The 114,287-nt window shown below is 40.0% G+C and overlaps 1 protein-coding gene across 1 annotated transcript; it reads left to right on the plus strand.

Moving 5' to 3' along the window:
* Positions 1–19,539: 19,539 nt before the first annotated feature.
* Positions 19,540–85,662, plus strand: KCNK10 (potassium two pore domain channel subfamily K member 10). The gene is made up of 8 exons (XM_032188642.1): positions 19,540–19,592; positions 20,348–20,405; positions 45,719–46,047; positions 54,761–54,878; positions 57,407–57,567; positions 78,939–79,125; positions 82,291–82,433; positions 84,456–85,662. The coding sequence occupies exons 2-8, from the start codon at positions 20,354–20,356 to the stop codon at positions 85,077–85,079; spliced, it is 1,614 nt and encodes a 537-aa protein (XP_032044533.1). The 5' UTR covers positions 19,540–19,592; positions 20,348–20,353; the 3' UTR covers positions 85,080–85,662.
* The last annotated feature ends 28,625 nt before the right edge of the window (positions 85,663–114,287 follow it).

Here is a 114,287-nt window from a genome sequence, read left to right on the forward strand (position 1 = left end):
GAGTCACCTCCACAGCCAGGCACTACAAAAAAGGCTAGGTATTAGTTCCAGCTGGAGGGAGGAGGTCTAGGAAGAAAAGCTTTGTACTTGTGTCAGTTTCTTAGGAAAGTGACGCCTTTCATTAATAACAAAATTAGAACTATGTATTTCTTTCAGATGTGGAAAACCAATGTCCATGCATTAGCTGATGAATGCATTTCGAAGGAATTACAGATATTTTAGCTCTTTAATTTTGTAATTAACAAGTAATTCTAGGAAGTTGTCACTCAGTAATTAGTCCTATCCAAAGAGAATCGCAAAGTTGCTGTGATGAAAGAAACACTGCTAAGAGGTTTTTCTTCTTGCCAGTAGGAAGGTGCTTCATTTAACTGTTCACACTTCAATGTGAGTTGTTGAAGAGATGTTGAAAGGAAAGGCATTTTAATTACAGTACAGGCATTGTACCTGTAGGTCATTCCCCTTCGTGATCTGGAAACAATTATTAATTGTTCCAATCATTAACTGGGCCTTTCCATCTCAGATATTCTATGAATTAGAGATTAAATACAGGTGTTTATGCGATTTGCTACCCATTCTTATGCTCCAGGAAAATAGTTTTAATGTGGTTCACAATCATGGCAAAAACAGGAAGAGGACATTTTAAAACAGTTTATTCCTTATTTTTGTCTTATTCAAATCTCCCAGGAAGTCATGGAGGCAAACGTATTCATGCTGGACGAAACCTGGGGTTTATCTAGCCCAATACTTTCTGTGTGACACTACCTTCTACCAAATATTTTAGAAAACTTTCCAGTAGCCAACTTTTGAATGTTGTGTGCATAGCTGAAGTTTCTTGCTAATACCTAACAGTTGGTGGGCAGCCTGTGGCTTCACTTCAAGGTTTCGTTACTTTGTCTGTGATAATTTTAGATATTCCTGCTAGCCGTGTGAGGTACTCTTTGGATGTGGCCTTAGTTCTTGTGCTCCACATTATAGTGATTATTTTGACAATCTAATACCACTTTCTGTATAATCAGCTCTAAAGTTAGTAGGTTTAAAATTTATCTGAGAGGACAGGAGAGGAAATACATGCCTTCAAAGCCTCATGGTCCCCATTCCCTCTTAACTGTTTTTCATAAGGTGTCTGTTCTCATGGTGTTTCGGCTTCTGTCAGCCATTAGGCCACAAATACCTTACCTTTTTGTCAAAACCAATTCTTTTGATAGCTTTTTTTTTTTTTTTTTTTTTTTTTTTCTCTTATGTCTCTTTTGGATGTAGGGCAGTAGTATCATGTAGAGTATCTGATCTGTCAACTCCTCTGTGCACAAACTGCAAATCCAAAAGGCCCTGAGTCAAACAGCTCTCTCATTTTTGCTCTCTCTCTCCACCCTACCCAAAGCAGATTTCAGATTGCATGTAAAATTAGGGGAAAGGGTTTTTGGAAATCAGTTCCCTTAGTTCTCATCTTTCAGTGCCTCTGGCTTAGACTTCTTTGAAATAATTTACATAGTTAAACCATTAGATTGTGGAGGTAGAGACAGTCCTAAAACAGTTTCCAGTTGAGATAACTGATGGTAGATACAACAGAGAATGTTAGGTGCATGAGAGGTCACCTCTCTGTGGTATCCTGACCATTAGTTTTAATGTGCTGTACTGGCTGCAGAGATCCTCCTACTGAAAACATGTCTCTCCATCTCTCTCTCCAAATGAGTTGCTCATAGTAATATTTTTATATTTAATATTTTTTTTGTTTTACTGTCTGAATTCTTAATTTCAGTTTCCTGAATTCTCAGTGTATCGTACCCAACACACAGTAAGTAGTCTGTTCTCTCTGAGCCTAATAATGTATTTCTCACACTGTCCCTCCTATTGTTCCTATACTTTCCACCATGTAGATAATTAAAACACCCAAATGTGAGCGTTTTTAGAAACATATCACAACTGTTCCCCTGGTTTCTAGGCAACGCTGAGGGAATGTAGCATTTCCCACAAGTTCCCTCTCAATCAGCAGCATCCTAGAAATGTCCCAGCTCTGAAATTTTTGACCTCCTATGGCAACACATATGAGAGCTTTATGTGTCTGTAACTGGTCTTACTCGCAGTCCTTACATACTGTAAGTGTAATTAAAAGGTAACCCAGCTATATAGCTGTGTTTTCACACATTAAGTCCTGCAACGTGTACTAAATAAAAATAAACCCTAAAAGAAATGGAATCAGTCATGGACTTTGATCCATCAAAATAAGTTCAGAAATAAATAAAATTAATTGCTGCAGAGAGCCAACCATTGTCAAAGAAATAGCATGACAAAACCTGTAAAAATTGTCCTTTCCTAATTTGGAAAGAGGAAACACAGCATTGAATGATGTTGGCTGTCTTTTTCAGGCGGGCATTTTCCCTTTTCCTTGGAATGCATTACAACAGAACATGGTTTTGAAGTGGGCGAGGATGAAAGCAGCAGGAATAAGTTATGTGAGTCACACTGGCAAGCATAGATGGGTACCTGTCCCTATCCTGACATGGGCTTACAGAGCTATTACAGAATCACTGAATGGCTGAGGTTGGAAGGGACCTCTGAAGATCATCTAGTCCAACCCCCCTGCTGAACAGGATCACCCAGAGCACATTATGCAGGATGGCACCCAGGCAGGTTTTGAATATCTTCAGAGGAAACTCCACAACATTTCTGGGCAACCTGTTCCAGTGCTCTGTCACCCTCATAGGTAACATTACCTACTTGTATACTACCTCAACCCAGTGCATTATCTGACACAGACACCTACTGTTCAGTAAATTTACAGTTAACAGTATTTAGCAACAAAACAGCATTCTTAAGATCAGAGTAGTGTGTATTTTTGTGGAAGAAATAAAGTTGTTAGAGAAAAGGATGTCAAAAACAGAAAACAGTCCATATGATGCTTACTTCATTTTGCACATTTAGCACAGACACAGGCCTGGTTTCCCCTGAAAAAGTGTGTGTCAGGCAGAACCTCAAACAGTTACTGTCTCATTTGGGACAGAGAGCAATTCATAACATCAGAACTCCACATTTCTGGGATTTGACCTTCTTGGAAGAAATAGTTTGTATGTACACTGGAGAATTGAATTCCGCAGTTTTTTGGAGAATCTTTACTTGTTTCAAACCACTGATTTTCTTTCATGCTCTGTTTTCCTTACAGCTGTCTATCAAAGTAACCCTACATATGTAGGCAGAAGACATCCCCAAAACAGATCTGCATACCAAATTCCTGTAGAAAAGCCCTAAATTCATCACACTGTGTACTTTATGATGGAAATAAGTCTCCTGGGTTTCCTTGAATTTTTATTTAGATCCATGATCCTTAGTTTTGGCATCAGTGCCCTGTATCTGTGCAGCTTCGTCACCCGCCTGTGCCTCAGTGTGTCAGCCTTCCAAAACACTGGCTGCTGCTCGCAGCAGGCAGCTGCTGATTTGCAGCAATCCCCAGCCGGCACATTCAGACCATTACCCTCGCAATCGGTTCTACAACTGTCTAGAAAGGAAAACGTTTCCCTGAAACATCAGAGGAAGCAGTGCTTTCTGAATGCTTTTAAACAGGCTGTCTGAGCAGATTTTTTTGCTACCTACTTAGGAAATTCATGTGTCAGGCAAATGGAGTAGCTCTCACACAGTTGGTGTGAATGCAAAAATGAAATGTCTTGAAAAGAAATAAAATGCTTTTTGGCCTCATGTTTGCCATTGTGCTGCATGTGTTTTGGTCACTTGGTCCTTAGAGGTATTTAAATCATTATAAATCATTATAAAACCACGTAGTCTTGAAGTATCGTTGCTACTTTCAAAATAATACAAATACAAAAATTACATTTTCTGACAGGGCTGGAGACTCCCTTTCTTCATGGCATCACACTTAGTTGTTTTGTTATTGCTTGTATGACAACAGTAGTCAGAGATTTCTGTAAAGGCTAGGGCCCTACTGGGAATGAAGATACTGAAACAATTAAGAGGAGATGGTCCATGTCTTAAAAACTGCAGATTTTAATATGCTGTTATTTAGAATGCAATAAGGGAGCTAGCTTAAACTAAGAGGGAATGTGACAAAGAAGATGAGAGGAACTAGAGGGGTGTATTAAGGTTTTTATGAGCAGTGTTAAAGAACCATACTACTTGTCACCTTGGAAAAAAAGGTCTCCCCTGCAATACAAGTGAGTACCACCAAAGCCCCTTCAGGAAGCTGCTGTGCAGAAGTACTCTGTACATCAATTCTTTCTCTTCAGTTCTATACAGAGTCTTATCATGCATCTACCCCTGTGATACAACAATATTTTTTATATGTGGCAGGGAAGAAACATATAAATTGTAGAAGATGTTATTCTTGGCTGTAATGTAAAAACCAGTAGCAGGGGTGACTCAAGATCTGCTTATATTTATTCTTACACTGTCATTTTCTGTTTATCTGTTGTTCCCATGAAAGTTTACAGACAGGAGGCTTGTACGTGAAAAACTGTTCTTTTTTAGTACTGACTGCCTGAGAGCTGCTCTTTTCTTATTACTTTATTTGAACCATTGGGTATTAAAGAATACAGACTACAGTAACTAACAGTGTAATTGGAATTTTAAGGGGAAAAAAATATGTAAATGTCATAACCCAGTTGTCTAGACCATAAGATATGTTTTATTCTCTAATAGATATACCTATTGTGTCGCATGGAAATGCTTACTCATAGTAATTAAAGAGAAAAAGGATGAAAACTTATTTTCATATTTCACTCAATAACAGAGTAATAAGACTCAAATTTGACATATATAAATGACACAGCTGTATTAAACTTGATGGATGTGTTCCTGCTTAGGCCAAGATGGGTTGTTTATGTCTACGCAGCCTACAGCCGGCAGACAGATGAATGTCAGTGTGGCATCTGGTGTGGCCCATCTACCTTCTACACAGCCATTACAGTGTGCTCGCACTCACCTAGCAGCATGTGAATCCATGCAAGTGCTTGAACAAATGGGGTCCTGTGCACTCAAGAGAGTTCCTTTAGCTTTGACAAGGTCAAGAGGAGGGATTCTCAAGGGTAGCTTTAGAATTGCCTACAGAACACAATACATATGTACTCTAATTTTCCACAGTGGACTCCTACATTTTCAGTATCTACATGACTTTGTGTGTGAATGTGAAATAGAATTTTACTAGTAAGAGGCTGAAATTCCCAATTGAATTTTTTTTTTTTTTTAATTATTATTATTTATTTTTTTATTTTGAATTAAAAAGGCACTGTAATGACATTGCCTGTGTGTTTACGCATACTGGAAGATGAAAATGACAGACTGAGAAAATATCTTGCATGCCATGTTTCATAAGTAATAGCAGTTTCTGTCACCTTAACCGCTTGTAACTATGTGTGAAAGAAAGCAATGGGCAAGGAAATGGCAAGAATCAAAATGGAGGGTATGAAGTTTAACTCTTGCAATGAAATCATCTAAGAGTAAATTTTTTGTAGAATCATTTCATTAACAGTAAAACAAAACAACTTAGGAAGAAGTACAGTATGTACGTTCTGTTACATTGTCTATGTCTATGACTTTCCTTCAACTAAAATTTATGTTCCAAGAAAAAAATCTGCTATTTACTAAATTTGTGAGTTGATACTGACATCATAAGACTTCAGGAATATCCATGTTCCAATTGAGACAGAACCTGAATTTGGTATAAGAACACGTCCCCATCCCCATAAACATGTTATGTGCATCAAAAAGAAAAGGGGAGTTCAGTTTGATGGATGTTTCACAGACCCAAGAGTCAGGATGCTCAGAGCCTGTTTACAGCCTGTCAGTGACTCGTGTGACCTTGTGTACACACTGATTCGGGTGCCTGAGTAGGTTGCAGTCTAAGTCACCTTAAAGTGATTCATAGCTTGTAGTAAAAATGGAGATGCTTAAGAGTTAGCCCACTCGTCTGCATATTTGGGATGAGTCTTTTTGCACTGTGCTTTTTTATCAATAGAAACAGAAATGACACTTATCCTTTGAGTAACAAATATCAAAACTGCAGATTACATGATATGGATGAGTGCTAAACATAGAATTAAACATATTTTTAATGTACTGTCACAGAAACCAGTTAGGAAAGGATGACTTTTAATATTAAATGTGAATATCAATGGCTGTTAAAATGATATCATAATGGAGTATAGCAATTCCACACAAGACTAGAAGGGGTTGAAATTACTCTCAGTAAGCAAACCAGTTGCAGAATATAGAAATAAAGGAAAATATGACTAGGGTAGGGAGAGGTCTTATGTGCTATGATGTTTTCTGTAATGACAGGCAATAACATCATATAAATCTCTTCCATAAACTGCTCAAGCTCTGCCTGAACAGTTTTATGCTTTTAGTCTTGCAGCCGTATTTAAAAGTTTGCTCAAATATTTAATTTCTTAGATGACTAGAAATATTTAAATCCATTATGTGTGCATGTTAATTTTGTACCAGTATTAGTCTCAATGCTAAATAATTTTTCATGTTCTTCTATTCACTGAGAAGTGGCTAGAGTTAGACTTCCCCTTCCCCCAATTCATGTTGTTTTCCTAATCTGTTCTAGTAAGGTCTGTTCTAGAAACCTTTATCTGATTCATCTGAATTTTCTTTTCCAAGACTTCCCATGTTCACTTAATATTCCCATATCTCTTCCTCCTTTATTATCTGCTGTTCATAATAACGATACTTGTCCTCCAATGTATGCCTTTCCAGTTGGTGCTACTAATACATTTTATGCTAATTTGTGCCACACAAGTTTGCAGTACTAATGAGTACCTTCTAAATTGTGATCTGTTCTTTCTCAACATTGGCAACACTTTCCAACTTCTGTCATTCCCATATTCTATACATTATAAATATGCACAGTTAGCTTTTAAAAAACATACTGTGCAAATACCAGAAATGTTCCCAGGCTGGTCTTCAAGGACCAGCACCAGTAACCTCTCTCTAATCCCTGTAATTTACCTATTAATAAAACCTGTCAGTACTTGTATTCGTTCTCATGTTCTGCACCTTAAGCAACAATTTCCCATAATACTCTATAATGTTGAAACATAGGTAGATTAGGCCCACTGTATTAAATTTGTTTCAAGGTGTTCAAGTAGTGTGACATGATCAACTATTAATAAAACCCAGTTGGGTCGTATTTCACTTACTAATTACTTCCACGCGTCCTGGGTTTCTGTTTTCTTTAAAGTATATCCCTGAATAACTTTGAGGTCAAACTAACAGACCTGTCACTACTTGGATTGTTTTCCTCTTTTCTATGTTAACAGTTTTCTGGTTGTTTGGTTTCACCTTGAGCTTGGTCATATTCCTCTTCCCCATGCAATTCTCTTTTTCATCTTTCAGTTTTATTGGAACTCTGGAAGGATTTCTGGAGAAACTGTTGTGGACTAAGCTCTTTCTGTCTCATTGACAAGGACCAATGTCCTTCATCTGTAAAGATCTGAGACACCTGCCAGCCACAGAACAACACACTCTTCAGTAAGTACCCAGTAAGTATAACATGAATAAATAACACAAGCTGGAAAATATTAGCAGGTTCTTTTCACTCTGGCAGAAGTTACAAAGAGGGAATTTCTATTGAATTTACTGGAGGCGTGGTATTGTTAATCACTCTTCTAAGTCTAGGGATTGAGGAGGTAGCAGTTTAAGGCACTAGTTATTTGATTTGTTAAAATTTAATGCGAGTTTTATATAGCCTTAGTTGTTCCTGGCCTTAACAACATCAGCACTTTTTAAGGTGGAATAAAATACCTGAGAAAAGAAGATGACACACATAAAGTAAAGCACTCCTCCTGAAAACAAAATGAAGGTGAACACAAGACTGTGTAAGACTGTTGTCTTTAGACTAGCAAGTGTGGAGATGTTTTCCTTGTTGCTCTGGAATTGTCTGAAGAAAAGATGGTCCTTTCAGTAATTTTGAGGCAATAGCAAAATCTTTGATTTAAAAAATCAGAAGTGGGGTTGAGAATAATTCAGCCCTTTCATATTTTTTTTGGGGTGTGTGTAAAAAGAAAATGATTGCCATTTCATTTACTGAAAATAGAACCAGAGTGTTTTGTTTATTTATTTTTCTGTAATTTTCATTTGCAGATCTCAGTGGCCATTTCTTTTGGATTTCAATAAGTTTGTGTGGATCACTCTGCTGGTAAAGAGTTCATGTTTTTTGTGTTTTTGTGTTGTGGCTGCTGCAGTGATACTGATCTGAAAACTCGATTCTCCAAAATAATGAAACATGTAGCTATATCAGTTTACTTTTGTCTGAAAAAGTGAGTCAGTTCCCATGGCAGCCTCTGCAGCTCTGAAGATGCTATGGGCTGTCAGACTGTTGTGTATCCGATTTTTTGCAACAGCTGGATTTCCTCCTACTGCAATGTGTGAATCAGAAACAACTGCTAACAAAAACAAGTTGACTGCCTTTTATTACTAACCCCTGATTAATGAATAATGAATGTGATGGTAGAGGATAAAATAGCCCAAAAATAGATCTGTGCTTTAGCAACATGATTGCTCAAGCCAAACCTTAAATATTATTCATTTTTGAAAATTTCATGAAGGCACATATTTGCTGCATCTTAAAGGTTGTTGTTTTGTAATTTATTAATATTTTTTTTTAAGAAAAAACAAACTTGTTTAAATATCTATCCAAAATCAGAATGCAACAGAGCCAAACCAAATCCTATCTTCCATAAAGATGTCACACCTCTGAAGCAGAAAAAAAGATGTTCAGGAGTCAAATACCATTTCTTTCATTTCAGGGTTTGTCAGTGCTTGAATACTTATTTCACTGCTTCAGTGAGTTTCCTGTAAGTAATGGGTAGACAACAAGATCCCAGATTTTCTGCAGTTTGCCTTGAATACATGTCTTTAACCAGTTAGGAGAGAAACAAATATGTTACTGTGTGAAAAAGCAAGGGAAAGCAGTAAAAATTGTAGTAGATTTTTAATGAGCATGTCTGTGTTTCAGTTTTGGCTACAGCTCTTCAAGATGGTGAAATAAAGATTGAAAAGACAAAGAGAACTATGGGAGTGAGAAAAATGAAGTTGACATACAAGGATAAATTGACAGGTATAGATTTCTGTGATTACATAATATGAAAAATTAAAGAGCTTTTATGATTTGTTCCTTTTAGACTGTTACAAAATCAAGCATGAGATATTAATTATAATTAAAGGATGATGCTATGTTGCCAGAAAATAATATAGAGTTCTGATTTATAGCTCAAGTAGCCAGCGTGCATAATTTATTGATATTTGTGGTAATTGAGAGAGAAGGTAGTTTTATGCATAGCGTATTTTGCAAGAGATGAACTGCTGGAAGGGGTGTGTATTTTACCAAATAAAATCTAGTAACGTATACGTGTATGTCTTCACATAATCACAGAATTTCTAGGTTGGAAGAGACCTCAAGATCATCAAGTCCAACCTAATGCTAACAGTCCCCACTAAACCATATCCCTAAGCTCTACATCTAAACGTCTTTTAAAGACTTCCAGGGATGGTGACTCCACCACTTCCCTGGGCAGCCTGTTCCAATGCCTCACAACCCTTTCAGTAAAGAAGTTCTTCCTAACATCTAACCTAAAACTCCCCTGGCTCAACTTAAGCCCATTCCCCCTCGTCCTGTCACCAGGCACGTGGGAGAACAGGCCAACCCCCAACTCGCTACAGCCTCCCTTGAGGTACCTATAGAGAGCGATAAGGTCGCCCCTGAGCCTCCTCTTCTCCAGGCTGAACAAGCCCAGCTCCCTCAGCCGCTCCTCATAGGACTTGTTCTCCAGACCCCTCACCAGCTTCGTCGCCCTTCTCTGCACCTGCTCAAGCACCTCGATGTCCTTCTTGTAGCGAGGGGCCCAAAACTGAACACAGTACTCGAGGTGCGGCCTCACCAGAGCTGAGTACAGGGGGACGATCACCTCCCTAGCCCTGCTGGTCACACTGTTTCTGATACAAGCCAGGATGCCGTTGGCCTTCTTGGCCACCTGAGCACACTGCTGGCTCATATTCAGCCGACTATCCACCATCACTCCCAGGTCCTTCTCTGCCTGGCAGCTCTCCAACCACTCATCTCCCAGCCTGGAGCTCTGCTTAGGGTTATTGCACCCCAGGTGCAAGACCCGGCACTTGGCCTTGTTAAACTTCATGCAATTGACCTCAGCCCATCGGTGCAGCCTATCCAGATCCTCCTGCAGAGCCTTCCTACCCTCAAGCAGATCGACACACGTACATAGCTTGGTGTCATCTGTGAACTTACTGAGGGTGTACTCAATGCCCTCATCCAGATCATCGATGAAGATATTAAAGAGGACCGGCCCCAGCACCGAGCCCTGGGGAACGCCACTAGTGACTGGCCTCCAACTGGATTTGACTCCATTCACCACAACTCTTTGGGCCCAGCTATACAGCCAGTTTCTAACCCAACAAAGCGTGCACCAGTCCAAGTCAAGAGCAGCCAGTTTCTTGAGGAGAATGCTGTGGGAGACGGTGTCAAAAGCCTTGCTGAAGTCAAGGTAGACCACATCCACAGCCTTTCCCTCATCCACCAAGCGTGTCACTTTGTCATAGAAGGAGATCAAGTTCGTCAAGCAGGATCTGCCTTTCATAAAGCCATGCTGACTTGGCCTGATCGCCTGCTTGCCCTGCAAGTGCTGTGTGATGACTCTCAAGAGGATCTGCTCCATGAGCTTCCCTGGCACTGAGGTCAAACTGACGGACCTGTAGTTTCCCGGGTCTGCCCTCTGGCCCTTCTTGTAGATGGGCGTCACATTTGCTAGCTGCCAGTTGACTGGGACCTCCCCCAATAGCCAGGACTGCTGATAAATGATAGTGGCTTGGCCAGCTCCTCTGCCGGTTCTCTCAGTACCCTTGGGTGGATCCCATCTGGCCCCATTGATTTGTGCACATCCAAGTGCCGTAGCAGGTCACCAAACAGTTCTTCGTAGATAGTGAGGGCCACATCCTGCTCCCCATCCCCTTCCACCAGCTCAGGGTACTGGGTATCCAGAGAACAACCGATTCATATATTATATTTTGATATATTATGTCTTATATCATGTCATATATTATATTATGTCATATATTATGTCTTGATTCATATATTATGTTTTTAGCAGTAGTTTTCAATATACCAATTGGGGTTCTTACATCATAAATTTACTTTCTTTTTCTGACTAAGTGTTTGGGCTTTGGAAAATCTCATTTTCATTTTTCACTCTATTCAAGATTCTAATGAAATTAAATGAGATGCTAGAACATTCTATATACCAATATCTTCATCTGTAAATGGTCACAATAATGTTTATTCTAAAAGGTTTCCATGATTCACTTTTGCTAGAGATGTGTTTTCAGATAACCAGTGTGAAGATGCTAATGAAAACAGAATTAGCTGTATTATGTTTCTCATTGAAGAATCAAGTATAGGTATTGGCAAAGGTGAGTTATTGATCTGTCTAGCAGGGATCTGTAATGGCAAACTTCCACGCCTGTTTATATATTTAGCGGCATCTAATATTAGTAGCATCAAATTTCTGTTAACATTTATATCATAGCTGCACTGAGTTCCGGCTTGGCATTCAGAAAGCTTGCACCATAAATGTACAGTTTTACACTACTTTTGAACTGTACAATGGGGTCAATTTTTACCACTGTCTTTATAGATAACTAATTAAGATGATGACAGAGTCTACATTTGCTCCATCTTCTTTCTTTACTCAAAATGCTTGCCAACATAGTTCCATTAGCATGTTTACAGTACTGAGGGATTAGGTGTTATGTGCTTAAAATGAGATTCACAAGATAAAATGAGATTCACAAGATATTCAGGTGCCCAACTGCCATTGACTCTTGGAGTTGGTTGCTTAAGTAACTCTGGCAACCTGGGCTCTAGTAATTTATAAGTATGGATCAGGAATAATTGTTTTGGATTCCTGAGTTTGAGAGGTCAACTGGAGATGATTTAAAGGGGCATCTTTGTCTCAGAATAAGTACTCAGCACACTATGAAAACTTTTTTTTTTTTTTTTTTAAGGTATCTGCATCAGGGGATAGAAAATCACTTGTCACTTTTGAAAGCTTTGGTTGACAGCTGCTGTAATAAAGCAGTCACCAATCCCCAATACTCTTTAGTATTTCAAAGAAGTGTTCTAAATGAGGGGGAGATCTTTCCTTTAATAGACAGCCTTGTGAAACTATTTCTTTGTGACAATAGAAGAGAAAGAGTGCTTATCTGAGTTGTACATGCATTTTTTAGTACAAGTAATTTTGATCTGTCTGTTCAACAACCATGTTAAATCTCTGAACTAGAGCTTACCCACATTGTGTTGTTTGTATAGCAATGAAGCAAATTAGAACTACTAAATGGGACAAATACAATGTAAAGATGAAAAAAAAAAAAAAAAAAAAAAAAGTAATGGTTTATGTCTCCTTTTAAAAAGAAGATCCAAAGATTTTTTTCTATATTTTACATACAGAAGTTACTGCACCTGCTTTAGAGCCATAGCAATGCATTCCTGAATTACTCCATGAAACGTGTAAATAATATATGCATTCAAAATCTCAATGTACAAAAGAGGCTGCTTGTAGCAAACCTGCAGTTGTTAGTTTAGGAAGTTTATACATTTTTCTATTCTTTAGCATAGACATGTTACCTCAGTACAATTCCCAATTTACATAACCTCATCATACCTTTATATCCCCAGACTACACACATAGTCCAGAAGCTTACTGTAATTATATAGGGTGACACATTTCTTTTCATGGGTAGCAAAATGAAATGCATGTCACCTGTTGGTCTGTGAGCTGTAGCAGATCTGCTAACTGTGAGAAGCCACTGCCTATGGGTTGATTCACAGTGAGCTTCTCACTTTGGTGAGAGTATGCCATGTGTGAATAGCACTGCAGTCTCTTGCCATGTTACATCTAAACTGTTGTAATCCCACTATATCGTATCTCACAATATACTATGAAAGAGTTAATGAAATGGCGAATATGATCATCAGGGTAGTTTTTGTAAGTAGTGACATTATATACTCAGATGAATCTTGTCGTTTCATTACTTTCTTTTTTTACCAAGTTCACTAGATTCCACTCATGAGTTTGTGTTTGTACTTCTTATTCATGGCTATATAGATGTGTATGATTTGTGTAGACGCTCAAATTGGGATGCCTCAAAACTCAAATTACTGCTAGGTGATGCATCTTCAGAAATGTGGGAATAGATCTTTTTCCTTGCTAGTATATTAAGATATTCCATCAGGAAACATTTTTTCTCTTTATTATTACAGTGCCTGGCATACTGTTTCTGTAATAAATATTAGTAATTTCTAATTTGCACTCACAACATAGCCCCCACTCTTCCTACAACAGAATAATAACTTATTGATTTGATTTTGCTTGAAATATCATCCTATTTCAAAGTCTTTTTTTCCCAAGAGACCCAGCACTAAAGGTGCCAGTGGTGTGCAGAGAGAGAGCCCTAGGGAATTTTGAGTGTTACCCTTCATACAAGGGCTAAACTACTGACTGCAAAAGTTCTACATCTGTGTGGTGTGGCTCGGCTATGACACGTGCTCAGCTACAAAGCTGGGGGAATGTAGGGGAGAGTTCTGGGAATGAAACAGAAAAGAAAGCCTGATTTCATTCCCTTTTCCACAGTTCCATGCTAAATACCATCACTTGCATATTTTGGGAACAGCTTCTTACTACATGAGCCATGTGAAAAATATGTTACTTAATTTAGAAAGTAGTAAAGCTCTTCTGAGTACTGTAAAAGTGATGATAATTAATGCAAGAGTTGTAGTCAGCTCTTTAAATGCTCAGTATAGGTTCTTTTTTTCCCTGCTGTTCAGAGTAGAAAAGAAATAGGCACAACCAAAAGCTGTAGGAGGACTGGTCACAATGAATGGTGTCTGTGCAGACTGTTCCTCCCTATTTTAACTGTTCTGTAGCTGCGTTAATCCCCACATTTAATAGGCTGGTAGGATGATGCACTTCATTGAAAAACACTGAAAGGAACAGCTGTGGTTACTGGCATGCTTGATTCTAAGAAATGGTGAAAATTTTTGTTAAAATGGGTGGTAAGACAACGCTTCTGACCGGCATTAACTTCTTTGGTGTGTATGGCCCCTGCCCTACTGGTTGATAAGGTTGCTGTCATATCTACTGGAAGGTGGATCAAAGTATATGCAAGTGGCTGGATTAGTTCTACTAGTCCTGCAGGTTAGGGAGGAAATAGTCAGGCTATACAGCAGTAAGGACTATTATGAAGCCTTGCCCAAGATCCCCACAAGATCTAAGTACAAAGCTTTATAAGTGTATTTCTTATATCTGTAGGCATTAAACAAATAAATATTAGAGGAACAAGCATATATGCAAAATCATGTTATTTGGTTTTATTTTCCTTGATCTACTCCAATTGTAGTGCAATTGTAGACTATTCCTTGAATGACTCCTATGTGCACAGATGTGATTTAATATATTTCAGTGGCACATTAAACACATCCTCTCACTTATCCACCATTCTCCTTTAAAGCTGAGGAGTCTGTGTCCCACCCACTATTCCTTGCCATTTTCATGTCACTTATTCTCCAGTCCTTCAATCACATGACAAGCTTTTGGGTTTTTCCATTCTCTTTCTACTTATGCCAAATCCTGTTACTATTTTTCCGATATGCACTTCCCTTCATCCATAGTCCCCACTTTCCCTGTCCAGATATTTTGTGTGCAACTCTTCTGTGCCTGCATTGCATTAGAAAATCTGCATTGCCTCTGCATTGGCACTGCATTGTCTTGGCAGGCCAGACTGTCACCTGGGACATGAAAATCAGCGCCCAGGGCCAGGCAGCTCATGCAGCAGGGAGCTGGGAGCCGCTCAGCTCCCTCTTGCCTCCATCCCTTGGCCAGGAGCTGCTGGGGAGCTTCAACTGTCCAGGGTGCTGAAAGCCACCGCCAGGCTTGATGGTCTTCTGCACCCACCCTCCCCTTCGTGACTCTGCTAGTGGTGTGAATGGCAAAGGAACATAGGTATCTCTGAAGGCTAACCCCAAATTTCCTGTTTAATATAGAGGAAAGTTATCAACCTGCTAAGGTAAAGCTTCATGTAGCTATCTAGTAAGAAATCTTAAAGAAAAATGACAAGAGAGAACAGTACTGCTCTAAAATGAATTTGGTGGCTTGTTTTTATTAATCAAGCTTTCTATTTTTGTCACATATCAGACTTTGATCTTATGAGGATTCTTTGGAGACATCATGGAAAAACTAAAGGCCAGATTGTAATTCTCCCATGACTATGATTCAGGAGTAATTGTACTGAAGTCAAATTAAACTAATGTGAAACAGATGTAAGTGGGTTCAGACAGAGACTCAGTACTATGCAGCTTGAGTTAATGCTTTTCTACATGGCAGAACTTTTCCTGCACAAATTGCTACATTATATTATTATACTAAAAATGTGCATGTACTGCACTTTTTCAGATAGCTACCTCACATTTTTATTCTATTCCACTTGAGTTCCTGCTGGCAATACAAAGGGATTGATATAACAGTTGCCTGAAACCTTGAGTCTGGCTAATGAAAAATGGTTACCAGGAAAGAACTGAGGATGAAGAAGATAATGACAAACTTCAAACCAGATACCCCCTCTCCAGTTCAGGCATTTCAGGGGTAGATGCTTACAGTGAGGCTGGAAATATGAATTATGTGTTAGGATATGAGAGGTGGGATCCTTAGAGTATTCTGTTTAGTGTCACTGGCCAAAGGAACTTGCATACAAGCTGTGGTAACTCAGATCCTATCTGAACAGATCCTATTCTGGCAAAGGCTATTACTGTGGTGTAGTAGCCTCAAGTAGACTCACTGATTTCATTGAAACCATTTCTGCCAATAAGAAGTAAATATACAGTTCTAAGGGTTCATTCCTGAATGAAGACACAACACTGCATGCTAAGACTTAACGCTTTCTAAGAAACTGCATGAAGTAGAAGACAATAGCAGGTTGGTTTTCTTTGCACAGTTTGTAGTAGTCCTGACAATTAGTTACCTTTGTGATTCCTACCTACACTAAAGCTTCTAAAAACCTTTTGAAGAAAGGTCTTAAGGTCATCCTATAGAGAAGGCTTTTAAAGGTCTTCCTAGACAGAAGGCTTCCTAGACAATAAAGAACTATAAAAGGATCCTGCACTGGATCCTGTCCAAATTCATAGTACGGAAGGATGGGTCAATAGAACTTAAAGAACGGAATGCACTTCACTTGGGTTATTCTCTGGCTTTCTTGGTCTGAGTGTAAATATCAGCAGTCTTCAGACAATAAACCAGACAAAGAATAATCTTCACAGTCAGAAATACCAGATTTCAAACAACCATATAGTTAACCAGAAACTGAATAGTTAGATGCACAAATGTGCATACTGCAAAGTGATGACACAAAGACTGCCATAGACTTCCATCTAACCATGTCTTATCCCTTCAGTGCACCCAAGAAAGGAAACATACAAGTTACAGGTGATTTCTATCTACTATAAATGCATTTTTCAGTTCTCGTTCACTGGATTTAAGTAGGTATAAGATCTACTTACTCATCAGTTCTGCTGTGGGTTTCTTTCAGTTGCATCAGAACAGCTTCTTAATCACTCATGGCATATTACTAATGACCAGTAAAACAGCATTTAGCATTTTATTCTTCTGCCAGTGGGGTTGCTTGTAATAGAAAGTCTCTTGTCTGTTGTGTTGTGATGGTCACAGGCCCACTCCTCTAAGACACTCAGCTAACTCTGAGGCCATAAGGTCTGAACAAGGAGCCCTAAAAGAAAAGGAAGAATTTAAGCAGACCAATTTGATAAATTACTGATAAAAAGTCAAGTTCTGAAAATTTTTATGCAAGTACTAAAGTAGATTGATTGTGCTATATTTAGTTTTTTTTTTTTTTTTTTTTTTTTTTTTTCCTAGTGGTCTCCCATTTAAATATTAAACATTACTGAATCCACTTAGCTTATAAAAGTTGACAGAGTAACAGCTTGAAACACTATAGCTTCAAGGCACCAGTTCTCCCTATCATGAGAATTCAACATCACTGAGGGGTGAAAGGCCTTTTATTTGCATAAGATAATAGTTACGTTTCTATGCAACAGCTGTGCTGTCAGTGAAAGATGCGCTTATTGTGCCAAATCCATCTCTGGAGTAACCCCATTGATTTTCAATGAGTTACTTTGGAAATAAATTGGCCCAATAGATAAAACTGCAGGTCTGAGGTATTGAAATAGTTGAGCAAGATTTCCATGATCATAACACGGCAAAAAATTGCAAAACAATTATATGACATTGTGTATTTCTGTACTTGACAGATCACAATTTATTTGCCACAAGATTTTTAAACCATATAGCTGGAACCAGGCAGATGTTTGTGTAGAGCTTACAGATACTTTTGGGGAATATGGGAACATTAAAAAGATACAAGAGACAGGAATATGGTATTTTGTCATTATTAGGAACTTGGTGTTTTCATGATACTGTAAGTCAAACAAATGAGATATTGTTTTAGTTTAATACTAAAAGATTCTCGTGGCCATATGAAAATTCTTCTTTAGACAGTAACAATCAGGATCTGTTTTTTTTTTTTTTTCAAAAGCTTTTGGTAATGAAACTGCCTGAAGATTTCCCCTTCAGGCTATAGGTTTATTTCCTGCTTATGTTAGCAGGTATTAAATGTTGTTGGCCTTGCAGGAGCCTGTTGAGTTCTCAGTGGACAAATGTCTGCAGGACAATACCCACCTCATCAGTTAACTTCTAGTAGTTATGGCACAAAGACAAAGTATTGCTTGGGTTAGGGTGACAGACCTCCTAATGACAACTGAGTAATGTATGTCCAAACATCAATTTTTCTCAGTAACGTACAAGATACCAGTAAAATAGTAACTGTTCTGAATGCTGAAGAAAAGTTATATACATGCATATATATATTATATATGTGTATGTGTACATATAGATATTATACTCATAAAGAACTACACATTAGTAGTTCGTCAGAACTAGGGGCTCAGAAGTCTTGTTTGAAGTCTTTCTTGGTTACTAGAATAATTAAAATATTACCCAATCATGACTCAAGCGATCATAATGCACAATTAACAAAGCCTATTCTCTTTTTTTTTCCCATTCAGTTTGCAGAGGTAACATCAACAGGATTCCCAAAGCCTCTTCAGAATGCATTGTGGTGTGCTTGCAAAGGAAATACCTTGTTTTCCTGGTGTCATCATTGCAATCATCTCAAATTCAAGTCTGACTGAGCGCAGACTCATTATAATTCTCACCATGTCCTCCCTTAGAGCAGCCTCTCCCGCCTCCTCCTGTACAACACAAAACAAGAGCCGCAGGGGTGCTTGGATTAAGAAAGAACAGACTTCCAGCACCTCCCCCCAGGAAAACTTTCACTACTGCATCTAGTTCCTTCAAACTACCTACTGCTTCACAGGACCTTGCACACCTTCATTTGGTTGTGGATTCACAAATACAGATTTTCCCTTCCTGGTCAAGGTTGAACAAAGACTGGGAACAGACAGGAATGTGTGCTATCTATTTAGTTTCTGAATGTGGAAGTGAAAAGAGTGTGCCAACCTCCACAAAAAGAGTTTCCTGAAGAGAGCCACATGCTTCAGACTGTCTTATTTTTCACCGAGGTAGATTTCTCTTTTCCATCTTACAAGGTAAACTAACATCTAATCAAGAGATAAGAAAGCAAGACAGAGAGGTCAACTGGGTAAAACGAATTATGGGGCAAAAAGCATGTGTCCTAGGCACCAAGTTTAAATTACAGCCTTGTGTCCTGAAAATTCAGAAGATCCTAGCTATGGACTTCACCGCTGATTCTGATACGGGTCTCTGACCTATGGCCCATGTGAATAGGTGGATTTCTCCCCCTAACCATCACCCATGAGTGATCCCCTTCTCTCGATGAGTTCATCTTTGCAGTGAAGGAGAGGAGGCAGGACAGGGTTAACCCTGCACACTCTTCCTTCAGGTCCCCAGAGGGGCTGGGGTTTTTTTTTCCTGGCTGAGGGAGGGAGGCCGAAGCATATATTGTAACTCGAACCAGAGACCTTCCTGGTGTGGACAGTTCACAGCTTCTTTTGGGTTCGAGGTTAAGCCTGGAGTAGTGGGAGAGGTGGAAAAATGCAGCTTGGCCAAGTGGCGAGCGCCTGGTCATTGCACGAGGTACACCCAAGCATCCTCCATTTTGCCAAAGCCCCCTGAGAGCCTGGGAGGGCCCGGAGCCCCCCCTGTGCCTGCCTCCCATCCCTCCCACCCCTTCCCCGCAGCCTGGCTGCATCTCCCCGCTCTGCCAGCCGCCTGTCCGTGCCCAGAGTGCGGGGTGGGCCGGGGGAAAGGAACCCCCACGGTGCGGGGCTGGCCGGGCCTGGCCGCCCCATCAGGGTGTGAGCGGGCTGCGAGCATCCCTGCCCTTCCCCTCCCCCGGCGCTGCGGAGGAGCCTCTGGCTGCTGCCGTACTCCTGCCATGTGCTGCTGCTGCTGCTAGTAGCTAGCCGAGCGTGGCTCCGGCTGCAAACTCCGCCAAACAAGCCTGCATCCTCCTCCGGGGAAGGGGACCCCGTAAGTACCAGCGGGAGCATCCCCACCCGGGAGCCCCCCTCCATCCCCCGCCGCCTCTTACAAAGGGACCGGCAGCCTCTGCCCACCCCCTCCCTAAGCCAGTGCACGGAGGGGCTCGGTGAATTCCCTCCAAAGCTATAGGGTGGCTCCTTCCTCCTCCTCCTCCTCCTGCACCCAGCCGGGGGTGCCCAGCCTCCCCCGGCCATGCGGCTGCGGCTCGCCCCGCTGGCTGGCTGTGGGTACCCTGCCCGAGGCTGAGCCGAGGTGGGCTCGGTTTTGGGGTGGCTCCGACCGGGGGTCGTGGGTGTCTGCCTCAGGGAGGTGTCCCCAGGGCTGGGCTGGGCTCCCCAGCGCCGTGCCCCCCTCAGGTGGGCGCAGCAAAGGGGCCGGGCTGCAGCGGGGACCCGCCACCCCGACCCCTGCAGGGGGCTGCCGGCAGCATCCCCGGGAGGCAGCGGCAGCCCGACCCCCTGCCCACCCTATCCCGCTCCTCTCCCTCTCCCAGGTCCCCTCCCTGTGCCGGGGTGCCCGCACCCCTCCTCACCTCGCCGGTGCAAGCCCCAGCACTGCCCTCCCCTCCCCGCCCTTCCCCACCTCCTTTGATTTATTTGTGTATTTCTTGCCTTGGCAACCACCAGTTCCCCTCAGTCAAACGGCGCAGGCTCCCTATAATTTGAAATTAATTTGTTTGACTGCAGCATCGAGACAGGAAGGTTGGGAATTTATTTAATTCTTTTTCCTCCCTGTGCAAAAAGGAAGCGATGAAATTTCCAATCGAGACTCCAAGAAAACAGGTGAACTGGGATCCTCAAGGTTGGTGAATCTCTCTTACTACCGTTACTACAATAATAACAATTATTATTGTTACTCCTTCTGTCGAGTGACTCGAAGGGGGCTATTTGACTCCAAATGGGAGGAGACGCTGGATGCTCGTCTGCCTCCCATGTGCACTGCACAGGCTTTCTTGCTCAGTCTTAGCACTGTGCTGGGGAACACTCCTCAGATGTGGGGTTGGGTGGGTACGTGGGTAAAGCCTCTTTTCAGTGTAAGTTTTGCAGTTCTATATTTGATGTCACCCTTTCCTTCCCTCCCTTTTTCTTGAGTATTTCCCTGGCAAACTTGCCTGGGATGGCTGTGATCCCTGGCTCAGAGCATTGTTTGTTTTATCTGTGGCTCCTTTGTTGTTTCTAGTGATCATTGTCTCTGCTAAATGGGTGGTACAGGAGTGGACACAGATGTGGCAGCTTGCTCAGAGCTCCTCGATGGTAAATGTTTGTTGGCAAGCAACTGGAGCAAAATGCTGCTGCAGTGTAACCCATAGTGTGGACAATATAAAAAGACATTAAATAGTGGAGCCCAAAGGGACCCCTTGACTTTTTACACTGTTATGTTAACAATTGATCAGCCCAAGTGGATAGTTTGATTAACTCTATAGTTAGGTTTGGACTCTGTCTTGGCCAGTGTGTTTGTGTGATGGTGGCAGGAGATTTACGCCAGTGCAGTGGTTTTCAATAAAATGATCTAAGTTGTGTTTTAAAATAAACTGTAATGAAATGCTCTCCCTTTCTGACATGGGAGGAGGCTTATATGCATCCTACAGAAGAAGTGACTGTAAAAAAGCTACTGGTGATGTGTATACTGGTGTGTCATATTTCTGTGCATTGGTACAGGAGCAAAGCAACTTGAAGCCATATGCTTAGGTTTGCAGCAGAACTGCTGGCAGCCAGGCGCTGTACAGCAGTGCTTGCTGGAAGTCTGAAGTGATAGCATGGGTGTTGGCTATTCATCTTTATTCATCTTTATTCCACAGGTTTGGTTTTAGTGGTCAATTTGCCTGTCATCCTCTGTGCCCTCATGTCTACAAAATGAAACGTTAGAAACAGTTTCTCCTGGTGTAGAAGAATACAGCAGAACAGATGTCTTTCTGCTGAGAAGATCTGATGTGCTATTTGAATAGTATACACTTTATACAATTAAGCTTTAGTTTAAGCCTTACTACATCTTTAATTAGGTGAAGGCTGGAATGAACTCATCAGCATCCTCCGCCCTCAGCTTCACAAGGAACACATGGGCAGTAATGCTAACAGAGATCTGGTTATTTTAGTGACAGTATATTCCTTATCCTGAGGTGAAAACTTGCTCTTCCCAGGTGCATTTCTGAATCAGTGTTTGCTGTTGTTTCATTTTATGTCATTTTATGCATTGCAAAATGCCTTTTACTGTGAAAAGCTCTTTCCTCCTCTCCCCTGACAAGGCACAGAGGAAGCTGTGCTGCTGGCATTCTGCATACAGCCCCCTTGCTTGGCAATCAGTTTTAAAGCATATGGATCCAACAGGTGGTTGGTCACAACCTACTAATGTGCCCAGAACTACTGGTATTGTGACAGGTTGAAGACCTCAGAGCCAGCAGGTTTCCTCTCTGCCAAGCTGAATCCCTGGTAAGGGCTGCAGAATGCTACCTGTTATTTCCCCTCAGTGTATTGACTTCATTAGCCAGGCAGCAAGGATGCTAATGTATACTCAGGAAGGAAGCAAAAAATGTTAATTTCTAATTCTCCAAGGGACTCAGGAAATAGATAAAAATCAGTGGAATGGAAAAACAAAAACAAATTGCTAAGGAAAAGTTGTCTAAGGTCCAATCCTTTAATCAGTGCAGGATAGTCCAATGTTACCTATGTAGTCTGTTCTCTGCATGTACATGTGAAGAATGATGCTACGTTTTAATTACCGTTTTTTTAGATACAAAGATCAAGGTAGAGAAATCTTGCAGTGAACGGATACAAAGAGTCCTGACTATTAGAAGCAGAACAGTTAACCTTCACACTCAAGTACCCAGCTCATTTCAGAGTGCATTGTATGATAATGCTCTGTTCTGGTCAGACTGAGAACAAGCAGTTTCCACAGTTCTGTCTAGCATGAATTGTGCTAACTTGTGCTACCAGTTAGCTGCTTGAAATATATCAACCGATGTTCCTGGCAAGCAGGCTAGCAGTCTGAAGATGTGTGCGAGAGCTGTGGTATCTCTAAGCTTGCTTAAATCAGATTAATCCAAGCAATATTTTCTAGAAACATTTTTTTTTCCCTATCAGTATTTCTAAAGGCCAAGGCCCTTGTTGTGGGAATATAGCTGGCTTGGGACTGGTTATGTTGCTGGTTTGAACCCAGGTCAGAATAATAGTCACTGAAACGAATTAATGGTCAGACTCCATAATGATGACTGTACTGAAAGTATTTAGATAGACGAACAGAGTCTGCTGGTAGATTTCATCTGGCTTAAACCTGGTATTCTGAATTCACATCAAGGAAGATCAATATCCCATAGAAAGACTATGTGGAGAGAATAGATTTAAAGGAATAGACTTGACATGAGGGATTGTATCTTGTAGACAACTAACTGGGGACTGATTTCTCAGTTGTTAGACTGGAATGAATACGGAATGGAGGCAACTGGACTGTGCTTTTATCCTGTTGTATAGTATCTTTGATTTGGTAGCTTAGTGGGCAGTATTGGTGATAGGAAGATGGTTGGACTAGATGATCTAGTAAGTCATTTCCAACCTCATGTTTCTATGATTCTATGATCTTCCCTCATCTCAGGTGTATTTCTGCAGTTCCTGTAAATGTGTTTTCTAGATAAACCAAATATTTCATAAACCTGGAAGCATATATGGTACAGGTTCCCCTAGTCAAGTTCTTTTCTATTCCAGACAATCAGACTATATAATTACATTCATAAGCAGATCAAATTTCATCCCAAAAGTCATTAGGAATTGTCCCTAACATTCCAATGTGAAAGCTGTCCTAGAATCTCATAACAGAATTCATATAGTATTCATACACAGTGAGTGAATTGGGTAACAGAAGATTAAAATCCCAAGCAGGCACCTGAAGAATATATACATTTTAAGGAGAGTTGGACACACTGAGTAGGGATACAGCATCTCACAATATCTGATCTCATACTAAGAAGAAAAAAAAAAAAAAAGCCTGCCATACGTATTACTGGTGGAATCAAACTGGATTTAGACAATCATCATTTGTTCTACCTATCACTGATTTTTTGCTTCTTCCATTTGGTGCAATTCAAGCAATGCAATCCTCTCTGAAATTAGTGAAAGATCATGTTTCTGGTTTCATATGTCTCACAAATTTCCCATCTAGACATTTCAGAATGTAACATTGCGTTCATAGCAGCATATGAAGGCTCTAGTTCTTATAATTGCTCTTCTCCTTCATCTTTCCCACACTCCTCTTGCTGTTTTCTGTGCTGAAATTAGTTTATAAACTCTTTGGACATGTATTTTTATGCAGTACCTAATACAAAGTATATCCCTCATCCTGACTGAAACATCTGGGTATTACAGCAATGATATTTTTTTATTATTCATCTGCCTAAAATTGCTACTTCTTTGTAGAAGAGAAGAAGGAAGATGAGACCATTTCCAATATGCTCAGAAATTATCCCTAAGCATGAGTGTATTACTGGGTGATGGTTTATGTCCTTTCCAAGGGAAGGATGTCTGTCTTGGTGACACTCTTAGTAAGCAGAAAATGGTGTTCTATCTTGATCCATCCTTTGTGCCTACAGCTTTTTGCCATCATTGCAGTAGTATGGATTACCAAAGCTGTTTGAATTTCCAGGTAGATGTTTACATCTGTGCTGACCTTTTGGAACTTGGAAATTTTGATATAAGTTGCTGTGTCCTTTCACAAACACATTTTGTATAGAGTGTCTCTCTACAGTTTGGAACCCTAAAATCATGCATTTATTATCATCCTTACATTTTGTGTGGGAGTTAGTGGTCTGTGAGGAATTCAAGCTGTGGTTGAGAGTCTGGAGTTTTCAGATCCTGCCAATGACTTACCGTTTAACCTTCAATAAGTTACTTACCCTTCTCTCCCTTTTCCCCTAAATGCAAAATAGGAATATTAATACTGGTCTAACGCACAAAGTTGTTGAGAAATATAATTAACTTGTTTAGAGCTATCAAATATCCGCTATTAAAAAAATGATATATGCATTGCAATCAAATGTTAAAGACACTGGGAGGGAGCAAAACAGCCTGTATTTATACACAGATCACATCATTTAAGAAGTAAGGTTATCTCTTCACTTTGCAACTAGAGGAAACTAGTAATACTTACACATCTTTACAAACACTGAAGACTCAATTGAATTTCCCATTAGAGGTATGTAGAGCCATTTGATACTACCCAGCTGCCACTCTGGAGGGGCACAAATCTTCCATGGGTTTTGTGTCAACTTCCATGGGATTTCTCACCTCACCTGAGATGCCTCAAGAGGCACTGGGCACCTATGTGTGAGGCAACTGAGCCAAGTCTCAAATGTCTTTGTGCAGATGGCAGGATTGGATCATCTCTTGATGGCCATTAGAAGAAATCTTCAGCTTTGACGACTCATTGTAAGTTAAACTGATGCTGGCTACAGAGTGTTACAAACTACTGCAGTTTCTGCTTTTTCTGTCATTTAATGTCAAAGAGACCAATGCAAAAGGCAAACTTCATTATAAAGACACAGATGAATAGAATGAGGGTGTTCATTTCTGTCCTTTCTTTTCAAGTTATATAAAGAGGTGTGGTTTATACCATGAAGTGCAGCTGTGGGCTAGGCTACTTAATTTCATTCTGCACTGATAAGTCATTTCTTTTTAGTTTAGTGTAAGAAGACTTTGCTTTGGAAAGCTATGATGTGTAAAAAAGGTAGCTCTGATCCTAGCAAATGAAGGCAGGGTAATGACCACGTGTTATTTGCATCACAAAATCATATTTGTTACTGTCCCCTCTGATGTTCAGTACTCTACTGTGCCTAGTGTAAGCATGGGTTGCAGAACACCTTTAAGTAGTTGATTTTAAAGAGAGATTTGGAGGAGGATAGAAATTGGACAAACAGGAGGACACTCCTGGTATTGCACAGTGCAACAGTGCAAAATACAGTAAGGTAGGAAAACAAACAAACAAACAAACAAACAAAAAAAACCGAAGAGTTTGGGAGGCATATAAGAGAATGCAGAAATCTGTACTTTGCTAAAGCCTATGCAGTTTGCAGGTAAAGGCAGATGAATACTGTGGACTTTGAACCTGCTAAGTAGTTGGAAGATTTGACTAAACTAGCAGGAGAGGAAGAAAGCAGAGAACTATTAGTTTCATCAATTTTGTCTCTAGGTTGTCCTGGAAATAGAAAAAATAAGGATGTAGAAACAGTCAAATTAGTAATAAAAAGGGAGCAAAGTAGAAGATTGGACAGCAACTTTCTTATAGTAGTAACAGTAAGGAAAGGTTCAACTCTAGTCAAGGTAAGAGAGATGAATGGTAGGGTGTTATTAAGATACCGTCTACACTGTGAGAAAAAGGGAATTAAAAGAACCAAAGGCAGCATAATGCTCTGAGTCTCAGGCAGGGAGAGCAGTGGAGTTGTCAGAAGTTGTAGAAGTTAAGATGGAGTCAATTTCAGGAGTCAATTTCACCTATGTTGTTTTTACCACATATGTACAGCAGTAACCCATTAATAGGCTTTTGGACTGAAAAGTCTCTTGGGCAGCTCTTGAAAACTGATGTTACCTGAAGAATTAGAGTTTGATTTTGGGACAAAGATAAAGGATATCAGTTGTAATTGAGTAGTTTTTTGGTTTAGCTTTTAGCATTCATATGACATTCATATCTATATAGTGCAGACTATATCAGCTTCAGACAGAGCAGTGTATATACTGTATATAGTGATACAATTTAAATCTTACTCTCTTGATTTGACCCAGAGCTAGGAATTTTACTCATTTCAGTGCATGCAACATGAAATTCTTCATAGAATCATAGAATCATAGAATATCCTGAGTTGGAAGGGACCCCTAAGGATCATCAAGTCCAACTCTTGACACCGCACAGGTCTACCCAAAAGTTCAGACCATGTGACTAAGTGCACAGTCCAATCTCTTCTTAAATTCAGACAGGCTCGGTGCAGTGACCACTTCCCTGGGGAGCCTGTTCCAGTGTGCAACCACCCTCTCTGCAAAGAACCCCCTCCTGATGTCAAGCCTAAATTTCCCCTGCCTCAGCTTAACCCCGTTCCCGCGGGTCCTGTCACTGGTGTTAATGGAGAAAAGGTCTCCTGCCTCTCAACACCCCCTTACGAGGAAGTTGTAGACTGTGATGAGGTCTCCCCTCAGCCTCCTCTTTTCCAGGCTGAACAGGCCCAGTGACCTCAGCTGTTCTTCGTACGTCTTCCCCTCCAGGCCTTTCACCATCTTCGTAGCCCTCCTCTGGACACTCTCCAACAGTTTCATGTCCTTTTTATACTGTGGTGCCCAGAACTGCACACAGTACTCGAGGTGAGGCCACACCAGCGCAGAGTAGAGCGGGACAATCACCTCCCTTGACCTACTAGCGATGCCGTGCTTGATGCACCCCAGGACACGGTTGGCCCTCCTGGCTGCCAGGGCACACTGCTGGCTCATATTCAACTTGCTGTCTACCACGACCCCCAGATCCCTCTCTTCTAGGCTGCTCTCCAGCGTCTCATCGCCCAGCCTGTACGTGCAGCCAGGGTTTCCCCGTCCCAGGTGCAGGACCACTTGCTCTTATTGAACTTCATGTGGTTGGTGATCGCCCAGCTCTCCAACCTATCCAGATCCCTCTGCAAGGCCTTTCCACCCTCATTCGAGTCCACAACTCCTCCAAGCTTGGTGTCATCAGCAAACTTGCTCAAAATACCTTCTATTCCTACATCCAGATCGTTTATAAAAATATTGAAAAGTACTGGCCCTAAAATGGAGCCTTGAGGGACCCCACTGGTGACCGCCCGCCAGCCTGACGCAGCCCCATTTACCATAACCCTTTGGGCCCTGCCCGTTAGCCAATTGCTCACCCATCGTATGATGTTTTTATTTAGCTGTATGGTGGACATTTTGTCCAGTAGGATCGTATGGGAAACCGTGTCAAAAGCCTTGCTGAAGTCCAAAAAAATCACATCAGCTGGTTTCCCTTGGTTCACCATACGGGTGATCTTATCATAAAAGGAAATCAGGTTAGTTAGGCAGGACCTACCCTTCACAAACCCATGCTGGCTGGGACCAATGACTGCTTTGTCATTTTAAATGACTGCTAGTTCATTTTAAATGTACTAGAATTGTGTTGTACCTATGAGTTAAAAGTAAAAGACTACTTGGAATCACTGGGTGAACAAGGGCCCTAGACGTTATATTGTAAGTCAGGTAAGTGTGTGGAGTGAAACAAGAAGGAAATGAGGAAGTCAAGAAAAGAAAGGGGTAATATTACAGAATACTATAGAGTTCAGTGTGATCAGTATGCCTAACCTTTCTTTTGTAATAATTTCAGTATAATAGGAAAAAAAAAATAAAGTTAAATGACATAATTTCTGAGAAGTTTTTTGTTTGTTTGTTTGGTTTGTTTGTTTGTTTTAGCATTTGTATGGAAAAAAAGTGACATTCAAGAAAATACTAAATACTACCTTTTGGAGACCACTTTATTGGAGTGCATCTGGTTTTTGTTTTCTGTAAGAAATTGAAAACATCCTGGAACCTGGTCTTTCTCAGAGGCTGCTCAGCTGCTCATATTCAAGTTCCTGAGACATTGATTTGTCTATGCAGCTTGTATATAAAAAACACTTTAACTATAATGGAAAATGTGCTCTAAGATGAACCCACTGACTTTTACAAATAACCTGCCATGCAGCTTTAACTAGTTAACCCAGGGAAATAAAGCAACAGGTGAGAATGGAACACATCATATACCAAACTCTTTTTGTTCCATGGTCCACTGTTATTCCCCCATCATATTTTCTGGGCTGCTTTTCACAGTTAAAATCAAACATCAGTTTGGATCATTTAAACAAAATGATATTTCAAAAGAGTTATATGATTTTTTTTTAAAGTGTTAATGAATCACAGAGTTTAGGGGATATTTCCTTGGCCTGTGAATGCTGAGACCAAGAATTCAGATTTAATCTTTAACTGCTAATAACATATTCCCATGTTATTATGCAAGATATTGTTGACAAATGTTGCGAGCACTGTCCCACATACCTGTATTACTATGTGTTATTCAGATGTCCCAAAATAAAAGCATAGGAGTTCACTGGTAAGATTTTGAGCTTATGGTGCAAATTTCAGTTTGGATAAATCTTAGAGGTGAAACTGAAAGCCAGAATCTGTCTTTAAATGAAAGATTGAATCTGTTGTCAAAATATGTACAGATAACAGACAGTTTAACTACTAGGAGTTAACAAAAGTTAATATCCTATCCTAAAAAAACATCTTATAAAGCAATGCAAGTTATTTTGGTATCACTATCCTACAGGATCATCAGTGTTTAAAGCATCAGGCTATGAGTACCTAGATTTGTTACAGCCATATGTTCATATCTCAGCAGGACTGACTCATCTTTTCTTCCCTAGGAGAGAGAAACAAGTTACTGAGTTTAATAGATAAGTATTTGGGATTTTGGCACTGTAAACTTGTACCACTGAGATTCTTAAGATGCAGTATGTTGTTAAAAGGTGCTTGGATTATTCTTCTCTTATCCAATGCTGTAATATAAAGAACCATCATGATTTGAAAACAGCAAATACATACTGACAGCTTGCCCAGGTTTTTTAGACTTTCAAATATCAGTGTTTCATTTTAAAGAAAAAAGGAAATCGCTAGCTACTAAGGTGAATAACTCAGTGATGACAGAATGATAAAAGAAATGGTACTGCGGAAACTCCTAGCTGAGATGAAAGAAGCAGTTAACACATCTCAAAGACATTCCTCTAGGTTAACTCAGATCCATCACTGATTTCTTAGTGGTTAAGACTGCTGAGTTTGGATTGCACAGTAAAGGGTCATGCAGAGAGACCTTGGGTAGCAGCAATCACGACAGCCAAAAAAACAACACCGGAGCCACCTCTTTATGATGATAGAACCACCATAGTGATTTGCCTTCTTGAGGAAACAGAGGTCATTACTTTGTTGCAATGATATACTGATATGTAGACTTGAGACTTGGATTTCTCATCACCAGTGGATGTTATTTGTTGATTTGGTTTTCTAAAAATTTGATTTCTAAAAAGCATTGGCTTCCATTAAAGTGGCAGTAAGGAAGCTGAGATGTTTATATAGGACAGCTACATATGCTAATTGACCTAAGGGAGACCTCTGTCCTTCTGGAGCAGCAGATTAAGGCTAAGTAGAATACCCTAGGACCTCTCACTTGGTACTAGATTGTATGTATGTATGGGCAACTGAATTATACCACCTGGGTGTGACTTAGTTTGAGCATATTGACTCTAATGGGATGTATTCTCAGTCACAGCAAGTGAAAGAGTTGACAAGTTAGTCGTGCTAATGTTTTGAACTTTAGACCAAATGGCCTTGGGTACTTCCTTACTGGTAGGGTTTAGAGGACACCACTCTTTCTTGGTGGATTCATTCTCAATTTGTCAGGGCTTTGGGGTTGCAAGGAGTTACACAGTCAACTTTATTGCAGCTCTGCCAAAAGCTGTAAGTTGCTACTCTGAGCTTGGCATTATTGGTAGTGATTTCACTTGTTTTCACCAGCTCCGAGTGCAGAATGAGTTTGTATGCACCTGCCATACACTTTGCAGGCATACTTTTGCCTAGATGAAGCTTCATTGTGGGCAAAGGTGACTAGGGTGCCACAGCTGTCTCTTTTAAGTTTGATCTCTGAATGCATGTAGCTGTGTGTCAGTGGTGCAGTATGGCAACACTGTGAAGTGCTATGAGATGCTAGATACTTGCCGCACCATATCAGCAGATGCCGTTCTTACGTGGCTGTGGAGTTTTATCATAGTTCAAACTGCAACTGTGTTTCTATGCTATTGTCTGAACAGAAATTGAGTGTAAGACAAGAAAAGTATTGCATAATTTATTTGTTTTACTGGTCTCCTTATCAATATACCTAAATATACCTAAAGATACCCTGAAGTGTAGAATATATAGCAGCTTTGAAGCCAGCTTTGTGCAGCCAGCGTGGGGCTGGCACTGACCTGGGGCTCTGTGTGCCCGACTGGTGACACTGCTCATCTGTTCTATTTGTGATTTACTGCCGTGCTCAGCATAATGAGTCTGGTGTCTCTTTGACCTACTTCCTTTTGCTTACCTGAGCTCTCTGACTCTCATTTTCTAATAATTGTCCTGCATGAAGACGGGACAGGTAAATCATTCTGACTGCGGCATCTTCACTGGAGCATCTTACACACCAAAAGCGGAAAAGAAAAATGTGTGTGTTATAAAGAATGATAGAGAAAAATGGCTATAAAAATGGCTATAAAAATGGCTATACTGAACAAGTGCATTTCAAACAGCAACTTCCTCTCACTTACGAAAAGTCTTTTCTGCACAGAGCCATTCTGTAATAGCTAGCTTATATGTATTCTTTTCCTGTTCCAGAATAGGTTTTCAAAGCACAGTAAAGCCTTCATTCATTTCAGCTAAGAGCCTGTTACTGTGTCAGGACCTTATGACTGTCTAAACAGAATGGATCCTCAGTATATGTAAAAAGTGTATCTCCAGTGAGTTAAAAAATAGCCCAACTGATGTGCTTCTTACAAGATTTCTGACCATTACCACATGCTGAAATATTCACTTTTATTGCTGTTGCCCAGAAAAATTGAGAAAACCTTACTTAATTGAAGTAATACATCATTACTAAGTTTTACATGAATTCACAGTATTTTTTCTGTAAATTCAAATAATTTGCTAGACTGAGGAAAACACCAGCAGAAACGCAGGAATTTTTATTTGTTTTTACAGAGGAGCATCAGTGTGAGCTCCTTAGGTGTGGTCAGTAATGTGTTGATACACCCCTAAGGATGCACCAAGAAATCTCTGAAGGTGCTCACACTGTTCTTTTTGTGCATGTATTTTTCTAACCTCATTTATACGTGAAAGGTCTAAGGTCTGTTCCCTTTCCATTAACCTGAGGGAGTTCTACAGCAAATGTTGTACTGCCCTGGCTGGGTGATGTAGTGGCATCTTATCTTACAGTTCCAGTTTATAGGGTATATGTGTTGCCACTAAAGTTCCCCTTCACGTGACCATGAGGTGATCAAGAGATTCCTTCACGCTGCTGTGATGCTGTACCCCTGGCAGACAGCTGTCATCAATCACATTTCAAATGCAGATTAGATAGTTTCCTAGGAAGGACAGCTTGAATCTTTGTTTTGTTGTTTGTTTCCCCCACTTGCTTCTCTTGCCAGAGGTTTCTAAGAACGTTCTTCCCTTTGCACACAGGCTTTCTTATGTTAAACTGTTGCAAGACTAGGTTCACTGGTTGGTCTGGCCTTAAGACCATTAGCTGAATTTCTTTGGTGAATCCTTGAGACAGGACATTTGAAAGATCCCAGTCTGGCTGCTCCAGCAGCAGGACACCAGCTAAAACCCTGGCCCTGCATTATCCTAAGCACTTTGAAAGAGAAAACCTTGAAATCTTGTGGTGGGACATCCTGAATCCTCCTAAATGTTACTGGAATTCTGGAGAGGAAAATCACAGAATTGTAGGGGTTGGAAGGGACCTCCAGAGATCATAGGGTCCAATCCCCCAGCCAAAGCAGGTTCCCTAGAGCACGCTGCCAAGGTAGGCGTCCAGAGGAGCACCTCCCGAGAAAGAGACTCCACAAGCTCCCTGGGCAGTCTGTTCCAGTGCTCTGTCACCCTGAAAATGCAGTTGACCCATTTCAACCAATCGCATGTCGTAGTTCAATGTCATTTTTTAAGATTAGTCTTTAAAGAGAAGACCATGGATAAGCAGCTTCAACCAGCCTTGTTCCTCTAAAGATGAAGCCTGCCAAGAACCAGCGAGCAGCTGCTTATTCCTTGGTGTTTGTACTTGAGGCTTGTGACATCCTGACAAGAAAGTGCATTTTCTAAATACTGCCTAAGAAGGAAAAACAACGGTGTGCTCATCTCTTCTGAGAGGAACTCATTTCCACAAAGTCATCACTATACCCAAAAATCTTGAGCCGAAAGCACGTGCTTCCGATTTGGCTCTTGACAGAGCAGAGATCTGCATCAACTAGCTCCCAAGAAATACTGATCTAATGCAAGGGAAAGAGGTTTTGGCAGTGATCTATTAGTTTTAATCTTATGTCAGAAAGGGGATGGTGAGAATTTTTCATGGGTTTCTCTGTATTCAGTTTCTCTATAAATAGCTTCATAAACCTGCTGATAGCACTGCTGCCAGTGAGCGTGCTGGAACAAACACCGCTCTTGAAGCAGGAGGGGCTCCCTATTTGGGACTTGCCCCTGCCAATCACTTCCAGCCTCCCCTCCGCTCTTCCTAAACCTCCTGTAATGCTCTTCTACTCTGTTTTCCAATACCTGTAGTACCTTGCCAGGGAGTTCATTGATGAGTCCCGTCACATGTGGGCATGTGCTTGGCCCCTTGCTCTGGGCTCAAGTGTCAGAGGCAATGGAGAGTGCAGATGAGTACAGGGCGCCAAGAAGAGGAGCTGAGCAGCAAGATGCAGGTATGCTGCCTCCCACACTGCCAGCACGACTGGAGAGAAATGAGGGACAAGAGCAGATGGGTGGATTTGGAGGAGGGCAGGGTGGAAAGGAGGTCAGGACAGAGAGAAAGCAAAGCAGGGGAAACAAAATTCGAACTGCTCTCCAGCAGTGTGCAATCTCACTCCAGCACAAGGCAAATCTCCCTCACGTATTCGTCTGGACTTGGCAGCCCTGTAAGTAGCGCTACAAATGGTGTCAGTAGCAGTGCATCTTCATGGTAATGCCAATAAGTGTTAGCTAGAAACCCCCTGAGGATTGTTGTCCTGAAGTGAAGCCAGAAATTAAAAACAGAAGACGCTTTCAGCTGTTCCTGGAGTTCACGCCCTGCACTGTACACCCACCCTTCCGAACAGTGAGCTGTCACCTATGCCTCAGAAAAGTGCAGTGCCTGTGAGAGGGGTGAGGGAGGGGAAGGTATCCCAGCATCCCATGACTGTGACTTTTGCTGAGATTTTTTTTAATATCAGTGCATAGGTTCTGGCTGATACTCGTGCAAGCCATGCTTGGGCTTCCTGTTATTTCCCTGCAATTTGCATAGCCTCAGTACGCAGAAGCGCTAGGGCTGTGTTTGCAATAGAGTAAGTCTTGGACATTCCATTTTAGGTTCATGGGCAGGCTCTGACTGCAGTTCTGATGGTAGGCAGGCTGGCTTAGAATCCACCTGGAAGTTCTTGTAAATAATCAACAAGAGCAGCTTACTTATGGCTATTGTATTATTATTTTTTTTTTTTATGACCAACAAAAGAAGGGAGTTTCATTTGTTTATTATTAATTTATTAATCTTGTAACAGACAGACCATCGTTGTGTCATGTGTAGTGGAAAAGGACATGTCCCCTAAAAGAACTTGAAGACTTGCTAATACATGGATGACAAATAATTGTACCTGCTTGATGCATATAAAACAAAGACCTTGTTTTAATCAACATCTGAAATTAATCTTTAAATCATTTAATTCATTTGCTAAAAGCTGTGTCAGTGTTTAGATAAGACAAACTGTGAATATATACAGTATCAGTTTTCCCCGGTGTCACAGGGATTTGTCTATTATTTGTAAAATGCTTTGAGATATTTATATAATCGTGAAAGATTATTAGAGACTTTTGGCAGGACTGGTACAAAAAAGATGCATTTTGACTATCTTATCTGAGATGCATTTGACTATCTTACACAGAAGGGGAGAGAAAGAATTTCAACAGCATTTTTCCTGGTGTGAGTCAGGACTAGAATATTGAGATGAATTATTTTTATTTTATTTTATTATTATTATTTTTAATATCTTTAACATTTTACTGGTTTGTTTACATGTCCTGGATGATGAATACAGCCTACAGCATTAGGCTGTTTTTCTTATTTACCCTTCACTGGTTGCTTTTCTTCTTAGTCCCTACGGGTATGCAGGGCACGTTCAGACACCTAAATGACTTTTGGCAGATGATTGAATGTTAAGTTAGAAACTTCCCAGTGAAGGAGATTTTGGTATTTCAGTAGGTGTTCCTGTGCTTAGTTATCCTTGTAGATGGGCATCTAGTATACAACCCTAGTATACAATCCCCTACTTAATTGAAACAGATTAATCAGTTATTTGTTGCCCTATTCTTAAAGGATCTAGGTAAGAATTTATCACCATTTTTGTTGGGTCAATATCTTATTTTTGTTTGTGAACTACAGTTCACATTTTTGCACTCGGTCTCAACAGCATTTTCATTTACATTAAGATGATCCGGGGGATGATTAAAATGATCGGGGGAGACCTCATTGCTGCCTTTCAGTACTTGAAGGGAGCGTATAAATAGGAGGGGGAATGCCTGTTTACATGTGTTGATAGTGATAGGACAAGGGGGAATGGTTTTAAACTAGGACAGGGGAGATTTAGTTTAGAAATTAGGAGAAAGTTTTTCACTCAGAGGGTGGTGAGGCACTGGAACAGGTTGCCCAGAGAGGTTGTGGATGCCCCATCCATGGAGGCATTCAAGGCCAGGCTGGATGCAGCTCTGGGCAGTCTGCTCTGGTGGTTGGCATCCCTGACCAGAGCAGGGGGGTTGAAACTACGTGATCTTTAAGGTCAGTTTCAACCCAGGCCATTCTATGATCCTATGATACTTTGGAATATTGCAATGAAAATCTAAGTGGGATGTTGAAAAAAATGCCTGATTATCATTTTGCATGGAAAAATGATATTTGAATATGCAGTGGAGTTTGATTTACTGTTCAAACCAAGATACAAGATCATTCAATACTGGTTGAAGGAAGACAATGATACTTCTTCCATCCTTAAAACGTGGAGAGGTGTTTGCCTCCTGTACTTTGCAAACTCATTCTTTCCTTTTATTTTCCAGTACTCTTAACACTCAATTACAATGAAGCATGCTGATATTTAGTCACTGTTCAATATTTTGTTGATAAGTAGAGTAGAGAAAGATGCTGACTACAGAAGCCCTTTCTCTGCCATTCAAAGTTTGGTCCCCTTTTCTGAAGAAAGAAAAGCATATCTTCAACTTCATTGGTTGCTAATTATACGTGATTGCGAAAGTTTATGTTGAAGACAAAAAAGGAAGAGGCTCCCTAGGGATGTAGTCATGGCACCAAGCCTGTCAGAGTTTAAGAAGTATTTGGACTGTGTTCTTAGTCACATGGTCTGAATTTTGGGTAGACCTGTGTGGAGTCAGGAGTTGGACTCGATTATCCTTGTTGGCCCCTTCCAACTTGGGATATTCTGTGATTCTGTGAGTGTAAGGACATGAAGCTAAAGAATTCAAGCACAAATGTCTGCCTTTTTTTTTTTTTTTTTTTTTTTGGTAGGTCTTAAGTAGACTTTTTTATCTTGATAGGCATATAAACAGAAGCAGAGTGCTATGTTTAAAAAGCTACCTGACTTTTCTGGGCTTAATCCTGTTTTCTGTGTAAATCTTAATGAAAATTGAATCACTCCACAAGAAGGAGCCTAGAAATACTTCTGAATTCCTCACATGTAAGATCAAGGAAAATGACTGTTGTCTAGCATCATGATTTTTCCAGAATGATCTGAAAGACAGAGGTATGTGGTAATACTTGTTACTATTTGGAACAGATTCAACACAATGGCACTCCGGTTTTAAATACTGCTGTTGTTCCCTGCTTTGAAGAGTTTATTCTTTATGAAATAAAGAATTATAATACATAATTATTAATCAGGACCTATACAAAAATGATTTGGTATTGGATTTGTTGACTTAGTGACGTTCTTTTCTTTTTAAAAAAAAAAATAAAATAAAATATTAAGGGCACTGAGATCTTCATCCTACAGACTTTTTCTTTTCCTAAGCAACCATTGTGAGTTTTTTTTTTTCCCTGCTTTGAAAGGTCCATGAGATCTGGGTGCTTGAACTGCCATTCTCCTGTGCTTTAAAGAAATTACAATTAGAAGTAGGAGCACCTTTCAGAAATACAATAGGCATAAAAATGATATTCAGACCTTCCTTTCTCACACTGTACTTTCTTGACTAAAATTAAATTAGCTTTTACATTCTTCTTTTCTATCTCTTTATAGAAAGGCTGGGTTTGGAATAGCTAAAGTGAAATGATAGAATACCAGAAAGTCTTCCAACACCCTCACAAAATCTGTTGAAATCAACAAAAAGGGACATGGCAGAGCTCAGGGGAATAGTAATTGAATAGATTCTTTAATCTTTTACACACTTGTTAAACTAATCACAGCCAGACTAATAAACACTGCAGCTGGTCAAGTTTACATAGCACCCATTTTCTAGTCATTTAATATCTGCAAAGATAGTGATTTTTTTTTTTTTTAATTGTCTGAGATCTCACATTGTATTGCTACTTTTCCTAGATTAGTTAGGAGTGTACACAACTCCTGCCATCATGAAATATTTAATGAATTTGATATTTAGCTTTATGTGAAAATGTGTGCTGCTAACAGCCATTTCCTTAAATGTGTATAGAAAATGAGTAAAATATAATGCCTATGTGGGGGAAGGAAAAATGAGAATGAAAGGTGATAAGAAGTGAAAAAATCAAATCCAGTCAATAAGACAAATGAATGTTTTTGTTCTGTATTGACCCAGCTCCAGTAGTTAATGACATAAAGGCATTGCTGTTGGAAGGCTGCTTGCTCTCTATGTAACTATCTCCTGCTCATCACTGTAGTTTAAGTTGTGATCTATGCGTTGATATTCTTGGAGCATGATGGTAATGGACTGGTGACTTTTTCACCATAGCCCATATGCACACCATGACTGGGGGGACTTAGAGAGAAAAATGCTGAGTGATACAGACTGAATGTTGTTCTCCGCTCTCTTGGCACTTGTGCAAGCTGTCATGGTGGGCTGACCTCGGCTGGCTGCCAGACACCCACCCAGCCGCTCTCTCACTCCACCTCCTCTTCAAGATAAAACTGCTGTCAGATAGGTGTGACAGCATCTTTTAGTGACAGATTCATTTTGATGACTTGCTGCATAACTAAGTTTCACATCTGCCACTAAAGAAACTCCTCAGGAAGAGAGAAGACACTTAAAATCCCGTGCAGCAGCATCAGTACTCTGTGAGGACTCCTTCGGTTGTTGGGAAGCTGTTACTACAGAGACACCTTAACTCAGACACTTAGTTTCAACCATGTTACAATTTTGGCTGTTTAATTTTTTTTTATTATTTTTGTCTGATCTATAGTTTTCTAAAGAAGAACAGCACAAGCCACATTATAAAGCAGCGGTGATTGTTTCTCGTAAAAATTGCATTCCAAATCAATTAAGCAGTTGGGCTATTCCAACAGCTATTAATTAGCATGTCTCAGTTATAACTGATACAGCAGAATTATGTAGATTTTTATTTTTTATTATTTTTATTTTTATTTATTTTTTATTTTTTTTGGAAACCTTCTGAGAATCATGATCTCAAGCACTGGCTGGCATTATATGACAAAAGACACAAACACTGCAGAAGCCTTTTCATATAACATTTTCCCAAAGCTGCCGCCAGGGGTGGCAAAGCAGTGGTTAGACATGATTCCCTCTGGTACATATTACTGACATTTCTCTCCCTACCAGCAGACAGAACTCAATATAAGAACTTTCCCTGTATTTTAATAGTGTTATACTGTATCAGGAAGGAAACACCAACTTTATGACTTACATAGTTTTATAACCTATTGTACTCCTCCTGCCTTCTCCCTACCCCACTGCAGGACAAGAGCAATCGGGAGCAATGAGTGCTACTTTATTTCTAACAGCACATTTAAACTCTCCGGTTTAATGTCAGTTGCCCTTTCTGCCTTTACCTGTCTCTCTTTCCATACTTAGTTGAATGCCTTGCCACTGATGACTGCATTTGCAGCACACTGCTGAGATGTTGCTGAAGTCAGCAGCTCTAATCCTGCATTAGAGAGCCCACTTCAGGGAAAACAATGTTAAATTTAACCAGTGGGGTACCGCCGCAGTGAAAAGCTATGTGCTTGGAGGCACTCTGTGCATTTTCTAAGCAAACAATATGTCAAGCTTTGCTTTCATGAGCAGTAAAATGTAATAGTAATTCTAACTTCAATGGCAGCATTCAGCAAAATGCTGTACAAACAGGAGGGTGAAATTCCCCTTGTGTGGCAGGCTCGACATGACTCTTACTGCTCAGGCCTTGTGGTTGAGATCCTTGGGGATGTGCAAAGGAACTAGGGCCAAACTGGCTTCAAATATGTTGACAGAGAGCGGTTTTCTTGTGACTGTATGGATGCAGTGGTCCCCAGACAGCAGTGCTTATTACTATGCCCCAGTCCAGAACAACAGCCACAGGGATACTAATGTTCTGCCCCCTATGTAATCGTAGCCTGCAGGCAGGATTTTGTCTCCCATTCCTTGATCACAGCTGGAATATCACCTGTTAATTAGCCCACATCATGCAAAGATGCCGCACAGACACAAATGCAGACACGATCATTGTCTACTGGGATTTTTGCTCTAAAAGCCAGATTTTCTAAACTAGAGTCAGATTTTCTAGTTGCTGGTGTGTAAAAATCTACACATGTGTTGGTTGAATGGATGCTATCTACTTTAAAAAAAAAAAGCTAAAAAACACAACAGACAGAAATGGAGGGCAGACGAGGGGCTGAAACAGCAAGCAAAGCAGGTGGCCTGGAAATGATTAGCCATGTCCTCATAATGCAAAATTGTAATGGCTTAATGATTTTTTTCTTACACATGGCCAGAAACTTGTACATTTCATTACTTCTGCTACTCATGCATATAACAACCACCCATTTCCCGTCTGACACACAAATTCCCATTATCCATAGACCCTCCTGCATTTTCTGTTTGCAACACATTCATAAGAAGTGCATATGGATGATAGCTTAATACATTGATTGCCTCAGCTCTTCCTCTAGCACACCTCTTATTCTTGCTCTTGCTTCCAAGCACAGCCCTGCTATCTTAATCCAATCAGCCAGTAGCTGAAATCACTTTGGGGAGACTGTGGGGAGGTTGTGAGATTGGAAGCTGATGCTTAGACACCCCTTTCCCCCAGGAACTTCTGTCTGGAGGTGAGTCAGAGGCTTAGAGAACGAGATCATATGACATCCACTGGTGGGCTGTGCTTTTTCTTGCCTCTCCACACAGGTTCATCAGGAAGTTTTTGATGTTAACGTCAGCCTGTGGCCATTTCAGAAGAGGAGTGAGGAGAACCCAAACAGCCAGAATACTCTGGCCACTGCAAATGAAATAAATGAGGCTCCTGCTAAGACACTGCAATAAATATGTCCAGCAGAGTCCCTTCATCACCCAGTCCTTTACAATCCATTTTAGAAAAGGTAGCTCCCCCTATTTTTAGTGACTGATTCACAGGAACAGAACTGCCCTTGGATAGCACCTCACAGACGTTTCCGAGCCTTGGTGCTCAAGGTCTCTGTTCTGCAACTTCATACACTTAGCAAAATATCATATTTCTATATTACTTCAGGAGTAATATAATATAATAGCTTACTAAGTAGTGCTAAAGGAAGGATGTACACGTGTTGATAACCTGGTGTAGGATCTTATGAAATCTGTTGGGAGGATGATTTGCTCATGAATTTTCTCTGAAACCAGGCTACATTATTAGATTCCTTTGTGATTGACTAAACTTCTAGTTTTAAGACAAAGATAAGGAAGACTTAATGGGAAATTTTATTTGCTTGACTATGTAAATGTTGTTTGAAGAAACCTTAAGATGCACATCAAAAATGTTTTTACTTGAGCTGAAAGTATGTTGTTCTCTTCTCCCTTGGATGGACCCACTAAAAAGGGAAATGAAATGTCCAGTGGTACATCTCAGAAATGTTAGCCGCCTGCAGAGAAGTATTGTGAGCTATGGGTCTGCTTTTAGTTCACTGAGTGCACCTCCTGGTCTGCTGGAAACGTGCAGGCTTTCTACTCATTTCATTTTGGATCAACTCATGTAGTAAACTCAAAGCCAGCTGCTGGGTTTATGAATGCCTAAGTACATATGGCCTCAATCTAATTCTGTTCTGAATCCTATGAAGGCAACATTTGCATCAGATGTGTCAAAAATACTCCATTATGCTATCATAAAAGTATACATGCATTCCTGTGTGCTCATGCAACACAGAAACATGGAAGAAAACAAAAGCATTAAGTAAGACACTCCATTAAACCTGACTTGCATTTTTTCATAGATACAAATTGTAACAAGAACACCACAGAAGCGGGTCTGTATGTTATAAAAAAAATATGTTTTGTTTAAAGCACTTGAGAAAGCTTTACAACCAGGTTTTATCAGTATCTAGTATATTCTTGGTATATTGGATAGAGTTGCCTGAATATACATGTATATTGGTCAGTGTGGCAAAGCCACACGTAAATTTTCATGCTCAGAAGCCAGCTGGACATCCTCTCAGCAGCATGGTTTCTGTTTGAAGCTGTCCTTTTGAGGCAGCTGTACTTTGACTCTCTCTGTCTGGAGATGTTCCCTTTAAATTAGAACTATTTTTGCGGACTCGTAGCAGGTTATCTATCTCACTCTGCATAGCAGGGCCAGTTACTTCTAACTATTTCTGACAGACGTTTGTCTAACCTTTTCTTAGAAACATCAGTCCCCTTATTCAATGTATTCCAGAGTTTTAAAACCACTATTTAGAGACTTCCTTGGCAATGCCCAACCTCAAACTCTCTTGCATCAGTATGAGCAACATTTGAATGTTGGTTACATTAGAAATGACTTTAAATCACAAATGCAATTGTTCAGATATCATGAGGAAAGTTCTTAAATTCACACCGTAAGTTATAAAGAAATACATCTTGAGTCCTTTTCCTCCATCCAGCTTCTGATTATTACTTACAAGTATTTCTCCTCAACTGTGCTAAGAAAGCTGGGATTTACGTGGCATTTCCAAGGTTGTGGTTTGAAAAAAACATCAGATTAGCACTGTCCTCTGATAAATTGTGCAAATTGACAGCTCAGGAAATAGAAAAACCTTTCTTGATCAATGAGTCATTTCCTAATAGGCTAGAACAGGATTTATCTCTGTAAAATATGCAGAATATACCCTAGGGAATAATATATATTTTTTTCTTTTCTAGACATGACGTGTCCTGGTGGTATCATGTTTCTGTTTGTGCAATGAGAAAATCTACTATTTCATGCAATCAGGTTCTTAAAAGTTTAATTCTCAGCCACACAGAAATGACTAAAGTGAAATGTACATGCAGTAACAAAGGGCAATTTCTAACTTGTAATAATGTCTTATGGAGTATTGTTATAATAGCAATGATCTTTTACACTACAGAATTTTATTTTTCCACAGTTTTCTTGATGGTCAGTGAGTGAGAGCTTTGATTCCTTAATTCTTGTCAGTATTAGCAGAAATCTCAGTCATTTAAGCCCCTCATATTACCAATGGGAAGCCTGGCTGTGCTGTTCAGAACACATACAAAATACAGGTAGTGTTGTCTTCTTAGAGATGAACAACTGTAAAGATTCTAACCTTTTTCTCTCTCTCTTTTCTCTCTCTCTCTCTCTTTTTTTTTTTTTTTTTTTTTTTTTTTGACATGTAATGACGGTATCTTCAGTTGGTTTATTTTGAAGCTTACCCAAAAATTTCTCTTGCAGGGTTAAGGCCTGTGTCAAAACAGTGGTGTGCTGCTGTGAGGGTACCTGTTCTTTGAGGCTACCTGTCTACCAATGTAGGGAGTGCATATGCATGGAGATTCATCATTGGTTTTAATGAGGCAGATTAAGTCTCCTTTGATATATTTTAACATATGGACATGGAAAAGACTCTGTTCTGGGAAAAGCCTGTCTGACAACAGCTTATTCTGAAAAAAACATGGATTAGTAAAACAGACATTGCTCTGCATTTATTGTAAACATATCCTCTTCTCTCGTGCTCTTGGTTTGTCCTGTAATCAAATCACATAATGCTAGAGAAATGTGCAAAATGCAGGAAATGAATTCGTTTACTTCCAAGCAGTGAACCAAACCTATTACAGATAGAGGAGCTCTGTTAAGCATTTCTGACCCTTTTGTTATGACGCTATATTTCTAGCAGGATGTGATTTTATGATACTCTGTCACTCTGAACTTTTAAGTGCAGTTTTCCTGTCTATGGCTTTCTGGGATGCTCAGAACTGACTTTCCACAAGCTCAAGTTGCTAACCTCACTCTCTTGTAGTAGAGAGTGAGATAACTGCTAGATAGAGTATCTACACTGGTTTTCCTTTAAAGTACTAACTGCTGCTTTAAATCTATCCTGAAACATCTCTGGGGTGCTGACTGCAATTGCGCTTTGTGTCAGCATAGTAAAAACACCATTTTTTTTTTTTTTGCACATCAGTTGCTCAACTAGCTGCTTTGATAGAGTCTTCCTGTGTTTTAATTTATGTAAGATAATATATTTTAGGATCAATATTTCTACATACACTTAGGGTAGCTATTACTAATAGCAGAAAATGAAAGGCCTTAACACAGTTCTTCTGAAAAGAGTTAACTTTTATTTTAGAGGTAAGCAAGCCAAGCGCAGCAATCCATTGAGCTGTTTAAATGCAACAATATTTATAAGAACATTTTATCTTCCCTACCCTGAACTTCCCATCTTTTTCTTAAATAAGTACAATATATTTTCCTTTAAAGAGAGAATCAAACAAGCCATGATTTTACTGTAAAGCTGTTATTAACAGTTTGCCAGAATTATGACTTGAATCAGAAACAGCGTTTATATTAGTAGAGAGAAAAAAAAAAAAAAAACTACTCACAAAAGCAGTTTCAACTCTCTTGACTTCCCAAGTAAAGGAAAATCTTTTGACTTCATATGAGTAAAGACAAAGTATTTGTGGGATATCAAAGTCAGGCCTCTCTCCACACTGGAGGGGCCCCCAGCCTACACCAGACTATCCCAGTCATGGTAAGGTAGGTAGCTGTGTCAAAAAACTGTAGCATGCTGTTTCTGTCATATGAATTCTTTCCTCATTTTACCACATAAGCCTTGGTTCCTGAAACTATTTTGCCATGTAATCTCAAGTGTGCAAAGTCAGTCCTCAGATCTGGGCATTTTGTGTTAAGTCACAATAATACACACTAGTAGTAAGCTTTAACTAATGTAAATTGATTTAATTCCATTGAATTAGTGGAAGTTGTGTTACACTGATTTACATCAGCTAAGCCACTTCTGGGAATATTCAAATTTATCTTAGTTCCATAAGGAGATGTTGTAACTCAGATTTAAGGTATTTGTCTATAGAGAAGGGAGATTTCCTGCTCTTCTTCACGCAACCTCTCCATTTTACCTTTCTTCTGAATTATTTTCTGATATTTCCTGCTGAAGCTCGTTGCAGCAATTAAAATTATCCTTTCCTTTCATGAGGTCTAGAATGAAATATTTGATCTCTTTTACCAAAAAAAAAAAAAAAGATCTTTCTAATACTGTCATTCTCACTGTCACTTCAAATCTGTAGAATTTATGTGAGATATATGTGGATCTAAGAGAAAGTATCCTTTTAAGTTTGATGTCGCTCCATCCTGGCTGATACGTGTTGGGAACCATTAATCTCATGATAGTCAAACTGAGCAGCTGTGGCAACAGGTGCTTGGGGGATGGTTGGACCAGATGATCTTGGAGATCTTTTCCAGCCTTAACGATTCTATGATTCTAGGTGTTGCAAAACTGAGGTAACACAGAATGTGGATCAACCACAGAGGCTTTCTTGTGATCCTGGGTCCTTTTTAATCCACTTAGCATCTGAAGCCTCCAAGTTACATATGAAGAGAAATATTCGCTGTACGTGTAAATCAACTATAGATTTATGCAGTTTATTGGTTAGCAGCTCAGCTGGAAGCTCTGTCCTCAATGTGATGCTTAAGAGATGTATCAGTTCTAGGAAAATGTGACTGTAGTAAACAGCTGAGTTCTTTAAATTATTAAGTGCCATAAAATGATTTCTACTGGGAAGGAGTTGTAGCTTGCTGCAAACTCAAGGTGTAATCACATTGTATATTCAGATTATATAGAATCTGCTCAGATGCTCTAAACCCTTTTGCTTTAATTTCTGAGCAAAACAGCAAAGACATTCTGGGAATAAGTCCAGAGAACGAAGCTATGGTGACTATATTTTAACTGTAATCTGATTTAGGTCTGAAATGAAATAAATCAAATACATGGTTTCAAATAAATTATAGGTCAGTGACATCTGCACTGTGGTAAGGTTATAGAAAGGATTGGGTTTAAAATGAATGCAGCATCTTTAAAGCCTGTGTTTGGTACCATTATACCCGTGGATGCTTGGGAACTGGGCCTTATCCTGCCTTTGCTAACACTGGCAACAGAGAATATGGAAGTGTGATGCTGAGACCCCTGCGTTATTTGGAGGCAAGACAGCTTTGATTTGGATGCCTTGGTAGCTTGGCACAGTGGTCAAGCTAATAAGTGTGGCTGAAGGTTGGGGCTCATTAGCTCCGATATAGTGCTAGGGTCACATGGACATAGTGTCCAAGTCCCGATCTGGTGGCTCCACCATCCATCTTGCTGTGCTTGTTTCACTGTACACCATTCTCTGTTTTGCACTGAGGCTTTAAGGAGATTTTTAGAAGTAGTGTTTTTGTGGATCCTTGTGAATAATACAGGCCTGCTTTTTCTAGTGTGTCAAACAGCTGTTTGATTTGCAAGGCATTTTCTGTTTCTCTCAGTACCAGGTTAGGTAGAGATCACCTGTCATCAAGGCTTGTTTCCTAGCCCATCAGTACTGTTATTAGAATGATTTAGGAACACAAATACTTGCCAGGGTCTCCCAGCAAACATTACCTCGTGTAACATATATCCTAACTAGTAAAAATTTTCATATTCTTGTTGTATCATTTTCTGCACCTTTCTGAAGCTTTTGCTTATGCAGTTGGCCTGTCCCATTCTAGAGGTAACCATGGGTGGAAAACCCCATGAAGTTACTTGTGTATGAATGGGCAAAATGCATGTGGAGCCTTTCAGGTGAGAACAGTCTTATCTATGCAAATATCATGGTTGATGCAACTTGAAAATGGTATTTAGGAAAAATGTGTATGGAGATCAAATCCATGCCCTTAGGGATTTGGTTCTGAGTAAAGGCTTTCGCTTTGTGTTTCAGTGACTGTTCCCTCGCCAGTGCCAGCTTGTGAGCCCGAGCCCAAACCAAACGGGCACTACGCAGCCCCGCGTCTCTCTGTTTCCTCCCGAGCAACAGTTGTCGCTACCATGGAAGCGCCTTCGCAGGGCCTGCAGACGGTCATGAAGTGGAAAACGGTGGTGGCAATCTTTGTCGTGGTTGTAGTTTACCTGGTGGCTGGAGGACTCGTTTTTCGTGCCCTGGAGCAGCCCTTCGAGAGCAGGCAGAAGAATACCATCGCGCTGGAGAAGGCTGACTTTCTTCGGGAACACGTCTGTGTAACCCAGCTAGAGCTGGAGACACTGATCCAGGTAGGGATGTGGAGATGGCAGTATTTCTTGGACATTAGGGTGAACATCTGGGGAGATTGTTGAGCAGCTGAGTTGGAGGGAAATGACATCGTTCACAGGCCTTGCCTAGTGCAGTGGGAAAAAAACACATAATGGGCACAGTGAAGAGCAGTCCCTTTCTCAGTCATTTTAAAGCACTGGAAACAGAAATGTTGTCTCCAGAATATTGTAAATAGAAATTAAATGTCTTCACTAGAATAATGAAAAACATGTGCAAAGAAAATCAGAACTTAATATCTGGAATATATTTTTGTGAGACATGACACATTTTCAAAACATTTGCCTATCTCCATACATTTCCAAACAATATCAAGTCCAATTCTTCCTCCAAGATGAAACACAGCAACCAGGAGAGGCAACAGAAAATGGTAGTTGAGACTTTTGAAATAAATATTCAGCCAAGAATTTTGGAATTACTAGAACATTAATTTACAGGTTTTCTATTAAAAATTTTAGGTAATGATGATGAATGCATACAATTAAAAATATAAAACAATCTGCATGTAAGAACTACAGATTTTTAGATCTGGCTTAATATGAAAAGTTTTAAATAAATTTTGTAGGAAGTAAATACCCAATATGTAGGGATAATGAAGGATAGAATATCATGCAAGACAGGTCTGCCAAAGATAAAGTTACCTTTCATTGATTAAAACTCTAGACAAGGAAAATATGGATCTCACTCATGAGTCTTCAGTATAGTAGGTTCCCATATGGAAACCTATCAGTTAGCATGGAGAAAATGGAGATTAGATAAGAAATGTGAGATACTGAAGGAATGTATTCCAACAGTTTCCAACACCAAAGCTGAACTTCAGCCTCATATTTCAGACCTGAATTTGTATCCAAGGGTTCCAACAGCACAGTCTGTTTCGGTTTGGGGTGTTGTACCAGGGCTCCATTGTGATTTCAGCTTCTGTTTTGAAGAACACAGAGCTGTCCCCTGGAGTGTTTTGTCTGTCCACCCAGCCATACTATATAACACTTTCTAGATGTGAATCAAACTTCATTTTAAAAGGTGTTATAAGCATAGTATTTCTGTTAGGAAGCTGTTCTAGTATCTCATTGCTGTGATGGCAAAAACATTCTCCTAGTTTTCAGCCTATACTAATTCTGTTTCATTGTAGTTGGTCTTCCACAGCCAACCCCCTGTTGCTTAATTGATTCCTCTCCCTCACCCTTGTGTGCAGACAATAATGCCTTTCTGCTTCTCCTAAGCAAAACAAAATCTTTCTGTTTCTTTGCAGATAAATGTGGGTTCTCCCTGCTTGTGCTCTGTGTTCACAGAAGTCAGGTCAGTTCTGAGGCAGAAGCTGTGTATGTTCAGTCTAGTACTTGAGCCAAACCTGCTTCAACAGGAAGTGGTATTGTACGGATGTGCCTATACAGCTTTTGAATCAGGGCTGGCTTGGATCACACCCTTCATCTGTCTGCAAAAGACAGGTGAACATGCTTGGTTTGCAGTGTGAATTCTTCTGGGGTATCGGCTCACATGCATTTCTCATGGCAGTTCTGCAGAGATCAGCATTTCCCTCACCTCCTTAGGTATGATGTATGCTGGCTGATTACAGGTTGTTTGTTAATATGGAAAGGAAGAAGTTTGTATTTCCTTGATGGAAATGTCACTATTCAAAGATATGCAATATGCTTCCTTTTTATAGCAGAAAGCAGAATGCACATTAGGTATGGCAAGCAAAGCACCTCAACATGAGGATAGACTCCTGAAAACAGACAGCAGTACAAAGATTTCTAAATAGCCCCTCTTCTCTAAGCTAGGCTATGTACCAGTTTGCACTTTTTAGTTTTTATTTTACACAATATCTTTCCTTTCTTTCACCTCAGAAGTGATGATATTAAAATAATAAACAGGCATGCTGTGTCTTTAGAAGGCACGTATTCTGAACAAATCTTATCATCTCTTGAGATTTCACTATGTCCTCAGGCATTACACTGGGTAACTGGAAATCTTTTGCAAAGGTAAATTAAATGTGTTCAGCAGCTTAACATGTGAATGTCTTAAGGCCAAGTGATGTGATTTTGTCTTCATTTGTCAATAAAGAACAACTTTCTTTGGATTTTTTTCTGTGGGTCTGGGGTGAACCTGGCTCTAGGGATGTATTTGGGTTTGCTGGTACAGAACACTCTGATTGTTACTGATTTGCACAGAAGAAGAGTGAACCACCCTTCAAAGGTAATGTCAGGGTGTTAACGTTGTGCTTTCATGCCTTCATGTCAAAGATCTCAAAAGTGACATCTCCCTAGCTGGCAGAATAGATTACCTCATTGCACCAAATGTGACATCTGCCTTTACAGCTGTGATTTCAGACAGATGTGGCAACCTCTATGGGTCCTGGCTGCTGTGCTGTGTGCACTCATTACCTGACTGAGACCTATTTGTTATTAATGTCATCTGACTACCTGACAGCCTTTAGATGAACACAGATAGCACTCAGAAGAATGACTATGCTCATTGAGCGCTCTGCTTTGGAGAATAAGGAAAAATTGCAAAAAAGGAGACTTTATAATTGTTTTATATCCTTTATTATGGACGTGACTGGAAGAATATTTTAAGGAGAAGAGGAAAGGACTGTCTTTGCAAGGCTAGTGAAGGAAAAATTTACCCCTTTGCCCAAATTTAAATCTTTCAAAGTATTTTCCTTTGGAAAACCTGTAAGGAAGATGTATGGCAGTGTATGATGAAGCTGTGAAAAATTCATTGTGGATAAGACTTGCTTTCTAAACTGATCTCCAATAGCCAATTGCAAATACTGGCACGGGTTGCACAAATGTGAATAGCCCTAATGATAATGCTATGTCCAGACATATGAATGTCTGAATGAAGTTCATTCATAGACTTAATAAGTAATATGGGGATAAAAGCAGTGTAAATGCCAAGGAAGATGCAAATCTAGATCAAAGGTATTTTAAATTTGTATTTATCTCTTGGGCTTAGTCCAGGTCTCTCTCTAATGTTAACACAATGACAGATTTTTTCTCTGCCTATAAAGTGCAGTCTACATTGTCTCAAGCCACCTGAAGTGGAAGTTCTTACACTGTGCACTTTTAAACCTAATTTCTGCTCCTGAAGACCTTTGTTGTGGTAGAACAAATTAATTATTTAATGCCTTATGTGATCTACTATTTGGTACAACGGTGAATGCCAGAATAAGCAAATGATAAAATTAGGTACTTTATCTCGGTACTTTTGAAGATGAGTTTTCTGAAGAGTGAGAGAGAAGGGAGATCTAGAACATGCTAAAAGAGAATGAAACTTCAGTTGCATCAACTGAATTTAGCTGTATCTGTATTGTACCCATATGGAAAAATAACTGAAGGCAGCAAGACTCAAGTGACTGGTCATACAGTTGGAAGAAACAAACAAACATTACTATTACAGGTGCTAACATGATACCGTGAAACTTTTTTGTTCTCATGGCATGGCATATGTTTATGACAAGCTGGGGTCAAAAAAGTCACCTTGCCTTTGTAATAACGCCCACTTGGAGGTTTGATGTGTTCTCAGTAAGATAATATGTCATCTCTAACTAGGAGAGGCATGCAGAAAGACTACTAACATGTTTTGGCAAAGTAATTCCTATGGACCTGACAAGGGTATTCACATTCTTTTTCTGTGTAGCCTGTGCACTGTGTATGGGTAAAAGCTTTTGTAATGAGCCATACTTTCATTATGAGCCCTTCACCTTGATGTAAGAGAGGGTGACTTGCTGCTGTAAGAAGTTAGGTTATTGGTGGCCTGTTTTCTTCTTCCTTCAAGGGTTTCATTTAGGAGTATGAGTGATTGTAGTTATTTTATTTTTTTTTTAAATAACCCACCTGGGAACTAAGTCACATTATCCATGTCCACTAATGACTACAGCAACTCCAATGAGTTAGTCTGTAAGCTGAAAAGGAAGTGGAGTTGGAAATAAGTGAGTCAGACTTTACTGGCTAATTATATTAGTAAGAGTTTGTGTCTTGGGCAGGCACTTTTGATTAGCGTTCTGAACTACTTTTCCCCTGAAGGTAAGCAAGAGAGAAAACATCCTGCAAAGATATTGCAGTTTTCAGCTGCTCAGCAGGTTCACTAGAGTTATAAACCTGCTTGTCTTCTCAGTCTTCAATGTCTGCTGCATTGTAAAATGAAGAAAATTTGAATGCATTTCATGTGCTAGAAGAAAGCTCTAGATGGAGCAGAAAAAAAAAAAAAGTGTTTTGAGATAACTGTGGGGAAGATTTGCGTATTGCTGAAGACAGGAAAAGACTGTGCTGTGAAGAAAAACAATGGTAAATATCTGATTATTGAATTATTGAACCTTTTCCCTCTGCCTCTGGAGGCTGTCTTCTCTATGTCCCAACTTCCCTTCTGACCCTAATCTTTGTTATATATCATTCACCCTAAAGTGATGTAAAGAAATAATCCAGATCTCTTGCATCATGTCTAAGTAGGTGCAGGCATCCTAGTTTGTGACTTCAGTCCAGAGATTGTAGTGCTTGTATAGGAGACAGACTGAGCCTAGGATGCTGCAGAACACTGTAGCTGTTATGTAGCTGCATTGCTTCCCGAAATTAGCTAAGGCGTTTGCAGGGAGCTAAGTCCTCTGAACTTAGGTCTCTGTGCATGTCCCTTGTTGAATGCTGTAGGTCTGCTATTCAGACTGATCCTTGGCACTGTTCTGGAACAGTGCATGCATGACAATTAAATCACTTTATAAATGTATGTAGATCACTATCTGGCTGATTGTTACCTAAAGACCTTTATAGTATAGGCAGAAATATATAAGGGATGGACTCTTAAAACCTATTACTTTTTATTATACCTGTAAAAATTTGCTGGCCTTAGTCCTTGGACAATTCTGTTGTGGAAAAGTGTGGGAGTTTATAATGAGGATCCCTTAATCACTGTATAAGGTCTAGTGAGAAAGATGACTGAGAGATGTAGGGAGTATAAAGAAAAGTTATTAAGGAATCAGTCTTTAAAAGCTGCTTAGTAATGAGAAGCATCTTTATAATCATAATAGAGGAACATCTGAGCATGAAAGGCAATTGGCACAACCTTTTGTATGCATGATAGGAATCTGCTTGGAAAAGAATTGTGGAGGGATATAATCATTATTGGATTAGCCTGATCTCTGTGGAGACAAATTAATGTCACTAGAAAAAAAAGATGACAAATTTTCTTTTCTGTTCTTACCCAATTCCTACCCTTGGATACACTTGGGGTGCATCTTTTGAGTAGCTCAGCACTCAAGAATAGTATAATAGTTTTGTGCTCGTATTTGGAAAAGATTTGTCTTCTTCATGCTTGGTGTGTACTGGAGAAATTAAAGAAACATGAACAAATGAACCAGATAAAAGCGTTTCTTCCCAGAGAAGCCAGAAACAGCCTGCATGATTCCTGTCTCCTCATCAACTGCAGTAGCTCCCAGCTATCTTGTTGCCTATGGGCATGACTCTAGATTTTTTCTTGAGTTAATTGTCTTAATTACTGATCAAGGTATCTAATACTTTAATGAAGGCTGGCATGTATTCACTCATGCCAAAGAGGCTGAGGGAATTGTGGCACAGTGAGGGCCACCTGCACCCTAGGAGGCAGTAGACGTGGACCCCACCACTGCCAGCCAGAGGCGCGGCAGGCTGGGGGTGGCCAGGAATAGCACCCAGCCCAGGCTGTCAGACACCTCCCAGGGGATGGGGGTGGTTGAGGTCAGGCCAGGCGGTCACATCAGCCTGTGGATCAAGCACTAGCTCAGAGGAGCCTGTGGCAGGGCAGGGCACAGGCCTGTCCACGGGGGGCTGGAGCCCAGCACTCATATAGCATTGCTAGGGCAGGGACTGACACAGTGAAACCCTGGCAGTTTCTGTTAATATGAGGAGAATATTCTTGAATTTATCCATATACAAGAAATACTATTTCAATCTTCTGTTCAGAGGAGGAACTCAGGACAATTGATGAGGAAAGACCATGTTCACTATGAACTTCACTGGACTCGGAGTCCTGTATATTAAGAACTAGACAGCCTAGTGTGGGCCCATGCCTCATATCCTTTAAACATTACTGCCTGAATTGACAGGTGGAACTGATTGTTCCAGATGGAGATGGAATCTGGACTGAATTCTCTTTAGGAATACAGGACTTGGTCATCTCAGTATCGCCACCTACGCTGGGCTTTTGCTGTGGGGTCTGCCTTCAGTCCCATGTAAATTAATCAGACCAGGCCTTTTCAGTTACTGAGGGACTGCAGTGTGCTGATGCCTAAGGGGCCAAGAGTAAAATACACATTATTTTAAATAAAAATTGAACACTTGGATTTTGTTTGGAAATTTTGTCATTTCCCTCACTCGTATCTGTGAATTGGGTTTAGAACACATCCATTACTCAAGGAGCAAGAAAGACAATTTCATCCCTTTTAGATATTTCATGTCAATGCCTTCCCTAGATTCCCTAGGCATTTCATAAGAAAAGTTACCACTGACTAATAAATGTTCATTAAAGAAGGATTCATAAAAAGTATTTTAAATGTTGTGCACTGTGTATGTAACTCCACTGGAGAAGGAAGAAAGGATCAGAAAAGGAGTAAGAGTGAAACTCTTTGTAGTTAGGAGTTTATAGTGAAACTATAAAAATACCTGAAACAAGTAGTTTGAAATGTCTTGAATGTGGAGAGCTTGCTAACAGAGCTGTTACTACTCTGGAAATTGGTTCTTCCCCTACTCCAGGATAAGGTGGCTCTTCAGGTTATGCTGCAAAACCAGTCTGAATTTCCACAGATGGGAAACTTGTAAAATGTCATGGTCTATGTGAAGTGGGAAAGTCTTTGAGTTTTGTGTGACTCTTCATCTAGCAGGATACATCTGTGTAGGTGAACTCGTGGTGGTGGTGGTAAGGCAGTCTTTAATCATCACATGACCCCATATTGCATATTTAAGGGCTGGCAACTGCAGGGCTAGTCTGCTATTATTGCCTATTTCCTGTCCTCCTAGTATATCCTGCACTATATACAAAATACCACGCGTTTAACAGATGCATTGGAGTAGAATATCCCAAGTTGGAAGTCACCCAGAAGGATCATCGACTTCCACTCCTGGCTTCACACAGGACCACCCCAAAATCAGACCGTATGTCTGAGGACATTGGCCAAAAGCTTCTTGAACCCCGGCAGGCTCAGTGCTGTGACCACTGCCCTGGAGAGCCTGTGCCAGTGCCTAGCTTAGTTAGATATTTATAAATAAATGATGTCAAGCTTTAAAGAAAAAATTGTTTTGTTCTGGACGATGAAGGGAGCCTGAGAAGCTCAAAGCTACCTAAGACAATAGGACACTTCTTAACTTGAGCAGTTAGTGCTTGGCCCTAAAAGACTTGCTAAACTGTGTAAACTCAAATGTGCTTAAAGTGTTGTAATTAGCTCGATGACATTCACACACTCAAAGGGGAAGGCAACCAGCATTCCTTGGCAGAAGTAAGGTGACAGGGTAGCTGACAGCGTGTCATGGCCTATTTAAACAGGCAACCTGACTGTTATGCTGATTTACGCTCTTCTGGGTAAACAAATAAATGATCTTTGCTTTCACAGCGCCTGCAGTATGTCAGCAACTAATACAGAAAACCTTTCAAAGGGTTTGGTCCTAAACACTTCCTTTCCCTATATCCATATTTCTTAGAAGTATGGATAGGCACTGAGGAGCCCTGGCTTCCTGCCCACATGAAATGTAACCAGTCCAGTTTGGAGTTTGCTCGTGCTGTAATTTCACAATCAGCTTAGCCTGACATGTAGCAGCATGACTGTGGAAAAGGGCTATCCTGTATTGATCTCCCTACAAACACCTAGCCTCTGTTCTTGTCCATGTGCCTCTTCTCCAACTCCTTTCCCTATGATGGCACTAGTGTTTGTGGGGCAATGTGATGAATAAACTGCAAAGCAGATTAGCTGATCCTAGCCCAAGGAAATAGTATTTTTCAGCTGGTGTAGTTGTGTCTTCATGGTGTAGATTCATGTTGGTTTAAGCTGACTTTGAAATTCACATTAACTCACTGCTAGAAGGGGCATGAGTGACCCCTTCTCATCAGCCATAGCATACTGGCAAAAGTCCCCTATTCCCTTCATCTCCATTCTCCACCCCACAATCCCTAATCACAAAGTTTTTTCATGATGTTTCCATAGCTATCCTATTTGTTCATTTTAAATGGCCTATATGTATATATATATATATTACTTTAGTTAGCATAAAATATAAATAACTTCATCAATTATTAATTATCTGGGGATTAAAATCCTTGGCTAACTAGCTTCAGTTGACTTCATGAACATTATTTGTATTTGCCACCCTTCTTTCTGCTTCAAACGTCAGCTGTTCCCACTGGGGAAATTTTTTCCTTTTGCAGTTACTGCTGCAAGAACAGTATTTATGTATCTCTTTGTGGTTTTGGACTTCTGCTTCTCAACTGCTTTGTATCTTTTTGTGATTTATCTAAAAATTGTGTCTTTCTTCCACCTTAATATCTATTTAGTTCAGTCATATATTCAGATGTTGCATACAGAGGATGCTACTATTACTCCAAGCACGTGTTAAAAAGTAAATCTAAGCTGTCCTATAACTTTATTTTTGGAGCCTATACTGACTTGCATAGGATATGGTAAGGCATGTATAAGGCTGATTTGTTGTTTTTTCTTTGCAGCATGCTATTGATGCAGATAATGCGGGAGTCAGTCCCATAGGAAATTCTTCTAACAACAGCAGTCACTGGGACCTTGGAAGTGCCTTTTTCTTTGCTGGAACGGTCATCACAACAATAGGTATGTTTATGTTTGTCTTTTAAAACACATGGTCACACGGAGAGATTTATGGTGAAATAAATTGGAGGAAGACATCACAAAGAAACAAAGTGATTTCTTTATTTCTGTACTAAATCTATATTTCTCTCAGTTCTCAGAAGGTGTGCCTCTGGTGTGTATTAGAGGCATTGAGCCTCTGGGTATATATTAGAAGCTGTTTCCATAATTAGGATAGAATAGCAATGCTGAACTGAACACAAGTAGCACTGATGTAGCTAAGGTTTTATAACCCTTTTCTTAATGCTAATGCAGATGGTCTTAAGTTTCACTGAAAAGATCAAGAATTAGCACTAGATGAAATAACTGGTATATGCTTGTTGGGAATTTGACGTCTAATATTATAATTTACCCATAGGAGTAACCTTCTTCCTAAGTAAATCAATTATGCTTATGCTCTGGTTTATTATAAGCAATTCTTCTTATACCTTACTTATTGTAAGTGAAACTGTAATCACAGAAGTATCATATCCTTTTTTAAAATCCTACCTAGCTTTCATACTAATAATACCTTAATGGAAAGAATTCCATGAATCGTAGAATTTTTTTTTTTTTTTTGAAAGAATTTCTGGCCTTGAAATATTTTTACATTTGTCTCTATTACATGAAAGGTGTTCTGACAAACTCCATTTACTTTTCTTGAGCCACTCATTTTAGTAAATTCATTATTCAGGCCCTTGTCATCTGTGTCCCCTATACGTTGTGTCCAATGTACTTAGCCTCTTGATCTCTGAATGCTCAGTTTAGATGTGCTATGGCTTCTGTCCTGTCCTCTGTGTAGCAGTTCCTCTCCTGAAGGTTATTTAAGAGCTTGGATTTCAGAAGATGGTCTGAAGGAAAAAAAAAAAAAAAAAAAAAAAAAAGAAAAGATAAACTTATAACATTGATGGGAAGGTTAACCTCCTGATAATTTTATAGTGGTTTGATAATTTTAAGCTGGATTTCAGTATTTCAGTGCTGTCTTGGTTAAAGGTCAAGAGATCTCATTATTCAGAAATCATGAGCTAATTTTTGATTTTTATTTGTATTGCTTTTGAGTATTCTTCTGATTTAAATATAGGATAAAGTGCTTTTCTGTATTTTGACTGTGATGCACACACTGGTGACAGTATGGACAAATTATCTGACATAACCCTCCATTAAATTGTGAGAATCTGACTGAATTCTTCAAGTTCTTTACACAGCTAATACAACAAAATGTCCTGTTGCTGTTGCAAGACTTGCTGTGGTGATCAGCCCAAACAGTGGAGTCTTGTGCCTTTACTTTGTTGTCAGAATGAGGGTGAAAGAATGATCATACAGACTGTACTCCTTTGTGTGTTCCTCGATATGCTAAGCTACATTACCACGTATTTTTAATGGTATCATAAAACCAGGGGGTGGAGATAAAGGAAACGTTTCTGAATCAAATGTTTAAGAAACCTTCCCTAAATATTTGTTTACTCAATAGACCCAAGTGACAAGCTTTAAAATTACTTATTAAAATAAATGCCACTGTGTAGGCATAGTTTATGTAGGCATATTCATTGACATCTGCTATTTAAATAACTTATTGAAAAGAGCTTGGATTTTTGCCCATATTTGCTTTAAGTTCTCAATGAATGAGATTTTTATAGGCTGCATAAAGTCTACATATTGTGTCTGGGCATGAAAATGATTTTATTTTATCCACCAGAGCCCTGTTAGAGTTCTTCTTGTGCAGACACTCAGCAGACTACTTGGTCAACCTCAGTCCACTGGCTGGTGGTGCCTGTATTTTCTTGGGCTTTTAGATGAAATCTGGGATCACAGGTGCAGCCATGAAAGGCACTGTGGGTGGAGGGAAGGTGTCAGTGTAGCCTTTTCTCCATCCCATGATAGAGGGATGTATCCAGTGTCAGTGTTACAGAGCTGGTTATTACAATCATGTTGTCTCTGGATCACCTTCAGATCAAACCATCTCTGGCCTGAAGTTAAACAGGACTATACTATGTATTCCCCGTATTCCTGTTCTTAAGTGCATTCTCCTGCCTTCCTATATGTTGCACAGTCTTTCTGACAAATGCTTTCCTGTGGCTTTAAGAGGCAGTACAAGCACGTTTGCTTTACACTAATCAGGGTGAGAATGGGTGAGGAAATTATGAACTAACCACTGAAAATGAGTGTTGTCAGGTAAATCACATTCTTGTCAGGACATAATTGGCAGAGCCCCAGAGGAGCAGCAGAGTGCAGGCACCAGGCCAGCACTGAGTGATTTTTGTGCCACGATAAGTCAAACTAGATTAATTAATCAAAAAACAACTTTAGGTAGGATCTGAATCTATAGAAAATACGGGTAACTGAGGCTACAAACAAAGAATGAAATCTCAGTGGGTAGCTTGTCTGGGAAGTGACATCATGCCATGGGAAACCGGTAAATAGGAATTAGATTTGGAACAAAGGCATCTCTGCATTAGTTTTTCTAAAAAGGTGTGTATAAGTTCTGAGTTTCTGGTAATTGTTTTTCTCTACAGGGTATGGAAACATTGCCCCAAGCACAGTTGGAGGCAAGATTTTCTGCATCTTGTATGCCATCTTTGGAATTCCACTGTTTGGCTTCTTGCTGGCTGGGATTGGAGACCAACTTGGAACCATCTTCGGGAAGGGTATTGCAAGGGTGGAAAAAGTGTTCAGAGTAAGCTCTGTCATTTTTTTTTGCTTGCATTGCATAACGTGCTTTTAATTCTGATGCTGTTATCCGCAGTCCTTTTTACATGTTAGGCACCCTGAAGTATTTACATACCAAACTGAGATGATGCTTAAGAGCCTTTGTAGCCAGTGGAGAGAAATAGACTTGTCTAGGTGGTGATGCAGGGGTTATAGATTAGGCTCTGAATTTCCTTTTTGAGGACCCAACATTTTTCATTGATTGTAGGCTATCTCTGAGGAAGGTATCTACTAAGCTAGTTTCCTTACAAGGACTGGTTTAGAACAGCCTTAAAAACAAACACCACAGGTTACTTTTGACAGGTACATTTCTTCACTGAAAATAAGAAGGTAGTACAACTTCTGGAGGAATAGGGATGCAGAGCAGGTTCTGACTGTATTACTAAAGCATAAAAGACTTGGAAAGCAGGGTCACCTGGAGTAAATATGAACTTGGGAAGAGAGGTGGTTGAGTAGTGAGTTACTTCCACTGCAGGGGGACAGATGCATTGGTGTATATCTACAACTGCAAGAACTGGCATAATACCAATGTCTGGCATTATCTTCAAGGTGTTTACCCAGCCTTTGTACAATGGGAATGTCCTGCACTAGACTTCTATATTGATTTTCTAGAGTTGAGGAGCTCATGTAATTTCCCTTTGTGAAGCTGGTACCATCTATTTTTGGGTCTGTATCACCATAAGGAATTCTTTCACAAGCACTGCTGCAGACCTGGCAAATGCTACTTTGCTAATTTGCCGATGGTTCACTTCAGGGATTCTCTCTTTGAAGCAGAACTTCTAGAAGTGACCTGTGTGATGGTTCCCTTGGAGGCGGCGTAACTGGAGGTAAGTCTTTCCAGGGATGGAGTGGATGAAAAGCTGTACAAACTGGTTAGTTTAATAGGCACCTATTTTTAAAACATTCCCACAGATGAGGGCAAATGACTTGTAACTGTTTTTTTAAAGGAAATAATCGAGAATTAAACTGGAGTATGAGCAATTTCCCTTTTGATTAAGTTACTGTGAAGTGTCCCAGGCTAGCCATAAGGAGTGTCTCTCAGACTACATGTGGAAAAGGTGACTGGTGATTAGGGGTGAGTAAGCTTTCACATGCCTGACTGGAGAACACTTGAAAATGGCCTGCCTACATTTTCACGATCTGAAAATAAGGTTATTGAAAGGTGGCTCAGGCTGGGCCTGTGAAAACAGAAGAATCCAAGATCACTAATTTTGGTATAAACTAGCTTTTTATTATACCTATTTCACCTCAAAGGAATCTTTGAAGCTGGCAGCCTGCTTCTGCGCAAGAAGCAGACTACAGGCCTCTTAGTTATGATATGAACTGAGAGTCGGAAAATCTTTTATTAATTCTCAGCTGTACTATTGCCTTTCTTGATGATTTGGACAAAAAAAAAAAAAAAGAAAAAGAAAATATTAAACTATCAGCATGGTGGTTTACAAAGAAAAATAATACGTGCTCTGTTTGAAGCATTTTAAGATTCACAAATGAATGCCAATATTAATATTTCATACAGAATATAGTCCTTTGGCACATAGTATGAGTTCTTTTGGTACTTGAAGTATTCCTTCCTTTTCTTGAGTTAATGCAGTTGCTTGCTTTATATAACCATTCAAACTATTCCTTTTCTTCCTTGGTAGTCTGTCAGCTTCCAAAGCAATTTGGGGATCTGTGGTCCCCTTGTTTAGCTAAGATATATTCACTCAGTTCTTTAGTGATTTGATGTACAGGGTTACATATCATTTCCTTCAATATTCCTGGTAATAGGGTTCAGCTATTTGAAATAGTCTTGATGTAGTCTACAGTTTGCGTGCATCTTAATAGCTAGTATTATTATCAGTGGTTTAACTTTATATGATTACATAATGACATAACACCTGTCATTATGTATTAGCATTAATATGTTATACACAATGTATATATATTGTTAGCTAATGTAAATTATAACCATTATAAATTTAGTATTAATGTAAATTATTACATTGTGCTTACATTGTCAGACACCAAATATGTTTGAATCTAATCGGAGAATCCAGAAGTGGAGTAACAGTTCTTGATTTAATCCTGGGCAGTGAACAAAATTTAGATCTATGCGTAACTTTTGTGTCTCATTGGTTCAACGTGCAAATCTTGTTTCTTACTTTGTCTCTGTGGAACTCAAGTTCAAGATATTTGTGGGTGTAAAGCAACCTTCAACAACCTTTAAAGAGAGGACATAAAATTAGCAGAATAGTTAGAATCTGAGACTAAGAGAAACAAATGTAGGCCAAGGAGACATTAGAGCTAAGAAAATGTTGGGTGGTGTGCCTCATAAATCTTTTGGAGTTAGCTGAAGGGTCACTGATTGTGTATCAATAACTATCTAGTGATTTAATGTATTAAATTTCTGAAAGCTTTTGAGAAGTTTTCTCATCAAAACCTATAAGAAAATCAAGCTGTGATGAGGTAAGAGAGGAGGTCTCATACATCAGTAAGTCTCTGAAGGAGAAATGGAGATTAGGAGTAGATGTTAGCATTATTGGAGTGATTCAGCTGGAGTCCTTGTTGGAATCTTATTGTTTTGACAGAAGTGGTCTGAAGTGATTCAGACAAGAGGATGAATATGCAGGTGACAGTGTGTGCAAATTACATCTCTAGATATTTCAAAATAGCTAAAATGAAAGCTGCAAAAGGATGATAAGACGATAAATGAAATCCAGTGTTGGCAATACAAAATAATGTATATTTCTTCAGTTTGAGGAAAGAAATCCTAATATATTCAGACAGGGATGGCATCTCATTTCACTACTCCAGAAGGGACCTGGGATTACTATGGATGTCCCTTTGAAGATAACACTGCAAAATTTACCTGCAGTTAAAAAGGGGACGAATGTCAGCAAAGGGATTCAGAACCAAATGGAAAAGACCGTTCTGCCACTACACAAATCCATGGTGCACTTGCACCATGAGCATCACACTCAGTTCTAATCATCTCAGTTCAAAAAGCAATTCAGAGAAATGAAAAACAGCGCTAGTGTCTGCACCCACAGGCCCTATAGCTGAGTCTCTAAGTTGGAAGTCACTAGCTACCCATATAACTTGCTTTAAAGTGGTTCCTCACCTCTCTAGTGGGTCCCTCATGGGTGATTTGGGACAATCCTGCTTGTGCCCTTGTGGAAGGAAATGGGAAGGAACTGCATGTGTCCTGGGTACTTTATCAAGTTTCCATGTGCATTGCCTCAACACGTTGCTTCTGCCGGTCTTCAGTCACCTCAGTTTATCCCACACACCCACACAGATGCTACACGGCTGATGTTGGGGCAGCCAAGAGTTTCTGAAATCCTTGCAACTTTGTCATCATCTGTAGAGATGGATGGCATTTAAAGTAAAACTTGGTCTTGCACTGTGGTTAGGATATTTTTTAAAGCTAAATAGGGGCAGTATAGATACACAGGCAGCTGTGAAGGAGTGGAAGGTTTCTGTGTCAGCACAGCAGCCTTTTTACCCAATGCATTTCTTTAACAGGTCTCTTGCTCCATGCCATAGTATAACTGTGAGCATGGAGCCCACGCAGTGGAAGGGACAGCGTGCCCCTGCCTAGACAGACAGACAAAGGGAGGATTTATTTCAGAGGAGTTGTACTGGCACATGTCTGCTGCATCTGACGTGACCTGTCTGGAGCCCTCCAAACCTACGTTAAGTAGCAGCACAAATTAGAAGCTAAGAATGCCACATTTAGCTATTGCAGTGATCAGCCCACATATTCTGTGTGAATTTTAAGAATGGTTTGAACTTCATAAAGGGGGGAAGAGGTCTGCTTTTATCAAATACACACTACCTCCACAGTATTGACAGAGTATTTCAGCACTGGAGCTGGATACATGCCACTGCTCATCTTGTTGATGATCAAAACAATGTTGCCACTATTTCAGTGTGTAGATAACCAGAAAAACAAATTTCCTCTTCTCTGTGACTAGGCAGGGCTGGAAGTATTTTATTGCAAAATACTTCATGTACCTGTTTGGGAAATGGAGGCACTGGCAGAGTGACACTGCCTGGGCTACAAGGAGGTATCCCAAACATCACATACTGGCTAATTTATGCTGTCTTTCCTATTGGAATTATCTTGTTTCATACATCTAAATCAACCAGGTCAGAGACACAAGTTAAAGCCCTACCTACTCAGCTACTGATTATTCCTATACATCCTATTTTCGGTAATCGGGGGCAGAAACTAACCACTAATCTGTTTTCACATACATTCAAATATGATTCTCCAAAAAATGGGTATGTACAGGGTCACCAGACTCACTGTATGTGCACTGGTCTTTCAGTGTTTGGGTTCAGTGATGAATCAGTTCTCTCATCTGACAAAATAAAGTAAAAACTCAAAATGTATTAAAAACATGATAATTTTTGTAGTAGTTTTCAGCTGGCAAAGCTTTCCAGACACTACAGAAATGAAATATACTATCCAAGGTGGCATAAAACCATAAAAGCAGTACTATTATCTTGCTTATGAATGACCTGAGACTGTTTCTATAATAAACAGCAGAACAAGCTCCATTGCTTTGACTTGACCTGTACACACAGAGGCTGCAAGCATCTAAAGATAGAAAGGAAAGCACTCCATAGGCAGAGTGCACAGTTACAGAATGTAGCACCTGTCATTATCATGAGTTAAATATAGGCTATTCAGATAGTCTTTATTCAAGCCCTGTAATGAGTATTTAGATTCTAGATATAAGTAGATGAGATGAGCATAACCAGACAGATCTTCCCTCATCTTGCAATTTGGTACAGATGCAGACTTTGAGTGTGGGCACATCATGCTTCTGAGAGCACTCCAGGATTTTCTGGCTTCTGAGGTGAAACCACCGTGAGCAGTTCTTAGACTTGATCACTCCTTTCACTGCTGTGGCTTTGCAATGATGCTGAGAGTAGGTCTGGCAACGCAGCTTGCAGGGCATGGATTGGAATACAGGGATGTGAGCAAGCAGCCAGAACATGGATAGTGGCAAGGCTTCACCAATGAAGCTTGTATATCGAGAAAATACACTACTTCATTCAGAAATGCAATTCCCCTATAAACAAATCATGTTTCACTGGATAAGAATTGTCATACTTCTGTCACCTGTCTTTCCAGTTTTCAGCTTAGAGAACCTGCTTGTCTGTTGACCTCCTAACAAACGGTGTGCTCTTGATTTAAGACACCTGTAAGTCTTATGAAAATGATATTTTATTTTTTCTTGAAAGATAGCAATAGGCATTATCTTAACCTTGAAAGAACAATAGGAAAAAATAGTTAGAAGATGGGCTGGAAGCAGGACAGGAATAAGAGGAGTCCTACTGAGCTGGTGGAAAGCTGCCTTTTAGCAACTTCTAAAGCTCTATCTTTTCAAAACCCAAAACTTTGTTTGCCTTTTTGGATAGATCCTAGCTACTCTTTCCTTTAGAAGTTCAAATTATTTTTAGAGATTTTTGGCTGCTGTGATCTCTTTTGTTACTGTGACAGTGACAGGATTATTTTTTTTACAAATTCCTCATCTGAGAATGAATGCAAAACATGTCTAGGGAAAGAAACTTTGCACAGGATAGTAACTGTGCAGAGGAGGAAAATTTACAAATATTCTTTTTTTCTTTGTCTCAAACTTTACTGAAAGGGTTGTTAGGCATTGGAACGGGCTGCCCAGGGAAGTGGTTGAGTCACCATCCCTGGAGGTCTTTAAAAGACGTTTAGATGTAGAGCTTAGTGATATGGTTTAGTGGAGGACTCGTTAGTGTTAGGTCAGAGGTTGGACTCGATGATCTTGAGGTCTCTTCCAACCTAGAGATTCTGTGATTCTCTGCCCATCCATTTTCTCTATTATCTGTACCCTTGCTTGTTTCACTCTCCTCTCTTCCCTCCCGTTCTTTCCCTTGACTCACATTAAACCTGTAGTGTTATACCTAATATCAATGTGAGACTGGTGAGTGAGGTCTCAGTAAAGCTTGCTGGTCCAATGAATCTAAGAGGTTTCCTTGAAGTACCACCTCAACTTCTCCACTAGCATAATGCTGTAGTCCAGAGCCCCTGTGTGCTCCCTGTGAGGCAGCAACCACCCTGTGCTCTGTGTCTTGAAGCCCCATACCAGCGTTAGTTCTTACCATTTTTCAGCAGCTATGTCAAACTTTCAGATGGTACTGTTCTCAAAGCCAGAAATTCAAATCCAGATCACAGCTTCCCCCAGGAAAAAGGGGAAATCACTCTGGATTTGTGATTGTTGTCACTGAATTTGGCACATAGTTAATAGCTACATGTGTTGTAAACTTGGTGATACGTTCGCTAGTAAAAGCCTGTTCATAGTTATGAATACATTATGCTGAATGACCTGCACTCTGACTCGGTCCCTAAAACCTGACACCTGCATTTCAGAGCAGACTAAGTTAATAGAAAAATGATGGAAAAGTTTCATCTCTACTTCCTGATATTTGATGATATTATACTGGAAATCAACATAATCTCTTTTATTTTAAGTTTTATTTCATTTCCTTACTAGCCAACATCAGTGTGTTTTTACTACAGCTGCTAAAAACCCACCAGGGATATTAACATCTTTTTATCTTTTTGTTTTTAATATAGTGCTATTTACTGTTATTTTCTGTAAGGAAAAAGTCTACTTTTTATTTTATTTTGTTCTTATCACACTCAAGAACTTCCACAAGGGAAACGGCCAGAGCAATGATCAATCTGCCATCTGCTGGTATTCTGTATGTGGACAGAACTGTCGGGAGGGGACATGAAGGTCAGCCTAGTGGTGCACATACGCAATCTTATTCCAGGATGGCACAAGATGTATAAGCAGAAATTCTGGTGTTCAGAGTTAAATCTAACAGTTTCCTGGGTCATTTCCCACAAACCAAAATGTCTGAATTCAAAAATCAGCCACCAGACTCTATGTTTTCATAATTTAGTTAGAATTTATCATTATTACAATAAATACAGTTGATCTAATTGCATTCTATTATTGGTTATTACTACTTTGATACCATAGAAGCCAGCCAAGAACAGGGCCTCTGTACAAAGACTCTGAGGTAACAGTGAATTATAAAAGGTGTTTTTAAATGGACAGGAAAATATATAGGCAGAGGAAATGTGATAGCAAATGACAGGTTGGCTGTGAGATGGAAAGTTGTAGAGGGAAGAAGCTAGGTGGCAATTAAAAAAGAAGTGAGGCTGAGGAGTTTGAAGAAGTGTTTAGGGATGATAGGAATTCAGCAAAGCTGATGTGAAGATACTGCTAGAAGAATGGGGAAGTAGAAGCAAACAACCAATTGCTACATGACAGAGGGAAGTTTCCCTCATAATTCCAGGTGTACTTTGACTATCCATCTGTTTCTGCTCTATTAATCTTTCTGCTCCTCCTAGCCTGGCACTGCTGTTAGGCTCTTCCCTGCAGTTTTTACCTTGGGATGGGCAGAGAGTAGGAAGGAAGCACCATTTCCTCATAAGAGACCCCTTCCTCAGCATAGTCCTGTGACCATCAAGGTAATAGGATAAAATGAGGGCTGAGGCTACTTTAGTTTCTTCACCACTTTAAAGCAAGAGTCCCTGTTATGGACTCCTATAATATGGTGACCTTGCTGGATGCTGATATACAAGATGGACAGGCTCTGGCTCTTTTATCTTGCCATATGTTGAGACTGACTTTGCAGCCATCCTCAGCAGACGGGTGCTCTGAAAGCGACTACCTCAAACCATGTGTTTAGTCCAGCAATGTAGGGAGTGCATGGTAGGCTTCCATTTTAATTCCCTTTCACTGGCAAGAATAACGTTTCATATGAACTTGGTAACAAAAACTTTAAGGAAGAGAAGTTGCTCTTTGGAATCTTTTGTCTGTAACAACTTATGTCTTATATGCTGTCCTCAGGGAAATGAGAATTCAGCACAATGACTTTTTCAGCCTATGAAAATTCAAACAGTCTATCTTCCACCACACTGGATTGTGTACCACTTTTATGGATGTACTCTTCACTCCTTTCTCTTGAAAAGGAGTTTCACTGTGCAGAAAACAATAGAACATGTTGAGGAGGCATGTTTCAAGCCTTCTTTTAGTAAATAGCCTGACGACTGTTTCAGTTAAAATGCATGAGCTCTTCTGAAATCCAGGACTTCATTGTCAAGATGAGTGCTCTAGTTTGGAACACACTCTGGGTACATTCACTTCTAGTTCATCAGTAACTTGTTATACAGAAGACTGTTAGTCTCTCTGTACTCGACAAATGTATTTCTCTTTATGCTCCTTCCTGCCTGGATTCCTTCAATGCTCTTCTTAAAAAGAGTTGTTCTTCTAATTAGTTTGTGAAGCAATCCAGACCCAGGGCCATCTGGACACTTCACTGTAGTATGCCCAGCAATGGCAGAAGTGTGACTGTTGACTCTCACAATGTTGAACTGGGGGATGAAAGGCAGGAGTGGCAAATTTACAATGTCTGTCTCTGAAATACCTTTCCCCTTGAGAACGTGCAGGCCACATCTTTTATGTTTCTAACTGGTGCTTTAATTATGGGTATGGAAAGATAGCAGGAAGTTTTAATTTTGCTTTTGAAAATTACCTGCTTTAGTAGTCCCTGATACAAGGACTGTACATTTAATACAAGATATTGCCAAACAATAATACTATGGGTGAAATGGTGCAGACTGTGACTTCTTCATTCAATGATTCTTCATTCGCCAGAGCTATATTTGTCTCTGGATTCTATTTTAGGTTCAGTCATTGACTTGTGGTATAACCTTTAATATGTTGTTTTTACTCTTTAGTTCACTTTCCCACTCTGCTATATGTATCTTTTCTGCACAGTGCTGATAAAGTATGCTAGGAAACAAAAATTCATGACAAAATCTGTGGATCCAAGATTTGGAGTACCAGCTTTTGATATTTTATCTCCTCGAATTGGGTATTTAATTCAGTTAGTGATGCTTATAGCTAATCTGCTTCAGGGAAAATAAAATAAGTGAAGCAAACCTTTTGCTGGTTTGTTCTTATCCAGATCATTTCTTTGCCAAGTTTAGAGCCTAAAGCTTACTGGGGCTGACCGTGGAGCACATCTTAATTTAATCCTGCAAGTCAATAACCTCTTGCAAAATTAATCCAGTTTAAGGGTTAACATAAAACTGAACAGTTAGGTGTAGATCTTGACATCTCTGGAATGCCTTTTAAACGTATTTGACTACCTTTTGGTCTGCTAGGCCTATAGGGCTTGAGAAAAATACATCAGCCTGAGGTAACTTCAAAGAGAGGATCATGAAGGTCTTGAAGTAAATCTACCTCTGAGGAGAGCCCCAGGAGATGCTGAACCTGGTGGTAGTTAAAAGGACATATCTGGGCTTCTAGAGAGAGAGGCAGAAGCTTTAAGAAGGAAGAACATGTTATTTATTGATTATTATGCTTATTATCTCTCAGGAAGATATATTATATGTTCTGATTTCTGAGTCAAATCAGTCTCTCTGAATAGGTGATAGTATAAATGGAGGAAAGACTATTCTAAAATAAGGCTTTATAACTAGCTTAAATCTAGAGTATAACGTTATCTGGGAAACTCAACCCAGCTCAATGCACCAAAACTGAAACCCAATATGCATTGAAGTTTATTCCCCAAAGTAGTTATCACTGGTATTACTGTAACACTTCTTTCTCTAAGTGCTAAACACAGAGCAATGTATCTTTAGAGATACAGATCAGTGAATACAGGGCACTCCAGAGATCTTGTACTGCTTTGCCTGCTTACTTAAGGCCTTTTAATATCTTTTCATTTCACATATCTTTTTCATTTTTCTTTATTATTTAAAATGATTAGAGGTTCAAACTTTCAACATTTCTTCTTACTGAAGACATGCTTTTGTCACCAAATTGCAATGCCCCTAATATTTTACATCTCTTAAAACAATATCTTCTACAAAAACAAATGAGGAATCCATGATTAATACAAAGCTTTTATTTGTTGCTGTTGCGTATTTGTCTGTATTACAATAAATTGTAATAACACATTTTTCATTTGGGAAGCAATTTTCATTACATTGGTTTCTGGTTGTGGATAGACTGAAACTACTGTAGTAAATGAATCACAGAATCACAAACTGTAGGGGTTGGAAGGGACCTCGAAAGATCATCGGGTCCAACCCCCCTGCCAAAGCAGGTTTCTCAGAGCAGGCTGCCCAGGTAGGCATCCAGACAGGCCTTGAATATCTCCAGAGAAAGAGACTCCACAACCTCCCTAGACAGCCTGTTCCAATGCTCCGTCACCCTCACCGTGAAGTTCTTTCGCATGTCAGTGCGTAACCTCCTGTGCTCTAACTTGCAGCCATTGCCCCTTGTCCTATCCCCACAAATCACTGAGAAGAGGTTGGCTACATCCTTCTGTCCCCCACCCCTCAGATATTTATATACATTGAGGAGGTCCCCTCTCAGTCTTCTCTTCTCCAGGCTGAACGGACCCAGGTCTCTCAGCCTTTCTTCACAGGGAAGATGCTCCAGGCCCCGTATCATCTTTTTGGCCCTAAATGAACTGAAGATCCTTTCTTTATTTTACCTTTCTGTGGAGCCTTGTGTTTTAGCACATTTTTGAATGTTTACAGAGAATACATTAATAAACCAAAGACAAGTATGGTTGGCAATTAATGGCTAGAAAACTGATGTAAGTGCAAGATAAGAGAGTTATTTAGCAATTGATGATAGTGTGCCTGAGTAGAAAGGTTTCCAAACATATGGATGATGTTTTATCATCCTTAAAGAAGAGCATAAACATGGTAGAGTATTGTCAAAGTTAAGTTTTCAGATTTTTTTTTCCCTACTGATAATTTTTATGTACTCAGGCTAATTATCACATACATCAAAGATTTTCCCCAGAATATGATTTCTGTCTTTCTGCCACCTATTGTTCCCTCTGTATACTTCTTTTACTTGTTTGTTTGTATTGTTTTTGTTTTTCAGTGAAAAAAAAAGATTAGCACAATTACTTTCTCTGTATCAAAACCTCGTGCTTGCCAGCTCTCATTTGGTTTGAAACCAGGTCAGTATTCAGAGTGACCTAAGGATAAGCAGTAGCAAGGAGATGCATTTCCATACAGAGCCTGAATCACTGATTTCTTCTTTAGGAAGGGAGTTAAATAATCCTTTATGGTTTGAAATACCTAGGAACCACTATTCTAAAGGGTAAAATCACACATGCCTGCCTCCTGCTAAAATTAGTATTAGTCACATAACTTTTAATTCCAGTGAAGAGCACTTTAAATAAACCCCATTAGTCTCAAACAATTCTCCTTCATGAAACACAAGACAAACAGGAGCTGAAAGAATGATTAAGAGTATACTGAGCAGCTGGGGTTTCTTTAATAACCTGTGTTAGGCTTAAAAAAATGAGATACTGCAATAGAAGCTGCTGATTAATGCCAAATAAACGTGAACTTTTCAAACAATGACTTGAAAGTTATAGTGTTTCCTAAGCACTACTGGTGAATATCCTCCCTTTGTTGTTTGCTTCAAGTTTTGGTCATATTGCTGGGGGAAACTTCTCTGTGTTAACAGCACAGTGCAAAAGTGCCAAATCCTATGTTCTAGGGTTTTGATGCTGGTTTTGACATCTCTGAAAATCTGACTTATGTCTAAAGGAAAATCCTCTTCTGACTCAAGATCTTAAAAGATCCTGCAGGATAGGGAGTAAAGGAAAAGAAAGATAGAAATGCAAGCTCAAAATCACTGATAATACAGTGATTGTTGATCCCACACTGACATATACATAGAAGAGCATTCTAGTTAGTATTCTTCAGAATATCCTCCAAAATTCCAATGGGTAACCCTGGGGGAAGTATCAAAGACTGAATGTGAGAGTGGTGATGGCTCTTGAAGAGCAATTGGTAGGATTTATTTTGTGTGGGTTCCTTTACATAGTAACTCATCTAAGGCATGAGGGCTGTGCTACTTTCTCACTTGAGATGCTTCTTCAAGGAACATACAGGCTGGATGAAGATGGCAAATGTAGTGTGACGTTGCTTTATGTATTCTGTCTTTGTCTTTCAGGACTGTCAGGCAATCATATTAACTGCTCTAATGTAATTTACATGCCCATATATTCCTTTGGCATATGCATATGTCCCTGTGGCAATAGGAAATGTTTTGAGCCATGGGACAAAGTATTTGATGCATTCTTCTCTCCGTGCCAACCCTTTCCTTTCAACAGTGCTCTCTGTCCTCCTTTTACCTTTGAATATGAACTCTAAGCAGGAGCAGTAGCAGCTGGGAGGGACAGGGAGAGAGTTGTGGCATGGAGACAATGTTCTGAATACTCAACAGTATGAAGGAATCTGGATGTTTTGTTCCACTAGAGGGGAAGAGAATAATACCAAAACATGACACAGCAAAAAGTCAAAGTCCAAGCAGAGCTAGCAAGAAAATATTGAATGTCTTCATCCTGCAGAGAAGAGATAATTCTGACATCAATATTCAGTTTCTTGCTAAGTCTTTGCATTTGGCCACATCATGCTATAGATAACTAGATCTCTCATTGATCCAGCTACAGTAATTGTTTGTCTCAGGGCATTTCTTGATTAGACTTGGCATATACTAATAAATGTATCTTTACTGTTATGTGGCACTTTTCTTTGCTTCATCATAACTGCCTTTTAAGTTTTTCCTCTGAATGGAAATGATGAATAAGACACAAGTGTTGACTCAGCAATGATCAAAACGAAGGGTTGCCAGGACTGGCAAGGTAGAATCCTTTCAGGTAAAGGGAAGTGATACACAGCAACCATTATTAACCCATTCTTCCTCCCTGGAAGAGGAGAATATAGGCATGACTCAGAAGAGAGTTTAAGGAATGAAGGAGGAAAGGAGCAAAATATTCCCAATTTGACCTCTGAATGCATCCTTTGAATTTGCATAAGTCTATGCCATGAGTCTCTGTTGTACTCTGTCTGCTCCAGTGTCTGGGAAAAGTATATAGAAAGTGTAGAGAGTGGATCCCTCTTTTTCCTTTTTATTTTTTTTATTTTATTTTATTTTATTTTATTTTATTTTATTTTATTTTATTTTATTTTATTTTATTTTATTTTATTTTATTTTATTTTATTTTATTTTATTTTATTTTATTTTATTTTATTTTATTTTATTTTATTTTTATTTTTTTGGCCTGAATACAGCTCAGCCAGAACAGAAGTTTGGGCTTAATATTGTTATTTTTGTTTCTTCAGGAGCATAATGAGCAACTGGATGAAATTAGTTGGTTCATATCAGGAAGTCCTATCTGTGCTTGAAGATTGAAAAGGGATATATCAAGCCTTGAAAATTTCCATACCAGTGTTTTGTTATTTTCATAACACAATATCAGTACTCACATTATGATTACAGTAGGAACCATGCCTAGCAGTTTATAAAAATAACATTTGAGAAAGCTGTTGCCTTGTGAGAAGCTTGATGCATATTCCATCTGGGTCCAGGCAAACACCCTGCACAAGTGTGGTTTTATGGGGAAAAACAGATATGTAAAAAATAAATCCTTCTTTTCCCTGACCTGTGCCCTGCACGTATTCAGGATTGTCTCTACCAAGCTTAGTAACAAATGGCAGTGCTTACAGCTTTTTATATCCATCTGCCCCATGTTACATACTACACTTAAGAAATAGGGGATGGATTTTGCATCTTATTTTGCAGCAATAGCAGTGTTCTTTGTAAAAAAAACAAGAATTTAAATAGCTCAGAGACACCAAGAGAGCTGCTTTGGCAGAGTGAGGGAAGCCTGTCTCTATTGGAATGGCTCAAACCACTGTTCTTAGCACATGGAGGTGTCTGAAATGTCATATATATATTTCAGATATCTTACTGGAATTCTGCTTCTAGGCTTTCAGAGGGTGTTGCCTTCTTTGATGTGGTGAGTTGGCCCTGGCTGCTTGCACAGCTGCTCGCTCCCTTGCTCCCCACCCCACCCCCCTCACCCTCCAGAGAAAACAGGCAAAACAAGAGGGAAAAAAATGAATTAAAATAAAGACAGACAAATAACTTACCAAGTATTGTCACAGGCAAAACATATTCAACTTGAGAAATTTAAGTTAATTTATTGCCAAATAACATAAATAATTACTAAGTTGAGGCTGTGAGGGTGATCAGAGGGCTGGAACACCTCTCCTATCTTCATAAACGCTGAGAGAGTTGGAGTTGTTCAGCCTGGAGAAGAGAAAGCTCCAGAGAGAACTCATTGTGGCCTTGCAGCACTTAAAGGAGGCCTACAAGAAATCTGGAGAGGGTCTCTTTATTGGGGGGTGCAGTGATAGGCCAAGGAGTAGTGTCTTTAAGCTAAAAGATGGTAGATTTAGATTAGGTATTTAGAACAAATTCTTTACTAGGAGGGTAGTGAGGTGCTAGAACAGGTTGCCAGAGAAAAGTATTCTTTCAAGGCCAGATTGGATGGGACTTTGAGCAACCTGGTCTAGTGTAGGGTGTCCCTGACCATGATGGGGAGGGAGGAACGATGGACGAATAAGGTGTTGGAACTGGATGACCTTTAAGGTCACTTTCAACACAAACCATTCTATGATTCTATGATCCAATGTTGTCACGCACTGCAAGAGTAACCTTGCCACAAAATTATGTCATGTGAAGGACCTAGGACAAGTTAGAGAGAAATACACAACAACAGGTATAGGCAGCAGTGATGTTGATAAGGCTTCTCTGCTCACCACAGAGGAGCTCTGTGAGTCCAGTATTGTTCCAGTCTTTCAGAATATCCTGCTGAGTTGGGCTACTCACCTTACTGAGGTTTGTACCAGGTTCTGGACCCAGGCCGGCTTACATTTTACTGATCTGAAAGGCAAACTGTGTGAACTATAGGTGCTGTCTATGCTATCCTACCAAAAAATGTTTTTACTATGGACATACTTAGGTATTCCTCTGTTTGTGGCAGAGGAAAAAATAAGATTGATATTTCTGATATTCTCTTTTATGCTTTGAGTACAAAGACTTGTTTTCCTTTTGTTAAAATATTTTGATCTGGAGGAAGTGATTTAGAAGATGAGCTGCTTAATTTGAGCACAGGAAGAGAGAATCTGTTCCAAGAATAGCTGGCAGCATGGGAGAAGGCATAAAGTTAGGAGTAGGCAAAGAGGACAAAAGACATGTTAAAGAAATGTGTTTTCTTTGGAGTAGTGCTCCAAAATGCAGAGCCTTGTGGAGAGATGAGGACAGCATGTTCCATGAAGGCACAGTGTATTAGTACTAAAAATATGACACTGGTCAACTAGCCAAAAAGGTAAACAACTTGCTTGAAGTCCTGGGGATATTTGTCAGGAATTCAGAAAATAAAATCTTTGGAAGACAGAGGAACCATATGAACTCCCTGTGAGGCAGCAAATGTTCCAGAGATATTTTTGCTTGAGTAGTGCTGTATATTGGTCTAGTTTCTATAAAATGAGAGGTGACACTACAAAATCTTGGAACAAACATGTTGGAAATATGGTATAATGTTCCATATATTTAGCATTTAGTCTGGTCTGAAAACTGACTGTAGTATCTTTTGATCCCATGATTAATGTTTTCTACTTGGAAAAAAATCTACTCCTTTTTGAAGGAATTTGTGTCATCTCAGCGGCCTCAGCTTGGGAACTTAAGAACCTAATTCTTTTTTCTCTAAACTTCTGAAGTTATTGGATAAGACCCCACTGTATGTAAAAGAAAACAAGGAAAAGACGAGATAACAATTGTTGATGGAAAAAATGCTGAAGAACTAATAAGCATCTATCTATGAGAATATCCGTCCTCACCCCTCTTGACATTAAAGCAGGCTGACAGTAGTTTTTTGAATTAATATGAACAATATGATGTCCTGCACAGTGATTATCCCACTCTACTCTCCACTGGTGTGGCCTCACCTCAAGCACTGTGTGCGGTTTTGGGTGCCAAAATGTAAGAAGGATATAGAAGTATTAGGGTGTGTCCAAAGGAGGGCAACAAAGATAATGAAGGGTCTGGAGTCCTATGAAATGTGGCTGAGATTACCAGGTTCGTGCAGCTTAGAGAACTGGAGACTGAGGGGAGGCCTGCAGCTCCCTCACGAGGGGAGCGGAGGGGCAGGCGCTGAGCTCTGCTCTCTGGGGACAGTGACAAGAACCGAGGGCATGGCATGGAGCTGGGACAGGGGAGGGTCAGGCTGGGTGTAGGGAAAAGTTCTGCACCCAGAGGGTGGTTGGGCACAGGGTCAGGCTTTCCAGTGATTTAGGGGTGGTTGAGCCAGGAGTTGGACTCATGATCCTTGTGGATCCCGTCCAGCTTGGGATATCCTATGATTCTGTGATGCTGCCTGTTTAGCACTTAATCACCTGAAGAGTAAAATCAGCACCTTCATCAGTAAATGGAGATGACTCCTCATAGGTTGTTATATCATAGAAAACTCTTCATTCTTTTCTTAGATTTCTTTCTTAGGCATTTTTTTTCAGATTTGCTCTAGTTAGATTTTAATTGAAGATTCTCTCATTAGCAAGCACTAATTTGTTTATAGTTGATGAATGGCTCACAAATCATCTGTTTCATAAATGTAGAGAGAACCTGGTTGATAAAATAGCAACAAAAAAATAGAAAACATCCCTTTCAAAAGTTTGGGTGTGTATGACATGCAATCCTGTACCTGGAAGTAACTATCTGTATTGGTGCTTGAGGCAGATCCTGCTGAGAAACTGGATTTAAGAAACTAGGATTAAGTGACTGAACATTTTTTTTTCCCCACTTAGACTGTGCAAGATAAGCATGTTGTTTGACCCTGATCTGCAGGTGTGTGGTGGTTTCACCCTGCTCCACAACTGCTCTCTCACTTCCCCTCCTCAAAGGGAGAGAGGGGGGAAGTATGGTGAGAAAGAAAAAGGCTCATGGGTTGAGATAAGGGTAATCTAATTAAAGGGGGAAAAAATTAAAAAAAAAAAAAAATAAGGAAGGGCTATGTGGGAGCAAAGAAACATAGAAAACAATTATTCTCTACTTCCCCTTAATGAGCAGTGTTTGGCCATACCTTGGGAAGCAGGGCCTTAATACATGTAGCTGTTGTTCAGGAGGACAGACGTTTTCATAATGATAGCCCCCTTTTCTTATGGTCAGCCATAAGAAAGCAGGAATGCCATTTCTGTAGAGTGCCCTGTTTTAGTACATTTTAGGCCATGCTGAGCCAAACTGTTCTTTTCCCTTATGTTAAGGTTGGATCACTATTTAGTCACAGAATCACAGAATCACAGAATTTTTCTAGGTTGGAAGAGACCTCAAGGTCATCGAGTCCAACCTCCAACCTAACGCTAACAGCCCTCCACTAAACCATATCCCTAAGCTCTACATCTAAGCGTCTTTTGAAGACTTCCAGGGATGGTGACTCCACCACTTCCCTGGGCAGCCTGTTCCAATGCCTCACAACCCTTTCAGTGAAGAAGTTCTTCCTAACATCTAACCTAAAACTCCCCTGGCTCAACTTAAGCCCATTCCCCCTCGTCCTGTCACCAGGCACGTGGGAGAACAGGCCAACCCCCACCTCGCTACAGCCTCCCTTGAGGTACCTATAGAGAGCGATAAGGTCACCCCTGAGCCTCCTCTTCTCCAGGCTGAACAAGCCCAGCTCCCTCAGCCGCTCCTCGTAGGACTTGTTCTCCAGGCCCCTCACCAGCTTTGTCGCCCTTCTCTGCATCCGCTCAAGCACCTCGATGTCCTTCTTGTAGCGAGGGGCCCAAAACTGAACACAGTACTCGAGGTGCGGCCTCACCAGAGCTGAGTACAGGGGGACGATCACCTCCCTAGCCCTGCTGGTCACGCTGTTCCTGATACAAGCCAGGATGCCGTTGGCCTTCTTGGCCACCTGAGCACACTGCTGGCTCATATTCAGCCGACTATCCACCATCACTCCCAGGTCCTTCTCTGCCTGGCAGCTTTCCAACCATTCCTCTCCCAGCCTGTAGCTCTGCTTGGGGTTATTGCGCCCCAGGTGCAGGACCCGGCACTTGGCCTTGTTAAACTTCATGCAGTTGACCTCAGCCCATCGGTGCAGCCTATCCAGATCCTCCTGCAGAGCTTTCCTACCCTCAAGCAGATCGACACACGCACCTAACTGGGTGTCATCTGCGAACTTACTGAGGGTGCACTCGATGCCCTCGTCCAGATCATCGATGAAGATATTAAACAATACAGTTGTGAGTTCATGAGAACATCAAGCAAGTGGGAAAATGTTTCTATACCATGGTGATTAAAGCATCAGACTGGAAAAACAACAAATGTATCAAAAAGGTGTAAGATGGTTGTACCTATGAAATATACTGCCCTGAAGGAAAAAAAAAAAAAAAAAAAGAAAAAAAAAAAAAAAAGCTTCTTTAGCAGAACTGATCTTATTTTGAACTTTTTTTTCTTCTCTTCTAGTGAATGTACCAGCCTAATTTTTTAGACTCAGTAATTCAAAGGTCTGAGGTATGAACCTCTTCTGATTTCTCACCCTTTAGTGGCTTTTTATATAAAATATATATTTCTTTTAATAATGAGTTGGTACAGTGTAATACTGCAGTGGCTTAGACTAATCTTGTCTAAATTGATATAACTATCTATGGAATGGAAAAGCTGTGTTTCCTTATTTTTGAGTAAACGTGCAGCACAGCACAATGTTCTTTGTGGGGAAATAGCTAGGTCAGTTCCATACACAGGAGAAACATGCAAACCAACCCTTTTTTATATGTGGTTACTACAATGTACATATTCCATGAATAATAACATTTGTGCTTTAGCGTTTTTTAGATCTGTACCATTTATACTCAGAATGTCTCCAGATCACACATCTATACTCTGAATATCACGTTATTGTCCAGCAAGTAATTATGCTTCTGAGTCTTACATTTGTGCTCTTTTCATTAGCTCTAAAAATGCTATTCCTTCTTCACCATTGCTTTCTCAATTCAGTTCTACCAGTGGAAGAATAAGAAAATAAGAGATCCTCAGCTGCTTCGCTTTTGTGTGTGTGGCTGAGGTGCACAATAACAATGAGTCAGGCCTTCTGCAGATTCTCTATTTAACAGTGTTACCATTTTTACTTAAAACAAAAACAAAAAAAACCTCCCCTTTCCCCCCAAAACTAAAAAAAATAATAATAATGAAATAACATTCAAAAAGACACCTTTGGCTGCATTCATCACTCATGAAAAAGCAGATATCCTGAACCTTTGGTACTGATTTGTGTATCATTCCTTCCACTTTTTTTCTATCTTGAGACAAGACAATCTTGATATATGTTCAAATGCGCTTTATTGTTGCTACATAGGGATTAGAGGAAGGGTTATTATGTACAATTTGCTTTATTAGTAGTGTTTGGCAGGTCTGAAGTGCTTTTTATTGAAGCATTTCCAGTACTGTGCAGCACTGCATGTACCTACCTACATTGTAGCTAGGTGTCGGCCATTTCATTTTTACGTATTGGGAAACTGAAGCAGTTAGCAGTGAACAAGTCACTGTGGCCAAACAAGTAAATAAACAACCTAGTTAAATCCTTGTCCTCCATGAAAAAAAAGCAAGTTTACCAACCTAAGATACCATATAACATCTTTATGATCGGTTACTTTCCTTTCTCTACATATACAGTAAGCCTGAAATCCTACCAGTGTTAATGTGCATCCATAACTCTAAAAAAAGCTAGATAATTCATTGCATTTTAGAAAACTGCTCAAAATGACTCCCTAGGAAAAGAGGAAATAAGAAATCAAGTCAGTTTGTATGTTCTTGGGTTGTTTAACTCCTTGGTACTTCAACACAATTTTTTTCTGTGCCTTGTATTTAATTAATCTTATATATAACATTGCATTACTAATCCTATTTAACTATTTCCATGCAGCCAGACACAGAAAACAATGCACATATACAGAAAATAAAAAATTAAGAGTAGAGGCAATCTCAAACAGTTCCAAAACTAAAACTTTCTGAAATACCATATATTTATGCTACTACCTGGATTCTAAGCACAGAGCATCCAAAGCCAGCTGCGTGTCTAATAATCTGACAGATCTGTAATCTGACATTGTACCTTTAAAAGAAATGATTTAGTGGAAACAATACTGCTCACAAAATTATTGGATATTAACTAGTTCAGACAATATCCCTTCTATATATTATAAAGATCACTTCTGAAGCCTCTTATTTCCTATCTAGGCAGTGTCCTAATCTGGAATGAAATCTCATTTCTGAATTAAGGAAGATGCTTGATTTGGAAAACTAATTTGGTAATATGTGACTTACAGTGACCTCCGCATTCATTTTCAAGGAAAAATACAGAATTTACACTGTCAGTGCAATTAATGCACAGTAACATTTCCAGTAGTTTCCAGGCTTCTTGTGAAACTGTTGAATTGCAAGTTCATCTGAGTACAGCATAGAAATCTGAAATAAATCTGTCAGAGTCAGTTGTGCATATCCAGGCTTGTATCAGTATTACTGGACACAAAACCCAGTATCACAGTATCACTGGAAACAAAATCCAAGTTTATACTAAATAGAGAGTTTATATGATCTAGGAGTGTAAAATGTTGCAATTACACTGCTTATATTTGTATTTGGTTTATAGCAGCCAGTAATGAATGTACTATTTGTTCAAGAGCTTTTCAGCATGTATTTACATATGTAATTTTATCTCAGCTTATGTGGAATTTGACATAAAACCTGTATTTCTGGAGTGAACTGATAGTATAGCTATCAATTTCTGAAAAGAAGATTTAACCTTCATATTTTGTGAATGAAAGCTGGAAATCCTGGGTCAAAGGAAAGTCTAGAAAACCCCACAACATGGGTTATTAGTAAATAAAATCTCTCTCTCTTTCTCCTTTTTTTTTTTTTTTTTTTTTTAAGGAAAGGTTTATTTTTGTTTTAGTCTCAGTCTTCCTGCTGAATGCTTGGGCTGGTGAGGCAATATGGCCTTACATACATGTAAGGCAGTGTGTACATACACCTTTACATACCTATACTACATATTACATATATGTATGGGGCTGTGAACATACACCTTTTCTTATATATTGAACCCAAACTGGAGTGTACTGAGCCTTTCTGAAGCTCAATACTGGTTTTCCAGGATGTATTTCTTGTAGGTTAGTAACTGTCTAGTGAATGGAAAATGGGAATCACCATTTTTCTGTGACCAGTCATAGAAGTTGACTATTTCCCAGGGAGGATTCTCACTTAGTGAGAGGGAGCATTGTGTTCTACCTAATAAGTTCACAAATGGATGGAACAGAAATACCAGATTACACCAGCATGATTTGTCTGCCACTCATAAGGTATACAGTCCCAGTAAGATAATCATTTTTTCTTTTCTTTTGTTATTTCCATTTTCTAGAAAAAACAGGTGAGCCAAACAAAGATCCGTGTGATCTCTACCATCCTCTTCATCCTGGCTGGCTGCATTGTCTTTGTGACCATTCCTGCAGTTATCTTCAAACACATCGAGGGATGGACAGCCTTGGAGTCCATCTACTTTGTGGTTGTCACTCTGACTACAGTTGGCTTTGGTGACTTTGTAGCAGGTGAGCAGCATTGAGCCTAGGTGCTATGCATGAGGTCCTTGGCTCTTAGAATTTGTTTTCTGGTGTGGAGAAGGGACATTTTACAATATATTATATCCAATGAAATTAAACTAGGTGTTTCAGTTGAGGTTAATGTGCAATAACATGCAGAACTCCAGGCTGATTTAAGACCCAGGTACCTTTCCATCTGCAGAGTGCAAGCTTTCAGCAGGGTAGATAACAGGAGTCTGGGAAGTCCTGATTATCCCTTATCGTGCAATGAATTATGCACAAGTCAAATGACTTTCCTATTGAATTCAGGATTTGTATTAGTCCATTAGGTCTCAATATGAGGCTGATTGCTGAAGCAAGTAGCCAAAATGATGAACGGACAAAGCTCTTACAAGTTAGGGTTGAGCTATAAGGCTGGAGAAATGTCTGGTTTGATGCAGTACTAGGCTGCTAAAAACTGTTGCAGAAACTGCAGCATTTCAGAGGCTGGATCTTGTTCTCCAGCCTTGGCAACAATTTCTACATTGCAGCTACCCTGTTAAGAAGAACTCATGTAGGAAAGGAAAGGAAAGACTAATAGGGTATGTATGCATCTCAGTGCTGGAAGGCTGCTCTCTGTGATGAATACAGTACTAGCTGGAGCTATAAATATCCATCCTTATGAATTACCAAAGAAGAAATCAGGATTGTTGGCTAGCGAGATGAGAGAATTTTTTTCAGTCTTTTCATTCTACTGCTTTGCTAAGGAAAAGCTGGTTAAAATAAGTGGAATTTCTTTTCCCATTCGAGCATGACCTCTACTCCTCATTCCTGTTAGTGGTCCTAGTTAAAGGCATTAAGATGCCTATGTTACAAAGAGCCATATTATGCTACTGTTTTGTTATTTCCTATAACATCAGTGGAATATGAATGAGTTAAAAACATCAAATGAAACTACAGAGATATGTAAAGTTTTCTTTGCTGAAGAGCTGTAGACAAGTCTTTTGTAGACAAGACTCTCATCCTCCTTTTTTTTTCTGACATAGTGGTATAGAAGAAGTGAAACATTGAGGAAAAAATCCACTTTAACCACTTAAGTGTTAAGTAAGAAGCTCACTGCTATTCTGGCTTTGTGGTATCACAGTATGAAGTAAAAATAATTAACAATATTCTTCTTAAGCATGTGGCACTTTGGTAATGTTTTCTTTAATAATATATTTTGAAAAAAATAAATTAAGTTGTTCTATATTCAACATGATTGGGAGAATGTAATACACAGCTGGGTTGCTACTAGTGGCCAAGATTTTTCAAAAATCAAATGGGGACCCTGAATAAGAACACTTCAAAGATGGTCTCATGATTAAGAGCTTAAGGCAAGTGATCACCAGGAGATTTTGATTTTATTGCTGGTTTTGAGAAAGATTGTCTGTCACTTTTATTTCCTGTCACTTTATTCTCTCTGTATCTCTATCCCTTCAACATCAAAGAGAAAATGCTGTGTCATAAAGCAGCATCAGTGGAGCGATGTTGATTTATTCCACCTAGAATGCGTCCCAACTCTTGCCAAATTGGGAGAGTTTTTGTAGTACTGTTGGAAATACAATTAAGGATGTATTCTGGAAAAACAAACAAACAATCACCGAATATTTGATAGGCTGAAAAAAATAAATGTTTTCATACTTTTTCAGAAATCAATCGCCTGATTTCTACTTAAGACAGACCTAGACAATCTGCTTTATAGCGAACTTATGCAGGGATGCGTGTGATCAGAACAGCCTCATTGTACCATAGCAACAGCTGTCCCCACCTACCATTGTTTTGCACTCTTGAAGACTGGAAAAAGAGAGTGATTCATGCAGTGTATGGGGAGAGATTAACATCAAAAACAGTATTTGGGTTCCTGCCAGTGCTCAAATGTCTGAGCTTTCATGGGGATGTTCAGTGACTGTATGCACACTCAGGCTCAGTCTGGGTAAAATTAAAGAGTTATAAAATATCTCAGATTGCAAAATTCTCAGGGGGAGACACTGAGCCATGTCATCTGGGGAATTTAATATAGGAAAATCCTAAAAGCTCTCTGTTGTGATAAGGAGGTACAGGTTGGTGTCCAGCTCTCAAACAACCAAGATTAGAAAATACGCATTCCTATGTCCCAGGCAGGGGACTTAGTCTTTCTTGCAGTGCATGTAGCACTGTGATAGGTCTAGAAGTCTCAAAAGTGAGGTTGTAGCTGCTTTCTTTTACAAAGGTTTATCTTGTTCTGTGGTAGGTAGCAGCCTAGGTGCTACTGTATTTGTTTTAGGCCCTTCACTGGAGTTGCCAAATGCTCACATATTTGTTTTACTAGCTCTTCCTGAGACTTGCATGAAAAGCATCTTAGATTCCTGCTTGTCTGAGCACTGGTACAGGTTGCTTGGAGATGTTGTGGAGTCTCCCTCCTTGGAGATATTCAAAAGCCTGGGGAACCTGCTCTGGGTGACCCTGCTTGAGCAGGGTGATTGGACCAGATGACCACCAGAGGTCTCTTCCAGCCTGAATCGCCATTCTGTGTTTCTGTGATATTTGTTGCTTCATTTGACCCATATCTCCTCTAAAGTCATTGGCCAGAGAATGCATCATATAACTGATATCCAAGCAGACAGTATATTCTTATTATCAGAATTTGTACAGCATTGACTTTCTGTCAGATACTCTGATTTGGAGGGGAAGGCAAAGTTATTTTTCTGTCTTATACACAGAGGTCTCTGAATCCTGTATTTAAAAACAAAGAATCTGGAAACACTATCACCTGAGGGGGTTGAACTGTGAAGTATCCAAATTACCAGGCTGCAGGCAGTTCAGGATAAGGGAGACTAGCTGTATTATATTTTTTTTTCTTGAAAATGTGTTCGTGCTGTTGCAAGTACTATTGAAGCAGGAATTTCAGAATTGCTTCAGACTATCAGCAATTTGAAGAAAAAAGTTTACCAGGTGCTCTGGCAGGTCATATAACAGCAGAACAATATGCAATTTTGAAGAATCTTAAATCAAGAACAGACTGTTCCTCCCATCTGACAAGCCTCTCATCTTTTATTAGAACTACAATGGTGTTGGCAAGAGTCAAAAATATTTTAAGGAATTTCTCAGAATTTCAAATATTTTGGCATCAATTTTGGCATCTCATGCTTCCTAAGCATAATTATATGCTTATTGCAGGAGGAAATGCTGACATTCATTACCGGGAGTGGTATAAACCCTTAGTGTGGTTCTGGATCCTTGTTGGCCTTGCCTATTTTGCTGCTGTCCTGAGTATGATTGGAGACTGGTTAAGAGTCCTGTCCAAGAAGACAAAAGAAGAGGTATGACATAATATCTCATTGGTTTTTCATTTTATAAGAGAGCTTTAAGTGCCTGATTCCTGCTTGTCTAATGAAGGATGCTCCTCTGCTTGACCAATGTACAGTATTGCCTATGGTTTACTCTACTGGCTATCTTTGCTATCCTGTTAGCTCTGATCTTTACCTTTTTCACAAAGGGTGGAAAAAAGCAACTGAAGCAAACCTATGTTGTTACACCTCTATCAGTACTATTGAATACACAGAACACACCAGTAGGATTGCAATTATGAAATAAGCAAGACTGGCCTTCACTCTGAAGCAAGTTTGAAAACTGTCATAAAAATTTCAAGTGCTCTTTCTTCAAAATGAGAAGTGCATGGATTTTTAAGACATTAGTTGGATCTGTTCCTTATTAAACAATAATTTGCCTTTAAACCAGTCTTCAACACTGAGTTTTCCCACTTTTCCCTGTGTCAAAGAATATGGTTCTGAGTAAGGGTTTAGATTCAGGCCCCCGTGTTTTTAAAACTTGAAGCAATTGAGTAGGTGGCATCAGGGAAAACATGATTAAATACACTCAGAACATGCCCTGCATGGTTCAAAGACAATATTGCTAGTGCTCAGAATAAGAGTGGAAAATGAAAGGTAATTGCTGTAGCTCTGAAGCTGAAGCCTGCTGTGGGGGAGGTTAATATAATTTCAATTTTTAATGCAATCTCCTCCTGCATTTCTAGCAAAGCTAACCTGGCAGGGTCAACTAAAGAGCAGGAATAACCAAAATTTGACAGAGGCAGTGCTGTTTATCATTTATGAAGGCAGCTGACCCACCTGAGGCCCAGTGCAGCTCCACGAATGAAAGGGGAGAATATCAGCTGTCAGGCTGCTCAGTAGCAAGACAGCGCTTGGCTGTAGCACCCAGAGGTGGGAATTTGAGCTCTCATGGTGGATGTGGGATAACTGCTACTACAGGTAGTCCAGTTCTAAGAGGACATCTGTTCACCTGGACCACTGGATGCAGAAATGGAGTTCTGGCCCCAGCAGCCCAAGGAAACTGTTGACCTTAGTGAGCTGCTGCAAACATTGTACTCCTGAATCTGTTCTCCTTTAAATGAGCTTTAGAAAAGGCCTGTGTTGACTAAGATATTGCTTGGTCATGTCTTTTTTTGTGTGTCTCTCAAGAAGAAGTATTTGTTCAGCAGCCATTTCAGTGCTTTATTCTTTGTTGTTATTGTTCTCTCAGGTGCAAAGGAGTAAAAGAGAACAGAACAGTGAGACATTTAAGGACATCCTTGTGGTGCCCACACAGAATGTTGATGTGTTTTGAAAGCTCCTCCTTCAGGAAGCAGCTTGCTTATTGCTGGCTTGAGGGGGTGTTATTTGGACAGTTATGCAATGGGCACCTCCATTAAAGACAGCTAGAGCTGTCCTGGAGAAGGAACACTAGACTGGATGCATCAGCAGATTTTTGGAGTATTTGAAGTTACCTAATAGGTATTCCCAACATTAATTGCTTTGTGTCACTGAGCACAACGTTCAATGGGAGTGAACAGCTCTGCCCATGAGCAATACAGAAAAATACATTGCTGTATTGCTACACACTGGTTGCTGTGCTGTTCTGAGGCAAATTAGTATAAATATATGTAAATAATTTTGCCCACTCCTGGCTGTCTACTGCTGATATTTTAAGTCATTAATTTTGTTCTTAATCATGGAAGGATTAGCATGGAGACCTCCTGCCATGGAACACAGCTTATAAAATCTGTGGAGTGGCAAGAAGTGAAACTGGTAGCCCAGTGATATGCCACATAAGTTATTTACTAGTCATGTGTTGGTATCTTTAGACCTTTCCTGAGTATAAACACTTTGCTGCTGAAGTTTGGCCTGGATGTATGCTTTGGACCTGGGACTGGTCTCTGAATCTATGCCAGACAAAAAGGTGGTTATGCTACTGGGAACGATTCGTAGGAATGAATGTCACTTCATTTTGTGTGAGTGTGTTCTTTCTTTATTTATTTTTATTAATTTATTTTTCTTGTTGTAAAGGTTGGAGAAATAAAAGCCCACGCAGCTGAGTGGAAAGCCAATGTGACAGCTGAGTTCAGAGAGACACGGCGGCGGCTCAGCGTGGAGATCCACGACAAACTTCAGAGGGCTGCCACCATCCGGAGCATGGAGCGTAGGCGCCTGGGCCTGGACCAGAGAGCCCACTCCTTAGACATGCTGTCTCCAGAGAAGCGGTCTGTCTTTACGGCCTTGGAAACAGGACGCTTCAAGGCTTCATCTCAGGAAAGCATCAACAACAGGCCTAACAACCTGCGCCTTAAAGGGCCGGATCAGCTCAACAAGCACGGGCAAGGGGCATCTGAGGACAACATCATTAACAAGTTTGGATCATCTGCTAAGATGACCAAAAGGAAAAACAAAGACCTCAAAAAGACCATCCCTGAGGATGTGCGTAAAATTTATGAGACCTTCCGAAACTACTCCTTGGATGAAGAAAAAAAGGAAGAGGAGACAGAGAAGATGTGTAATTCTGAGAACTCTTCTAGCACTGCAGTCCTGACCAACTGCATCCAGCAGCACTCGGACCTGGAGAATGGAGTGCTCCCCACTGAAACCAAAGAAAGGGAACATGAAAACAAAGCATTACTTGAAGACAGAAATTAAATGTAAAAGATGCTTGACTTGAATTAACAATGTTAGTGTTTTATATACATATATATATTGAGACACGTGCCTTATACAGACTCCTTATTCAGTCTGAATTATATAGCATCGAAGAATATTTCACTGTGCCATAAAGACTCAAGCTTGCTCTGCCAAAACAAGTCAGGAACACAGCACTGCAGAATGGCAACAGAAAACTACGCACATGGAAATTTCAGCCTGTATAAGATTACCAGGGCAAGACGCAAAGGAAGAGGCTGAACCACAGCGATACCAGCAGAGTGATATGACCATGGCATAACATTAGACAAAAGGCAGCTATGTAAGAGGAGCCTTTGAAAGCGATAAAAAGGAGTATATCTTTGTAATGGAGTATGTATTCATTAAGCCTTCCCCTGGTGATTAAAAAGAGGAGAAATTATTGGAGTGAACTAGAAACATTCAGTAAGGCTTAGTTTATGTTTTGGCACGTGATCCAAGCTGGATTTTTTTTTTTTCCATTTTTGAACCAGATGCATTATCTTTCTAAACTCCAAACGAATGTCAATGGACACAGCCACCAGCTGGATGCTGGTTTGAAAAATCAACAGAGACATATTTAAGGGTCGGATTGCTCTTTTCATTAAAAAAAAAAAAAAAAAAAGAAAGAAAAAAACTCTGTGGGTATTTATCTTAACCAGTGGAAAAAAAAAAAAAAGAAAAAAAAAAAGAAAAAAGAAAAGAAAAGAAACGAATGGATTTTATTCTCTTGTAGGAAACATCAATGTAAACTCACAGCAAGAAAGCGCTTATGAAGAAAATGCAACATCTAGTGCTATGTTGTTTAAAAGAAGAGAAACATTAATTTAATGGTATTTGACTAGGTGTATGAAACAGTGGGCCAACTGTTTTTTAAAAGAATTTCTCATTCACACTTTCTACCACTGAAAAACCTTTCAATTTTAATGCTGTAAGACTATGAAGGCAGAAGGAAAGCTATAGCTTATGCATGTCAGCATACTGCTGTTCTCTGTAGCTGAATTTGAATTTTTAAAAATAGAAATAAGAGCATATACATTATTCAAATGAGGGCCAGGGCAACCATAGAATCTCAGGGCTCTATGCCCCTTTTGCTGGGTTTGGGTTTAGACAAGAGCTGCAGTCATAATCTCAAATTTAAAAAAAAAAAAGAAAAAAAGAGAGAGAGAAAAAAAAAGAAATTTAGGAAAAGAAGTTGAGAAAAATATGGTGGTAATCTTTTAAGTGCTTATAGCTTTAAGTGCCATTAATGCTGTCATATTTTGTAACTTTTTAAACAAGTATTTGGAATTATTTGTTTTAATTTCCTTTTCAGGTATTATCTTTGTTTGGCATTTGCTATCTCTTTTCTTGTTAAATCTAAACACGAGCTCTCTGCATTTCCAGGTTAAAGTGAAGTGTTACCAAATTGTAGGTATTTTTAAAAAATCATTTGTGGTGTCTGGACACATATAGATATAAGACACACAAATGTCCCTAGACTTCATAGTAAATATTCAAAGAAAAGGCTGCAAAATAATTAATAGGAATTACGAAAAACACTTAGTTTTGGTAGTCTCAGCCTGCAGGCTACTGTTTGCCATTGCAGATAGAAGATTTTGCATGTCAGAAATGAAATACATGATTGCACCAGCAATGCCTCCCCTGCGCCTTCTCCAACTTAAATAGTCTTGCAATTCAAGCTGTAGGCGTATAGGTAAAGTAAGCATGGATGTAGATGGCAGAGACATACCGAGTCCCATAAGCTAGTCAAACGTACAGACCATATGGGCACAGACTTCTGGAATTGCATGTCCATATCTGCATACACAGAAATGCATGCTCCATTTTCTGTGATAGCTTCTTAGATTTCATGCACAACGAACCAATTCAAAATCTAACTGGTCCCCAGAATATGATTGCCAAGGCTATGAATAGAAACATGGCAATGAAAATGCAAATTTTGAGTATCCATATTTGCATATCTAATTGACTCTGCACCATTTGCAGGAGCAAGCCAAATATCACTAGTCCAAAAGAGGAAAAGTTCTTGGTATGTTCTGTCTGCTGATTCACTTCACTTGAAATATCACATCATCTTTCTAATTCCTTTATCTATTTGAAAATTAAGGATGAAAAAACAATGTTTGAAAAATTTCAGGTCATTTGGGATTACTTTAACTCAATAAGGTCCTACAGAAATTGCATTCTGCTTAGGTCACCAATGAATCTCTAAAGGCACAGGGCTGTCTGCTGGCTTTGGTGTACTGGAGGCAGGACAGTGAGCCTCATCCCCAGGGAGGGTTCCTGCTGATTCCATAGCTGCCCTTGCTGCTGGAGGCTTTGGGGGCCACACCATGACATGGACAGCAGCTTGCAGCCAGCCTCAGACCCATCCTGCTCAGGCTGCAGGCAGAGGCCAGGGAGAAGCAGGTCTGTTCAACGTAGGAGTCCTCAAGCCCTCCTGACAGTCCTGGTTTTGGGAGGCATGGGATGAAGTAGGGCCTCCAGTGCCACACATGAGCAAGTCCTCTGAAGTCTTGGAAATTCAGTGAAGCCTTTTGTGCTCATTCAGTAGACTCAGGATGGATAAAGTACACTTGGATATAGTGAGGCTTTCTGTTGTTTAGATCTGGGGCTTTACTGTAGACTAGTAGAAAGTTAGGAGCAAAAGCTACAATTCGAGTATGCATTTGAATTGCAGACAAGGTTCAGAAGTGCTCAGACATGTGATTCGGGTCCCATGAATTAAAGTACTGCCTGGTTACACCGTACTGCACTTTGCTTGTATTAAGGATCAGGCACACAAAAGCAAGTCACCTGAGCCTGAAAGCCTGCAGTACATACAGATTGTGCTAACAATTCTCCATGGTTACCAAATGCCAAAAACAACATCACACATGCAGTTTTATTTGCTCCTCAACTGAGTTGTCATCACAAGAAATGCTTGCCTGTAATGGAAAAGTCCTGCACAGATGCACAGACGGCTGTAAGAATATATGAGATATGTTACCTCTCTGTGAAAAATAAGGCTTAGTCATAGCCAGTGCATTTCTGCAGGGAAAGCTGGACTCATTGTCTTGTAGGCCTTGTCTGTGAGAGCAAGGAGTTAGTGGGCAAGTCATGGAAAACACATCAGCATGGACAAAGTGGCTGAGGAAGTAATATTTGGTGGCCAAATTCAGAACTGCTTGCTGTGATGTGATAGAAGGACAACGTAGTCCTGGCATATTTTTCATCTCTAAATTTTCTGAGTTCTGTCTGCATCTAGCTGATGGCATCTGTGGCCAGCTTTGGTTTCTGCCTGCCCATCCCATGCAGGAGTCCATGGCTGACATTTTACCAAGCTGTGTCTTCACCCGCTTCTGGTTTGGAATATGATTGTTTCAGGGCCAAAGGGTGATGCTGAATAAACTCCCAGTGAGATACAGAACAGAGCATTGGATGACCTTTTACATGAAAGCAAATTTTTTTTTTTTCATTCTGCCCCGCTTCACCCTCATTTGTGTGTCTGTGAATCTTGCTAAGAAAGCTGCCAGTCTGCTAGTGGAGTAAATATTTCCTCCCATATGATTGCCTGTTAAATTCCTCAATACACATCAATTTGTATTACAATGTGGGAAGTGCAAAGGGTGTATTGTGTAGGGTGGCAGCCAGTAATGTCTGAAAACTAAAATGACATTTTATTGTCCTACATTGCTTCTCCCTGGCAAAGGCCATCTCTGGGTTTTACTTCTATGTAGCAGTTTGAGAGAGGATCTCAGTTCAAACATGAAGTGTTTTGGTGGTTAAAATTCTCACCCTTTGGAATTTAGATTACTTAGAAAAAAAAATAAATTGTGATGCTATTTCTAGTGAGGCTGTTCAACCATTATTGCAACTTTTGGCAAAAGATAGTCTAAAGTATATCCAAATCTCCTTGCACTTAATTACAACCTTTCACAGCAGCCAAAAAATAAAGTCAGACAAAATGGCGACTTACTGACTTTAAATCTCAGATCCCGCACTGAGCACAACATGACTTGACATGGGAATTGGGACCTGAAAGAACAAAGGAAACATGGATTTTCTGTAGCCACAGCCCTCACACATAGAGGAAGACTCAGCTATCTGTTTTCCTACAGCTTTCAGCTCTGCAATCCCACTCTCTTCTGTCTTGTGCAGGAGACGTCTGGCATGCTCCTTTGGGGATCCTCCTGAACCATTAATGATCACTGAACTTGTGCAGATTTTGCATGAGTGGTTTTGAAAAGGTTTGTAACTTCATCCATGTGGCAGTCTGTGAATTTCTTTGTCTTTTTTTTTACAGGGAACATTATTTCTAATAAACACCTTATTAGAAATAATAGTAAATAAAAAAAGCAGTGATTTATATTAACGAAATCTGATTTTTGTTGTTGCTGTGAAATTATAAACCATCTGAGCTTTTGCTGTCTGGCTTTATGATGTCTCTAGTAGAAGTCTGCTTCTTCCAAAGCCATTAATGGGCAATGCCAGAGACTTTCTGCAAAATTCTCTGTAATCCACGATAAACAAAACTATGTCTGTGAGTTCAGGGTGTTAAAAATCCTGTCCTTAAGAAACCTGTATTTTCCTGAAGAATGTGTGTTTATGCTGTACATGGGCTGTTTGTTTGTTTGCCGGCTTTGGTTTTCTCAGGGGCTTACTTGTGTTGTCAGGTAGCATGATGTCTGCTAGTCTCACTTTTCCCATCATCCACTAAAAATAAATAACAGGCAAAGACCAAGCTTTATGTAATGTTGTATATTAAACTGGAAAAAGAAGTCTTCTGCTAAACAGATACAAACGTAAAGGGTGACTGGGAACTGCTTCAGTCCTTTCCATACCTCCGTTTGTTCTGAACTATGCTTTCTTTAATCTAAGACCAAAATCTGCTCCCATCAAAGTCAGTGCAGTAAAGAGGAGCTAGTTTCTTATTTTTAAGCTTTTTAAGGTAAAGGTTTGCTGTTTGGGCATTGAAGTGCTATTTGCACTTACTGAGATGGCGTTACGTCAATACTAAATACAAACAAGCCCAGCTTCAGAAATGGTTCCCTAGGCAATAAAATATCAATTAAAACACAAATGCAATTCAACACAAATCTGTGGAACTCAAATAGAAGCTTGTAGATTAATGTATGAAACTAGTTGCCTGAAATATATCATCACAGAAATGCAGATTTGGAAGTTCCTGTAGGTTGCCTAATTTTTCCCAAGGTCCCCATCTTGTTCCCTACCAGTAGCAGTTGTCTCGTTAATACCATTGCTGATTTGAAGCATAATTGTTCCTGCCTGCCAGCACAACTCAAGTACATAATGATGTTAGACCATGTTGACTCACACTGATGAAATCAAACACTCTAAAGAAACAGTTTGCAAAAACTAATTTGGGGTTGTCCTGATGAAGCCAGCACATACTCTGGGAGCTGGGTCATGCTGGATTGAATAGGTCAGTCTAGAAGCACAGAGTATCCTGAGTTGGAAAAGACCCACAAGGATCATCGAGTCCAACTCCTGGCTCCACACAGGACCACCCAATCTAAGGGCAGGTCTCATCCACAGCGCTGGTGAGTACTCAGGAACCGACTGAAAAAAGGCGCTATGCGAACATGTGCATGTGCCTTCACGCAGCCCATGCAACCAGTTCTTGCACACAGATTCAGTGGTGGTGCCTGCCATTCCATGCAGGTAGGCATCAGTTTCTGTGCCCCCTCATATCTGCAGACAGGTCATGTCTCAGCCAAATCTTGCCACTAATACCTACACTGCTTTAGGGGAAAGAGGGCATTTCTCTAGCAAGTGCCCCTTTGAGACAATTAGGATGTGCTTTTCTTGGCTGAGCAAGTTGAGAGCAAATCACAGGCAGGTGATATGTGGCGTGTAAGAGAATATTTTAGTTTCCCAAATATGTTTCACCCACACTCTCTTTTTCCTTGTGAGAACTGGGTGCTTAAAGAGGAAAGTTTATAGTGCCTATTGTGAGATGTAAGCCAAACATAGCAACTGCCATTTAGCAGTTTTCCAGATCCTGGAGTCATGTAGTAACTATTATAAGAAAAAGGCAGGATTTGTATCCGGATAACAGCTTTGCAAAAATTCGAATTTGTTTAGGCAAATGTTCCAATGCAGTTTTAGGCTCATTTTTTCTAGTACAAATTGATCTAGACCTTGTGGACTGGGCCTATAAACCATGATTTTCTTTTTCTCTAAAATTTGGGGAAACATTTTGGTGGGATGGTGGTCTATTTATTTTTTCCTGATCAACTTCAAATCATAGTATAAGCAATCAGAAACCTACTTACAAAGCTATTCTATCTACTCTCTTGTCTCTGCCTCTCTTTCTCTTCCGTTCTCTGTAAGATTTTATGGTGCTTTAGAACGGCATTTTCAGAAAAGGGACAGTTTCATAAATGTCATTATCAGGGTACAAAGCAGAATGTGCTTGTACCGTCTTGATAAGTTTTGCTGCTATTGTCTTTATTATATGATGTAATGTTTTACTAAGATGGAAAAAAAAGCAACAAAGACCTTCTAAATGATGAAAACACTTCTCCTGTTTTTGTTTGTTTGTTTGTTTGTTTTTGTGTTTTGTTTTTGTTTTTTTCCCTATCATCCAGCAAGAGCGGGGGAACTGTAATTAATCTTACCTTCTGCAGTTTCCCAACAGATGCAGTTTGCACCAACAGATGCTGCAACCTGTTGAACTATGGGTCTGTTGTCAGCAAACATGGGTGACAAAAGATTCCTGCAAGCATGGTTGATACCACTGTATAAAGTCTGTAGAGACCCCTCATGGCTGAGCCTTCCCTTGACATAACACCCCTGTGTTGTTGTTGTTTTAATTATTTTGCTATTCTTTATATACTTGCTATGCTACGCAGTCTTTACTGGTTCTAGTTATTTGAGCATTTGTCGTGTAACTCAACATATATTTCTCCAAAACTCACACCCCTATTTCTATACTATTTCTCCCCTTATGAGCACGTGTCTGCTAACTGGGTCTACTTTAGCTACTCTATATCACTCTTGTAAAAGTGATTATTTGCATTTTCTAATTTATGCACCTGCTTGTTCACTTGATTTCCCATTTTCAGGGCATGACCTTATCTAGCAGTAGCTGTTTGCTCTGACTTGGTGACCTACTGCCTGGGATATGCAAAAGGCTGCTTCATTTTTAGAATTGGACAGCAAGCTGATCTATCTAGCTGACCTACTAATTGTTCCTAGAGGTGACTGGGAAAGATAATGAGAAAAAAACAATAGGGTGGGTGGATGTGTGACCTGTTGTGAAATACATCTTTTTCCCACTTCAAAATCTGGATGCGGGATGCTGAGTGTAGCACTAATATCCTTGCTGAAACATGATTTTCTCAGTGCAGTCTGGTGTTTTGCATAACACCAGCTATTTTGAAATGAACTGTTACCTTCTGGCAAAAATATTACATTACAGTTATATTAAAATTATTAATTTAGAGGTAACATACTAAATCTGAACAGTGCACAGAGGAAGATCCCTCACAGATTGCACAGCACAGTGCCTGGACTGGCAGGTGTCAAGTTGCTTTCTGACAAAGCTTTAGATCATTTCTACAGAGGACACTGTAGACTTCCTCCCTTTAGGAGTGCCCCTGAGTCGTCCCTTCCTTTCCTTCTGGCACAGTGTGCTGGTGTTTTTCTTGATGATGTTGTCTTGATGGCATCATGAGAGTCAATGTAAAAAATAACCCAACCAACCAAAAACAATGTTAAATGAGCAATTTAATCTGATTTTATAGCAGAAATCTGAATAGTTCTTGATGTGGCCCCAAAACTTCCACTTTTAATGAAAAGCAGGAAAAACATGAGTATTGTAATTCCTAAAAGCAAACAAACAAAAACAATGACAAAACCAAAGACCAAATCCCCTTCCTTAAGTCACTGTTCCAGTGAATAAATCTGGACTTCTGTGTTCATGCTTATGCAGATAGCACTGATGAAAATGAAGACATGCACACTACATTTTGCTCCTGTTAACCTTTCAAAGCTAATCCGGCAAGGAGAAAGTCAGCTGCTATTAATCTCTTGTGTCACTACACACAGATTTAACAATGGCAAATTAATTGCTTCCCATTGCGTGAATATTGCAGAAACAGAGAAAGAAAATTCCCCAAGGGGGCTGACCTTGGCCTGTAAAACTCATCTTTCTACATGGGTTTGTGGGACAGGGAGTACCCAGCCTGCTCTAGAGCACAAGCTGGGCATGCAAAGCCTGAAAAAGAAATAATAATAATAATAAAAACACAACATGTAAACTGGGCCTATTTTGCAAAGAATCACTAAAGATCGACAGGAACATCACGAGGTTGTGTTTTGTGATGTCACATTACAGACCTGGGGGTGACTTGATGTCACAGCAGGGAAAACAAGAGGTCCTGGAACTGTTGCCACATTTGTTGAAGAGAGCCAGAGGTTGGAGGCAGGCTCAGCAATGCTCATCCACAGCGTGAGTACAGCAGCAGGCTTTTGAGGGATTAAGCACAAGTGAATGATGTCAGCGTGCTTTCTTACAAGTGAAGTAAACACTACCTGAGTAACAACAAGATTTACAGTGAGCAGTAGCTGCAGAAATGTGCATGTTGTGCTGTCTTATTTAAACTGAAGTGTTTAATCCTCCAATTCCAGGGGTCTCAAAGACACCAGTCTACTCAGCTCTTCAGCCTAGACTCACTCTTAGAGCAGGTCCACCTTGAGGGGGATGCATGCTGTGCTGGGAAGTCAATTACACTGTTTTATTTCCAATTCTCATTCTGATGTAACTATCTTTGACAAAAGAAACATACATTTTTGGATTAAAACAATAACAAAAACCATTCTCTTGGCTGCAGTTGTCACCCTTTTCCCTTGAATCCCTTCTGCCTGCTGAGAAAGACTTGTAGCAAACAGCACTGTCTTGTTTGAAGGAGGGGATACAACTGGATTTTTCATGGGGAAGAAAAGAAGAAAAATCCCCTGAAGTCTAGACTTGTTTCAAAATGAACTGGCAAATAAACCTTTTACTTTCTGGCCATGCAGATACACATTCCATGCATACACATAGCACAAAGTTGTTTAACCTTTCACAGCTTTATGAGAGATGTAAACGAACGGTTTACTAACACTGAGTGCTAATAACTTAGCCATACACACTTGCAAGTTCTGCATGAAGCAGTCTGATCTCACTAACTTTTATTTGGCAGTTCCCGAACAAGCCAAGTTACTGCAACAGTGAAATAGGTTCAGACTATACTTGGCAATTTCTCTTTCCTATCATTGGTTTTCTACTCCTGCTCATCTGCTCCTCATTAACACCCTTAGCAAGGGGTCCTCCTGTAGAAAACTTAATCTCAGCTCTCTGCACTGCAACTGCTGAAGTAAGATTTTGGTGTGTATGAAAGGAAGCTATGAAGGCCAAGAGAATTGAGGTATTTTCTATAAATATGACGATGGCCATTGTATTCACAATACTGAGGCTGTTTAATTTTGAGCAATGACCGTGTCAGCCACTGCAGGGATCTAGATAGACTTATTTGTTATTAATGTGTACAGTAAATTTCCAGCAAGCATTCAGATTACAGGAAAATTAGTATGTTGGAATTTCCCTCAGGTGCTGAAAGAAGTTTTAAAGAAACAGTGTTGTGTGTTAGCTAGATAAACTAGAAAAGCTTGATAAGAAGGGTGTACATGTATATGCTGGTATTTCTTAGTTACTTCATCAGTTTACTGGTCAGTTTGTACTAAGAAATTAAAGAAGCTCTGCAGGTGCTTATGGAAACAGAAAGGGAGCTTTGACAGCCCTGAGAGCTTTGGAAAGTAAAACAAGCGTGTAGAGAGAAGCTGCACGCTCTTTGGAGAAGGCTTTCATGTCCATTAACAAGATCATTAACAGCTTGTGTCACAATCAATATGTATACTGAGTGTATCCATGAAGGTCAGAAAACATTGGTTGAAATGTCACCCTTTTAAGCAATAAACTCAGGTCGGTCAGCGTCCTTGGCTAGGCAAAGACTGAACATGCTATTTGTGTTGAAACAGGTGGATGTTGGGATATTGCAATGCTAACCATTAAATAAGAAACACTGCAATGTAGACATGTGGGGTTTCTTCTTGTACTGTGTTATCAGACCTTCTTCATTGGCGTCTGTTCCATTTAGAGGCCATTAATAGTCGCTTTGTTTCTGAGGATTTTAAAGACCGAAGTCTTAGGAGTTCATTCTCATTATAACAATAATTCCATTATTTCTTGACAGTTACTAGGAATAATTTTACAGAGAGACAACTCTGCTAAAGAATAAGGACACTTTGTTTTTCTTCATTTTAGGAAAGGATAATGGGAATGGATTAGGTTAAGGTGTACCATGCTTGGACCAGACTTTAAATATGGTTTTCAGTGAAGCATTAGTTACAAAAATTGTGTAAGGCTAGCAAAATACTGTGGGAAGCCTCAGTCACTGGGCTAACAACAGGCTGGAAAAGAGATGAAACCTTGGTAAAACTAGAATTATTGATCTTTCAGTTCAAAGGTAAAACCTGGAAGTCAAAGAAGTAATTTGGGGGTCAAGCCAAAACAAAATGTTTTCTTCTTGGTGAAATTAAAAAACAACAGCAACAACAACAACAACAAAAAACTAGAACCACATTTAAATGAAATATCTTTTTGATGTAGAGCAAGGGGAGAAAACTTGCCAGGGGAGTTTTAGGTTGGATGTTAGGAAGAACTTCTTTACCAAAAGGGTTATTAGGCATTGGAATGGGCTGCCCAGGGAAGTGGTTGTGTCACCATCCCTGGAGGTATTTGAAAGACATTTAGATGTAGAGCTTAGCGATATGGTTTAGTGGAGGACTTGTTAGTGTTAGGTCAGAGGTTGGACTCAATGATCTTGAGGTCTCTTCCAACCTAGAAATTCTGTGATTCTGTGATTCTGTGAAAATGTCACATTTCGATTTAAAATGAACTTGAAAGTGAAAACTCTGCCTCTGGGGTAGAGGTCATTTCTTGCTTCTAACAAAATATTTTGGCTTATGAAGTGAAACAACATAGTTCCTTCTTTTTACTTCCAGGTGAAATAAGCCAATGTATAATTCAACTGAATTTGGTTTGTCAACTGAAATGAGAGTCAAAGATCAGCCAGTAGGAGGCACGTATGGTTCAATGAGGAGACATATATTCCTTTTGTACACCCAAATCCCAGCAGTACTGAAGCCTGCTTTGCATTTGACAAAATCACTGAAAAGGCCAAGCTAGCGTTTGGGAAACTTAGTCATTTCACAACAGGAGTTTAATGTAGTGCACCAATCTTTATCCGAGCAGTCAACACTAAACTGAGAACATGTTAAATCTTAATAATTTAAATTACTTTTGTAGCATAGAAAATTCTAGTTGATTATTAACTTCAGTTCTGGGCAGAGGGTGTTTTCTTCCTTGAGTACTATTTTTCAGTCTCATATTTAATGTATTGGATTGCATTTCAATAGTTACAGAATTTCTATGAAACACTGTGAAGACTGGAAAATGGGAAGTATAAGACAAAATGTAACTGTATGTGACATGATAATTAAGTTTTATCTAATCTTAAAATATTTATTTCTTTCAGTGGAGAACTTCATTGCCAGCTTTCATGTGCCAGAAAGTAAAAATTGAATCCTTGTCACAAGTACCTAGGAAATATCATTGCTCCTACTTCGTAGCATGGGGAACGAACTGTCTGAGATTAGAGAGAAACCTGTGTCAGAATCAGGATTTCAACTCTGATTGCTTACTATGTGTTCTAATAGCAGGCTGGTCTTCCCTTTTTGATTAAACCATGACTTTCTTACTGACGCAACGTTTCGCACATGTGAACTGCTAGATTAAACTTTGATAGCATGCCACATACTGTTCTTGCTTTTTAAATCTTTATAACGTTTATTGTCAGGCAGTCACAACACTAGGAAATGCCAGAATTAAGATTGTCCATACACCTTAATCGTTTTTGTGCCTGCTTTATGAGACGGTCTTTAAATCATGTCACCACTTATTTGTCATGGGTTTTCTGTCTTATTTAATCTGTTCTGTACTGTGCTCAGTGGTGTATTTTTACCTTTTCCTTCTTGTTCACTGTATAAACCCTGGCCTTATTTACTACAAACTGTCCCAGCCATGCTGTGCAGATTGCTGTTTTCTCATGGACTTCTTGATATCACTAATCACAAGTATATCTGGAATGATTTACAAGTATGAACTGCTCTTTTGTGGTGCTACAAGGAGGTAAGGCAGTGGTGGTACTCCACTCTAACAGAGGGAAGGATGCAGCAGAAAGAGCATCTCTCCATTAATGCTATGGGTTCAGTCTGAGAAGTCAGGAACTTAGAGTTTTTACTCCAAGTGCACTTCAAACTTTGAGATCATAGCTTATATTAATTATGAGGATCCAGCTGATCAGCTCTAGAGGTAAATGCTCAGAAAATGAGGGTGAAACAGATTCTCATTGCCTTTGATAATCCTGGTTTTGTAACTTGTTCAGCATTTCCTAGTGGACATAAAAGAAAGAATCCAGTTTTCTATCATGGCATTCAATTCCCTAAGCTAAGACACCTCTTGTACCTTCTGCAACTTTTGAAAGCAGCAGTCCTCTTTATTGCACAGCCGTGGCTCAGTTCATTCCTCAGACCATACTGCAGACCAAATAATATTCATCTCTCTTCAAAATTTATTTGGTAAAGATTGAGCCATGTTCCTTTCTTTTCCATTTTCTCACTATGTTTTTCATATAGTAGCATAACAAGATTCCCTCTGGAAGTGGGTGATCCAGGTTCAGTCATTCTCTCTGCTTGCAGGTGGTTATCTCGTGTGTCTCGGGAGAGTGGCTGGGGCAATAGGCTTTCTGGCAGTCTGGCAGCTGAGGGGCTCACATGCTTTGTTTTCTTAGAAGTGGTACTTCGCTATACAAAAATAACTCAAAGCATATTTGAGCTAGAGAAGGGCATGTGGGGAAGCATGCTCTTGTATTCACTGGAACTGTTTATGCTGTTAAGCTGGGTGTTGCTGTCAGAAGAGGGAATTCACCTGAAGTCCTGCACCTCCTTGGAGTAGCTCTCTCTCCTCCTTAAGGAGAGGAAGAATAATTCCAATACAATCTTTTCCAGCTTCTAAGAGTAAGTTTTTTTCTGTTGCTTGAATCTGGGCAGCTTTCATCAGGAAGGAAGGAGAAAGGTCTCCATATCTCATCCTGAAAGTGCACAAGTGTTTTCATGAAATTCTGAGCAAAATGATCGAGGGATAAGACTTGAGACTTACCTTTTCCTTCATTCTATAACAGAAGTTAAGTTTAGGGTCAGGCACCAAAAATGTAAAATATTATAACACCACCCTCTTATGTGCCAAAGCAAGTTAATTGCATTTGTCCTAAAGTTCTTTTTCCCATGTTCCCAGAACTTCAGGCAAAAAATGCCTGTGCATGCTGGAGCAGTGGGACAAGGAGAACACTAGTTCTGAAGACAGCAATCCATCTGCAAGAAGGAAAGGCAGCATAAAAACTGTAGCACAATGCAAATATTTCCCTTGAATGACATTGAACTTTAAGCGATGTGTTCTGAATATCCAACCTTTCAGTGCCCTGGCTGTATTGTACACTGATGATTTCTTTTGGGGTTGGGAAAAGTGAAACATGCATAGATAAGACCATGGATGTCTCAGAAAATGCTGCCTACATGCAGTTCAATTTAAATCCATATACAGTATTTTAGATGTCATATGCAGTAGCTAGTGTGTTCATAGAATGCAAAATGCTACACAGACCCACCATGTTTGCTAGTTAATCAAAAGCTTGGTGAAAGAAAATAAAGGGCAACTTTCCAGCTGAAGTATTCGGGAAGTCATGAAGTTTCATATTTTCAGAAGGACATTAAAGCGAGCATCTACATTAAAGATATGATGATTGGCTTAAGGAATTGCACAGTCTGTGTTCCTTTCTCTTCAACTTTATTTTTGAAATAACTTTTGAAAGAGCTTTATTTTTGACCTTGCAATTAAAAAGTGCCATTTTTTTCTTTATTTATTTTATTTATTTTTTTTTTTCCCAAAGTGTTCCACAGCTGCTCACAGATTTTTGAGTTACTCTTTGATCAAGGGTGGAAATCATGTCTCAGTTTTGGGCCTACTTGTTGAACTCCCTTCCACATGGTCAATGCACTTAGCTCTCACATTTCTTTAAATTCTGCCTTCACCTCTGTTACAACATCCATCTTTTCATATCTATCCTTTTGTGTCCCACAAGGGCCAGTAGAACTGATGAGGTAACAGAAGCAACTGAGTAGGTGAACCGAGCAGATGGCCAGAGAGATCCTGAAATAGGAAACTACTCCGGAGAGTTCTACTACATGACTTTCCAGTTTCTTTGATAATTTGTTTATTTATGTATTTATTTTTGCCAGCACTTTGTCTCCATGCCAAGGGCAATACATTTTGCAGTACTTTTTGTTATTATTATTTTTTATATGTATATTTTTTCACATATCATATGTTACCAAGAGAGTGAAAATTCTCTTCACCTTGTGCCATCTAGTGAACATGATGCCTAGAAGCTGAGTGATTTCTTGGTTTTGGTACAAAACGGAGGGGCTTTTCTCCTTGATTCTGATGGACAGTTGTCCTGGCAAGTGGGAAAGAACATGAGCTCCTGGCAGGAGAGAGAATTACAGCATGGAATGAGAAGTGCTCTCCCCAGTCAGTCTGGCCAGTAATTGGTGGAGCTGGGAAGGGGGCACTTTGGTGCACTCCATCATCTCTTCTGCTGCTGCTCTCCTGCACTGAGCAAATGCTCATGGAAAAATCCTGCAGGAAGGGGGGATTCTGATGTTTGATGTTCTGATGGACCTATATGAGAATTTTAGAGTTCTCTGGGCAGTACAGCTCCCTCTAAGCTTGATATTCACAGCTGTTTTTCTCTCTCCTGAAGCCCCCTCCTATCAGCTAAACCTAGCTGTATCCATCTGTCCTAGAGAAGTCCTTTATGAACACACGCCCTTATGGCATTAACTTAACTTTAAGCAGCAGTCTCCTTTTCTTATTCTAGCTTTATTGTAGTTACTTAATAAGCTCAGATAGACTTAATGTGCTGTTTTGTTTTACAAAGGAAGAAAAAATTGCACTGAGGTCCTGTAGAAGGCATCTTTCTCCTCCAAATAAATTCCAATCACAGATCTATGATCTCAATGAGAGCTGGATTTGGTTTGCACTTATGCAATCTGCAGTAAAAACTTAAAGTAATGCAGCAATGTTTTCTCTTGAGTCTGGAAATGTACTTCATGGCCACACTTACTTATACTTCATTTTATTTCCTTCTATTTGTACTTTTTTTTTTTTTTCTAAACAGAGACAATCTGTTTTTTTTTTGTTTGTTTGTTTGTTTGTTTGTTTTTGTTTTTCTTCACTGCATCTTGTGCTTTACGGGTGTTGATTAACTTATTGGTTTTTTTTGTTGTTTGTTTGTTTTTTCCGTTTTCTGTTGCTTTTGTGTGCTTTTCTTGTAGTTTATTTTTTTTTAATCACCAAAAAGCTGCCTCAATTCATTCTCTGACTATGTCAAAGCTTCTGTGTTTACATGGCTCCTGCATGCTATGATTCTAAGGTCCTTGATCTTGAACACTACTTGGAGTCCTTTGACATTCTTACTTCAATAGCTGACGTGAATGTCTGTTTTTTTAAAGCTCTTTCAACTTTCAAGGAGGTTGTGACCTCTTCCAGACAGAACTCCTGTGATGGTTGAGCCACTCCATTGACTTCAGTGAGGTTCTAGGAAAATACAGAGGAAAAAAAAAAAAGTTCCCTCTTACTTGGCCACACTGATTATACTAGTTTAACAGGAATAAGTAGCAGAATACATTTACTTTCAACATTGCTTTCTTATGGTTTTGTAACACACAAAAAGTGGTCAACTTCCACTACCAGTCTTACAGAGCAACTTGTCAGAGTAGTACCACACTATCAGCTACATTTGAGAACAAGTCATGTATGCATCAATTCAGTCCTTCCTTTCTAGGTGCAAAAATCTTGTTCTTTAAAATGAAGAGGATAGAATATGTCACGTATCACATGTAAAATTTCCAGGAGAAAAATTGAAGACTTGTCATGTAACTTTTTAATGTCTGTTACAGGTATTGTAACTTAAGGATTTGAAATGGAAAGAGAATCTCATTTTCACCCAGCTCTGACAGGCTGTATTTTGAAAAACCTTTATTTCTGTATCCAGTAGACTATTAATCATGGAACAGAAGGCTCTACAGAAGAGTTCTGATTTATGTTCCAGTTCAAAATATATATACAGTATATGTTTGGTTCAATTTCAAACTGAGGAAATGGTTTTGGCATACTATTACCACAGGGCATAGCAATCATTTATGAACAATGCAAAAGAAGCACAAGAGTAAATCTCTTTGGAATTTTACTTGTGTAAGTTTCTTAAGTTTAATTTAGGGATTTGTGGACCTGTATGAGCAAAGAGGAACTGAGAAATGGGAATTCATTCTTCAATTCCATCTGAAAATATTCTGATTTAGTAGATCCGTAAGTTGTAAAGACATGGAGGCAGCATATTCAAAGACATGTGCTGCATTTCTATGCTCAGCTGAAGACTGAGCATGGCAGAAGTGTGACACTTGGCAGGAATGGGACTGGTCTGGAGTGGAGACCTATATCTCCTTCCTAACTAATACAGACTCTCTTCTTAGGTCAAAGGGTTATGCTCTCACTTGCTGACTCATAAAAAATTTAATTTATACCATACAAAAACAGCAGCTGAAAAAGCCGCATTCTAGAAAACTGAGTCTGGAGACAAGGATATTTCTTTTCTGGGAAATAGATAAAATTTCTTCCAGGTATATCCCACAACTGAGATTAGCTCTGTAATCAGTGATGTCCTCAATACATATCCAACACTTTTTGGGGTGAAAATAGTGTCAGAGGCATCTGATTCTAGATGAATCTTCATCTCTATATCTTCATATCTACTAGTGCAGTGAGGTCTCCCTGGGAAACCCAAAACAGGATATCTAAACATCGGAAGAGACAGGATTTTTCAGACACTTTTTCGTGCTTGGTGTGACTAACAGCTCACCAAACCTACAGGGATTTGGCAGGGAAGCTGGGACTTCTAGTATCTGTGCATTATCTCTGCTGCTCTTGACAGGACTCCAGCTGCAGTGTCTTTTGACTCAACACATTTTACTGCCAATGAGCTGAAACATGCAGAGAAAAAGATGGGCATCAAGGCTAAAGGAGAACCACAGCAGATGTCAGAGTCAGATTAATTAAAATTGGGAAGAGGGAATGTTATTGCATAGCATAGGCTAGAACATGTCCTGCAGTCATTGGACTGGAAATTAAATATGGATTTTTAACTGTTTCCCAAAATATTCCAATGGGGTTAACAGATAAAGACTGGGGAAGAAGTAAGGCAACTGATAGGCATTGCTACCTTTAGAGTGAAATATTTGAAAGGAATTTTCTTCTTTTTCAGGAAGTGAGGTCCTGGAGTGGTGTGTAAAAATTATCTCCTGTACTCTTACATTATAAATCCAAAATGACACCACTGGATTTACATACCAGTAAAATTACACAGTGTTGTTTCTTAACTTACAGTGTTGTTTCATAACAACGGGGGCTTCATTTCAATGTGGCAATGTGTCTCTGAGGACCCTTTCCAACGGCAATAGATAAATAAAATAAGGCTATTCATGTTCAGTATCATCAATAAATGTTATTCTGCCATGCTGCTACAATGAGATTCTGTTTGTATACGCAACAAAGGAGAGCAAAGGATATTTAACTTGCTTCAGTGAGCTGTGAGCAGAAAGAGAATAGGTGATATGTGAGGGCCTGGAGAACACTGCATCATATAATATCTCATTCAGAAAATCTCCTGAATTATTGATTACATTTTTTTCCCCCCCATTTTATGTGTTGCTTACCACGTTCGTGTTAGCCACCCATAGTCTTCTGAAGTTATCTGCATCAATTTACAGATGGCTGCTAACTGTCACACTAGTTCAAAGTGTGATGTCTCTTCATTGCCCTTTCTTCTGAGATCATCAGCGGGCACTGTACGGTGATTAATGTGGATTCCTGCCAGCTACAGAGCAGTTGACAACAATAACTCATTTCTATAGTCTCCAAAGCAGGTATAAAGGCAGCAAAGACCTTTGGCTAATGAGAGGAGCCAAACTCCAATATGTAGCTAAAGGTATTCACATCTGTCTCTTTCAGCTACACCCATGAGGCTTCCTGTCTCGCTCTCTTCTTGAGACTTCATACATTTTTACTGAAGTTTAACTTCAAAAAGGGCTTGCGCTGTTTTCTCCTGAGGGATGTACTGTCACAGTGCCTGGCTGGTGCTGACTGTCTGTCATGGGGCCCAAAGTATCCAGAAAATGAAGTCTGAAGGTAGTAAGAAGCCAGAAGGGAGGGGATAGGATGAGCTTGCGCATGTGAACACAGACTTTACCATTCCAACTGGGACCAGCTGTCCTTTGTGGTAATGCTGTAGTACATGCTGGATGCTGTGTGGTAAAGCATGTGTGGTAAAGTAGTTTTAGGCAAGCAATGAAATGACGTGGCTGCCCTGCTTTTCATTGCCTAGTGGTGTAAGTGGCTGGCTCGTACTCCCTCTGCTCCATGGCAGTGATTAGCTGTGGCTCTGAAGCGTGAGACTCCTCTATGCTGAAGGAATAAATGCTGGCTTCTTTCTAAGCTCGGGGGACCCACAAGAAGAGGATAGAGATGAAATCAGCCCTCCAGAAGTGTCACTGCCTCCTTGAGGTCTCAGTGATCAGCTAATGGTTGAGTGATTCCTGATGAGCCTGCAGATAATTCAGAGAGCCATTGGAAACCATATGGTTTGAGCTTTTGCTTATTCTGATATGTTTCAGTCTTCACTGTACAGTAAATACACAACTAGCAGATGGCAGGGAAGGAGAATCTGCTCACCAAGTTGAGATGATCATTTCTGCATGAATACGCCCTTGCATGTGCTGGGGTGGCTCTGGGCTTTATTGCCAGCCTTTGGCGAGGGCGGCCCTGGGCGGCTGCTATGCCTCCTGGGTGGCTGCTATGCCTCCAGCCATGCCATGCCTGCTCCATATTTCTGCTCTTCCTCTTCCTGCCGGGGCAGCTCCTTTCCACTGCAGACCCTCTCCTGCCCTTTCCAAGCCATGTCCTCATGATTCCCATGATGAGGAGGAAGAGGATATTGGACGCTCTTCTGATCAGTAAAAAGCACGTCTCTTTTCAGTGCAGGGAAAGCTGCAGCCATTGTCTAATCAGAAATGCATCAACAAAGACATTGTTCCTCGGGTCTTACCTTTTACAGTACTTATCTCCTTTTAATATAGCTCTTCCACTCCCCTGTTATCAGAGGAGAATCTCTACTCAACACATTTCAGTTTATGTGGATTTTTATACACAAGCTTTTGATGTTACTTAATGTTATTCATGATATACTCCTCCTAAAAGAAGCCACTGGGAACTTATTACCTCTCTTTTCTTTATTGTTTGTTTTCTTGGGTGAGACAGAGATGAAATTCCTTCTCTGATCATCTGAAGCCCAGCTAGAGCTCAGCATCACTTATTTAGGGATTTCTAAATGATTTAGCCCACCAGCAAGCCTTTTGCCTCAGGCTTCCAAACCATCTCCACAACCTATGTTCTGCTCCTGGCTTCTAATTACACAGCTAATTGCAGTGCCTGGTGCTGCATGAAGTGTGGCCAGGGAGAGCTGCCACCTGCTCCTAGGGAAGGTCACCGATCACCAGACTCATGGAGGTTGAGGGCTTTTTGTGTGCTGATAGAGACCCTGCTGGGGTTAGAAGCAGAGGGAGTACTGCCCTGCTGCACTCGTGGGCATCCTGGTGAATAAAAAGCATTGTGCTGCTGACAGTCATCATCCCTTTAATTCACAAGCCCATGGAAACTGACAGGCAAATCCTAAGTGTCACAAGGCACTACTGGCATTCAGCAGAATCCTTCAGAGCCGACTGACTTGCCAGTGACAAGTGTCTATCAAGTATTTGCCCACAAAGGGACTGGTACAGCCTAAACTGTTCTGTTAAAAAGACTACTAATACCAAGGGAGCAGGTTATGCCCTTCAAATCAGGTTGCACACTTTTTCCTGCTTGTCATGGTTCCGCTCGAGTGGGCAGCCAAGCTCCACCACAGCCACTCTCTCACTCCCCCTCCTCAAAGAGGAATGGGGAGAAAATATGTGAAAAGGGCTCAAGGATTGAGATAAGGACGAGAAAATCACGCAATAATTATTGTAACGGGCAAAACAGACTCAGCATAAGAAGATAGTAAGATTTATTGCTCATTACTAACAAGCCAGAGAAGTGAGAAACAAAGGAAAGAAACCAAAAGCACCTTCCCCCTCCATCCACCCTCTTCCACCTTCTCCCCCCGAGCGGCGCAGGGGAATGGGGGAATGGGGGTTATGGTCAGTCTACAGCACTTCTTCTCTGCCTCTCCTTCTCGGTCACTCTCGTCCCCTGTGCTGTGGGGTCCTACCCACAGGATGCAGTCCTTGATGAACTGATCTGGCGTGGGCTTCCCACAGGCAGCAGCTCTTCCAGAGCTGCTCCAGATATGGGTCCGTACCACGGGGTCCATCCCTCAGGAGAAAACTGCTCCAACCTGGCTCCCCTATGGGCAGCAGCTCCTGCCAGGTCACCTGCTGCTGCGTGGGCTCCTCTCCACGGGCTACAGGTCCGGCCCGGAATCTGCTCCGGCAGGGGTCTTCCACAGGCGGCAGCCTCCGTCGGTGCAGGGCCACCTGCTCCACCGTGGTCTCCTCCACGGGCTGCAGCATGGAACCCTGCTCCACTGTGGTACTCCATGGGCTGCAGGGGGACATCCTGCTTCACCATGGTCCTCACCACAGGCCGCAGGGGACTTCTGCTCCAGCGCCTGGAGCACCTCTCCCCCTCCTTCTACACTGACCTTGGCACCTGCAAGGCTGTTCCTCACTCCCTTCACTCTCCCAGCTGCTGTGTGGCGCAGCATTTTTTCCCCTGTCTTAAATATGCTCTCACAGAGGCGCAAAACAACATCGCTTATTGGCTCAGCTCTGGAAAACAATGGGGCCCTTCCCAAACATGGGGCAGCTTCTAGATCTTTCTCACAGAAACCACCCCTATGGCCCCCTGCTACCAAAACCTTGCCACGTAAACCCACTACACTGCTAAAAGGCAGAAAGAATGAATTCCTAAAAGCTATCTTCTTGAAAATCTGCCCCACAACATTCAGCAGAGTAGATCCAACTACTATCAAGTGTCTCAAACCCACTGCAGTGGCACATGGCATCTATGCCAGCTGTGGGTGTGCTATTCTATTTGCACTCCCTGAAGCCACTGTACTCTGTCAGCTTGGCTAGTTGGTCTGATACAGCGTAGCCCAGGTCCATCTCATCCAGTTTGGAGAGGATGGGGCAGGTGGCCATGGAGTGTCTCTCTGTATCCTCTGGGTTAGGCAGAGCTGTGTGCTAGTAGAGGGGATGAGCCAGGGGAAGGAACTGAGCATGTGAGAGGGAACTAACTATGGTTGGCAAGAGGCTCAAGTGCCCTGGGCTAAGCAACTGCTTCCAGCACAGCTGTTTACAGCGGCAACGTCACTTAGCATCAAAATCAGTGCATCTCAACAGGAGAATGGAGGTTGTTCACATTTTAGTCAAAAACCAATTAACCTCTTTGCTGTATTGCACCCAGTACTCTGCTCATCTGGCACCTAAATCCTGTACTAGTAATCTTCAGGAAGAGGTTGAAAATCCTGGTGTGTTTGAGCTTCCAAGACTCCACGTACAAGGAAGCAAAGCTTTCCCTAAAGGGCACATGGAGTTACCCAAGCCATTCTTTCTCCAACCAGCACTTAGGACTTCATTCACTCAGTTTGAGCACTAGGACAATATCTCCACTTGAGAAAATCAGTATTAATCACTGTGGCAGCCCCTGGGAAAACCATGTGGTTGAAGCTGATGAAGGACTGGAGAAAAACTAGATAGTAAATTACAAGGTTCTCCAGGGAGCTGAGCAGTTTCTCCACCTGAACAGCCTGCCATAATGGGCTCTTGTTTTGCTAATATTCACTCCCTGGTGCTTTACAGGCTGTTTCCTGAGTGAGACTAAAGATGGAGCTATAGCATTCACCCCCAAAGTGGGTGAATGTAGGTGAATATAGGAGGGAAGCCTGCTGTTCTCTCCTCTGCACTAGTGCCCCTGCCTGCCACTTGGCATGGAGTTTGCTAGCAAAGATAAAAAGAGGGAGTGTTGTGCAAGCTGAAGCCATCTTCCTCATGGGCAGAAGGTTGCTCACCTACTCAGCACCTTACCTCAGCATCATGATCAATACAAATCCTTGAAATAAGCTTGGTAAGACCCAAATAGTTAGCAATGGTGTGCAGGCTCCAGAAGTTGACTTCAAGGAAATAAATCCTGCAGAACACTACTGAGAAGTTAGTTGTCTATATGAGGAACCTGGAGCATTTTAGAAACATGCTTTAGCTCTCCATACCAAGTATGAATACTGTTGTGCTGGGCCAGATGAATTTATGTCTTACTAAACTCCCTGGTAATTGTGACCACATTTTACATGAGTACCATAGGATACAGAAGTAGGAGTGGAACATGTACCAAACTATCCCCCTCTTTCTCCTGATTGCTATTTCTCCTTCACCTCTCTGTTCAGACCACCAGACAGCACAGTTCCAAGTCTTCCCTTTCCCACAAAGACCTCCTCACTGATTTTTAGCAAACACCTTGACTATGCTTTTTTCCTCCTTGCTGCAAAGGTCACCAGTGTTAATAATTGAAGCAATCATTTATATTACTACTTATCATCCAGATGGCTCAAGGCAACAGTGTAAAACATAATAGTAAACATTTTAAAATAAATGAGCTCCCTGATAGTTTTAACAAAGAAAGATTTTGACTCTGATGCCAAAAATAGCAAGAGCTGGAACTTCAGAAAGTAACACAAGAATGATGAACCTTCTAGTGCTAAATATAAATATACGGCAATGGAAGAAGCAGTTTCAGGGTAGGTAGACATCCCTCAGGCAGCTTCATAACAGATAGTACAGTCAAAATAGGACCTGACCTACAAAATGAGGGTGAGGGGGCTGCTACAGAGTAAAAGGGCTATATATACCTACTGATTGGTGCTAAGAAGGAGAACATCTTTGGCCCTGGAAATCTTAACTGTGCTTTGCTTGCAAAGCTGTCCACACAGTACGCACAGCTGTGTTGTTCCCTGCTTTTGTTACCTGTGCCTCAAGGTGAGAGTTGCAGAACGCACAAGCCAGCTGCCACATACTTGATGTCTGTATAGACGTGCTTGGGCAGGGCTAAATTTCCATGGGTCTTGCACAAACTCATTATGAAGCCGTGCTCCCTTGTTCGCTTTTATAATGACCTACCCAATCTATTTTAATACGTACATACACACACACATATATATATATTTATTTTTTTTTACTTCATTCAAAATTCTGTCACGGTTAGATACAGCTTGTTCTTTGGGAAGTGAAACAAATGATGAGAGTAGTTAAATATGCTGTTCTGTGGAAATTGTCTTGCCTGTGAGAAGCTCTCTCTATCTGTGAACTCATTTGAAGCCAGATAATATCAAAACAATAAAATGCACTTGAAATTTCAACTTCTATTACAGGAATATCATGAATATCTAAAACTGATGGTTATTTTGTTACAAATCCAGTCTGGAAAGCCTGTGGCGGCAGAATGGCAATTTTCAGAGCTGCTCATTAAGCATGTCACTGGGTAAATCTGGGCGCAAATCCTTGCCTTGCTGCAACGTTCTTTGCTTTGCTTTTTTATGCTTCTGATTTCCATCAGGGTGGAGTGAGATGGTATACGAGCATAAAAATAGCCAAAAGGTAGGGAAAGTAAGGAGGAAGATTCATTTTGAGTTTGAGGCTTGAGACATCTATGATTAGAAGCCTTCATTTAGGTCAGTGCTTGGGCACCAGCTCACGTCCATGCTATGGATGATTCCTGAGGTGAGAAGTCAGTAGGTACCTACTTATATCTCAGTGTCCTGAATTGCCTTATTGCTTGAGCTAACTAGGTGTCCACTGTCCATAACAGGATCTTATTATGCTTAGTGCTTCAGGAGTCATGGAAAGCTAGGTGTCCTTATCAGCACTCACTGCCTGAAGCAAAACATCCAGGGAGGTTGTCTCGTTAGGTGGCCCCTCACTGGCTGTGGCAAAAGCTTTGCCCCAGGCAGCTCCTGCACACGCTCTTCAAAGCTGGGATGTGCTGCCAGGCCCACTAAGGGATGGCCGTGGTAGGCTGGAGCACACCTTTCTATCACCACTATGCTGCTCACATGTGCAAATGAAGACTTGCTGCACTTGCGTTGGGCTGAGAAGGGCAAGGCCTAGCTATGCTTCCTCCACAATCCATGCACCTCCCATCTCGGCTGTAAGCACACCACAATGGCACTTCCTCTGAGACACACAGGAGGAAACCTTTGTTCGCTTACACAGCATTTAGCTCTGCCAACACTGGCTACCCTCCTTTCATCCTCTGCAAAATTGCACGGGGCTGCCTGCTGGTGCAGGGGAAGGAAAGAGCTCAAGGGCAGGGTTAACTGCCTAAAATTGCCTTTTTTTTTTTTTTTTTTTTTTTTTTTTTTTCAGCTAAGTGGTGTGGAGTGTAAAGGACACACATTAACTATGATAAGCCTGTGACGTGTCTGTGGTGGGAAGGTCACCTTGTATGTGGGTTAGTGTGCCACAGGACATAAGTGGGGAGGGATAAAGTTGGTAAGAGTGTGAGATGTTTGTAATCAGATAAAGTATATCTGAGAAGTTACAGTACAGAAGGCTTGAAGAGAAGGTGTGGGTGGCTTTGATTGAGTGTGTATATTTTCTGGAGGGGATGGTATATAACTGTTCTGCAATGACCCATGTACTAGAGTTTAGAAATCATGAAGGATTGAGCCTCAGTGCTGTAGGCAGAGAAAAAGGCCAGTCTCTTTGAAATGGTAAATACTGGCATGTTCATGTTTGATCATGTTTTGAAAATTGAGGTAATACTATAACTGGAGTCTAGACAGAGCTATCGGCTGAATTGCAGTCACTCCCAATATACTAAATGGGCTCTTTGAAACAAGATGAATGTTTGGATCTGGAAGAGAAAAATCACATTTAATTTTGTATGTTTCAAAATACAGTTAGGAATGTAGATACCTTCAAGGAAAACAGTGAGTGATCAGATTACTAAGCACTCTTTATCTCCACATTTTTCAAATAAGTGGAATTTTTGCACCAATAGAAATGATATTTTTTTTCCTCTTCTGAAATATAGAAATTCACAGAAACTACTGGTTATTTGGAATAAATTTATTTCAGACTACTCCCAGAAGAGCCAGAAACACAATTTGGGGAAATTCATGTGACTTAAGTGGAGCTAGATTTTGGCTGTTTTGCATGTCATTAGAAGTAGGTACAGCTGAATTGTGTAAAAACCAACCAAACAACAACAACAACCTCCTCCCAAGAGAACTGTGGAACCATTAGGGAGGAAATTTGAGTACTAAAACAATCTTTCTTAAAAATTTAGTTGAGAGCAAATGAATTATAATTGAATATGATGATTACAAGCAAGGAAATGCAATGTGTATTTGTTTTCACTTTTTATGCTTGAAGTTAGCTATAAATAACAGCCATTTTCTTCATATTACTTGTTTAAAGGAATTTATGCGCCTATTGTTTCAGATGGACACTTGTAGCTGTGGCATTCAGTTTGGTTTATTTTTGTTTGTTTGTTTTGTCTCTTGATTACTAAATACCTTCTTTAAAGGATCTTGATTTGTTTTTCCCAGTCTCCAGATGGTTCTTAACTCACTTCCAAACATCTGCTTGTCAAGGGTGAAATGCTTGTGCTGATCCCAGATATGGGCTGGACAAAAATGAAAGGAACCAATGCCCATTTCCTCCCCAGGGTGTCCCCGCCTGTTTAGGATAGAAAGTAGCTGATCTATACCAAGCTGGGTCTATGCTTGGAAACAAATTTCATAAGTTGTGAGACCTGTAAATATATGTCATGATGCAGGAAAAGCAAATAAACCAACCCAAGTCTTCTCATAAGAAGTTGTTCATAATAGATATGAAGTCTCCTGGAATTACTGTTTTTCTTCATGTTTTGATATTAAGTCATGCCAATGCAAGGATGTTTTTGCCTCTGTCATCTGAAATTTACCAAACTAGGATTTAGTAATCCTAGTTTGAAAGAAAAAATTACTGAGATCTACCAAATCTCTGATAATTCCCAAGCCTCAACTTTGTCACCAAGAATTTGGAGAATAAGGCTGTTCTATGTTTTATTAATATGTAAAGTGTTGCAATATTTGTCTCTCCCTTGTTTTGCATTTCATCTGCTGCTGCCAAGGCTGGCTCAGTTGGGGGCTGGAGAGACTTTGCTCCCTTCCACATTGCTCTCAAACCTTAAGAGGTTAAAAAATCAAGAAGCAGGGAACTAAGTACCCTCCCAAGCCTGTTGGTATGGAATCATTTTTAATTTACATTGTTATTCCTTACATTTGCCTGAGAGACTTTCTGCAGCAAATTCAGCCTCATTATTCTCTGGAATGGAGAATTAACAGGGTAGAATTGAAGATGAAGTTTACTCAGCTTCAGTCTCAACTACGGAGTCTCAATAGTGCATATAAACTGCCAGCCCCCTGAAACCAAAGCACATGAAAAATTGCACTGAAGGCACAGTAAAAACACGTGACTAACACTGCAGTAGTTAGCCTAAGGTGAAGGGAGAGGAAGGATTGACTCATGCTAGGCTTGCTGGCAATGTTTCTTGAGAGGAAGAACACAGCTAACATGAGATGCCCACAGTGCTTCCTCTTTGGAAGGAACACTGAACTTACAGAAACTCAATGACTCTCACTTTTTCTCATAAAGCCCTGAAATCCATTTCCCTAGAATGAAAGACTACATCCCAATAGCCTTTGGCTTTCCAGAGCCATATGGATGGAATTTTCATAAAAGAGATTCTTAGACCTAGAGAAAGATTTCTCAAAAGGCAAACAATCAACAAACAAACAAACAAAAACATTCTTAGTAGACTAAGAATGAGAAATCTGTGGTTATATGATTTATGTAGAGCAATGTTGGTCAATGGAGGAATGAAATGAAGTAAGGAGGTTGTTGCCACAAAAGGAGGAACAAATTCCTGTACAAGCAAAATTAGATGGAGTTCCAACTGGAGAGCAATGTAAAATGTCAGTTCATGCACTTAGTGCACCAAGAACAATTTTTGCTGTAAACTGTGGACTTGTCAATTAGAAGAATAGGAAAAAAGTCTGTGTGGATGGCTTGACTGGACAATGCTTGAGAAATGTTCAGCTGGTTCATCTTTGAAAAGGCACTTTAGCTGATGTTAACCTGCTTTTACCATTCAGTAAACTTTGATTTAGAATATTGCATATTGCTGTCAAAAAACAGATTTAAATTGGAATAGATTCAGAGAAGTACACTAGGATGATTTGGGGAATATGATATTTGAAGCAAACCTTGATTTGTTTGCCTAATTAGACAGAGGGAGGGTTAGAATGAGCTGTCATAAGTATATTTCAGGAACATGAAGAAGTAAACATCATGGAAAGAGAATAATTGTTTAAGACAAAAAAGTTGTGCTGCCATAGGAGATTTAATTTGACTGTGGGGAAAAAATATATGAAGATAGTTATTGTCAAGTGTCTGTTCCTTTGTGTGAACTTCTCCCAGAGCAGGTCTTTCTGACCTGAGAACCATTCATGTGCTTAGTATCTCTTGGTGCATAGGGACTTCAGGATACAGCTTGGCTAATAATAACAACAACTTAATTAGAGACTTGTAACATCATCTGTGGCTTTGATGTCTCCTTATCATTTCCTGTGGCCTAATGTAGCTATGATTTTTTCATTTTATTTCTTATTTACCACAGGTCTTAATTTTCTTGGACGTATTAGGAAGGGGCTGGCACTATGAAGTGAAAAATGTAGTAGACTTCCCCTTGACTCTCCTCAAGTAGAGGTTTGTGTAACACATGGTTGTCCAAGAGGATGTCAGTATGGGTATGATTCATAGTACTGTGCTTTCAGTGAAACTGATGTATAAACCAGATCTGAGGAGCCCCTGAGGAAGTGGGTAGAAGATATTTTCCTTGATAGAAGCAGCCTACTCCTGCCCATCCTTTTTCCAAACTACTCTTCAACACAAATAGGGGTTGAACTGCCTAGCAGGAATAGATATATGCAGAATTAACACTTCTTATCTATACAATACATTATAATAAAGAAAATTTATGATACTTTTGTGGATTAATGTGTCCAAAATCAGGCCTTGGTATCACTTCCTCCCGGGCTCATCAAATTACAGCATAGCATAAATGACAGCAATTAACAACAATTTTCACCAAATTCTGATTAAAAAAATCAGGTTGAAAGATTACGGTTAATAAACAATCCGATAGAAAACCACTCCTCAAGGCTTTCCTGAATGGTTATTAATTTCTGTATTTACTTTGATGAGAATGTATTCTGCATTTAATAATGAAAAAGGAGATTTTGGGGGGAATTAATTATTATGCAGAGATAATGATTCATCAGTCCATCTAAGCTGGTAATTATTTCTCAGGAAGTGGATCCCTAGTACTTAAACAGTAGTCATATAAAATTTAAATGAAAATGACTTTGGGAAATGTAATTCAACAAGAGTGACTGTAGGAATATGCTACCCTTAGGTCAAGTCCAGCTGAACTGCATTCTAAAGATTCATTTGAAAAGTCCTGTTACAAGCACGTGTTTGTGGCATACCTTCAAAGCCATATATTTGTTATTATGTGTTATTATAATATTTTCATAAATTTACAAGCTTACAGCAAGCAGGTACAGCCAGCTGTGGTGTGATGTAAGAGATCACATACAGGTTACACTTGTTTAACTCAGCCAACAGGATCTGCACTATACAGGCAGTCCTCCAATGATCTTTCTTGCTCTGTGCCATTCATGGTGTTTTAGCTATGTCAAAAGCACCATAATAAAATTGCCTCTGAATTTTGTGTAGTTTCTATGGGTAAACTATGGGTAAATGTAGTTGTTTGTTTGTTTGTTTGTTTGTTTGTCTGTTTTTGTTTTTGTTAGTTTGTTTTCTTTTGTT

Source organism: Aythya fuligula, chromosome 5 (assembly GCF_009819795.1).
Source record: "Aythya fuligula isolate bAytFul2 chromosome 5, bAytFul2.pri, whole genome shotgun sequence".
Classification (NCBI taxonomy): domain Eukaryota; kingdom Metazoa; phylum Chordata; class Aves; order Anseriformes; family Anatidae; genus Aythya; species Aythya fuligula.

Excerpts from the sequence above, each read along its gene's own strand:
- KCNK10 (XM_032188642.1), top strand. The coding sequence starts at position 20,354 with ATGAAATTTCCAATCGAGACTCCAAGAAAACAGGTGAACTGGGATCCT. Across the intron at positions 20,406-45,718 it reads GGTGAACTGGGATCCTCAAG|TGACTGTTCCCTCGCCAGTG; the intron begins GTTGGTGAATCT and ends TTTGTGTTTCAG. Across the intron at positions 79,126-82,290 it reads CTTTGGTGACTTTGTAGCAG|GAGGAAATGCTGACATTCAT; the intron begins GTGAGCAGCATT and ends TGCTTATTGCAG.